Below are 144,179 nucleotides of genomic sequence, written 5' to 3' on the forward strand. Positions count from 1 at the left end.
GCCAGGTCTTTTGAGGCATCATCAATATCTTTAACCTCTGGTTACGGGGCTGTACACCTTAAGTAGAAACTCTCTTGTTGCTATATATCTAAATGCCCTGAGGATGCTATTTCTGGTTATTTCTCCTAAATTATAGGACCGTATGCTACTCTCTATGACTGCAGGAATTTATGACATACTCTCTGTTTTACTTGTATCTCAGTTGACATAATATTTTCCAACAAGTTCATGTGTTGCTTTTAAAATAACTTAATTCAACTCTTGTAGACAAAAAGAAACATTTCCTTTCTGTGGTCATTCAGAATGAGATGGCAGCACCAGAGGTCTCAGTAACAACGCTTCAGGGAAATATTCTAGGATCTGACACATTCAGCAGAGAAAAGGAAGATGAAAAACTGGCCTTTTTCAAAAAATGTGATAAAAGCAACATCGCACCAGAAGAAAAGGAACAGCGAATGGAGGTAGATCCACCTATGAGACCTGGAGGTCAGCACGTATTCCAGCACAGATCAGAGAATGAGCGTCCCCAGAAGAGGAAGCAGGAGACCTGAAAGAAAAAGCTTTTCACAAAAAGGAAGTGCTCTGTTTAACAGAGCTTGACTTCAGCATCAGTCAATTCAGGAAGTTCTAAGAGCCTGTTGGCCCAGGGTCTGGGGAGAGCGGATACTTTCTGGACCCTGCCCGGTGGGCATTTTAAAATAGGTACTCTCATGGTTATACAAAACAAATACTACTAATACCGGAACTTTCTTAACTGGGAAGGAAATTGGATTCATTATGCATTTTTGTTTGTTTTTTACAAAACCAACAAAGAAAGCCCAAATATAAAACAAAGATCAAAGTGTTATTTCTTGAAATTGAAAAGATCACAGTTGATTTATGTTGAACCTAAAATACGTTCTAATAGTAGAATGACATTATGAACATCCAAATAATGGTTAAGACAAAAAATAAGTCAGCATTGCTTTATAAGGAAGTTCAAATTCTGGAAGCAGCAACTTAAGGAAACAAATAGCAATAAAACTACAGATGTATGGGGGCCAGCGCCATTGTGCACTAGGTTAATCCTCCACCTGCGGCACCAGCATCCCATATGGGTGTCAGTTATAGTCCCGGTTGCTCCTCTTCCAGTCCAGCTCTCTGCTGTGGCCTGGGAAAACAGTAGAAGATGGCACAAGTGCTTGGGTCCCTGCAACCCTGTGCGAGACCAGGAAGAAGCTCCTGGCTCCTGGCTTCGGATTTGCACAGCTCCATCTGTCACGGCCATTTGGGGAGTGAACCAATGGAAGGAAGACATTTCTCTCTCTCTTTCTCTCACTGCCTGTAATTCTATCTGTCAAATAAATAAATAAAAAAATCTTAAGAAAAAAAAACTACATATGTATGGAAAAATTTGAAATCAATCAAATAATCCTTATGGGAATAAACCACTTACGGGGAAGCTAAAAAATATTAAAAACTGTAAAACTGGTAAATATACTTAAGTATCTTATATTATTATATACTTAAATATATTCCTCAAAATAAACAGATCTTAACTCAAAAATGATTCAAAGAATAAAATGTTTCAAAGAATGCATTAAGTGGAATTTCATCTCTAAAGAACAGACATATTTGACCTGGAACACAGCTGAGATTAAATTTAATGTTTTTTTCTAACCAACTTATTTTCATTTTGTTATAAAGATATATTCTCCAATTCAATTGTTGGTTTCTTGTCCAGATGTTTTTATTTTTTAACTAAAGAGACTTGTATGACATATTGGATCTTTCAGCAGAAAGAGCACAAACTAGGGATATGTCTTCTATTTTATCTTCTCTATTCAGTGAAGATAAAAGTTATAGGTTGTGGTTAATAAGGAAGTAAACATTGGGAAGATAATTTCAAATTTTAGAATTATGGGAATTTCCTTCCAAAAGGTCACTGATTAAATAGTGAATAATTTTATGTAAAGGTCATTTATAAAATGTCATTTTTATTACAACTCATGGTAGATAAGTTTAATATCAACATTGGCAAGCATAAAGAAGTCAAGGATGTGCTAGAAGATTGAATCTAACAAATTGAAGTTCAATAGACATAAATTTAGCATCAGACTTCTGTCCAAAATAGTCCATCTGTACAATAGAGTATGAGAGAGACCAGTTTACATACATATCAAAACACTTGGAGGTTTTCTGACTGTGTAGTAAATGTGAGCTAACCGTGAGATCTGGTTGCCAGAATAATACAAGCTTAGACTTCATTATTACTAATAGTTGGTGTGTAGTGTTGGTCCCACTCCACTCATGCAATCTGTTGTCACTCCACAAATGGAGTTTTGTTGTATGACAATTTCAGAGGCAAAAACATAAACTCATGCATATTCAGAGGAGCAAAGCCAGTTTCTGGAATGGACTAGGCATAATGTCATATGAGGATTGATTAAAGGAGGCAGAAACATTTCATAAGAAGAATGGAAAATTATGAGACAATAGCTAGGCACATGCTGCGAATGTCAGTGATTCAAAGCATTTGATTCTGCCATATCTCTCATAGGTCATTCAAAATAGAACAGCAATGAAGCTTAAAAAGTAAAGAGAGAAATCTTTTACAATTCTGCTTTTCCCATTACTATTAACACTATTTTGACATCAACACTTTGAATCATATCAGGAAATAACATTTTTTCTCCACTAACAAATTTTGTGACCGTCTTTTGATATTGTAAGTTTGTACTCCAGAGCATTCTGGAGATATGGACCATCAGCAGGTAGCAAGTTTCCAAATACTGGAAATATTCAAACTATGAAGATAGATATTCAGTATTCAAGCAATCGGAGTGTACTTGAACCAAAAAATTTCCAAAGCCTTTTTTAAATCAGGTAGTGCTATATTTTATGTCTAAGTAATAGTTTCTTTCCTATTCATATATTACTTCATATCATATATAATTCATATAAATTGAATCTATTACATGGAAACTTTCAGGTCAAGTAAACTGAGACAAATTAAGTTAATATATGTTGGATTTCATATTTAACTTTCTTTTACTTAACTGAGCAGTATAAGGTCACCGTTTCAGTTCTGTGCTAATCTCAGTGCAGTCTTTTTGGAGTTGATATGGTACTTCCCCCATAGATTGCTTATGAAGATAATTCGTAGAGGGTCCAAAGTGAGGCACATTTTATTATGTAAGCCTAGTAGATGTAACTTTTTTCTACATCCTTTCTGTTGTTACTTGATTTGCAGTCTCATTTTTAGTTATTTGCCATGTACATACACAAATAAATAGACCCCATTTCTTTTTTAAGGGCTTAAATCAGATGTATTTGGTTTCAAGAACAGAAGTTCTGTTTTTTATTGTTGGGGAGAAATTCTGAGCTCTGCGAAAAAAGACCGATACTTTTAGATATGATTTATTTCAGACACCATTTGCTTCAGGAACAAAATAGAAATATACAGAAACTTAAATCGGTTGTAAATCTATATGTAATGTGAAGACTTCCTTGGCCCCATTTCTTGTCTGATTAAGTTTGGGCTTAAGTAAAGAATTTCTGAATTCCTATTTATATTTAGCTACTTTCCTGTATGCCATATTGACAATATTGGGTTATATTTTATTATTTTTTATCATTTGCTAATTACTAAACTGGAAGCTTGATGATAGAAATTACTTTTCAGTTAGCAAAACATATTTCTATGAATCTGGAATTGATAGAAACTTATGATCAATATTCCTTTGTTTCATAAGTAATCAAACAAACCAATGGAGTCTAATGCATGGGTTCAAGAAGCTGATTACATACATGTAATTACATAAAGTAAAAAGTAATTTCTTATTTTATCATATTATTACTATATCAAAGTATACATATTAATGTAATAATAACTATTTTACATATAACAATGAATGCATAATTAAAAATAAAGTCCTCATTGTCATTATTTTATTAGTGTTGTTAATTATATTATTAGTATTATAAATTTTATAGCTCTAAAAATAGTACATTTTCTCTATGCTCCAGACCTGGAATAACAGTTGTGTTTTCTTTAGGCTTGCTTGATTGTACCAGAGGTAAAAATACGATTATTCAATAATTTTCTTTCATTCTTAAAATGAAAGCCATATGACTGAGATAGAGGGTGAGACATATAAAGAAAGATTGTCTATCTCATGGCCAGGAATCCAGAGCTCCAACTGGGTCTGCCACGTAGATGGCAGGGGCCCAAGTACCTGAGCCATCACCTTCAGTGTTTACAAGCACATCAGCTGAGCGCTGGCTCCAAAGTAGAGTAGCAGAGACTTGAACAGGCACTCCAATATGAGATGGCAGCATATCAAGCAGTAGCTTAACCTGATGCACCATAATGCCTAACCCCCGGTAATCTTCTTTCTGCTCATCATTATGGAATGATGAGAGCATAGAGAATCTAAGTGTTCTGTAATGAGCAGTGTGCTTACTGGCCTTTTGACCTAAAGGGAGAAAAATCTCTTCATTATGCTAGAGAGTACAATGCCTTTGTTCCAGAAGCAGACTGTATCTTCATCATCAAAGGCTATAAGCAAAGTTCCCCTTTGTTCCAGAGTCTGAATACTAGACAAGCATCCTTTAAAAGCCAGGGAACAATAAGGAGAAGTCAGGGCCTCTGCTCACCAGACATGCAAGAGCAAGAGAGATCTGTGCGTAATTGTGTTATAATCCCTTCAAAAAGCCTTTTACATTTTGAATTTTGCATTTAGGTTTATGCCCCATCTCCAAATGTATGTGAAGTGAGATAGACATCACAATTTTACTTTTTTTGGAACACATTAATATTCAGTGTATCCAAAAGTATTGTCAAAATTATTTTTTCTCCTTATTGAGTTGATTTGATGTCTCTTTCTAAAATCAACTGATTCTCTCTCTCTGAAATATATATATATATATAATTATATATTTGATTCTATTTCCATACTCTATATTCCAGGTTTGTTTATTCTTACATTAATGTCAGCATGAATTTAATCATTGTAGGAAAAGACATGATTTTAATATATTAATTGTTGTGTTAAAGAATTTCCTTATAAATTTTTTTAAATCGCTTTTTACATCAATATGATGAATTAAATAGTGCTGCCTCTAAAAAATCTGCCCCCTTCTCTGTGCGGTCTGTTCTCCAAACAGATGCCTGAAGGCCCCCTTTAAAGTGAGAGTGAAGACAGGGCACTCCCCTCACCCTCTTATCGATTACAGAGTTGTTCGGAGCTTCACAATGCACTCCAGGACCTTAGATTTTCTGGATCTCTATTTCTCGCCAGCCTCATCTTTCGCCGCTGTAGCTCCACTGGCTTTTCCTAGCTCTTCTGACTTCCACTGTGTTCCTTTGAATTGGAAACAAGCTCTTTCCGCAGGCTTCTTGCAGGATTCACTCCTTCACTTCCACCAGGTATCTGCTCAAATGCTGTCTTGCCTGTAAGATCTTCCACACTACTCAATTAGACTTCAAATGCCACTTAGCTGCCCATACCCCATCTCCCCCTTTCATATTTTATTTTCTACCCTAGACTTCACCATTTGGCAATTTGCTTATTTAAGTTTCTGTTTCTTCCCTCCTAAAATACAGAGATTATGAGGGTAGAAACTGTCTCACCTTTTCTTTGCTTGAATAATATGTCTAAAATGTGTGCTAGAATTTATAGGTACTCCATAATACTCATTGAATATCTGATGTATTAACATTCACATTATTAATGTACAATCTTATAAGTATTTCATTATTTTGACTCATTTCTTTCTTTTCTTTTCTTTCTTTCTTTTTTTTTTTTTTTTTTTGACAGGCAGAGTGGACAGTGAGAGAGAGAGAGAGACAGAGAGAAAGGTCTTCCTTTTGCCGTTGGTTCACCCTCCAATGGCCGCCATGGCTGGCGCGCTGCGGCCGGCGCACCGCGCTGATCCGAAGGCAGGAGCCAGGTGCTTCTCCTGGTCTCCCATGGGGTGCAGGGCCCAAGCACTTGGGCCATCCTCCATTGCACTCCTGGGCCACAGCAGAGAGCTGGCCTGGAAGAGGGGCAACCGGGACAGAATCCGGCGCCCCGACCGGGACTAGAACCCAGTGTGCCGGTGCTGCAAGGCGGAGGATTAGCCTAGTGAGCCGCGGCGCTGGTGACTCATTTATTTCTTAATTGTAACAGAGCAGGCAAATACTGTGTTTTGTCATTTCATTATGCAAGCAAATTTCACAGAGGTTACATGACTAGTCCAAGATCATTTATTTTATAAAATCTAAAAAAGAAAAAATTAGTCTGGATTTGATTATTAGTGTTTTCCCCACTAAATATTCTTCGAGAGTATGTGCATATATTGACAGTGAAAATAAATAGAGATTGGTTATCAAGGGAAAAATCTGCTATTTCTGGATCACCAGATTTTTTTTTTTTTTAATTTATTTGACAGGTAGAGTTATGGACAGTGAGAGAGAGAGACAGAGAGAAAAGTCTTCCTTCCATTGGTTCACCCCCAAAATGGCGGCTACGGCTGGTGCTGAGCCGATCTGAAGCCAGGAGTCAGGTGCTTCCTCCTGGTCTGCCATGCGAGTGCAGGACCCAAGCACTTGGGTCATCCTCCACTGCCTTCCCGGGCCACAGCAGAGAGCTGGACTGGAAGAGGAGCAACCGGGCCTAGAACCCTGCACCCACATGGAATGCCAGCGCCACAGGTGGAGGATTAACCAAGTGAGCCACGGTGCCAGCCCCACCAGATTTTCTTGATCAGTACAGAACCACATTTCACTGAGTACTTATGCCACAGGACCTATTACAAGTAATGCCATCATGTACTGCCTCTTTTGTGTTCTGTGCCTCTTTTCCTAATATTTTGGTGCCCAATGCGGGGAGGCACCAATCTGCACTCTTTTCCCAACAATGTACTTACTCAATCTGAAAAATTTCACTTGCACTTCATTTTGCAATAAGGGTGGATATGTACAGCAATATACTATTGTATTACAACATGCTGTGATATTGCTAATAACTTTCCATTTTTGTAACAACAACAACAAAAACACATTTTCTCTGTCTTTATGACTTTGTGGAGAATCAGAAATCATCACATATCTAAATGAAAAATGTAAATTTTGAAAGATATGGATTTCACATAAATAAATAAACGAATGAATAAATAAATAAATAAAACCTTCTAAGTAGATCACTCCAGATAGACTACACACCCTACCTTGTTGTAAAGAAGACAGTTCTGTTAATTAATTAATTATTTTAGAAGACTGCAATGTAAAATCATGAAACAGCAATGGGAAAATCCATTCATGACTGTAATATTAATGAGAATATTCAAAATTTCCAAAAATCATAGTATCATACATATGTCTTAAATTTTTAAAACACCCTACTCTAATCTAATATCATGGTTTTTTTTTTAACTAAAATTTAACTCAATTAACTCAAATTTAATGTCGTTCAATCTCCTTAGGTTAGGATTTCTGAAACTATTCTAAACGATTCAGATTTTCCTGACTTTCTGATATTTCACAGGGATAGCCAACAGAAAATTCAACTTTAAAATTGACAGAACTTTAAAAAAATCACATCACTTTCTTACTCAAATTGAGCCACATTCATGAATAAAATCTAAATTCCTGAATATAATTTGCAGTCACCTCAGTGCTTAGATCCAGTCCTGTGTACCTGCTGGCTAGTAAATCCCTCTTTACTCGTTTACTCACTTTTTCACCTGCCATGGTTTTCTTCTGTTCTCAAATATGATAACGTCAAGGTTTCTGGGTTTTGTTCTTGATTTTCCTTTTACTCAAAATGTGTCTACAGTTATATGTTTCCTCTGAACCTCAATTCTCTGTTCTTTACATCACTAGTTTTAGTTCAATATCACATCCTAACACAGGTCGTCTCTAATACTTTTAAAGGGTTCAAATATCCATATACCATCACTCTTTCCATTTTTCCTAATTTGCTTCATTTCATCACAGTATATCCTAGCATAAATGCTATTCTTTCTTTGCATATTATTAATCTCTCTCTAAATATTTAGATCTTAAAGCAGAATCATATCTCTCCAGTGACTAGCACTCTTGAGATATCAAGCATATATTACATAACTGTTGGATATATACCTGAAATAGCAGACCGAGAATCATAGCATAAGATTTATACCTTTCCAGCCGGCGCTGCGGCTCACTAGGCTAATCCTCCACCTGCGGTGCCGGCTCTCTGGGTTCTAGTCCCTGTTGGGGCGCTGGATTCTGTCCCGGTTGCTCCTCTTCCAGTCCAGCTCTCTACTGTGGCCCCGAGAAGGCAGGGGAGGATGGCCCAAGTGCTCGGGCCCTGCACCTGCATGAGACCAGGAGGAAACACCTGGCTCCTGGCTTCAGATCGGCGCAGCACGCCGGCTGGAACGTGCCGGCCATGGTGGCCACTTGGGGGGTGAACCAATGGAAGGAAGACCTTTCTCTCTCTCTCTCTCTCTCACTGTCTAATGCTGCCTGTCCAAAAAAAAAAAAATTATAGCTTTCCATGTTCAAAGTTTTTGTGAAAAATAAATCAAAAAATTTAAAAGGAAGCTACTTCAAGTAAAAGAAGATAAATTTGGACTAACATTGTGGAGTCATGCCAGAAACATCGAGATATATGATAGGAGCTGCAGTGGAACTTAACTTTGCAAACCTCCTCACAGTACCTGTGGACTTGCAGCACTGCTGCCGAGAACATGGGCGTGGATGTGTGAGTCCCATGCTGAAAAGCGTGTCATATGGATCAAAAGTAGACTTTCTAAAATGTTTTTTTCTTTATTTGTTTTTTCAAGACAAACCATTCTCACTTGACAGTAAACAACTGTTATCACTGAGAAGAATTTTCAGTCCACTTGCTTTTGTTTTGGGCTTTCATATTTGTGAGTCTTCTTTTGCCAGTACTCAGATAAAACCACCATAGCTAGCTAAAATGTCTTCAGGATGACAACAGTAGCCCGCTAGAAAACAAAAGCAAAAGCCTAAGCTGGAAAAAGGTAAGAATAAGAATTCTTCCAAATTCAAGCAAAATGTTGTTCTGATCATTAGTCTCAAGAATTTTCTTTTTACTTTATTAGTTTTGCTTTCACATATCTGCTTTTCATTCAATTATTGCAAGCAAGCATATGCCAAAAAGTTCTTTGAAGAAACTCTTATTTGAAGTAGAAATCATGATGATCTGTTACTTGTAAATAACGACAATTTTTCAGTGCGGCAGAATGGAATTTGAGCACACATTCAGGTAAGATTGAGCATATCCATGAACTTATGTTTAACAATTTCAACTGCCACTTTTTGTGTTTCTAGGCAATCCAATCACATCTTATGTGAGTCTATATATTTTTAGTCATTACAGAAATCTAACAAAACTAATGTCTTAAAATTATTAAGTAAAACTATATTGTGTTGAAATTTGTGTAAAGGACAAAAATTTCAATATAAAATGGATGACTATATGTATTCATGAATTCATCAAAAAGAAAAAGAGAATCTGTGCTATATTAAGACCTCATAAATAAGTAAAGAATATAAAGCTGGTTTATGGAGCAAGATGTTTTCTTTTGACTTATATATTTATATATAAAATATGCACATATATAATATGCATATGTATTTATTTTTTAAAAAATACTTAATTTTTCATTGTCAGACGTAATTTAGAATTGAGAATTATGTCTGGAACTGATTTTGTGAATCAATCTCATCATTGTTTTCTTCTGGTAAGTAGAAATCAAATAGTCTTAATGGAATTCATATCTTAGAACATTATGTAAAGACATATTTATGTAACTACCTTGTTATTGTTACGATTACATTGTCTGGCCCATTATATATAAGCACTTAGAGACAATGCTCAAATAATTCTTATTAAATTTAAGGAAAAATTAAGTACTGGTTTAGATACTTACCTAAATGTGATTACTTAAATTCAAAGTAAAGGAGTTTATATCTTTAAAACCATTTGGCAGCAATAATCAATTTTTAAAGGTACACTTTGACAGTTACAGCTACTGTTCTTCAAATGCCTACTGTTCATCCAACACAAGTAGTTTTATTTGTCCCCAGAATCTAAAGAGTGAGACATGTTTGTAAAATGTTTACAGTCAACATCCATCCTGTTTTTAAATCTCAAAAGTTTTTCTTCATGATTACAAATATATAAAATTTGGTCATTCTCAAAAAAAAAAATACTTAATTTATTTATTTGAAAATCAGTGTTATGAGAGGCAGAATGAGAGAGAGGGGGAGAGATTCCATCTGCTGGTTCACTCCCCATAATGCTGCAGTGGCTGGGGCTGAGTCAGGCTGAAGCCAGGAGCCAGGTGCTTCAACTGGGTCACCCAACTGTGTAGTGGAGACCCAAACAGTTGTCCCATCTTCTGCTGCTTTTTCCATGGCCATCAGCTGAGAGATGGAAAGGAAGTGGAGCAGCAGGGACACAAACTGGCACCCACAAGAAATGCCCGTGTCACAGGTGGTGGATTTACCTGCTATGCCACAATGACAATCCCTAAATAAGTAAATGAATAAATAAATAAACAAATGTGTGTATGTATGTATATATATATACACATATATTTATACATTTGTGGAAAATAGAATTAAAGGACAAGTTTATTTCAGTGCAAGAACATTTTAAAATCCACATTGAAAATCAGAACATTTTCTTAAAATACATTTTCCATGAACTATTCGAAGATCCCCCATATGATTGAATTTCAAAATTTCTTGTACAAAATAAATATATTCTTAATAGAAAGCTATTATTTAATAACTATAAATATCATAAGTACAACTTTTGGAATATAGTGGTTCTTTCCCCATACCAACCCTCCCCCCCCAAACCATCCCATCTCCTACTCCCTCTCCCATTCCATTCTTCATTCAGATTCAATTTCAATTATCTTTATATACAGAAGATCAACCCTATACTAAGTAAAAATTTCAACAGTTTGCACCCACACAGACATACAAAGTGCAGAATACTGTTTGAAGACTAGTTTTACTATTATTTCTCATAGTACAACTCATTAAGGACAAATTTCCTATGATGGGAGCAAGTGCACCAGTGACTCCTGTGATTGATTTTTTTCAGGCAGAGTTAGTGAGAGAGAGAGAAAGGTCTTCCTTCCGTTGGTGCACCCCCAAAATGGCTGCTATGACCGGAACTGTGCCGATCCGAAGCCAGGTGTTTCCTCCTGGTCTCATGCAGGTGCAGGGCCCAAGCACTTGGGCCATCCCCCACTGCCTTCCTGGGCCACAGGAGAGAGCTGGACTGGAAGAGGAGCAACCAGGACAGAACCAGCACCCCAATCAGGACTAGAACCTGGAGAGCCGGCACCGCAGGCGGAGGATTAGGATAGTGAGCCATGGCACCAGCCCTGTTATTGGTTTAACAATTGACACTCTTATTTATGACCTCAGTGATCACCCAAGGCTCTTGTCATGAGCTGAGAAGGCTATGGAAAGCTCTTGAGTCCACAAACTCTGACCTTATTTAGACAGGACCATAATCAAAGTGGAAGTTCTCTCCTCCCTTCAGAGAAAGGTACCTCCTTCTTCAATGGCCCCTTCTTCCCACTGGGATCCTACTCACAGAGATCTTTCATTTAGGTCATTTTTTCCACAGTGTCTTGGCTTTCCATGCATGAAATGCTCTCATGGGCTTTTTATCTAGATCTGAATGCTTTAATGGCTGAATCTGAGGCCAGAGTGCTTTTTTGGGGTATTTACCATTCTATGAGTATGCTGTGTGGCCTGCTACCTGTGGTGGATCCTTCTCTCCTTTTTAATTCTATCTATTATTTTTACCAGACACTTGCTCTTATTTATGTGATCACTTTGACACTTATTCCTATATTCATGATCAGTTATGAACTTAAGCTAATAACTTTAACTAGTAAGATGGCATTGGTACTTGCCAACCTAATGGGATATGGAGTCCCATGGTAAGTTTTTAGCTTTACACTTAGGGGTAAGTCCGAGGGAACATGTGCCAAACTGTACTGTACATCCCCTCCCACTCTTATTCTCACTCTTATTTTTACCAGGGATCTATTTTCAGTTGGCTTATGCAACTAAGAATAATTCTATATTAAGTAAATAGTTCAAATGATGATATTAAGCAGAAAAAGAAAATACTGAAAGAATAAAATAGAATATTTTTAATTTCAGTTTTCCACAAACTGCTTTAAAGTACCTGTGTGTGTGTGTAAGAGTGTGTGTGTGCACTGAAATGAGGTTTTATTAGAAGTTTGTATGGGGCAGTGTTGTGGCATAGTAAGCTAAGCCTCCACCTGTGGCACTGGCATCCCATATGGGTGCCGATTCTGATCTAGCTTTCTGCTTATGTCCTGTGAAAGCAGTGGAAAATGGTCTAAGTGCTTGAGCTTCTGCACTCATGTGAGAAACCCGGAAGAGGCTGCTGGCTCCTGGCTTTGGATAGGAACAGCTTCCGAAGTTGCAGCCATTTAGGGAGTGAACTAGCAGGTGGAAGACCTTTCTCTCTGTTTTTCCCTTTCTCTGTCTGTAACTCTACCACTCAAATAAATAAATTTGAAAAATCTTAAAAAAATTTGGTATGAACACAATTGTCATGAAATGCAAATCACTTGTTTTAAGATATAGTAATAGTGATATTGAAAATGACCCCTAAAATATATATGAAAATGTGACCCCTTGAAGTTCCCCAGAGGTCGAGTCTGGCGAGCCACATATGTTACTGGAATTTGAGGTGCCATACAATATCACCATATGCTTATTCATAAATTCCCCAATATCAATAAGTCTATTATTTAGAGAAGAATTCTAAATACCGGCATAAATTATCAAGGCGGTATGGTACATTTTAGGATTTTATTTAGTGTGAAAGATGCGTAGGAGAGTGAGGGCTTTATCTAATAGAGAGAGGGGTGAATCTGGGTTCATACTGAGTACCAGGAACTAGCCACGTGGAGGAGCATCTAGGCCAGGAATTCTGGGCAGGTGGCCTGAAGGCCACGCTCCCTGGAGGCACAGGGCTACAGCCAGCCCCCTCCTGGCAAGAGGCCAGGGAAAAGAAGAAGGGCACAGGGTGTCCCAGGCTTTTAACCCACCTCCAAAGGGGAGTGGCTAATTAATCTGATTGCTCATGGGCACCAGGTGTGGCCAGGTAGGGGCACGAGGTCACACAGGGGAATGGTGAAGGTGTGGTCTTCCAACTCACAAACCTAATCAGTTTTAGCCTGTATGCCTGCCTACTTCAATAGGGGCATAGTGGATAAAGCTGCTGCCTGCAGTGCCAGCATCACATATGGGCCCCAGTTAAAGACCCAGCTTCTCCATTTCTGATCTAGCTCTCTGCTATACCCTTGGAAAGCAACAGAAGATGGCCCAAGTCCCCGGGCCCCTGCATCCATGTGGGAGACCCGAAGAAGCTCCTGGCTCCTGGCTTCATATCAGCTCAGCTCTGGCCATTGTGGCCAGCTTGAGGGGAGAACTAGAGGGTGGAAAACCTCTCTCTCTCTCTCTCTCTGCCTCTCCTCTCTCTGTGTAACTCTGACTTTCCAATAAATAAATAAATCTTTAAAAAAGATATAGTAATATAATTAGTAATGTAGGATTATCATCTAATTAAATACGACACGTGAAATATGTCAATAGCAAAATAAATCAAGAAAAATATTTAGTGTTGAAATTCTGTGCATTTTTAGCTAGATAAAAGTTTCCAGAAATTAAAAGCCGTAAAGTTTTTTTTGTCAGAGAGCTATGGTAATGCTATTTTAATAGTATGCTCAACCAAAAAAATTCACATTTGAATGTCTTTGTTAAGGACAGGATTTAATATGCTCTATGTAGCCTCCACTCAAACTCTCCTGACCCTTTCGATTTGAGTTTTTTTTTACTATCTTTTCTTGTCATATCTAGGTTAAAAAATGCTTTGACTGTATAGATGGCCAGTAAGCTGATGATATAATTGGCGAATTTTAATTGCTAACTTAAGGGTAGAAAAAGCTATATAAATCTCTAATGATATTTTAAAGCCATTAGAAACATCTCTGGAAAATGTAGATCTTTCAGAATTTAACACACAGGAACTTAATCATTATCAGAAGGTTTGGGAACTGTGTGACACATAGGATGGTCTCTTTGTTTTATAATTTTGTTTTGTAGCACTTTTTTGAGTACTCAATACTTTGATATTTCTTTTGAAATGATTTACCTTATGGGAAAATTTGCAATTGACTTGTAATTCATATGCTGATTACCAAGCAGTTGGTTAGCAATAAGACCTTATTTGCATTCTTGGTTTAAAAGTCATGCAAACAAAACCAAAAGAAAAAAAAAAAAAAAACAAAGCAAAGCATAACAAAAAATTTGACTTTTTGGTTTATGTGAAAGTTCATATGTGATTATTAGAGAAATGAACAGATAAAAATTAACCTGGATATTGGTGGCAGTTGGAAGACAGAGAGGATTTTATTGCTTCCATTATTTTATAGGAATGAATTATTGAGGTTATGGCAAACCCACTTTGAAACAAAATTATTTTATGTCATTTATTTTATTCACTAATCTGACATATTTTTATTTTTGTTGTAAAATTCAGTTATGAGAAAGAATCCACAAAGGATAGTCTTTTAAAATTAATTATGCTAACTCATTTTTTAAAACAACTTATCAAAAAAATCTCAATTTCTATACATTCCAGAATATACTTTCATAAATCTTCTTTTCCAGATATCCTAAGAAAGCATCAGTGTTCCACCATATGCCATTTTGAGTTGCCTATCGTATCCTACTAGCAGTAATATGAAGTTACTAAGTGAACCAGATATTAAACCTGAAATTTTGACAGGATAAACATAGGGCTGTCATCTCAAATGTGTGGCACTCAGGGTTCAGAAACGTATTCAGGCTATGAAAACCACATGCAGTTACACATATAACCAAAGTTCCACAATGTTAGGAGATGAGAGGTCTATTGATTTTTTTCGTTAACAACACTGCTAGAATGCCTGCATTTTCTTCCTAGGTAGGATTAATACCTGTTTCTATGGGCAATCAATACCTTCTTTGCCCAGTAAATGACATTCCATCTGTTTAATAGCTATGAGGTAGTAAAAATAAGCTAGTATTAATCATACCTTCTAATCTAAGGTGAAAAAAAGATGATTATGATACAGGGCACACAGAGATGTTTATAATCATTACTGTTTCCAGAATAGTGTGGGGGAAATTTAAAAGGTTTATGTCTGCAACATTATTTTATAACTTACTCACTTCAGAGTCCCTTCTTCCTTTGTTCACATTTTTGGAATAAAATATCTTGCTATTTTATGAACAGTTTTGTATGGATCTGTCTCCCTGTTAGCACATGAGTTCCATAATCGAGCTGATAATCTTATTTGTCTCAGTAGTACTAGTTTCCAATCTCACAATCTGTGATATGCTATATACTCAATGGATTTGTGGGAAAAGGAATGTCAAGGCTGGCACTGTGGCATAGCAAGTTATGTAGGCATCTCAGACACAGTCAACCCATATGGGTGTTGGTTTGAGTCCTGGCTGCCTTACTTTTTTTTTGACAGGCAGAGTGGACAGTGAGAGAGAGAGAGAGAAAGGTCTTCCTTTTGCCGTTGGTTCACCCTCCAATGGCCGCCACGGCCGGCACACCACGCTGATCCAAAGGCAGGAGCCAGGTGTTTCTCCTGGTCTCCAATGGGGTGCAGGGCCCAAGCACTTGGGCCATCCTCCACTGCACTCCCGGGCCACAGCAGAGAGCTGGCCTGGAAGAGGGGCAACCGGGACAGAATCCGGCACCCCGACCGGGACTAGAACCCCGTGTGCCGGCGCCGCAAGGCGGAGAATTAGCCTAGTGAGCCGTGATGCCGGCCCTGCCTTACTTCTAATACAGCTACCTGTTAATGCTCCTGGGAAAACAACGGAAAATGGACACTGTACTTGAACCCTCACCAATGTGGGAGACCCAGATGAAGCTTCTGCCTCCTGGCTTTGGCCTGTCCCAGTCTGGACATTGTAGCCATTTGGTGCGTGAACCAGTGGATGAAAGATCTCTCTCTCTCTCATTCTCTCCCTCTCTCCCTCTCTCTCCTTCTCCCTCTCTCCCTCTCTCACTCTCTCATTCTCTCTCTTTCTCTCTCCCTCTCTCTCCTCCTCCCCCCATCTCTCCTTCTCTCTCTCTCTCTGTAAATCTGCCTTTCAAATAAGATTAATAGGCCAGTGCTGCAGCTCAATAGGCTAATCCTCCAGGTTCTAGTCCCAGTCGGAGTGCTGGATTCTGTCCAGGTTGCTCCTCTTCCAGTCCAGCTCTCTGCTGTGGCCCAGGAGTGCAGAGGAGGATGGCCCAAGTCCTTGGGCCCTGCACCCGCATGGGAGACCAGGATAAGTACCTGGCTCCTGGCTTCAGATCAGCGTAGCACGCTGGCCACAGTGGCCATTGGAAGGTGAACCAATGGAAAAAGGAAGACCTTTATCTCTGTCTCTCTCCCTCACTGTCCACTCTGCCTGTCAAAAAAAATAAGATTAATAAACCTTAAATAAAAAGAATGAGTGTCATGAAATTTTGCTGTATTCTTTCTTTCTTTCTGAAATTGAGCTAACCAGGTTCTGTCACAGATACAGCAATTTGCGTATTGAGAGATACAGCAATTGAAGGAGTAGAGAACTGGTTACATTATTGTATCACATACTTAAAATTTTAAATATTCTTTTATAAATGATTTTATTTGTGTATTTATTTATTTTCTGCATTTTCTTATAACAAGAAGCTCTTCTGCCTAAAGCCACTGATATTTAGCTCAATGGTTGTTTTAATAGATTGTGTTTATTGATTGGTTCATGTTCATGTAGTACTGCAATGAATGCACATACACATCTTGCCATTATCAAGTGTGATGCACAGAATGGCTACCAACTAAATCATTTTAACAAAATTAATATACCCTTTGTTTAAATCTTTTTAAGATATTGCAGTTAAAGATCTGAGTGAGATAACACATATATGTGCTATAGGCTCCATTCATTAGTATTACTAAAATAAGTTGAAACAGGTTAGGAGTGAAAACAGGTTAGGAGTCCTGAGTGGGGGATAGTTTGCAGTATGACAAAGGGTGATGTGAACTGGCCTTTTTAAGAGGATGAGACCTGCACAATAATTTGAAAGAGTTATGGGACTTAGTGAATTATAGGGAGTAGAATACCTAGAAAACAGAACAAGATTTCTGGAGTAGAATATGTTTGGGCATGGTTAAATAACAAGAAGTGGAGGAAAGTCAAACTAACTTAGGATATGCATGGAGAAGAAGGAGGTCTAGATGTTCTGGGATTGGATTTGCAGACTATCTAAAGAATTAGGATATTCTTGAGAGTCAAATCAAAAGATTGTTTGGTCTTAAGAACAACAGACTGTGCCCCAACTGAGAAGAGTTTTGTACAAGTCTTTCCTGCTTCAATGAGGGCAAGGATAGCTGCAGGGGATCCCTGTTGGGAGCTTATTTCAATAGTCCATGTTAAAGATGATAGTGTTTTGAGGGCAGAGTGACAGCAGTGAAGATGATATGAAATGTTTATATTGTAAATATATTTATTTTAAAGATATTTTGGAATTTTAAAATTTATTTGAAGCACATAGTTCCTTTGAAAGAGAGACAGAGAGAGAGAATCTGCCATCCACTGGCTCAGTCCTCAAATGCCAAAGCAGCCAGTGCTGGGCTAGGCCCAAGTCAGGAGCCAGGAACTCTACCTTGATCTCCCATATGGGTAGCAGGACTACAAGCACTTGAACCTATATACACTGACTCACAGGTTGTGCATTAGCAGGATGTTGTATCAGAAATGGTGGTGGGACTTTATCTAGGCACTCAAATATAAGAAGCAGACATCCCAAGTGACAGCTTAAACAGATATGCCACAGTACCCACCCCTATAAATATATTTTGAACATAAAAATCACATAATTTCCCAGGAGAATATAGAATATAAGAGAAGTATATGTGGGGTTGTGCTGTGGCGAAGTAGGGTAGGCAGCCTATATGGAGCCAGCCATTTCTAGTCCCAGCTGCTCCTCTTCTGATGCAGCTCTCTGCTAATGGCCTGAGAAAGCAGTAGAAGATGACCCTAGTGCTTGGTCCCTTGTACCCATATGGGAGACCTAAAAGAAACTCCCAGCTTCTGACTTTGGATTGGCTCAGCTCTGGGCATTTGGCCGTTTGGGGAGTAAACCAGTGGATGGAAGACCTCTCTCTATATCTCTCCCTCTCTCTGTAACTGCATTTCAAATAAATAAATAAGTTCTTAAAAAAAGAGAAAAATATATGCTTCAAAGATAATTTCACATTTTCTGACTTAAACAACTTACAAGGACTTTGAGTGCTGGAATATATTAGGGAGAGGCATAGGAGAAGAAACCAGAGATTTGTTTTGACATGTGACATAAAATTAGAGATATAAAATAATATTTTTCTATTTGCAAAGGCAAGTGATATTGAGAGAAAATATAAAGTTCTATCATTCTCAAGTTATGGTGGAGAATGTACTGTGACAGAGAATATGTGCTTTGTGCATCACCAGTGGAATTGAAAGTTAAAAGTATATCATGTGAGAGGAATGACATTATCAAAATGGAAAATCAGAAAATCCTAATACCCACTCTCCCGCAGAGACACTATACGAACAACCAAATATGGATGAAAACATCTTTATGATAACTTCAGAAATCAGTTAAGAAGTTGGAGTACCACAGGAAAGCTCAAAGCTGAAGAACCACCTTTAAGTGAATGAGAGCCTGTTTTTCTTTGTTTGTTTGTTTTTTGTTTTATTTTTTTTTTCCCATGATTGCCTCTCCCTCAAGCTAGGACTAAACAGCTCATCTCCTGACTTCTCTCTCAGGGAAAGAAAGTGGTGGAATGTGCATCCAGGTTTTACGAGCCCTTCAGAGTCAAAAATCTCATGGACTCTACATTGTTTGAATGTATAAGGAGGGACTGGAGGGCATATATTTTTGGGTCTTCCAGCTATATAGATTCTGTTGCAACTACTCAACTCTGGTATTACATGTAAAAGAAAGTCATAGGCAATACATAATTAATAGACATAACTTTGTTCCAATAAAACTTCCTTTACAAATTCAGATGGCAGGCATATGTTTGTTGAGTCCTAGTTTGCTAGTTTCTGTTCTAGAAGAAGTTTTTAAGCACATTTAAAAGGAATGTCAATTCAATGACTTAAAAGGAAAATTGACAGAAATATATATTGCATGAGTCTATAAGAGCTGGCACTATTAACAGCATTGTTGTTGGTGGCAAGATTTTCTAAAATTGTAAATGACACTGTAGAAAGTTCTTTTTTTATTCACATGATTTTATGCTTCCTATATTTTATATGAAGCATACACTAATATTTTATGGTGCAAAACAACTCATTTTAATTACAACTGCAGGATAAGACATTTTCACACTTTTTGGAACATAACCCCTCTTTATTCAAAAACATTACAGGAAACACATTTCAACTACATGCTGTTTTTCTATGAATCTATAATAATTCGCTCTGTGTATTTATTTTCTTTTAATTTTTAATTACACTTTGATATAACATATTTTATTTACATTATAATCCAAGGTTTTAATGCTCTACTAAATAAAGAGTTTAGCACATAAAATGTAAAAAGTTCAGCAGAATATAGGCAAACACTATAAATAATAATCAAATGAAAAGTTGTACAGTTCTGAACTTTGTAAATAGTTTAAATAGCCTTTATACCCACATGAATACCTGGTACGATCACTTGAAATCCCTGTAGCCATTCCAATTGTTATGTCAACCAAAATTGCTAGTAAAATTTCCCCAAATGCCCCATCAATATTGGTACCATCTCCATGGGAAAACTAATTTTTTATGAAATTCTTGGAGGTAAGTTTCTGTATCAAAATATAAATGGAACTTTTATTATGATTTGGCAATATATGAAATATGGAATTTTATACCCTTTGAACTTGAGAATAAACTTATAACTTAAGAATTTAAGATGAGAAAAAAAGGCTTGTTTCTCAATTTCTCTCAACAAGTACTTTAACTTTGACATATTTGGTATATATCATTATAAATTTGTAAATATATGTATTATATTACTTCATCACTTAGTATCTATATGAAAATCTATTTTGTTATTTCCTTATAAATCAAATTCTAACATATATTTCTTTACTATTAATAGACACAATTATTTACATATTCAATCTTAAACATAAATAAACTCTAATATTCTGCTTTCTTCTCATGTACTCTAATTTACTATTAGGACATTTTCTGAAACTGAAAATTAATATAATTTTTCTGAAATAACTCAATGTCAGATAATTGTACATATATAATATAATTATTAATCCAATCAAGAGCCTTCAGATTATTAGAGGTTTCATAGGCTATTAAAGAATAGAACAAACTGTGAACATATTTATGATGACAACAAAACCTTAGTATTGCATTATTGGCATGCTCAGTGCACAACTACTTTAACTGAAGTATGCTGTCAAAGTGATTATTTCTATAAAAGTTTTCCTAACTATGAATTTATTTCTATTTAAATTTTCTAAGCATATAGTTAGTGTTAAATTTCACAATCAAGGAAGTAAAACCCTTAGCCTTTTGTCATTTTCCATGATATTGACATTTTTGAAGATTTCATTTTCCAATACATTAAAGCTTTACTTTATGTTTAATGTGGTATCAAACTCTACTGACTTGATTCTGAATTTTGCCTTTGATTTTTCATTTTTTTAATTTCATTTTGATTTTCCTCTTTCAGTTTTATTTTTCTTAAGTGGAATCCTCTATTCTTCCCATACTCCTAAGAATGTGGGCTCCAGTAGGAATCAGGTTTTGATTGTCTTCTTTAGCATTCATTCCAAAAACTACAATGTTACCAATAAATATTTTGTTAGGAATAAATCAAAAGTGATGTTGTGCTTTCAGTTTATCACATTTAATGGGAATATCACATCAATTGCTCCCTTCATTGGTAGTATCAATGCTGATTATTTAGTCATTAATTATTAGCCAAATAATTCTGATTATTTAACCAGAAATTACAATATAATATTACTATTTTTCTCTCTGCAATTACATGTAGTCTATAGAGAATACTTCCAGATCCTTTAAATGTAATCAATTTCTACATAATAGATTTACTAAACAATGATCATTCTTGCCTGAATCATTTCTTTGATGGCTGCAAATAATTTTTATCCCAATTTTTCTCCTTGTTTTAGTTGTAAATACAAATGTCCTCTGACACTTCAAAATATCAATTTTATGAAACACAACCAGGAAGAGACAGAAAGAGATTAAACAGCATAAATGTGGCAAAATATTAAGAATGTCTGGATTTATTTGAGGGAAGTGTATATGGCATTCCTTGTGTTACTCATGATATTCTTCTGAAAATTTGAAATAATTTCAGAATAAAAAGTTTAAAAAAAAGTTAAAGAAAAGGTTTAAAAAGATAGAAAAGTTATCTAACAGAGGCCAGTGTTGTGGTAAGTGGGTTACCCCATTGCTTGAAATTGCCACGTTCCTTATCAGAGAGCTGGTTTGAATCCCAGCTGCTCAACTTTGACTCAGTTGCCTGATAATGCACCTGGGAAGGAACCTGATGATGGGGAAGGTACTTGGGCTCCTGCCACCTATATGGGAGACTGGGATGGAGTTCCAGTTTCCTGGCTTCATCTTAACCTATTAAACTATTTCCACTAGCCATTTAGGGAATGAAGCAGCAAGTATAATATTCTGCCTTCCCACTTCCCTGCCTCCATCTCTCTCTCTCTCTCTCTTTCTCTCTCTCTCTCTCTCTCTCTCCAACTCTTTTTCTATCTTTCCCTCTCTGTCACTCTGCTTTTCAAATAAATAAATAGACAAGCCTAGTACCTGCTAACGCTAACTGATGGAGTAAATAAAGGGGAGAGTGATCCAACATGGGAAGTGAGATACTCAGCAGACTCATAGAATGGCAGATGTCCTAAATAGCACTCTGGCCTCAGAATCAGCCCTAAAGGCATTCGGAGCTGGCTGAAAAGCTCATGAGAGTATTTCAGGCATGGAAAGCCAAGACACTCTGGCAAAAGATTTCTGCGAGTGAGATCCCAGTGGAAAGAACAGGTCATCAAAGAAGGAGGTACCTTTCTCTGAAGGGAGGAGAGAACCTCCACTTTGACTATGACCTTGTCTAAACAAGATAAGAGTCGGAGAACTCAGAGGGCTTCCATAGCCTTGGAAACTCATGACTGGAGCATAGGGAGATTACGGATGCCATAGACAGGAGTGTCAATTGGTAAAGTCAACAACAGGAGTCACTGTGCACTTACTCCTCATGTAGGATCTCTATCCTTAATGTGCTGTACATTGAGATTTAATGCTATAACGAGTACTCAAACAATATATTTCACTTTGTGTTTCTATGGGGGTGCAAACTGTGGAAATCCTTACTTAATGCATACTAAACTGATCCTCTGTAAAAAAAAAAAAAAAAAAAAAAGAAATTATCAATTCCCAACTTGACTCTCACTGGGATTAAACATGACAATAGGTCTGCTCTGATTTCATCATCATTTAAAAAAAATCATCTATATTTTTCACTTTATGTTTCTGTGTGGGAGCAAACTGTTGAAATCCATACTTAATGTATACTAAGCTGATCTTCTGTATTAAGATAATCGAAAATGAATCTTGATGTGAATGGAAGGGGAGAGGGAGTGGGAAAGGGGAGGGTTGTGGGTGGGAGGGACGGTATGGGGGGGAAGCCATTGTAATCCATAAGTCGTACTTTGGAAATTTATATGCATTAAATAAAAGTTTTAAAAAAAAATAGGATCATCAAATGATCCAACAACTGCATTTGTGGATGTCTACCGAAAAGAATTGAAATTACAATCTTCAGGAGAATTTGCACACCCATGTTAAAAGCAGCACTAGGGGCCGGCACCGTGGCTCACTGGGCTAATCCTCCACCTGCGGCACAGGCACCCCGGGTTCTTGATCTTCTGTATATTAAGATAATCGAAAATGAATCTTGATATGAATGGAAGGGGAGAGGGAGTGGGAAAGGGGAGGGTTGTGGGTGGGAGGGACGTTATGTAGGGGAAGCCATTGTAATCCATAAGTTGTACTTTGGAAATTTACATTCATTAAATAAAAGTTAAAAAAAAAAAGCAAAAAAAAAAATCTTTAAAAAAATAAGAGTTATTGAATTGAAGACCATGTCCAAGCAGCTGTAGAAATACATTTATTAAGAAATATTGGCTTGTTTGATGGTACAGAAACATTTATTCTATGTGTTTCCCCACATTTGGTGATTTTATTGTGCTCAGGCCTCCTGTGTACTCTCATACACATCTCATCTATGATTCATTTGTCCCAGGGAGTGCACTAATGAATGAAAGATGATCAGCCTTGGTGCTTTTTGTTGTAAAGGCAGATTATTAAATATCAATGATGTCCAGAAAATATTGACAATATGAGCCCCTTTTCTGCTGCAAAAAATAAATTCTCACCATCTTACTCATTTTCTTTTAAGTCAGTAAGTGATTTTGAGGATTTTTCTTGTTGGTAAGGATTTTCCATATCTTCAGAGTCCTTTTATTTTTCCACAAGATATAAAACCAGGGTGTCAGACTTGTTTCCCAAACAAATTTTTCTCATAAAAGATGGTCAGTGTGGAAAACAGTTCCCCTGCATTCTATGTTACCATAAGAAAGAAAGTCAAATTTTGTATAACAAAGTCAATTATACCTTAAGCTCAAGAATTCTGGGAAAAGATGCCAAGGCAAAGAGGCAGAGGGAGCCCTACATTGGGCAGGGAGATTTTAGGTACAAAAGAAGAGTACAAGCCCTTCTTAGGAAAAGTGAAAGAAGAGATTGCAGTGCCTAGGTTGACCAGATACCCATAGGATGAACTGGGGAGGACAATACTAAATTTATGCTTAGAATAGTCAATGAGATTTCTATTCACAAACCCTGGAGGACTAGGAGATACAGAAATCCTACTCACACATTCCTCCCTACCCTCACTTCCATTATCTCCTAGATTTTGAAGTATAAGGGTCCTCTTATTATGCTAAACCTAAATTCAATGTCCCCAATTCTAGTTCACCTTATGGGGTGTTTGATATCCATAGTTGCAATTCATTTCAAGATTCCTCTCCTTGAAGCAGTTGAATGGACGAAGATGGTGGCCAGCATCTGAATGTGAACAAGGGAAGATCATAATTATCAAGTATGTTTCATGACATTTTTATAGTACTCATTAATGTAGATAATTTTGTAGCATTGAAATTTGTATTTTTTAGCTCTAGAAAAGTAAGTTTTTTTCTGATTCACTTAGCTACCAATTTATGGGGTGGCCTATTGAATGTTCTAATGATATATATCAAGCAGTGTACACGCTGAAGTCAATTAATAAAAGAATTCAGGAGGATAAGCCTTTTAAAGATCAAACTGTGTTATAAAACAGGTGACAATGTCTCAGTCTGGCATATTTAACAGTCAAGTTTGTCATTCAATAGAAAATAGGTGTGCCTTCATAGTTTTTCCTTTGTTAGAATGGTATGTACATTTATTGGAAGTTCTGAATGTAAAACCATACTGTAATTTTTCTGTTTTTCAATTTCATTTTTTGTTTTCCTCGAGAATCTTTTTTCAGCTCTTTCTACATTCACTCACCATGTAAGCTCCATGATGGTAGAGTTTCTGTTTGTCTTGTTAAGTATTATATTCGTAGGATCAATGCTTGTTCAAAGAGGGGTATTTCATAAATATTTAAGAATGAGGTAAATGAATGGATTTGTCAATGAATATTTTTGCATGCAGATAACCACTAATTTTGTATTACCAGTTTTCAAAAAACTATTGTGGCAAATTTTATAAGATCTTTATAGAACTAAAGAGTTACGAGGTCACCATACAGATGCTGTCTTCCCTGCTTAAATCCTTTATACAATACATGTTATAATGTTAGTGCATACGTTTCTTAAATACACCTACAGAGACAATGTTGGAAGAGATAATAACATTATGGGAATGATCTATACATATTTAAGTAAACTATTAATAGACTGTGATTGTGATGGGAAAGATGAGGAAAACAAACATGTACCTTTTCTTATAAGGTGGCCCTAATGGATTCAATTTCTTGGCTTTTTTTCCCCCAGAGAAATGCTTTTCTCTGAATGACTCGCATTTCACAAGCAGACAAAAATAAAAGCAATAGCCAGTTCAGAAACTATAAACACCTTCAATTTGGAAATTATTGCTTGTGAAGATTCTGACATATGAATCCTTCTGAAATATCATAGTACTTCAAAAAGCTCCTGGAAAGCTGGAATTAAAAAAAATAAGTTTACTTTTGTGCCAAAAATGTTTTGAAATCTATGCATCATTTATTTTTTCCTAAATGTATTTTTCTATGAAGTTTTGGAGATCTCATATATGCATAGATTTCAAAATCTTTTTGCAACATAATGAATTTATCTCTTAATCGTATCTTCCACAAACTTTATGAAGTTACAGTGTGTGTATCCTAAGTTGTCTTATGCCAGTTGGTAAGGATTGATAAAGTGCATTTACCAGCATTACTTGGGGCTTGTGTTCAATGGAAGTCACTATGGTTTAATGATGAAGAATATGAGCTCTGGCACCAGGGAGTATGGACTCATACCCAACCGGAGCATAAACACATCTGTGACTGTGAGCTAGTCATTCATTTTATCTGAGCCTCATCTGTAAATAGGAATCATAGAGAAACCTGTTTGGCATTTCAAAAGTGCATGCTAATATTAGGGGGACAATTGTGTATGATGAATATTAGAGTGTGGAGAAAATTAATGTATGGAAAATTACTACATGGAGAGCGATACTACTGTCACCATGGTTCATGGTGTCCTCTGGACAACAGCTAGCATGTGTGGCTATAAGCGATCACTGGAAATCAGAGACTATGTGGGCTTATGGTGGTGCTTTCATTTCTGAACCCAGTGAGTAAAATACCAGGCTTTCTGTTCCTTTTAGCTGTGACAGTGTCATTAGCTGATGATATTGTTTCCTCTTGATTCTTTGGATACTTCAGAGTAAACATTATTTTTTTCTAGCTATACTGTTTTACGAGTGAAAGTTGGAGTACTTAGGCATTAGAATTATCCAATGAGATAGTTTCCAGAATTAGAGATGCTGTGTGTAATGAAGATACTAAAACCTATCAATGTAGATTTATAACTTGCTTCACATTCCAAACAGCAGCACTGGATGAAGTACTCCACCTTGCACCCACACTTCTGCTGTTTGGCCAATGAGGTTCTGAGAGCAGGTTCTTCAGGTGCATTGTGTGGCCTGTGGTCCACTTTTACTCCCATCATTTTCTATTGAAAGTGGTACCCTCAAAGTAGTATTTTCTCTGTGGTATCACAAAAATAAAGAATAAAAGGAAAAAATTCTAAGCCTTATAGCTTTATATATGTAGCTAAAAGTAGCTAAAAGTATAGCTTTTGCAAAGACCAGAGACATCTACAATGAAAAAGTTAACTTTTTGATCAACACAAAGTGTTTCTATGAGAGGAAAAAAAAGCCAGAGACTTTTTAAAAAAAAAACTCATAATACAGATGTTTATAAAAAAGAGTGGAGTATCATATGTAATATCTGTGAAATTGTGGAGAAACTATTTTCGTGTTTCGCACAGATAAGACATTCTGCACAAAATTAAAACATAAACGTGGGACCTGAACTAAAGGAGAAGCCTTAGACCTAAAAGACGAATAACTAGATGAATAGAAAGTACCGGATTGATTTAAGTTCTTGGAAATATGTTTTTAAATATCACAGGGGATACTGTCCAGAATCAGGAGTTGAAGCACTGGAATGCTTGTCTCATCATTCCTCAGAGAGATGTGTTTATATCCCAAAGGATAGAAACCCAGAGTCCTGCCCCTTCTCCTCCCAGGGAGAATTGTTTTCTTCTCAAGGAGACTGAGTTTCTCTCCCTCCTCTCAGAAGTACAGGGGTCATTGCTTCTCGGCCTTTTGGCTAAGATCAAGTATAGAGGTACAGGGGATCATGTGTTTATCAAAGAACTTCTGAATGTACATGGAAGGATGGAAATAACAACGCAATTATGTTGGTACAAAATAATTTGAAATTTATGCATAGATTTTTTTGATACTATGCACATTCCATTAACTTTTTGAAGACCCATTGTGTCAGCTGACAAATGAAAAATTTTAATTTTTTTTTTTCAGTTCCGGATACTAGATATACATTGTTTATCTGGCTTTTATTGCATCATGCTAGAAAGTAAAGAGATTGAGAGAAAAATAATTAATGTGGTTATAATTAGGGGGTTCAGTTTTTGGATAATATGAATAAATACTGATATTAAAAGCCGCGGCTCACTAGGCTAATCCTCCGCCTTGCGGCGCTGGCACACTGGGTTCTAGTCCTGGTCGGGGCACCGGATTCTGTCCCGGTTGCCCCTTTTCCAGGCCAGCTCTCTGCTGTGGTCAGGGAGTACAGTGGAGGATGGCCCAAGTCATGGGGCCCTGCACCCGCATGGGAGACCAGGATAAGTACCTGGCTCCTGCCTTCCGATCAGCGCGGTGCACCGGCCGCTGCGCGCCAGCCGCGGTGGCCATTTGAGGGTGAACCAATGGCAAAGGAAGACCTTTCTCTCTGTCTCTCTCTCTCTCACTGTCCACTCTGCCTGTCCAAAAAAAAAAAAAAAAAGATTTATAAAAAAAGTATATTATCAATGGAGTATAATTTGGAAAAATCAAGTCTTTGAATGTTATTTCTTAAAAATTATATGCACATCAGAATTATTGTCTTTTAAGTTGAACTATATTTATTTGTTTGAAATTTAATATATTTTACTAATGGGGAGAAAACATGGGGACAAGTGTTTGAGTAGAAGAAGCTGGAGTTATTCTTTTAATACTTAAAATGTGGAGCAGGAATTATATAGGTGAAAGTTGAGCTTTATTCTCTTCTTCAATGAAAGGAAGAAATTTCTACAGCTATTTCCTTATCCAACCTTAGGCAATATACAATTTCAAACCCTGTTAAATGAGCTGATCACTTACTTCCAAGCTTCCTGTCTACAAAATTTTCTCCAGCTTTGATCATAAAAAACTCTTCTTTTAATATGCCATGCTTTCAACGTTATGTCTAACTTGATTTTTCTTCATCTCTTTGTTTTATGCCATATTGAAGTGTAAGAAATTTGGAGAACTAAAGGGAATAAGCTACCCAATCCTCTTTCATCCATGTAATTTCTCCTGTTCTTATCAAATAGAAGAGAACAGGAAGTTATCACCCTACTCCGACTCCCGTGTAATGCCTGATTACGAACGACATCCACTCTGCTAAGCTCTTTTCCGCTTATTTTGATTAGTTCAGACAGCTTCCAGAGACAGACACCGGGTGTTAGATAATTTATGAAACAAATTCAAAATCATCGTTATGTGAAATTTCACCTTTCTTTATGATTTTTCTAAGAGGGATTACGTTGTGATAGTATTTTTTTCATCTCAATAATTGATGAACTTAAACTGTAAACAACTGTATTCCCAGACAAGATACAAAGTTCATTGTTATATTCAAAAGTTTTTACACAATGTCCCCAACTTAAGTCCTTGTGACAACTGTTGAAAAGCTGTAGGATTTGTTGATTTTTTAATGTTGTCATTGAATCTATATGTAAGAAACAAAGTGGAAAGAAAAGAGATGAAAATGAAGAATTAGTGTGTTGTCCAATGTGAATTGATGCTATAACTAGTACTCAAACAGTATTTTACACTTTATGTTCTGTGTGGTGCAAACTGATGAAATCTTTACTTAATATATACTAAATCGATCTTCTGTATATAAAGATTATTGAAAATGAATCTTGATGTGAATGGAATGGGAGAGGGAGCTGGAGATGGGAGGAGTGCGGGTGGGAGGGAAGTTATGGGGGGGAAAGCCATTGTCATTCATAAACTGTACTTTGGAAAATTATATTTACTAAATAAAAGTGTTTATAATAAAAAAGAAAAAAATAAAATGAAGAATATAAGGAAATGAATATAAGAAAAAAATTAAAAATAGAGGGATAAGGAAGTAAAGAAAATAGGAGATGGGTATTTGTCCTGGTGGCTAAGCTGCCACTTTGGAGGCCTGCATCACTGTACCACAGCATCTGGGTTCCAGGACCACCCCCAGTCTTCATTCTTGCCTGCTACTAATGGACACCAGGAGAGGCAAGAAATTATGGCTTAAGAAGTTGGATCGCTACCACCCATTTTGGAGGCCTGGATTGAGTTCCTAGCTCCCAGCTTATGCCTGCCTCAGCCCTGACCATTGCAGGCATTTGGGGGTGGGGTGGGGTGAACAGAGAACAGTGTGCTCGCTCTCTCTCTTTCACATAAAATAAAGAGATAAATTAAAATTCAAAAATTAAATGAAAAATGGGAAAAACAAATACAAGTGATGTGTATGTTCAACTATTACACAAATATTTTATTACATCAAAATGTACTAATTTGAAAAATGATAGTCTTCATTTAGTTTCAACACATTTTTGTTAAAATAACAAATGAACCCTCATGACTATTATTTCTTGAAATATGAGGAAAAATTAATAATAATTATTTAGTTAACATTAATTGAAAATTTGCCATTTTATGGATATACTGCTTCTTTTAAGTATCTAATCACTTATTGATATTCTGTATGTGCATTAAATCCTCCACTTTTGGGGTTTATCAGTTTTGAAACTATTTGTAAACATGTATTTGTCACAAGCGACTGAGGTGAGATTTGAAATCACGTTGTCTCTTTCTAGAAACTGAATTTCTAAATATCCACTGAAAAAGGATTTTTATATAGGTTCTTATTTTGCAAATATATTAAGTTGAACTGGAGGTTTCCATTAAAGCTCAATGAACAAGTCAATGTTGAGGGCACCAGTAGTGTAAGCAGAAAGGGGATAATAAAAAAAAAATAATGTGTTGTCTAAACCCATACATCTACCTCAAGAGTTTAAATGTTGTGGACATGAGATGTTTTTGTTTGTTTGTTTAGGCAGATTTTTTTAAAGAGCTCAATTTTACTCCAAGATTAGACTCGTTTTGCTGTCTACTTGAGTCAAGAGAGAGAAGTTCTATGTAGACAATCCAGAAAATGTTAAAATCAGCTTCTGTAACTTAAGACCTGTGTATAATGTGTGGCTGATAATATATTGGAATGGGGGAAATTTGCATGTTCAGAATTTTCAGGGTAAAGTGTTGAGGAAGAGTGAATCACAATACCAGAGACACAGTGGAGGCAACCCTGAGTTTATCTCTAAAAGTGCAGCTTGAGAGGCAAAAGAGATTCAGCAAAAGGAAGCTTCATTTTTTAAAAAGATTTTATTTATTTATTTATTTAAGAGGTAGAATTACAGAGAGTGAGAGAGAGAGACAGAGAAAAAGTCTTCTACCCACTGGTTCATTCCCCAAATGGCCACAATTGCCAACCGGTCAGAGATGAGCCAATCTGAAGCCAGGATCCAGGAGCTTCTTCCAGGTCTCCCACATAGGTACAGGGGCCCAAGCACCTGGGCCATCTTCCACTGCATTCCCAGGCCATAGCAGAGAGCTGTATTGGAAGAAAAGCAGCTGGGACTAGAATCAGTGTCCATATGGGTTGCTGCTGCCACAGGTGGAGGATTAAGCTACTGCACCACAGCACTGGCCCCAAGGAAGCCTCATTTTACTCTAGGTGGTTAGTTCCTAAGATAAGAGTGAGCAACTAGCCATCACAGAGGATGGAGCTAAAAATAAGAGATGCCCAGAAGCAGAGAAACCATAAACGAGTTCCATAATTCAGTGAGCTTTCAAAAAATTCATACACAGATGTTGTGACATGGGATCACTACATTTTTAAATAACTTTCTGCCACTCTTCTTCTATCCAACAAAATTTTTATCTTATTGCTCTCCTTGCAAAGAAAGGTGATTACTCAACCTCCACCCAACTCTACCCCATGTTCCAAGTTAGACTTAACGTCTGCCCTGGGGAATGAGAATGATCTGCTAAAATTCAGTATAATTTTGGACAGGACATATTCATTAGTGTTTTTGGACAAGACATATTCATTAGTTTTTTTAGTGCAGCCCTGGGTTCACCAAAACACTGACCAGGAATTGTGGGAGAATTCGCATTTACTCCCCTGCCTTTTACAGGTAGAGCCTACTTCACTCTCAATATCCCTACCACAGAGATACATTTTTTACAACTGATGGATCCACATGAACACATCATTATCACTCATGTTCATAATTTATTTGGGGGTTCACTCCCGATGTATGTCTTACAAATTTATGTCCATGGTATCATAGTTTCACTGTCCTAAAAATTTCTGTGTTTTACCTGTTTATCCGTTTCTTTATTTTTTATTTTTAAACAAAATAAGATAAGTAGAATAGAATTTATGTACCTCATAGATACAATTCTAAGAAGATAACCATACTTCTCTCTCTCTCTCCCTCCCTCCCTCAACCTTTCCTCCTTCTTTTCTTTCCTTTAATTTTTGCAATAACATATTTTCAATTTACTTTATAGTCAATTTTGCTTTATTTTCAATTTATTTTATAATGTACCACTAAACCTAATGTTCAAAGGAAAAAGTAGAAAGACAATTGTTCTGCAGGGATATAGACAAAGGTGATAAATAATAATCAGATCATAAGCTGTCAGGTTCATTTTTGTACATTTTTTGTATTCTACATTAAATACAACATATCAGACAAAAAACAATATTTGTGTTTCAGGAATCGGCTTATTTCACTAAGCATAATGATCTCCAGTTGTGCCCATTTTGTTGCAAAAGAGGATTTTATTCTTTTTTTTGGATGAGTGCCCAAATGGCACAGTTAGAATCGTCCAATATTTGTCCTTTCCAGGTTTACTTCTTTCACTTTGCATTATGTATTTAAGTTTTTCTCATGTCTTTTTAATAGTTTCGTAGCTAGTTTATTTTTAAAATTCCCTTATTTGGATGCTTTACAAGTTATTTAACCATTTACTTATTGAAGAACAGACAATTTGATTGCTTCCAAGATGCATTTTTTTTCTGCCTGCAATGAGGGCTACAACTACTATAAATATCCTTCTGAAGTTATTTGTGGACAAAATTTTTCAATTCATTTGGGAAAATATGTGTACCAATGAGTAATATTGAGAATCTTGTGTGAAGTGTATGTATTTTTTAAAGAAACTCTTTTGTAAAGTGGCACTACCATTCTGCATCTGACCAGCTGTGAATGTGTTTTTCCACTGTTCCACAACTTTGCTAGCATTTGATGTTGTCAGGGTATTGAAGACGTTTTCATTACAATTCTGAGAATTTCATATTACAACAAAATAATTATAAATGCAAAAGAGTTGGCCAAAATTTTACCTAGAAGCATTTAGAATTCATCTCCAAAAATTAATGTAGAGAGAAAAAGGAGGTCAAATTAGACTCCAAGTATTATATCTCAGGAGTAGTTCTAACATGCTAGATCATGACATTAAGGTATCTCTACCCTATATAATTAAAATGACTTTAAATTCAATATGATACATTTATATATACTTCTTAATTGATAATTTTAGTTTTAATTCATCCTACCCTTTCATGAATTTGGGGACACATGAAATATTCCACTAAAATAAACTTCAGAATATTCATAAGCTTTATTCTGTGATAAAAACATTCTAACTAGAATATGCCAAGAATTATATTAAAATTCTGAATAAATACATTAATAAAATATGACTTTTTTCTTTAAATAATGTATTAGTCAAAGTACTTTTTGCTAAATATGTCAGAATCACAACTCACACTGCAAAAGAATACACGTGAATTTATTTTTCAGTAAACTAAGGAGGCGAAGAGTAGAACTGGCTTTAAGATTCCAAAGCTCTTTACATGACTTCCTTGTATCTGTTTCTTTGTATCAAAGTTTCTTTCCTTCAGAATTCATCATTTCACTTGATTGTCCTTCCCTCTTCTTGCAGATAAATCCCATCGAGGTGGTGAATGTGAGAGCATTGTGGCAAACAATTCCAGAAATACATCATTCTTATTTACAATCCCAGGGAAAAGGAGAGATATTTTTCATCCTCATCATACCTAACGAGTGTAATTTGACTGACTTTATCTGTATCATTTTCTATGTAGATTTTCATGAATGATTAGGACTAAGGTTTGAGAGTGGGATTATTGTTACAATGTTTAATAACTGTTATCTACCCAGATAATTCAAAGAACTCACAAGGCTCCAATACTCAAATGAGGCCTTAATCAAACTCAGGATATGGGATGGTAGGAGAAAGCATCTATAGGGAAGCCTTGAGAACCTAAAGATTTCCACATGGATTGCCTTTTTCATAGCTGCACAGAAAATGCCTCTTCTCTTACTTATGTACCACCACGACATGTGCTAGGAGTTTTGGTTTCAGGGGCTCTTAGGTTAAAGTTTCCAGTGAGATCTCTTATGCTCCACTGATCATGTAACAGAACCAGGCTTTATAATCAGTTAAAATAGGGATATGCTACCAATCCACACATTGCAAGCCATGGAAAAATACTGACTCTGAGAGCTGCAAACTGAATTAGGAACTTTAAACTGAAGATTATAGATTATGTTTGCCAAATATTATTATATTGCAGATATTCCAGATACAAGCACAGAACCCTCTCAGATAATTTTATATTATAGAAGTGTGCTACAGGGTACAGGAGGGTATGTTCTCTTACAGCAGGAACATCTAAACAAGTGACTATGCTTTTGGAAAAGACAAAATAAGAGGATTCAAGATTCAGGATAGAAGCATAACTGTTCAATTAAACAACACACATGAAGAGATTGGATAAGAGAAAACTACATAAAAAAGCTGAAGCATTTAATGTTAAGAAGTCACATGAATACTAATTATTTTTTTACATGGAAAGGAGGAAGGTAAGAGATGATCTAGATAAGCAGACTGTGGTCAGTAAGAAAAAAGTGTCAAAGGTTAGGGGGAAAGTGAAAAGAATGCCAAAATTGTGGAAATCTCTTTTCATTCATATCTTAACTAGAGAGTTAAGAACAGAAGAGAATTCCAGGAGAGAAAGTTCTTATATACTTTGTCATAATCTACTAGTGCTTCTTTGTGTTTTGTCTTTGTGTTTGGCAGGATTGTGTGTAGGTAGATCTGTCTTTGTAAAAGGCTATCTATAATTCAATATGTATGTGTTTAGATGATGCTATAGATATTATTCATCATTACCTGAAGATCTCAGTGAGAGGTTAACTGGCTCAGCTGGCCTGAATCAATTCTCTTGGATCCCCACGTGCATAGCAGACCTACTAATCTTGCCCTCTTGTCCTTCCCCAGGGAATGCGAAGCTGCTCAAAGCACTGCCATACTTTTGGGTTTATACAGAAGAGGCAGGGGTATGATATCAGTGCAAATGTAAGGAAACAGAAAGAAAGCACAAGGAAATTAACCAACCCATGGGCCCAACCAGACTAATTAGAAAATATTCACTAATGGTCCAGGGAAAATCATATAGCTCTCTACAATCATGCAGATGCAAAAAAACCACTCCAAACGCCACATGCTATGGTAGGGAAAGGAAATGGAAAGTTGGACATCTGAAAGACTCATTTGGTTTTAAATGAGGTCCATCCAAAGAGATTATTTAAATCAACACCAGATCTCTTAAACTAGACATCTAAAATGAAAAAAATAAATGAAAAGAGAAACAGATTGAGCCACTAAAGTCTAAAAGAAGGTTGTTTGTCCAATGTAAGAATAGAAGACAAGTAAAAGTGGAGTTAGACCATGGAATCCAGACAGAACAGGTTTATTAAGAGACAAATCTGAGAGGAACACGCTTCAGAGAAGTGCATAGAAGAGAGATCCACTCACTTACAGACTGAGGTTTATGTAATTCAGGCAGCTGAGGGTCGTGAGTGGATAGGTGTTATGATGGGCGCTGCGATGGTTTATGCAAACTTCTTTGGTGGGCACGAGGCGAGCTTAAACTGGTTGAGGAAGATTAACAGCTGGGGCAGGGTTGAGCAAGATGGCAGGGATGGGAAATGGAGAGGGATTTGTGTTCTGTTCTCAGTCATGAAGGCAAGGAACTGAAAAGTGGTGAGGTGGTTTAGATATGCTTTTGTTGTTACTCCACCAGCCAATATAGCAGTGAGCAATGGGGTGGGAGAGAAGACTGTGGATCTTAGCAGAAAATTAGCTATTCTTTACATTGATTTTACCATACTATTGAGTTTTTAAGAAAACAAAGTTCTAACTTTTAAATGAACTAAAGATTTTTGAATCACATTTTCTCCCATGATTACTTGCAAAATATTTTTTATGCTTTTGTTAAATATGGAAGCAGGTACAATTTCTTTTCCTTTTTTATTTATCTGAGGGATAAATAGGAGAGACAGAGACACAGAGAGATAGATCTTTTCATATGCTGTTCAATCTTCAAATGCTTGCAACAAACAAGACAGAGACAGGATGAAGCCAGGATACTTTCCCCTGAACTATATTTTTTTTTCTAGAGTGCTGAACTGTGAAAGAATAAGTGAGTGTTATTTTAAGACACCAAGTTCATGAAAATTTCTTGTAATAGCTCTTAGAACTCAATGCACGTTCATTATGAAGTGTTTAAAATATGAGGATTAATTTTGATATTTTGCCTTCTTGAGATACTTAAAAGTATCTTCTGCCCTTGCAGTTGTCTTTGAAACAATTCTGAGCATCCTCTAAAAAAATCACAATATTTATTCTTTAATCAAATAAATCTGGAGATGTTATAATAATTACATTGATTTGGTATGTTTCATAATAATTTGCATCACAGAATTTTCAATCAAGAAATGTGATTCTCTTCAGGTTAAATACATAAGAGTAAATAATCAGTAAAATTATTTCAGAAACTTTAAGATGTAAGGAATGCTCTTATAGATTTGTCAATGCCTCATTGTTCAACTATGTTTATATTTTTCAGAAGTATAATTCTATGGCTGGCGCCGCGGCTCACCAGGCTAATCCTCCGCCTTGCGGCTCCGGCACACCAGGTTCTAGTCCCAGTTGGGGCGCAGGATTCTGTCCCGGTTGCCCCTCTTCCAGGCCAGCTCTCTGCTGTGGCCAGGGAGTACAGTGGAGGATGGCCCAAGTGCTTGGGCCCTGCACTCCATGGGAGAACAGGAGAAGCACCTGGCTCCTGGCTTCGGATCAGCGTGGTGGGCCGGCCGCAGCGTGCCGGCCGTGGTGGCCATTGGAGGGTGAACCAACGGAAAATGAAGACCTTTCTCTCTGTCTCTCTCTCACTGTCCACTCTGCCTGTCAAAAAAAAAAAAAAAAAAAGAACAGTTATGATATTCACTCTTTTTCAAGGTAGAATTGACTATTATATGGATATTGTTGGAAACTTCTTTTCAATTGGCTTTAATATCTTCTTTTGTATGACACAGAAATACCAGATTTCCCTGTCAGTTGTATTTTCTTTTTGGCTAATTTATTCGGTATTTAAAAATGTTTTATTAATGTAAAGGGAACAGATTTTATGAATTCTACAGGTACATTTCCAAGAAGATAGCCACACTTCCATTATTTCCCATCTCCCTGTCCCATTTATGTCTATCCCTCAGCTCTCGTCATCATATTTTTTTTTTGCAAATACATAATTTTACTCCACTTTTTATTCATAGGCTTAATTCACCACTACTCATAATATTCTGCAAATGAAAAGTAGGAAGATCAACATTTCACAGGAGTATAGACAAGAGCTAAAATAATCATAGCCCAAAGTGACCATTTCATTCCTATACATTTTTGTATTCTATATTAAATGCCACATATCACAGGAAATATGATATTTGTCTTTTTGAGACTGCTGTATATCACTAACCAGAATGGTTCCCATTTGCACCCATTTTGTTGTAAAACACAGGACTTCACTCTTTTTTATGCCTGAGTAGTAGTCTATAGTGTATATATACCATATTTTCTTTATCTTGTTATTGGTTGGTGGACATCTGGGTTGATTCCACATCTTTGCTATTGTGAATCGAGCTGCAATAAACATAGGGATACAAATAACTCTTTCATATACTAATTTCATTTCCTTTGGGTAAATTTCCAGGAGGGGGATGGCTGGATTATATGACAATCTATTTTCAGATCTCTGAGGAATCCTCACATTATCTTCCATAATGGTTGCACTAGTTTATATTCCCAGCAACAGTGGATTAGGGCGCCTTTTCCCCCACATCATTACCAGAAACTATTGTTTTTTTTTTTTATTTTTGGATGATAGTCATTTTTTTTAAAGATATATTATCTTTATTTGAGAGACAGAGTTACAGAGAGAGGAAGAGCTAGAGAAAGAGAGAGAGAGAGAGAGGGAGAAATCTTCCATTCCTCTGGTTCAATTCCGAAATGATTACAATGGCCAGAGCTGAAATGATCTGATCCAAAGCCAAGAGTCAGAAGCTTCTTCCAGGTCTGCCACATGGGTTTAGGGACCCAAGGAGTTGGGTCATTTTCTGCTGCTTTCCCAGGCCATACCAGAGAGCTGGATTGGAAGAGGAGTAGCCTGGATTCGAACTGGCACCCATATGGGATGCCAGCACTACAGATTGGAGCTTTAACATGCTGTGCCATAGTGCCAGCATAGTCATTCTAACTGGGGTAAAGAGATACATCATTTTGGATTTTATTTGCATTTCCCTGGTGGCTAGTGATCTTGACCATGTTTTCATGTGTCTGTTGCCCATTTGTATTTCATCTTTTGAAAATTCTCTGTTCATGTCCTTTGCCTATTTCTTATATGGGCTGTTTTGTTGTTGTTGAGTTTCTTGATTTCTTTCCATTCCTGTATATTAATCTTTTATCGGTTGCAGAATTTGCAAATATTTTCTCCCATTGTATCAGTTGTCTTACTTTCCTCATTTAAAAATTTTCTATTTTTTAAAGATTTATTTATTTGAAAGAATTACAGATAAAGAAAGAGAGAGAAGGAGAGATAGAGGCAGAGATCTTCTATCTGCTGGCTCATTCTCCAAATGGCCTTGATGGTTGGAGCTGGGCCAGAATGAAGCCAGGAGCCAGGAGCATCATCCCAGTCTCCCACATGGGTGCGGGGACCCAAGCACTTGGACCATCGTCTGCTACTTTCTCAGGTAAATTATCAAGGAGTTGGATAGTAAGTGGAGCAACTGGAAATCAAATGGTGCGTATATGTGAAGCCACAACTGCAGGCATGGCTTAGCCCACTGAACAACTGCACTACACCCTTCCTCATATTTTTAACTTTTGAATATTATCAGTCATAAACTAGCCACAGTCATTTGATATATTTTATTTGCTACAGACTTTTAAAAAATAATGTTTTTTCTTTGTTCTAATTCTTCCCCAAAACTTACTCTATAAACTTATATTCTCAAGCAGGCCAGTGTATTTCAAAAAAAAAAAAAAAAAAAAAAAAAACTTCAAAGGAAAGCACTAGGCCAGGTACTTTTGGGCACAGACTGCATAAACAATTTTGAAGTCATGCCAATGTATAGTAAGGATTTGAAGAACTCTAACGGAGAAGCAGGTGGGTTCATTAGATTGCTGACCCAAGATGGCAGATTGAGCAAAATTTACTTCATAGTAATTGTGGAACAAATGAGAAATGATCATAACATTTTTTCAGAATACTTTTGATGTTTTAAACATGTATTTTTGGATACATTAGGAAAAGGTTTTTTTCTTCTTACATTACTTAAAACTTAGAAAAAATTTAACAACTCTAACTTTGTAAATAGAATCGAAACATTTGTCAATGTATCTTGTTCCACATTCCTGATTCTTCCAAGATTTGACACACATGTTAAATATTATTATTGTCATGATAGTGTATTATTTGCGTTTGTTCAATAGGAATTTGCAGGGGAGAAATCCATCGAAAGCCTCAGGAGAGCAAAATGCAGAGAAGGGAGAGATCGACCCTTTCCTGTCCAATTACTTGAGCTGCAACATTGATCTTCTCTCACTCTCGGAGCTCCTGGTTCTCAGCCCTTCAGCCATGGAATTCAGTCCTTATCTGTAGCTCCCCTAGTTCTCAGGCCTTTACCATTGTACTGAATTACACCACCCACTTTTCTCATCTCCAGTTTGCAGATGGCAGGTTGGTATATCATGCTACTTCTTGCCCTCCACAAGTACATAGGCCAATTCCTTATTGTAAATATCTGAGTGTATCATACACAAGAGGGTACTTTCGAAAGTTCATAGAATGGGGCCAATACTGCGGTGCAGTAGGTTAAACATCCACCTGCGGTCCCAGCATTCCATATGGGTGCTGGTTTGAGTCCTAGATGTCCCACTTCTATCCAGCTCTCTGCTGATGGCCTGCTAAGGCAGTAGAGGATGGCCTAAGACCTTGGGTCCCTGAACCTACATGAGAGATCTGGAGGAAACTCCCAACTCCTGGCTTCAGATTGGTACAGCTCAGGCCATTGCAACTATCTGAGGAACCAGCAGATGGAAGACCTCTCTTTATGTCTTTCTCTCTCTCTGTTTGTAACTCAGAATCTCAAGTAAATAAATAAATTTTTTTAAAAAAATGCATGTAACGAAAAAATACATATATTTCAAAATATTTTGAACTAAAATAAACTTAAATTTTAATTTTCTTTTCCCATATGCTTTTTTGAGCACGTGTATGTGTGTGTGTGTGTGTGTGTGTGTGTTATAGGTATTTATCCAATAAGGTCTCTGTCTCTACATAATCCTGACTAATATGGGGTTGGTATAGGATTACTGGAAATTGGACTGGATCCTACTTCCTTATTTTCAATATTTATAAAACATTAAATTCTTCCAATTTACTTTGAGCTATCTACAGTTCCCCAAATAAACATTTTCAGATATCCTCCCTCTCCTGAGTTGGCAGCATCGATGGGTGAAATTTGATAATTTAGATCTCTGTAAGTACTATAGATTTCTGCGTGATTCAGATTTCTCTAGAGATGCAGAATCAGTCTACATGTATACCATATGAAGTATGTTTATTGGAGACTTTCACTCACATGGATGTGGCAGCTGAGAAGTCCTATAACAGGCTGCCCTCAGCCTGGGGAACCTGGGATGCTTGCAGTGTGGTTCAGTTCAATTTCACAGCCTTAGCACAAGGGAAACTGGGGATCTGAGATTTTAAGTTCAAGGCTGAAAGCCTTTGTGCCAGGAAGGGGACACCAACAATATAAATCTCCGAGTCCAAAGACAAGTGGCTGATTTCTGAGACAAGAGTTCCATGTGTCTCACTTCTCTAGAGGGAGACCCACTGATGATGCCAGACCACATGGAGATGACGGCTTTCCTCTGAGTCTACTCAGCCTCATGCAATAATCACCTTTGCAAACACTAGTTACCCTTGGAGCTCAATTCTTAGATTCTAACCTTAACACAATAAAATATATTGATGTGTATCTTTCTCATTTTAAGTATTCCTTTTCTAAGGATCTTTTATGATCTTTGCTATCACCTCTTAATAAATGGTTCTACTGTTATGGCAGGAAGAACTCCAAAGGAAGCCTCAAAAAGATCTTGTATAGACTGGAGGTGTGTGATCACTTCTTTGTCTTTCCTACTAAAAGTGATTTTCTTATGCATAGAAGTGCAGGGGTGTGTGGTGTGGACAATGTTGAAGTTTGTCTGAGATTTGTACATCTGTAAAACAGGAATGGTTGAGAAATATCCAAGTGTCTCATGCTATGAGAAATTGCAGATTATAAAGGGCTTTTCTGCATATTCTATGAACTCATCACCTGCACCCTGTCTTCATCCTTCTTCATGTCTCTCATAAGATCTCAGTTCTAAAAAAATAATAAAAAAAAGATCTCGGTCCTATATTTTGTCATTTTAACTCCAGGCTACATTTCATAAAACTACATGCTCCTTTTCTCTGAGATGTTTTCACTGATAAACATTATCCAAATTACACCAGCATAAATAATGTGTCTTTAATTGCCAAGTAAAAATTGCATTTTTATTTCTCATAAACCAACCGAAAGAGCATTTGCTTTTAAACATCAGTGCACACAATCTGAATGGAAAGGGAAAAAAAGGAAAAGGAAAAAATTGAGGAGAAAAAGAAGAAAAAAAGGAAGTTGCAAAATGATTTTCTGAACTCAGATAGCAGCCAATTTATTTTTTAAGTGATAAATGCACTCTACTTATCTCTCCATGAAACAAAATGGTGCTAAAAAAAAAAAATTCACTTGTATTAGTGCTCAACAGCTGCCCCAAAGACTCCTGGGAAGCTCCTCTGTATTTAGTTGGGGAATATACATGAGAGGAAAGAAAATCTTTTCACTTTTTTGTAAGATACAAAAGCACAATGTCCCAGTAGGAAAGGTTTCAGTGATTCAATAGTATCAATAATAAATATATATTAATTTGAGAGGAAAATTGCATATAGTCCATGTGTTGAATGTTTCATGAAGAAACATGTATCTTCTAAAATCATCATAAATTCTTGAATAGATTTAAGACCATTAAGTAAGTAAAAATAAATGACTTGATATGACCAACGATTAAACTATTTTAACAGAGCTTTAGCATGCTGAATGAAATGACAAAAACAACTACAGTCTTGTAACTATGGGTTAAGTTATTGATTTTTTTTTTTGAAATACACAATTATCAAAGAACAAGTATAAATCTTGATTGTAACCACAAGCTTATGGCATGCAGTATAATATAAGCCATGTGATGTATAAGGAATATTCAGAAAGCTTATGGAAATGTGGATTCTGAGAAAAATATGAATGGATTTTAAATTTTTTTGTGCCAAACTAAATTTACCTTTCAATCCAATTTTCCCTGAATATTTTGAGGTGCTCTCATATCATATTCCTTCTTTAACTATGGTTTCACCTTCTGTGGTTTCATTTATTAAGTGGTCAGCTACAGTCCAAAAAGTTAATGAGGAATTAAGATATTTTGAGAAGTGAGAGAGAGAGAGAGAGAGAGAACATTAATATAATATCTATTCCAGTATATTGTTATAAGTGTTTTTTTTGTATATTTGACATTTTTAAAAAGATTTATTTTTTATTTATTTCAAAGGTACAGTTAGAGAGAAAGAGATTTTGCTCCCAAACGGCAGCAGCTGTGCGATGCCAAAGTCAAAGTCAGGAGCCCTCGGCTTTTTCCAGGTATAGGGGCCCAGAATCTGGACCATCTTTTTGTTTTGTTTTGTTTTTAAATAATTTTACTCTCTCAGTTCAACAGTATTTTCAAAGTGTACATGTAATGTCCACTTCTTTTTTATTTATTTATTTTTTTTTTAAATTTTATTTATTTTTTAACTTTTATTTAATGAATATAAATTTCCAAAGTACGATTTATGCATTACAATGGCTTCCCCCACATACCGTCCCTCCCACCCACTACCCTCCCCTTTCCCACTCCCTCTCCCCTTCCATTCACATCAAGATTCATTTTTGATTATCTTAATATACAGAAGATCAGCTTAGTATACATTAAGTAAGGATTTCAACAGTTTGCTCTCACACAGAAACATAAAGTGAAAAATAATAGATGATTTTTTTTAAATGATGATGAAATCAGATCAGACCTATTGTCATGTTTAATCCCAGTGAGAGTCAAGTTGGGAGTTGATAATTTCTTCTTCTTCTTTTTTCTTTCTTTCTTTCTTTTTTTTTTTTTTACAGAGGATCAGTTTAGTATGCATTAAGTAAGGATTTCAACAGTTTGCACCCCCATAGAAACACAAAGTGAAATATATTGTTTGAGTACTCGTTATAGCATTAAATCTCAATACACAGCACATTAAGGACAGAGATCCCACATGAGGAGTAAGTGCACAGTGACTCCTGTTGTTGACTTTACCAATTGACACTCCTGTCTATGGCATCAGTAATCTCCCTATGCTCCAGTCATGAGTTTCCAAGGCTATGGAAGCCCTCTGAGTTCTCCGATTCTTATCTTGTTTAGACAAGGTCATAGTCAAAGTGGAGGTTCTCTGCTCCCTTCAGAGAAAGGTACCTCCTTCTTTGAAGACCTGTTCTTTCCACTGGGATCTCACTTGCAGAGATCTTTTGCCAGAGTGTCTTGGCTTTCCATGCCTGAAATACTCTCATGGGCTTTTCAGCCAGCTCCGAATGCCTTTAGGGCTGATTCTGAGGCCAGAGTGCTATTTAGGACATCTGCCATTCTATGAGTCTGCTGAGTATCTCACTTCCCATGTTGGATCACTCTCCTCTTTATTTATTCTATCGGTTAGTGTTAGCAGGTACTAGACTTGTTTATGTGCTCCCTTTGACTCTTAGTCCTTTCATTATGATCAATTGTGAACTGAAATTGATCACTTGGAATAGTGAGATGGCATTGGTACATGCCACCTTGATCGGATTGAATTGGAATCCCCTGGTATGTTTTTAACTCTACCATTTGTTTTATTATATTGTGATTCTTTTCAGTCTCTTATTATGCCCAATTTATAAATTAAAATTCATCATAGGTATATATGTATAGGAAAAAACATAGTAAATATAGGGTTCTGGACTATCCACAAGTTCAAACATCCATCGTGGGTCTTGGAACATATATCCTGTGTATAAAGAGAAACATTATAATCATTCTTTTAACCTTTTCATATGTAAAGTTCTAAATACTAAAAAGCTGTAGGCTACTTTTGACCTGGACCTTTTTTTGTCCTCAAACTTCAAGCTCCAAATATCGCCTCCACTGAGATAACTACCTGCTTTAAACAAATTGAGATAAAATCAATTTTCCAGAACAGACTCATGATCTTTTTCTTATTGACGGCAATTTAACATTTCAAAAATCACAAAGGATTGTAGCTACACATAATTCTCACTAACTCTGATAGTACTTTATTGATCAGTTTCAAAATATCTTAACCTTTGGATAAGATGAGAAATCTAAGTATCATAGGGATAAGAAGTAGCCCAAGACAGTACAGATATAAGTAGCTTTTGTCAAGATGAACAATAATCCACCCACCACTCTATATGGTTCTGTGTAGACAGTGATATGATTGTAACAGTACGTATATTCCTTTTAGAGCATTGCCTGCTTAGTAACTACAATAACTGATTAGCTGTTTATTAGGTAAAAGTCAAACAACCAAGGCAACAATTCTGATGTCTCAAGTAAGCAATTTGTCAGTCATGAAGTATTCCTGCTCATTTTTCAGGATCCCCTTCTTCCATTGAGCAGATCCCTGCTGAACATGGTAAAACGTTGAGTCCTACCTTTATGTCAAAATGCCAGCAGATAATGAATTTGGATGCAGCAAAAGACATTTAAAATGAATAATTTCCAAGTCACATAAAAATAACACAAACACACTGGAAGTCTAGAGAGATTATTTATTTAAATATGAATTGTTTAAGATGGAACCCAGGCCTTCAGGGAATGCCCTGTTTTCTTCTTTCTTACAGTCAAAGAATAAGCAGGTAGTGTTAGAGGCCCTATATTAAAAATGAGGACCAGGAAATAGCCTCAGGAAGACATGAATTTATGCTAGTATTGTTATGTCAAGCAAAATATGCACCTCTTTAACCAAATGAAGTTTCTAAATGCCAATTTAATACTCCTATGAAAAGTCTTTAACAGATATGTAACAATCAAGAATGGTGGGCCAAATATTTTTAAGTCATTTAACAGTGTTTGTTGTAAATGTGCTTCCACCTTAATTAATAAAAGATTATTTCAAAATGCATAAATCAAAAATAATTTTCATCTAACATTTGCCCTAATGATGAATAAATGAAGACAAGAGAATTCTATAGGAACATAAAAACATTTTTTCCTTTAAAGTTGAGCTAACGTGGCTTTTAAAAATATAAAATGGTTTTTACTGAAAAGAAAAATCTTAATTCACTGTGTTGGACGTTAAACCTAACAGAAATTTGTAGAAATAAAGTCTCTTCAAAAACCTCTTTCTTTGTAGGCATTCTGATTAACTGATTTAGAAGAGGACAATAATATTTTTCCTCCTCAGGTTAAAAAAAGTTAAAAATAAATGCAGTTAATGCAACTGCTATAAAGGATTCAGCCAAGTGGAACAGTCAATGTTATAGAACAGTGAGATAGCAATAATCATAACAAAGGAAGTTTTAAAACAGAAAAAGAAATAGAAAATGCTATTTGCTGTTGTGTTAAAGGGGGTTATTTCATGTGCATATGAAGGAAAAGGTCTTAGAATATTTAGGCATTTATGTATATTTCCACGTAGAGAACAAATATTTTGTTAAAGTAAATGTGTCAGGGGACAGAGATGCTCTTGCCTCCTTATTAGTGTACAGTGTATTAGTGCTTAACTGAAGGTGAAGACAGGATTATGAACATGAAGGTCAAGCTCCAGTTTCTGACCATTAGCATCTAGGTAACTTTGGTGCAAGTCATTGAGATCCCAATGCTTTAGATTTTTCTTTGGAGAAAAGAAAACTTGAAATAAATACTTCCAAGGCTCTTATTGGCACAATTTTAACTTTAAAAAAGTCATGTCATGACACAAAATAACAGGGAGATGAAGCTCAGCAAATTTAAAACAAAACAAAAAAAGCATAACATTGCTATGGTATTAATGTTTATTTCTCTCTCAAATTTATAGATTGAGTCCTAACTCCCTAGATGCTAATATTAAGAGATAAAACATTTGGAACATGATAGGATAATGAATAAAATAAGTTTCTTACAAAAGAGATCACAGAGAGCTTGCAAGCCCCTTTCAACATGGGAGGACAAAGCATGGAAGTGCCATCCCTGAGAAAGTGGGAACTCAACTTATTAGAAAACAAATCTACTAGCTCTTTGATCTTGGAACCTAGGCCCAAGAATTGCTAGAATAAATCTATATTGTTTATTATTGACCTATTCTGTGTTATTTTGTTACAGAAGCTCAACTGGGCTAAGATACTCAAGTAACATCATACAGCATCATTTTATATTTGCTTTTGCATGTCATGATTTCAAGAAGGCTTTCAAGACAAAAATTTTTAAAATATTTATTTTTTAAATATAGAAAGAAGCAAAAAGGAATGTTAACATGACACAAATGTTTTTCATTATATTTAGCTGAGATATTTACTAATGGAAATAAGGAAGAAATGTTAGAAGGCTGGAGAAAAAATTCAGATAAAAAACTTTCATCCAGTGTGAGATGGAAAGTCACAAAGAAAAACACAAATTCAGTAACAAAGTCAAATGAACTCAAACACAATATCACAGTTAAACTTCCTACATCATTTTTCAAAGACTATGAAAACATAAATCAGAATACAGTAAGCATTTTTCATGAGGCATGGATTGAAAACCCTTTTAAAGGTTAATTAGCTACTTCATCTTTCTCTATTTCAATGACAACAGTTTCTCACAAAAATGAAAGATTTCAGGTATTCAATATCAAGTCTTCACTGCAGTTTGTTGCATTTAGAAAGTAATATACTTGAATGATGTTTCTGAATTTGGAAGAAAGTCTCGGTTAATAGTACATGCATAATTTAAATATTCTCCCTATATGTGAAAATTAACTTATGACACAACTCTTTCCTATATGGCACATGTATGAATTGTTTTTATTACAACAATGAGAGTTTAAAAACTAATTTTTTTTATTTTCCTCTATCTGCTTTTGCTTCATTTAAAATATAATGTTAATAAGTCTGTTGAATCACTGACTTAAATTGCTCAAAAGTACAGAATTTAGATTTGGTAGACACTTTTGAACAACCTTCAACCTTCTCATTATTATCAACCATGTCACATTAAACATGTTGAAGTCTTTACTAACTAGAATCCAAATAATCCATCTAATGAAGTAAATATAGATCAAGCTTTGATGAGTGTGTAACTTTTGGTATGTTCAACAAATTCAAATTTTGGAACTGTACAGAAAATATGTCTTAGTTTTTAACTGATTTTTTTGTCTTTTAGGTTTATTTATGCATGGCATGAGGGTGGCAAAGATGGCGCTGAGAGGAAGTTAGATGGGCGGAGTCCAAGTTGTTTTCGAGAAAACTTGATTGGGCACAGGCATCAGGAGAGATGACGTCAGCACACGAGCAGCGTGTGGAACTTATGGAAACTGAGCACATGATAAGGTACCCTTTAAAATGATTAACTGGCTTCTCTTCCTATAGCTCTGTGGTTTTTTGCTTTAAAAGAGGCTTACTGCACAATAATAAACGAGTTCCTGCTTGACTTGATTCCCCGCGGCATCTGATTGTCTCTGGGATCAAGGGAGGCTGAGAAACGGGCGAGCAGCACACTCACCTTTACTCAGACCCAGTCCATCCTCGTTTGGGTGGACTAAGACCCTGCATCTGGCACCCAACGTGGGGCCCAAACAGTAACTTTTCGACTGAGGCTAAGTGGCCTCTCAGGGTAAGTGAAACCCTTAGTATGGGTAATTCTATCTTTCCTAAAGGGGAAAAGAAGGCAGCCCAGGGTATGGAAGGGACAGAGGATAACACTGACAGTAGGCAAGAAAGGGGATGGGTTAAATTTGATGAAGAACATGCGGACCAGGTTGAGTCACGCACAGTGAAAGGACGAAAGTAAAATATTTCCCCCCCTGACGCCTGCATTCTGAAGGATTCCAGGTCCCTAGCATATGCACCTGGGATTGAGGAAGGAGCGTCACCCTATGCGACCCCGCAGAGGGACCTGCACGACCTAGATCCCAATGACCAGCCCTCCACCAGATGACAGGGGCTGGGGGAGGTAACTTACGCAGAAGCTTATCCAGCCAGTAGGGGTCCGCGAGGGGACTTGGATCTTGGACCACAGGGTTTGCCCCTTCAAGCCTACCTAATCAATCTGGCCCCGGGGGCTAATAGGCCCTTAGAATGGTACCCTTGTGAGGCCAAGAACATCAAAGAGCTCTGCAAGGCAGTAGCCGAGGATGGCTGCCACCCGCCACGTCTGTGCCAGGCTGATGTCAGGAGCCAGGAACTCCAACCTGGTCTTCCATTAGAGTGACAGAGGCTCAATTATTTGGGCCATCATTTTTTTTTTTTTTTTTTTTTTTACCTTCTCAGGCACATTAGCAACAAGCTGGATTTATTTGCAAAGAGGGAAGAGAGAGAGAGAGAGAGAGAGAGAGAGAGGGGAGTCTTGCAGGTTCACTTTCCACATGCTAAGAAGAGCCTGAGGCTTGGTGGGAGAGAGCCTCTGGCCTGAAACCCTCCAAATGTTCAAAATTGGTGGTAGGAGCCCAATGACATTAGTCATCACATTTTGCCGGCTATGGAGCACATTGGTCAGAAGATAGAATGAATAGCAGAGCTAAAATTCAAACCCAGGCACTTTGATAAGAAATATGGGCATCCCACGCAGTATCTTAACATCTATACAAAATCTCCACCTCTTTATTTCTATTTACCCAATCTGGTACTAACTGGTAAAACAACATTTCCCAATAGAGTTTTTGGTTTAATTTTAGAATGCAATTGATTTTTTTATTATTATTTTTTTAATTCTTTTTATTTGACAGATAGAGTTAGAGACAGTGAGAGAGAGGAGCAGAGAGAAAGGTTTCCCTTCTGTTGGTACACTCCACAAATAGCCACCATGGCCAGAGCTGTGCTGATCTGAAGCCAGGAGCCAGGTGCTTCCTCCGAGTCTCCCATGCGGGTGCAGGAGCCCAAGCACTTGGGCCATCCTCCACTGCCCTCCTGGGCCACAGCAGAGAGCTGGACTGGAAGAGGAGCAACAGGGACTAGAACCTGGCACCCATATAGGATGCTGGCACCACAGGCAGAGGATTAGCCAAGTGAGCCACAGCACCGGCCCTTAGAATGTAATTGATTGCTAGTCATATGCTTGGCTTTGAACCACTTTTTCATTATAAAATTCCTTAAATAAATAAAACAGGTAATGTCAAAGAAAGTCAGTAAAAACTAGGGAAATCTACTGGTCAAAACGTTGACCTCATGCACAAAACACTGCAACAAGTACCTTGTATAATTTTGATCTACAGGTGAGGAGAATTATTATGTTCTGTAGTCCAGAAAGATGTTTTTTTGTAAATCACAAAGAGCTAATCTTCAATTTAATTCTAGACTGTCAATGTTGGATGTGTTTATACATCTCCCACCTGACTTTTCTCTCAAAAATATTGTATATAATATATATATACACTGTGCATATCTATATTTGTGTGTGTGTATATATATATACACACACACACACATACACACAAAGAAGAATATAAAGAAGAATTTGGCACAAGATCTTTCAAGGAAGGAAAATATAGTTGTAAAATCAATTTGATTTCTCTCTAAAAACTTAAATTTCTAAACTAAATATTCAAAACTAAATATTTTAAAATAATGTAAACTAAAATTATGAGCTACAGAATTTAAGGAGCTTTTAGCAGAAACATAACTGCAAGTGAAACAATGACATTTCTCTTTCATTATGGATTAGTTGTTTTCCTATTTTCTGTGCCTTTCTTTTCTTTAAAATTGAAATGGCTCTTTGTATTTTATACAATAATAAGAAACACAGAGACAATGCATACTTTCTACACACTTTCTTTGTTCAGAAAAGTATGAAGAAAATAGTAAGGATAATACTTAAGATTAACTTCAACACCTAGAAATTTCTTAGAAGTACAAATACAAGGTATCTTAAAATTCATCAAAAATATTTATATGGAAAACTACACATAGATTCCAAAAAGTTTTCCATGAAAATAATATTATCTTTTAATTTAATTCTTCCACAAGTTTTTTAGTACCCTGTATATGCACTCGATATTGTTTATGTAGATCTTTTTCACCAACAGCAGACTCACAGAATGACAATCACTTGAAGTTTCCCTCTGACCTCAAAATCAGCCCTTAAGGCAATCTGTTCTGGCTGTAAAGCCCATGAGAGCATTTCAGGCATGGAAAGCCAAGACACTGTAGCAAAAAATATTCTATGTGAAGGATCTCTGTGAATGAGACCCCAGCTGAAAGAAGAGGCTGACAAAGAAAGATGTACTTTTCTCTGAAGGGAGGAGAGAACTTCCACTTTGCTTATGGCCCTGTTTGAATACTGATGAAATTTGTGAATTAAAAAGGCTTCAATAGCCTAGGCAGCTCATGTCAAGAGCCCCTTGTGGTCACTGATGTCATACATAATAGTATTAATCATTAAATTAACAACAGGAGCCACTGTGCACTAACTTCCCATGCAAGACCTCTGACCTCAATAAGCTGTATTGTGAGAATTAACTGCAAAACTTGTTCTCAAACAGTTTTGGGGTGTGTGTGTGTGTGTGCACGAGCCAATTGTTGAAATCTTTACTTAGTGTAGTGTAGAGTTGGTCTTCTGTGTATAAAGTTAATTGAAAAGGAATCTTAATGGAGAATGGGACTGGGAATGGGAGAGGGAGGAGGAGGAGGGGTGGGAGTGTGAATGGAGGGCAGATACAGTGGGAAGAATCACTATTCTTACAATTGTACTTAATGAAATTTGTGTTCCTTCAATAAAATATTTCTTTGTGGAAAAAATTAACACACATATTATATCTCTGTTTGCTTGACTAGTTTTCTGCCTTTTTGCTTTGCTGGAAAATACTACTTCTTTAAGTAGAAAAAAAGCAATAGTGAAATATAAAATGATGGAAACTGATAATTACAGTAGTAGAATACACTTCACCAGAAAGGAAGATCCATAAAAGTGAGAGATTTGATGTTCACAGTGATTTATACCCACTGTGCCACTTATATTGAAGGTCTTCAATAAAAATCTTCAGAATAAATTAATTGATATATTGACTCATTTCCTCATGCCTTGAGATGTCTTGATTAGAACATTTAAGAGAGTGATTGCTTTCACTTATCCAAATTTTTGGGGAATTTTTGATCAAATATCAAGGGAAACTTCTAACACTTTTCTAAGTCAGTTTAATCAGTAAATTCTCCTTATAAGACAGTTAATAAACATTATTAAAACACTAAGTGACAGACATTATCTAAAAAGGTTTTTCCTCAGTGTCCTTTTATTTTCCATTCATAGTGATACTACTACAAGTTAATTAGTTCTTTGCTGGTGAGCTTCCTAGAATTGCTTCATGGGTGTGAGAAACAATGGAGATCCTCCTTCTCATTTCACACTGCCTTAAAAGAGGATAGATAACTTGTGTTTATTCATGGCCAAACTCTGCGGGTAGTAAGTAAATGTTCAGTACTACCCTGTGTTTCAAGTGACTTGCTTTCCTTATCTAAGGCCCCAGATTGATGGCAATGGCATTCAATAATATTTTCTTTCTTATTTGATTACAAACAGTAGCTTTCCTCTATTGTCTCATTGAATCACATGAATTCATATATGAAAAATAGAAAGCAAATCCAAGTTTTATGGTACAGTTTGTATGGAAATTTCTGTTCTTTTTTGTTTACTAAACTTTTTATATACTTTTTATATATTACTTCATGGGAATTAAATGGTGTTGAATCATGTTTTACTTTGGGTAGTTCATGATCAGGGGTAAAAAGGCACCTTTGGCTTGCTGAAACATTTGCCAGGCACTCCTAATCACCACTGTTGTGTGCAGGTATCACTGAGGTTACTGTGGTTTTCTCCAGCTTGCCCATGAGAGATTTGCTTCTATAATGCAAAGTAAGTGTCACAAAATTCTACTTTTTAATATGAGAGAGGAGTGTGTGTGTGTGTGTGTGTGTGTGAGAGAGAGAGAGAGAGAGAGAGAGAGAATTAGAAAGAGAAACTCCCAGCTTCTGAGGCTGTGCCAAATACGTACAATGCCCTAAGACTAGAGCAACACCAGAGCCTAGAGCCAGAAACCCAATCCAGGCCTCCTATATTGTTTGCAGAAATATTTGAATCATCCCCAACTGCCTGCCACATAAGCAGGAAGCTGAAATCAGGATCAGGAGATGGAGCCAGGAAACAAACCCAGACACTTTGATGTGGGTCCTGGGCATATCAGCTTCTAGGCTAAACATCACTCCTCAGCATTCTAATTTTGGATTATGGTGATGGCCCAAAGATATTCAGTTAATTTTGTTTTAGAAAACAGTCCGATCTGAGAACTTAATCGCAGAGAGACTCATGATGTTAGAAAATAGTATGCTTAAATTACCATTTCCTTATCATAAATTAGTATTGCCATTAGCAAACCTTGCTTTGTATTTTGGAACATGGCATATGATCTCTCCCAGTCAGTAACTGCCTCTTTTGTTAATACCAGTGATTTAAAAACTTGTTATTCTAAAATTCTACCAATCTTATCTTGAATGGAACTAAAGGTTCTGCTAGTATAATGTTATATATGAGCCTATAAAACAATCTGAAATATGTTGTATTGAGATACCTGTGTTTTACAAAACAAAAAAAAAAAACAAAAAAAAAAACAAAACAAAACAAGGGTAATCTATAGTAAACTATGGTAACAAGTGATATTTTGTAGAGCTTGCCTGTGGTTTACAGTAGCGTTATTTAGCAGAGAAAATCAGTTGGGGTCAAGGAAACACCAACAATGTGTTTTATAGTCTCTTCATAGAGAGGTCTTAAATGATCTTGAGTTACACAATTAATCTGGGCAACCTAATTCAAAGAAGTCTATCTTCTTAAAAATAAAAATTTACTTATTAATTTCCATGTTAGGAGCATGGGTGAAAGTTGTATGCAGAGTTATATCTTGTAGCTATAATTCAAAATTTCATACTTTGGCAAATCATAATAAGTGCCATGGTACAGATTCAAATTAAATAAGTAAAAGGGACCATCACATGACAATAGCACACATCCCATCCTATGTTTATTTCACAGCTGCAATTACAGACGTCTAAGGAAATACATCTTGAAATGGCCTTCCCTCACTCACTCTATCCAAGCGCTAAGTACTCTCCTTATTGATTTCTAACCAATCAGTATGCTCAGAAGAAACACACACACACACACACACAAAATGAAGAAAGTAAGGTCCATTACAACAGATCACTTGTGATTTTAGCCTTCTAAATCCTTGTCTTCTTGATTGTTCAAAGAACAATCTACACTAATGATTTTTTTTTTTTTTTTTGACAGGCAGAGTGGACAGTGAGAGAGAGAGACAGAGAGAAAGGTCTTCCTTTGCAGTTGGTTCACCCTCCAATGGCCGCCGCGGCCGGCACACCGCGCTGATCCAAAGCCAGGAGCCAGGTGCTTATCCTGGTCTCCCATGGGGTGCAGGGCCCAAGCAATTGGGCCATCCTCCACTGCACTCCCTGGCCACAGCAGAGAGCTGGCCTGGAAGAGGGGCAACCGGGACAGAATCCGGTGCCCCGACTGGGACTAGAACCCGGCGTGCTGGCGCCACAAGGTGGAGGATTAGCCTAGTGAGCCGTGGTGCCGGCCACTAATGATCTTTTTTAATACATGAATTTCTTCAGCTGTACTCTGTGTTGTCTCAGAATAATTCTATTATTATTTGAAAATATTTATCTCTGAGTTACTCCATGAGTAGTTATGTGAAAAAATGTATATGTATACACATATGAGGGAATAATTTTTAAGTTACAAGGAGATATATGTAAACTAAGGAATGGATCATTTGGAGGAGGGAGCTAGGAATATGTTTGAAAAAAAATCTTGAGATATAATTCCTGTGTGTACTGCGTTTGCACTTAGACAATTATCCCTTATGTGACACACAATAATCAGGGCTTGTACCTTCTCATGAACTTGGAGTGTCTGTGCCAATAAGATAGGTAGCATGTCTGAAGAGAACAATAATCAGAATACAATATTTCCCATAACACAGTAAGATAGTCAAAGAATATTAAACCTATGGTGAGCTTTATTTTTCAGATGGTTAATGACCAAATCTTATGATATCTAGAAGCATTTCCAATTTAACAATAGTTCATACAAGTAAAAAATTATATTTGTAGATAGTGTGACTTAGAAGAAAGAGAAAACTTAAAGCAAATATATTTGCTTTTGAATTCTGGTTTAATTTGTAGCTTGTGTGATCATAAGAAAACAACATATTTCTTTTATCATCAGCATCGAATATACATGATAAAGAGTCAAAGTAATCCATAAATTTTTACTGATTATAGAGTGAGACAGTGCATCATACTCAGTACTCATCTGCCTGGATTTCAAAATTTTTGTGTATAAAAATATTTACTGCTTAATTCCATTTTCCATAAAGTTTTTGAAGTGTACACATAAATTTTGTACCTAATAACTTTGTTATGTCTTTAAAATTTCCTGTAATAGATGGAATTTGAGATTTATAAAATGTCTTCTTGATTGTCCAAAGTATTGCTTTATTAAGTTAGGAATTCTATGTACAATGTATGTGTAATTCTTTAAAGTATAATAATCAGCTTTTGAATTTCATGTCTTTTGCTAACTGTGAACATTATCATGCAGTATATTTCCTTTCTGTTTCTCCAAATTGTTAATGCTGACATAGCTAATTATGATTTTATTCTATAGCAATTTTGTTAGCAAAGATTAGAAAAGAAAGGGATAAACTGATTTTCAGCAAAAATTAGTTATTTATCTGCACGTATTCACCCTATATATAATTTTATCAAATATATCATCAATATTTCATTTTTGAGGCACTTTTAAATAGTTGAGGATTAAATGCCATGCTTCATTAGTGCTTGATGTGGTGAGGATTTTATTTAGTAGTGATAAATATTTATTCAGTGTATGTGTATAAGTATATAATTTCATATTGTCAACTTACCTTTTATCAAAAGGCTTTTTTGTTTGAAGCAGATATTAAACATAATTTATTAGAATTAAAGTTCAGCTGGACTGCATTTAATATATTACCTAAATGTCCTTTATTTGTCACACATTTAAATTCCTTAAGATAGAAAGCTCAATATCTTTTTCTACCTAAAGGGGAGAGAGGTTTGGTGACACAGTGAATTAACTTTAAGGCTGTCTCTTTTCATCTCTAAAGACCTGAAGGTCACATTTACTTATATTGACTTACAAATGGGAAGTATAGTGGTTCCAGAAATCACTCATGTACCACACAAATTGCCAATCATGGAGATCTATGCTCAAAAGAGTCCCAAAACAACAACAAGGAAAAATGTCACAGATAAATTATATACTAAGTCTTTACAAGGAGGTTTTTTTGTAGGAGACATGATGAGTTTTAACTGTATTTCTTAATGCCCTCCATAATGTTATATAGTGATAAGGTTTAGTAATCCTTTTTCCATTTATTCTTTTCTTTTTAATTTATTGAGAAAACTATGAAATAAGAAAACTCTAGTAAGCTAGTCAAGGTCAAGGTCACAGAGTAAATTAGAGCAAGACTCAGAGGCAGCCATTAAGTCTGCTGAATCTCTGTCGAAGTTTGAGGAATCACTGCTCTAAAAATATTTGCTTTGTTGAATTCTTTTTGTCAGTTTTATAACTAAAATTGTAAAGTTTTTTATGTCTATAATTTGTTTACAGTGGTTTATTTAAATTAACAGTAAAATTTTAATTTAATTGAAAAGTAAAAAAATTGTGGAACATTTAATCGTGATTAATATTTTCAACTGAAACAATATATGAAGATATCATAGGTAATTTGAAGTATATAGATTTAGAAGGAAAACAGGCACAATAAGCCTGGATACTGTCTCATTTTCCTTTCAACCTGAAAATGGTGTCATCCACATCTCTATTTTCTTTTCTTTGTGGTTCTCAGTGTCATAAGGTATCTTGAAGCAACAAGGCTTACAAAGTGTCTCTTTATAGAGCCGTGAAGTGTGTGCAATTGGAAGGGATACTCAAGACAATATAATTAGGAAAATTCTCATCCCAAAATAGTTAAATGAGAATCTATGGATTAATGATGAATCTTCAGGTTGGGGTAAAAAAATACAAACACTTAGAAACCTAGCCAGCCAGGAACAAATAGCAAACCACTACCATCAGAAGAAGGAGCATACTATTCATTTCACATACTTTTCTCTGGGAATGCTTGCTGTAAAATGTCCGTATCATTGTTTTAATGTGATTTAATTTGTTCAAACAAGGAGCAGGAACAGTGCGATTTTTTCTGTTTATCCCTCTCAAACTTTATGCGTGTTTCTTCTTCCTCATCACTGCATCTGCGGAATAGATAGCTCAAAGCAAATAAAACCATCATTTTTCAAAGATATAAATTTTATTTATAAGGGAAATTAGCATTTTTCCTCTAAAAGTTGTTCTGTCACAACAATAATTATAAAACCAGTGATTCACAATAGGTGGATATGGAATTTTAAAGATCTATGGAACATTTACATATCTCCTATAGTAATGTAACTTTATAGATATGTGGGTACTTCATAAAAGTTTGTGAAAATAGTTAAAAAAATAAGTCCTCTTTTGTTCCTAAGCTTTGAGACTCATGCATACCAGGATCTGAGGGAAAGAGAGAACTATGGTTATCTTCTTAGGACTCTATCTATTAAATACATGAAATCTGTCCTTTTTATATTAATAAAAGTCAAAAAGAGAACAAAGCTCATAGGAAAACGTGTTTAAAATACAATTGTGCATACATGTATATTCACTTGCAAATATTTATTTATACTTATAAATATATTTACTTAAAAATAATATATTTTTATAAATCAATCTATACTAGTAAGGGTATATAGCTGGCATGTACCTATTTTGTTCTAATGGCCCACAGTCAATTTTTACATGATTTATTCTAAATGCTTCAGTTTTTTTCAAGATGTTTATTATCTATTTATTTGAGAGGTAGGGTTGCAGGCAGAGAGAGGGAGAGCAGGTCTTCTATATGCTGCTTCCCTCCCCAAGTGGCTGCAATGGCCAGAGCTGAGACGATCTGAGGCCAGGAGCCAGGAACCAGGAACCTCTTCTAGGTCTCCCATGCTGGTGCAGAGACCCAAACACGGAGGCCATCTTCTACTGCTTTCCCAGGACTTAGCAGAGCCCTGCACCAGAGGTGGAGCGGCTGGGACAAGAACCACGTTCCGCAGGTAGAAGCTTAGCCCACCATGCCACAGCACCGACCCCAATTATCTTTTCTTCTATCACCTATTATCTCCCTGTGCTTGACACATCATGTAACCCCTAAGTACACAGAGCCTGCTGTTATTTTCAGTCTGCTTCTGAATGTTTTTGTTGGTTTGATTTTAGTCTGCTTTTTGATATATATATATATGTATATATATTCAGAAATATATTTTAAATTATATATAAAACTGAAACCAAATAAATTCTTAGTGTATTCTGTCCTAAAATAAGAATTTACTGAAACTATCTTAAAATTTAAATTACATCTCAATAGTGCCCTCAACTCAAGGCCTAACAATATATTTACACCAATAAAACTCAAAGTCTGTGGAACTATTCACATGAAACAAGATACATTTATTCCTAGTGTGACTGTAACAAATTCTCTTAAGATTAAGTCAGGTATATTGTACTCTGATTCTTCTACTTAAAAAACTGAAAGAAAGTGAATTCTCTAAATTCCTAGAATCTATTTTATACAAATTACATTCAGAGTCTATTTGAGCTGTGTTGGTACCCACCAAAGGGGTTTGTTTTCATTGAAATGAAAATAACAATCTTACTCAATATAGAGGAAATATTTATTTTATTTTTTGTTAGTTTCATAAACAACATTGTAAATGTTCTTCAGTTCCTTTCTCCAGGATTTTGTGGTATTATTAGAAAATAAAAAAGACAGGTAATTTTGACTTCATATCAGAAATCATTTGTGAGCTTTTCTTCAGTCAATCTTATAAGCCACTTAAGTACAACTTTCTGAGTTTCAGGCTTTAAATTTCAGATTTCTTCAGTGTATTTTTACACTATTCAGTATTATTAGTTCTTTTAGGTTCAATGAATTATATTTACCATTTCTCTTTTCTTGTAAGTTCTCCAACTTTTAAGTACATTAAAGCATAAAAAAATTTGCTAAAACTCCATATTCTTACTTGTGATGATACAGAAATCTATAAAATTGATGGTTAACTTTTCAGATAGTCTCAGATGATTTATCATTTTTAAAATGAGAAAATTAATTCATCTGATGCTTCTTTTTTGTTAGAAAAACGTTTCTTCTTTTCTAAAGTACATATATATTTACATTCTATTTAATTATTCATCCACTGAGGCTGTCCGGAGCACTTCATTTTTTTAAAAAGATTTACTTATTTATTTAAACATCAGAGTTACAGAAGAGGAAAGGAAGAGGGACAGAGAGAGAGAGAGAGAAAGAGAGAGAGCGCTATCTTCTATCTGGTAGTTACTCTCCAGATGGCCACAACAGCCAGGGCTGGGCCTGGCTGAAGCCAGGAGCCAAAGCTTCTTCTGGGTCTTGTATGTTGGTGCAGGGGCCCAAGCACTTGGGCCATCCTCCCCTGCTTTCCAGGCACATTAGTAAGGAGCTATCTTGGAAGTGAAGCAGCTGAGACTCAAACTGGCATCCATATGGGATTCTAGCACGGCAGATGTTGTCCTAATCCACTGTACCATAGCAATGGCCACTCATTTTTCTTTGCCAAATTAAAGATTAGCACCATTTTTTATGGTTCTAATCTTTAATTAAATTGATATTGTTTAAAGGGATCATTATCAGCCATCTAAAAATCCATGTTCATTTTTTTTTCTTTGAGTCATTAGAATTAAGTGTATATAATTCCATCTCTCTTTGAAATTGTCTAAATTTTCTTTGTTCCAATAAAAATGAAAATAAGTATCCTGAGTCTAGTTAACTCCTTAGTTGTTGTCCATGATTTAGATTACATGGTAAGTATTAGATTCACAAAATATGTTATACACCATTTCCTTCAGGCCTCGACACTTTAAACTGGAGTTTTTGAGAATAACACAAATAATTCTGGTTTAGAATAATCCCTAGAGAGAAATTACTCTTCCCTTATTGTATGTTTATGTGTGCACTATTCAAAAAAATTTTAAGATGTATTTATTTAATTATTTGAAAGACAAAGTTACAGAGGGAGGGAGGGAGAGAGAGAGAGACACATGGAGGGGGGGAGAAAGAGAGAGATCTTCCATCTGCTGCATCTGCTAGTTCACTCCCCAAATGGCTTCAATGGCCAGCACTGAAGCCAGTAGGAAGGAGCTTCTTCCAGGTCTCCCATGTGGGTGGTAGAGACCTAAACAACCAGGTCCTCTTCCGCTGCTTTTACCAAGATCATCAGGAATGAGCTGCATGGGAAGTAGAGCAACTGGGACACAAACTGGCACCCATATAGGATGCTGGTGTTGCGGGAGGCAGCTTTATCCTCTATGCTACAGTCCTGGCCTCTACTATGCACAACTTTTAGAGGAAGAATTCATTAATAATGAAATATTCAGTGGCCTACATAATAAATTACTTTGAGTTCTTTCTTTTTCAATTATAAAACATTGCATACAGTCATAGGCAGGTTTACACAGAAACATCAACAGATACATAATTTTACATATATTGTGTCAAAATTAGAAAAGAACATTTGAGGGTGTTATAACAGAGCTACACAGTCAAGAGTGTTGGATTTCTAGGCATTGATTCAACAAGTTCAGAAATATTTTCTCAAGATGAAGGATGATACTGATTGACCCTTGCATTTCGTTTGCATGAAACTGTTATTTCCAATTAATTTCATTTTCATTATTATTCTTTTAAAATATGCCCAATAAAAACTTGCTACTTTTATGTATTCTAACTAACCTTTGATAGATGCCTAGCTAAATAATTTGATAAACTTCCAGTTTGTGAATTAACTCTTTCATTGAACTTATTTCCACCTTTAAAGAGATAATCCTCTGCCTGCGGCGCCGGGACACCGGGTTCTAGTCCCGGTCGGGGCACCGGATTCTGTCCCGGTTGCCCCTCTTCCAGTCCAGCTCTCTGCTGTGGCCCAGGAGTGCAGTGGAGGATGGCCCAAGTCCTTGGGCCCTGCACCCGCATTGAAGACCAGGAGGAAGCACCTGGCTCCGGGCTTTGGATCAGCATGGTGTGCTGGCCACAGCACTCTGGCCGCAGCTGCCATTGAGGGGTGAACCAACGGAAAAAGAAAGACCTTTCTGTCTCTCTCTCTTACTGTCCACTCTGTCAAAAAATAAATAAAATAAATAAAAATAAAATAAAGAGATTGTCAATATCTCAAGTCAAAATAGGGACTACTTTTGTGAATATCATGTTATGGTGGAACTAAAAATCTTTACAGTAGAGTGAAGTTACTATATTAAAGCAGTCATCAAGTGGCAGGTTAAACCATGGCTTGCTGTGTCAGCAACACCTGTGAGCACTGGTTTGAGTCCCTGCTGCTCTACTTCCAACCCAACTCCCTGCTGATGCACCTGGGAAAGCAGCAGAAGATGGTCGAAGTCCCTGGGCCCTTGCCCCTGTGTGGGAAACCCGGATGAAGCCCCTGGTTCTTGGCTTTGGTATGGCTCTGCCCTGGTCATTGTAGCCATTTGGGGAGTTAACTAGAGAATGAAAGATCTCTCTCTGTCTCTCTCTCTCTCATTCCTTCTCTTTAAAAAAAGTCATCAAGGGGTGAATATTTGGCTTAGCATTTAAGATGTCCATGACTCCTGTTAGCATAGCAGGATTTCAAAACTGATTCTGGCTCCTGACTCCAAATTCCAGGCTCAATTATGGACATTTGAGGACTGAACTTACAAATGGGAGTGCTTTGTCTCTCTTTCTCTCTCTCTCTTCCTCTCAACTAACTAATTAAATAAATAAATTTTATTTTTACCTAATTCTTATCACTTACTATGAAATAGTATAATGTATACCAGTCTCATCAGCTTGTATGCTTGGCTATAAATGAGGACATTTTCTGTTGACAATAGTACCTGATATAATTACAATGAAATAGAATTAAATGTTCAATAAATCGATCCTTGGCATAAGAGAAAAAAAAAACCCATATTTCAGATTTCAGAAAGGAATATTATTTAAATATATTATATATCATTGTTGAAAGTATTTCTTCTGCTATTATATTTGTAAATCTTATTTTTATGTTCACAAAGTCATTTTACTGTATTTACCAAGTCCTTTTTTTCTAACATACATTCAAATACTAAGTCAAGTGTTACTCTCTATTGCTTATTATTTCCATGATGTTTTACTGATTCAACTAAAAAACATCATTTCTCCCCCTTTTTTAGTTTAAAGGGAGTATTTTTCCTCCTTTAGCTGTGTTTGAGTTACAAATTATGGTGAAAAGATGAGCTATTCAGAGCTAGAAAAAAATGCATATGTGAGTAGAAGCTTTACTTCTTCTTTCCTAGATAATAAGTGATACCTGTTTGCCTCACCCAGAGCCTCAGTTACATAATCTGTAAAATTGGAAATAATAATTCTTGCTCCAATTACACCAAAGAATCTAGACAAAAATGAAAGTTTGAAATTGCTTTACAAACACTGGAGACTTAACATTTGTGACTATTTTCCATCAAACCAACTAATAAAGCTTTTCTCTGAAATATTATTATGTGAGAGAACTCATGTTGGTATACAATTAAACTATATTTGTAATTAGAATATGTTGGAAAATTAAATTTAGAATAATCAAGGGTTGGGAATTTGGCCCAGCAGTTAAGATTCCAGTTACAATACCTGGTTCAATACCCAGCTATGATTCTTGACTCTGGCTTCCTGATCGCAGCTTCCTGCAGACTATGGGATGCAGAATTTTACGGGTTAAGTAATTGGGTAACTGCTGTTCATAGGAGACCTGGCTTATATTTCCAGGTCCTGGCTTCAGTCCACCATTAATTGTGAGTGTTTGTGGATTGAATCAAAGGATAGGGACCCACTTCCTCCCTTTGCATTGCTCTCCCCATTTTTTCTCTCTCTCACTGACCCTAATTATGCATAGGTATTTCTACTAGTTGCTCCATTAACTCTTAATATAATTTTACTTAGTGCTGTTGGAGAATATAAAAATTTTCTTTCATAAAAATTTAAATGTAACTCAAAAGACAGAAGAAGAAATGAAATAAAAGTGAATTTGATGATGCAAAAATACTCATTCATCTCTCTAAAATTTGCTAAGTCTGCACCAGCATCTCGTTTGGACACATAACCCATGTGCTCCACTTTGTATCCAGCTCCCTGCTAATGTGCTTGGGAAAGTTGCAAAAGACAGCTCAAGTATTTGGGCTCCAGCACCCATATGGGAGACCCAGAAGCTCATGACTCTTGGATTCAACCTGGCTCAGCTTTTGTTGTTGTGGCCATTTGGAAAGAAGAGGTAGATGGAACATCCCTCTTTGTATCTCTGCCTTTGAAAAGAAATTAATAAATCATTTTTAAAAAGAGGAATTCCATTGTACAGATAATAAATGATTAATAGATGCTAATAAAATCACCTCTACCTTCATTAAAATGGGAAAAGAGCTTTAAATAGAAATAGACTGTCTATTGGCTCAAGCAAACACCCCCTCTTTCATCAGGATAAGGAATGCTGGTGAGGATGTCACAAATAATTTAATACACAAGCTGACTTTTCTTTGTTGTATTAAAAGCAGAGCGGGGAGTGGAGTATAGGAACAAGGAGCTGATATTAGATTTGCAATTTGAAAATTTGTATTCGGTTAAAATTGGCTGAGAAAGAACAAAGCTCATGAATGGAATAATCATGATTATGTCACAGAAGGCCAGGTAGGGAGTGATCCCAAAGAATTTGGTTAGCAAAAGGGGAGGAAAATTGACAGATTTGAGAGATATTGAGCAAGTGTAATCAGTAGACACTAATACTGTGGGCTCTGAGCTTGATGGACTGAAAGCATTGCCCTCGAGGTCCTGATATAGATCCACAGAGGTTGATACAACGCCATCAATGCTCTCTGTGTGTATCCTTTGTGGAGTACATTTATTCTCAGCCACAGGGACCTTTATTCCCTTCTCAGAGTTTCCCCCCTCAGAACCATGGAGGGTTCTTTAAAGTTAATGCACTGTTCATGGTGTTCAGACACATCTTTCTATAACCCTCATAAGGCTGCTTGGGCATTGGGTACCTCAGGTTAAGGAAGACACAAACAGCCTCCCCAGAAGCAGTCCAACTTTTGCAGTTCTGAAAATACCTCAGAGATTTGTAACTCCTTTTCTTCATTGGAGGTGCAGCTGCATTCATTAATTACATATTATATAATACAAAATTTCAACAACCAAGTACTGTGTACATTGATTCATCATAGGAAGTTTACAGAATAGACCATTCTCCACAGACCATGAATTATGTAAGTTAAAGTGTTAGGTACTTCTTAAGTCAGATATAACAATTCATCAATAAAGGTCAAATCATTATGAGACTTTGAGACTGAGGAAAGATGCACAACAAGACTTTTTCCTTCAGATCAACCAGATGACTAGTTGTGCATTTATGAATTTCTCTTATCTATTTATGATTTTTAACAGTACATTTTAAAATAGTTAATGTGTGAACTTGAGTAAGCGAAATCATTAATGTATCATAAAGAACTGCGTCATCCAATGGGGCTTTAAATTTCTGTTATTAAGAACACATTAGAGGGGCCGGCACCATGGCTCTCTTCTGCCTGTGTCAATGGAATCCCATTTGGGCGCTGGGTTCTAGTCCCGGTTGCTCCTCTTCCAGGCCAGCTCTCTGCTGTGGCCCAGGAGGGCAGTGAAGGATGGCCCAAGTCCCTGAACCCGCATGAGAGACCAGGAGGAAGCACCTGGCTCCTGGTTTTGGATCAGCAATTTGGGGGGAGGGGGGTGAACCAACGGAAGGAAGACCATTCTCTCTCTCTTTCTCTCACTGTCCAACTCTGTTAAATAAAAAAAAAAACATTAAAAAAACCCATGCCAGCTATAATGATAGCCCCTTAAAAGTTTTCTAAAGCTACTTTAATTCTTAAAATACTCACCACATATACACACACAATTTATGAGAAAGCAATAATGCCTTTCTAAAAAGTATCCCATCTTTTGGGTCAAACTACCTGTGCATTCAAAAAAACAAAAAATAGAAGCAGAAAAGATTAAAGGATTTGTAATTGCATCACCCCCATATTAAGTCTCTCACCTTCAAATCCCAGAAATCTTTCCAACAGAACCTCTTCAGATTCAGAAATCAAAGAAATCCAGTCCTTCATGAGATTGTCATGCTCACCAGTTTACTCATATTAGCCACCTTTTCCCATATATTTCCATGACTATACATATATATATATATATATTTATATGTCATATATGATGCCATCATTCACACATCTTGACAATAGGGGAAAAATCTGACCTCTATTTTTGCTAAAATAGTTAAATAGTTTAAAAAAAAACAGATGTTACTTTAACTATTGCACTTTATGAGTCCTTTAATTCTGAGAATGTTATAAATTCCCTTTATTAATTACCTGACAGTTTTATAGCAATCAGGATTACAAAAAAATTGAACAGAGAGTATGAAAGTTCTCACACAGCCTCTTTCCCTATCCCAGTTCCTCCATTATTAACATCTTGTATTAGTGTGTCACATTTGTAAAATTTATGGGCCAATATTGACATGTTATTGTTAACTAAATTCCCTTTGCTATTTGTGTGGTACAGTTTGATGGTTTTGTTGCATATGCTGTGTCATCATATATCTGTTATTATAGTTTCATACAGAATAGTTTCACATCCCTTAAAATCTCCTGTGATTCATCATTCCATCGCTTCCCTTCCACTCCAAAAAACCACTGATCCTTTTACTCTCCCCACAGTAAATATGCAGTATGTAGTCTTTTCAGACTGGCTTCTCTCCCTCAGCAATATAGGTTTAAAATTTCTTCAATGCTGTTCATGGCTGATAACTCATTTCTTTTTACCACTGAATAAATATAAGACTGTATGAATGCGGCCGGCGCTGTGTCTTGGTAGTAAATGCCATATAGAGCACAGTTTGAGTAATGGCAGCTCCACTTGGGGTCCAGCTCCCTGTTGATGTGCCTGGGGAAGCAGCAGAGGGTGTCCCAGGTGCTTGGGAGCCTGCATCCACCTGGGAGACCCGGAAGAAGCTACTACTCCTGCCTGAATTCTGGCTCAGCTCCAGCCATTGCTACTTTTTGGGGAGTAAACCAGCCAATGGAAGATCTCTCTCTCTCTTTCGTCTTACCCTCTCTTTCTATAACTCTGCCTTTCAAACAAAATAAATAAATCTTTAAAATAAAAGACTGTAAGAATGTGCCACAATTTGTTTACTGATTCTTTTAAAAATTTTATTTATATTTTAAATATTTTGTTACTATATTATTATCAGTGTCACAGCAAATGCATAATAATTACTGCAGAAATTCTCAACAATTCTCATGTATGTGATATTAACAGAAAAACAAAAATTATCATATATTCATTGATACAATGCTAAGGATATAATGATACTCAACTCCCTCCCTCCCTTCCTTTCTTTCTTACTCACTCATTCTCCTCCCTTTTCTCCTTCCTTCTCCTCTTCTTTCCTTCTTTCCTTGTATGCATTTCATAAATACAACTTAAAGAACATAGGAACTCTTCCCACAATACCTGCCCTCCCAACCACACTCCTAACCCTCTTCCACTTCCCTCTCCTATTCCCAGTTGTTTTTTTTACTAAGATATATTTTCATTTAACTTTATACACAGAAGATTAACTGTGTCCTAGGTAAAGAGTGCAATACTTTGTATCAGAAAGAAAAAGAAACAAACAAGAAAAACTTCCTCAACAGTCCAACTAGGGCTGTTCAACATTATTGTATCTCAAAAGTAATGTCACTTTTTTATTGATCTTAATTATGTTTGAAGAATCCAAGAATGATACATCATTTGTGAGCACTTAGACTTACTTTTCACTTATGAAACCTTAAGAGTATCCCAAACTTAATACACTAAAATGAAGTAATTCTTTGAGAGCAAGATTTGCTATTAAGTCTCATAACACAACTTTTTGAGGACAGAGGTTCTGCATGGGAAGTTAGTGCACAGTGACGCCTGTTGTTTATTTAACAATTAACACTCTTATGTAAAACATCAGTGATCATCCACGGCTCCTGATGTCTGCTTCCTCAGCTTTTGGATGCCTTTTTGTTCCATACTCCTTCAGTATTTCAACAATGCCGTGGAAGTTCTCTCCTCCCTTCAGAGAAAAGTACCTCCTTCTTTGATGACCACTTATTTCCACTGGGGTCTTACAAAGAGCTCCTTCAAGCATAACATTTTTTGCCAGTGTCTTGGCTTTCCATGCCTGAAATGTCCCCTGTGTTTTACAGCCAGACCAGAATGACTTAAGGGCTGATTCTGAGGTCAAAGTGCTACTTAAGATAATGGTCATTCTATGAGTCTGCTTTATGGAGTGCTCCCCATGTTGGAACATTCACTCATTTTTAATTCAATCTATTATTATTATTACCAAACACTTGATTCTATATATATGATCAATTTAAGACTAAATCCTATCCATCAGTTCTCTATAATTCTTAAAATGCGAAATCATATCTTGCATTTCTTCCATTTCATCATCTTCATAATTTTGGTTTGGGGTGTCTTGTTAACTCAGGGGCATCATAATGTCTCTCTTGTTCTTGTTTCCTCTGTTTCTGTGTTTGTTGTTTGGCATTGTGGAGATATTCTTTGGATTCTTCTTCCCTTGCTGTATTTTTTTTTTTTTTCTCTTTATACTATGACTGTATTAAGTGGACTGTCTGCTTTTGATGGAGCCTTAGAGGCTTGAGATGGGTGTGGCCAGAGAGCTCTGTTTGGTTCCTCAGGGTTAAGGGTGTGCCAAAGATGACACTCCCAGGTTAGGTGTGGTAAATCTCTTTCTTCTCTCTTTTTTTTTTTTTTTTGATTCAAAAGGGAAGTAATTCCACACAGCTGAACGAAGTTGGAGGTAGTTAGCAGGCAAATAATATACCCACAGGAGCCAGAGATTGGAAGCGCTTTCCCAAGGACCACACAGAGAATCTCTTCTGCCCTCAGTGTGGGCTCAAATTCTCCTGAAGTCTCCCACTGGATTGCCAAAGTTACTGAATTGTAGCGTCTCTGGAGAGTACTCACGTGAATTCCGTGAGTTCTCTCACCCACCATCTCTTTTTTCACAGTCTCAGTTCATTAGCTCCACACATTCACTAGGTCCTAACCTCCTGTTATTTCACCTCCCCAGAGTCCGGTTTTTCTCCTTGGCTGTGGGCGGGTGCAGCCCTGAGGTTGCACTGCTTATGATGCATGTCCAAAATGGCGCCTGCTCTTTGTCTTGCTCACCATTAAGAGGTGAGCAGAGAGAGAGAAACTCATGTCCGTACCGGTCACTTTTTTTTTTTTCCCTCTCTCTTCTAGTTAGCCTGGTGAACTTTCCCCCATGATGCTTCAAGCCTCGTTCCCTCTAGGCTCCTCCTTCTGCTTTCCTGCCTGTGTCTCAGGATATTGAGGTTCAGCTCACCTTGCATTCCAGTGCTGGTGCGTTGATTCTGCCGCTTGTGTCCCAAGCCGTGGGTTCCCACGCCCTCCACACAGGTCCACAGTGAATCACTAGTTGTAGAAGAGTTTCCTCTGCTGTTTCTTCCCCAACTCTTCCTTGAACCTGCAGTATCTCCACTTTTATTAAACTGTCTCTTCCTGCACTATCAGTGTGCTCCCTTCCTATTCTGCCATCTTGCCGGAAATCCCCAATAATCACATCTTTCTACTGAATTGATGTGTTAATCATTACATAGTGCCTTTCTTTGTCTCTTTTAACAGTTTTTGTGTAAAGTCTATTTTGTCTGATAATAGGATGGCTACACCAGCTCTATTTTGGTTTCTGTTAGCATAGATTATTTTTTCCATCTTTCAATCTACAAGTATATTTGTTGTTGAGATGTATTTCTTGTAGGCAGCAAATCAGTGGGTTTTCTTTTTAATGCATCCAGTCAGTCTGTGTCTTTTGACTGGAGAGTTGAAGCCATGTACATTCATGATAAGTAATGACTTTGCCTTTTCCATTTTCCTGTTAATATTCTCATTTTTTTAACTTTGAATTTCCTTTGTATTTTTACTGGGAGATTTTCTGCCTGTACTTTCTTTTGTAGTGATGATTCTGTTTCTGTGTTTCTGTGTGTAGCAAATCCTTAAGCATCTTTTGTAAGACTGGACAAGCAACAACAAATTATTTCAATTTCTCTTTGTTATGGAAAGTCTCTGTTTCACCTTCATTCATAAATGAGAGATTTTCAGGGTATAGTATTCTGGGTTGGCAGCTATTTTTTAAAGGCTTGGGCTATATCTTGCCTTTCCTTTCCAGTATGTGGGTTTTTTATGAGAAGTTATCTGTGAGTCTAACGGGAGATCCTCTGAAAAGAATCTGGCATTTCTTTCATGCATATTTTAGAATCCTTTCTTTATGTTTTACTGTGGAGAGCTTGACTACGATGTGTCATGGTGAAGATCTTTTCTGGTCATTTCTATTAGGAGATCTATTTGCTTCTTGTGTTTGAATGTCTCTTTTTTTCTCGAAATTAGATAAATTTTCTGTTATTATTTAACTAAAGAGATCTTTGAATTCTTTCTCTTTCCATGCCTCAGGAACTCCTAGAATCTGTATGTTGGGTTGTTTGATAGTATCCTATAGATTCCCAACAGTGTTTTTTAGTTTTCTAATTTCTTCTTCTTGTTTTGGTCTGACTGTTGGCTTTCCAAAGATTTATCATCTAGTTTGGATATCCTTTCTCTGCCTCGCTGATTCTACTGTTAAGGTTTTTGACTGCATTTTTACTTGATCTATTGAGTTCTTCATTTTTGATATTTCATTTTAGTTTCTCTTTAAAATCTCAGTTTCAGGGAAAAATTTTCATCATGTCACATATGATTTTCTTTATTTCATCAATTTATTCCAATTTTTTTTGAGTAGTCCTATGATTAATCTTTTGAGTTCTCTTTCCATCAGTCTCATCTTCACATTGAAGTATCAAAGTGTTATGTTGCTTTGGAGGTATCGTATTGCCTTTTTATTTTTGCTTCTTAGATTTCTGTGTTTAGTTTTTGGCACTTGTGGAGATCCTTGCCCCTACTCCCATTCCCCCCCCCCCACACACACACACTGTCATGGCTTTTGTCTTTGTACTGCGTATCTGTGGCTTAGTGGATATATGGTCTTTCAGTGAATCCTCAGAAGTGTATGCAGGGAGCTCTGTTCAGTGCTCCAGAGTGGAGTGAGTAACCAGGGGTAGCTCTCTTCTTAAAGACAGAAGGAGGTATGGTCATACCAGCTTATGTGATCACTTTCTCTCTTCCTCTAAGTTGAGAAATACCAGGATGTTAGTCCCCAGTGTGTTCAACACTCTCCTGCATGAGTGATCTGCACAGAGCTCCCTGTCCACAGAGAGGCTGAGGATTTCCCAGAGCAGCCACCTATGTGTGTTCTGTCTCATGGGTGAGTGAGTCTGACACTCCTAGGCAGACTCAAAGTCTATGGGGAACTCTTGTGGAGTCTATTGGCCTCTGGGGAGCCTTGAGTTGGGCTCAGTAGGAGTGGGGATGAGTATGTGAGTGGCTGCCCTGGGGCAATGACTGGGGAGTGGGAGCATGGCCTGCCCAGGGAGCCCAGGTTCCCCCTGGGGAGCCTTGGGATGGTGCTATTGGTGTATGGGGGGTGAGCAAGATTTTTTTCCCTCCAGTAGAATCCCTGGGTCACAAGCAGGCACAATTCCTGCCAGCCCTATTGCTTTCAGAATTGTGTAGGGCAGGTACAAGGGTCTCTGTGAGCAGCACCTCTCTTAAGTGGGGATGGATCCTCCTCTCAGCTCACTGTGGGTGGGCATAGTGGTGCTTGTGAGTACAGATCTTTCCCTGCCCCCCCCCCAAAAGATTTGAACTGCTGGTTTTGCCCCCATCAACAGCCCTCGCTAGCTGCTGGATGCACACAGAGAAGGTGAGGCCAGTGCTCCTGTTTATGTCTGAAATGACAGCTTTCTCCCAGCTAGTTAGTTACAGAGTGCTGGCATGGCAAGGAAAAAGTGGAGAGAGAGGCATACTGCTTTCTCCTTCCTCCACTCTGGGCAAGCAGTCGCCCAGCTCCCCTGAGGCTTCCAGGCTGGATCCAAACACAGTGTCCTCTACTAGACTTTCTCCTGCAGTATAACAGTGGCACCAGCTGGTACAGTCTACCTCACCTTGCAATCCTGTGTGGGCTCTTGGTAATCCTGGGCTGCTGGCTCTTTTGTTGCTGGGGCCCAGCTCTGTGCTCCATACTCACCAGGCATCCAGGCTGCTTTCACAAAATCTTCCACTGCAGTTTTCCCTGTGAACTTTTTCCTAAGAATGTGACTTCTCCACTTTTTTTCTCCCCTACCAGGCTCATGGAGCTTAGAGAAGACCTCCTGGTTGCTATTCTGCCATCTTGCCTCTCCCATGGTACTTTTAGACTATGAGAATGGTCAAGTGTATTTTCTTCTGGTAAGATTTAATCTTAGAGATAGAGGCGAATTTCTCTGCTATTATTGCAGATCCCTTATGGTTTTTGCAGAGGTAACTTTGGTCCAAAGTTAGGTATTAAGCAAAGTAGAAGTTTGTATTCTGGATAAAACCAAAATTAAACAAGACTCCAATTATTTCTGAAATCCCCAGTATAATAACTTCAACTTCTGCCTATTTTTCAGTATTATCTTCTTCAACCTAATTTGTTTTTAAGGTTTTATTTATGTATTTGAAAGGTACAGTTATAGAGAGATGGAGGGAGAGACAGAGAGAAAAGTCTTCCATCTGCTGATTCACTCCTGAGCTGAAGTGATCTGAAGTCAGGTGCCAAGAGTTTCTTCCAGATCTCCCACGTGGGTGCAGGGGCCGAAGCACTTGGAGCATCCTCCACTGATTTCCTAGGTCGTAAGCACAGAGCTGAATCAGAAGAGGAGCAGCCAGGACACAAACAGGTACCCATATGGGATGCTGACACCACAGGCTGAGGCTTAAGCCTACTATGCCACAGCGCCAGCCCCTTCAACCTAATTTTAATATGTGGGTACTGTTGAAATATTTACATTGCTCCACTTCAGAACATATCTTCAGTGAACAGAGCAGCCCAGCATCTGCTTGGTAGGAAATTATCATGGACTTATGTTTACAGGATTATAAGTGTAGCAGATGCTCAGATCTCATTGATAAAATGGGTGGTAGAGGATGGCAGCATGGACTGTATGGGAATAGTACCTCAAATGCAAAGGCAGACTGAGGCTCTGCTTTGTGGTCTGGGGACAGTACTTCTAGAACAACTGATATCCGCCCTATGTGAGCATAAATCCGTGACCATTTCCCTACCAAACAGATGTGGGGCTATCCATTGTTCTGGAAGTACTGTCCTCGGGCCACAAAGTAGACATTCTGTGCTCCCTTGGATTCCATGTTTTATTCCCCAGCTGTCCATGATGCCATCCTCTGTACCATCCATTTTATCAGTGGGATCTGAGCATCTGTTTCACTTCTATAAGCAGGTGTTATTGTTATAATTAATGCCACATTATTTATTCCAATTTTCAAAATTACTTTTAAATGATTTGCTTCTAATTGAAACAAAAGAGAATTCTAGGAGGAACAAGGATGGAATATATAAATATTATAAAAATTTATTTGATTGATAACTCAAAGATAAATAATTCTATGTGTGTATCAGCTGCCTTATTTGAATTATCTTCACTCCTAATAGTGGAACACACTGGGCTATGAATATATATATATACATATATAATTTGAAATAAAATATATATTCACGCAGAGATAATTTTTGGAGTGAGGGCTATTATAGTCCATTATAGTTAAAATTACTGATAATCCTAATAATTCAACATTTTTAGGTACTCCACATAAATGGCTATTATTAAAAGTGAAATGTTTAAATGCTGTTCTAGGGCCATTCAATATGTGGTTTTGGATGAACTTTTTTGAATTAAGGTATAATTTTTATCCACTGAAATGCATAAATGATCTTAAACATAGAGTTCGATTTTTGACAAATGCATACAACGGAATTATCTACATGTCTGTCAAGATAGAGGAGCCCATTCTTTCCCTTTCTTATTTAATCCTTCTCTAAACCAAAGAGGGCCATACATCTGGTGTCTAGAATCTAGAACTAAGTTTTCTTATTCCAAAACATCATTGGCATGTAATCATATAGTAGATGCCATTTTGTGTATTGACTCTTTCACTCAACATACATGTTTGGTGATCTACCTATGCTGTTGAGTGTGTCATTATTTGATTCCTTTTTGTTTCCAAAGAGTATTCTAGTATATGAACTTGCCACAACTCTTTGTCTGGTCTCTTTTTGTATTTTCTTCATGTCTTATTTCATATTGGTGAATAAACCTTGCTTGGAAACACTGATACTTTTAGTGTTAATAAAAGTCTGGTTGTCACATATATGCTGCATCAACATGATGGAAACTTATCACCATGAGGTACATCTCAACATCTCAAGCACATATTGCTCAGAGATTTTTTTCCCACTATTTAGAAAATACTTTTTTAAATCTGTGATTAAACCAGTGTAGAAAAGACATTACATATTTAATACAGTGCGTTACCTCTGTACAAATGGAAAAAAAATTAAGTTTAGCATTTCTAGACCAATATGGCTGTTAATTTCTGCACAATGCTAACTCAACACGGTAAATTGGGATACTTTTCTCAGTTTGATTATGAAAAACAGGAGTGATTTAGGCAAAATCCAACTCGGTTCAGGAAACCTGTTAACAATGAGGTCCTTTCATCTTTCATCTTTCCTTTTGTTATTTTTCTCTTATAGGTTATAAAATACATTCATGGCCTGGCACTGTGGCTTAGTGGATAAAGCTGCTGCCTGCAGTGCCAGCATCCCATATGGGCACCGGTTCAAGTCCTAGCTGCTCTATTTCCAATCCAGCTCTCTGTAATGGAAGAATTGGCTCCTGGGGCCAGTTCCCTGGCTCACTTGGTTAATCCTCTGCCTGTGGCGCTGGAATCCCATTTGGGCGCTAGGTTCTAGTCCGGGTTGCTCCTCTTCCTGTCCAGCTCTCTGCTGTGGCTGGGGAGGGCAGTGGAGGATGGCCCAAGTGCTTGGACCCCTGCACCCATATGGGAGACCAGGAGAAAGCACCTGGCTCCTGGTTTTGGATCAGTGTAGCGCGCTGGCCATAGCAACCATTTGGGGGGTGAACGAACGGAAGGAAGACCTTTCTCTCTGTCTCTCTCTCTCTGTCTCTCTCACTGTCTATAACTCTCTCTCTCTCTGTCTCTCTCTACTGTCTAACTCTGTCTGTCAAAAAATAAAAAAAGAATTAAAAAAATTTAAAAAAGAAGTAAGTAATCCTGACACTGAGACAAGGTAGAAGTGCAAAACGTTTATTGGGAAAGAAGAATCCTGTGTAAGAAACAATAGCAGGGAAAGCCTCTGGAACATGTGTGCAAACTCAGCAGTGACAACTCTTCTGAAAACAGTAAACCCTCTTGTGTCCAGAAAACCATTATCCTTTTTCTGTTGGAAATGCCAGTATTTGATTATATCTACGAGATATTCTTATATTATTCCAAAATCTTGGGAAACTTCACAATCAAATTTGTATTTTTTACTAAAAATCTTACCCTGAACATTAAACAAAATATTTTCTCTGATTCCATAGATATTTATGCAATATACTGGTAAAAACTAAAGAGTGGCACAATAGCAAAACCATTTATTATCCAAGGACCTTAGAAGACTCAGTGCAGAAGACATTTGCAAGCGACATTGTTATAAGTGGGTTTCACAGCATAAATTTTACTTTAGAAGTCCCAGTGAAAGAACAGTAAAGCTCTACAACACCAAAACAGAATTTTCCTTCATGAAACATTTACTATAATCTCTGAATCCCACAAGTTTCTTTATATTTATTAAAATTCTGAATGGAAACCCTGAACTCATTAGTTTCCACCATTTATCCCTTATTTTCTGGGTGAGTACTGTAATCAAAATTAAATTTGCTTTGAAATGCCTTAGTAATGTAATAATACATCGCAAGGGTAAATTCCTCATAGCATACCTCTTCAGAATCTGCAAACCTCCTAGTATTCACTGCATGTCTCAAGTGCCTAATAATACTTGTACATGGTTTTGTGTTAAAAATGATACAAAGCTGATTTTTCAGTCTTCTTCATTCATTTGTTCCTTTATTTATATATGCAGTAAGCCTTCATCAAGTGTTCATGATGTGGCAATTAATGAGTATATAGATATAAAATTTCTGACATCAAGCAGCAATTAAATACATCTGCCTTTTCCTTTGGAACTTATATTAAAATGAACATGCTGCTTTTGTAATTTATGTACAATTGTTTGAGTTAGATGCATATAGAAACCCCATCATGTTTAATCTTCTTCACACATCTCCATAGCTCTGAAAGAGATACAAAACTAGTAGTGTTACAGTGTTTATTTATATACATGTAGTTCCAATATATTCAAGATGTCATCCATGCACTTCAAGATATAACAACCAACCCTTGGACTGGTTTTGGTTTTGTCTGGTCTCCCATTTAGTCAAGGATTTACTTTTATACTATCAGCTGTATAGGTTCCTAGGGCTGCGTCTTCCAATTTTGGAGAGTGTTAAGTCTTACCTGATGTTTTGAGTGAATGTGGTGTGTAGTTTGGAGCAGATTGAAGTGACCGAAGACATCAGGCTAGCTGGTTGTGGGTAATGCTGTCATGTTCCATCCCAGAATGAGTAAAGTAGTATAGCAGGTCTTTGATTTTCTCTCCTTAGCAGAGGAGAGAATACTGTTCATTTTGGTTAATCCTGAAATCAGTAACACTCATCGGCAACACCCTGTGGTCCCGCCCACTCTCCTTCTTCTGACATTCTCTAGATTTAGTTCGAACTTCAAACTGCTGTTGAATTCAAAAGTGAGAAATTTTCCGTGTTTTTGCCTGGTTTTGTTGTGTATGTTCTTCAAGTCTAGTGTTCTGTGGTAGAGACTGGCAGGGAATTTCCTGAGAACAAGCACAGAAATAGAGCATATGTGTTTAAGAGAAGACAATGAATTCATATTTTTAAATATCATGCTTCCATATTTTTCTAACTTCTTTGTGGACATTTTTAGCTAAGTATGAAAAGTAGAAAAAGATTTGTAGTTATGATTTTTGTAAATAAACATTATAAATAGCAAACACTTCATGCAACTTGCCTCATGTTTCTCACAAAGATCTGCAATTCAAATTGATTTTGAGCTCCATACGATTATTGAAATTATTATATTCAGATCTACATTATTTGTGTTGTAGTTTTAAAATATTATTTTGGGGGCCAGCGCTGTGTTGTAGCAGGTAAAGCTGCCACCTGCAGTGCTGGCATCCTGTGTGGGCTCCGGTTTGGATCCTGGCTGCTCCATTTCCAATCCAGCTCTTTGGTGTGGCTTGGGAAGGCAGTGGAGGATGGCTCAGGTCCTTGGGCCCCTGCATCCATATAGCAGACCCAGGGAGGCTTCTGGCTCCCAGCTTCGAATCAGCACAGCTCTGGCTGTTGCAGCCATCTGGGGAGTGAACCAGCAGCTGGGAGATCTCTCTCTCTCTTTTTTTCTGCCTTTGCCTCTATGTTACTCTCCCTTTTGAATAAATGAATAAATCCTTAAAATAAATAAATAGTTTTTTTCTTTAATGCAAACTAAAGACAGTAAAAATAAACATAGGTACTTAAGCACTAAAAAAAAAAAAAAAAAAGAATGGAGGCATATTCTGAATCCTCTGGGTAGACAAATGAACAGTCTTGGCTGTATCATCAGTGTATTTCAGGCCAGATTCTTACTGTTATCAAATATATACAAATTATTCCAAACATTTAAAAAGTTGAAGTCATATATCAAAATTGACATTCTTTAATATATATGCACAAACTTCAACTTATTATAGTATTAAAAGAAAGAATAAAGTTTTATTTTCTAGGAAATTTTATGCTTTGGGAATTGGACACACATGAATTAACCACAGATAAATGAAAATATAAATTACTAATGGCTTAAACCACTTCAATGTTTGAATTGCTTAATTCCTAGGAAAAAATAAAAATAACATTCATTAACCGAATGCAGTTCTTTTCAAAACTAAAAATAATTACCCAAAGGAAATTAAATTGGCAAACACAAAAGCTCTCTGCACCTTAATGTTTATTGCAGCTCAATTCACAATAGCTAAGACCTGGAACCAACCCAAATGTCCATCAACAGTAGACTGGATAAAAAAATTATGGGACATGTACTCTATAGAATACTATACAGCAGTAAAAAACAATGAAACCCAGTCATTTGCAACAAAATGGAGGAATCTGGAAAACATTATGCTGAGTGAATTAAGCCAGTCCCAAAGGGACAAATATCATATGTTCACCCTGATCAGTGACAACTAACTGAGCACCAAAGGAGAAACCTGTTGAAGTGAAATGGACACTATGAGAAACAGTGACTTGATCAGCTCATGTCCTGACTGTTGATGTACAATGTAATACTTTATCCATTTTAGTATTTTTTTTGTTCTAGTACCATTGGTTGAACTCTGTAATTAACACACAATTATTCTTAGGTGTTTAAATTTTAACTGAAAAGTTATCCCTGTAAAATATAAGAGTGGGAATAAGATAGGGAGGAGATGTACAATTTGGGACATGCTTAGGCTGACTTGCCCCAAATGGTGGAGTTAGAAATGTGCCAGGGGATTCCAATACAATCCCATCAAGGTGGCATGTACCAATGCCATCTCATGAGTACAAGTGATTAATTTCAGTTCACAATTGATCACACTGATAAGTCTAAGAGTCAAAGGGATCACACAAACAAGACTAGTGTCTGCTAATACTAACTGATAGAATCAAAAAGGGAGAGAACAATCCAACATGGGAAGCGGGATACACAGCAGACTCGTAGAATGGCAGATGTCCTAAATAGCACTCTGACCTCAGAATCAGCCCTTAAGGCATTCGGATATAGCTGAAGAGCCCATGAGAGTATTTTAGGCATGGAAAGCCAAGACACTCTGGCAAAAAAAAAAAAAAAAAAAAAAAAAAAAAAAAACACCCTAAATGGAAGATCTTTGGGAGTGAGATTCCAGTGGAAAGAACAGGGCCATTGGTCATCAAAGAAGGAGGTACCTTTCTCTGAAGGGAGGAGAGAACTTCCACTTTGACTATGACCCTCTCGGAATAAGATCGAAGTTGGCGAACTCAAAAGGCATCCATAGCCTTAGCAACTCATGACTAGAGCCTAGGGAGATTTTTGACTCCATAAACAAGAGTGTCAAATTGTTAAGTCAACAACAGGAGTCACTGTGTACTTAATCCTCATGTGGGATCTGTCCTTAATGTGTTGTCCAATGTGATGTAATGCTATAACTAGTACTGAAACAGTCTTTTTCACTTTGTGTTTCTGTGTGGTTGCAAATTGATGAAATCTTTACTTAATATATACTAAATTGATCTTTTCTATATAAAGAGAATTGAAAATGAATCTTGATGTGAACAGAATGGGAGAGAGAGCGGGAGATGGGAGGGTGTGAATGGGAGGGAAGTTATGGAGGGAAGCCATTGTAATCCATATACTGTACTTTGGAAATTCATATTTAGTAAATAAAAGTTAAAAAAATAAACTAGATGGAAATTTAATAAATCACATGAGACCACAGAATTTTTCTCGCCATAAACCACAAAAAGTAAAGTAGTAAAAGGCTCTTTATCGTTATGAATTGAGAGAATAAGTGAGAAGAGGAAAGGCAGATGATTCCTATTCTTGTGAAAGTAGAAAACGTATGAGTAGCTTAGTGAAACTAGGAATCAGTATTCCTGCAGCAGGAGACACTGGGTGCAATCACCCAATTTGATTACAAAAAGGTCAGCAGCTGGAGAAACACAAGGAACCCAAGAATGCTAGGGCCAGACACACAGCTGGAGAATGAAACTACAATTTAAATATTTTACTTATTTTTTAAAGATTTATTTTATTTATTTCAAAGTCAGATTTATGTGGAGAGAGAAGGAGAGCCAGAGAGAGAGAGTGAGAGGTCTTTCATCTGATGCTTCACTCCTCAGTTGGCCGGAGCTGCGGCAATTCAAAGCCAGGAGCCAGGAGCTTCTTCTGGGTTTCCCACACGGGTGCAAGGGCTCAAGGACCTGGGCCATCTTCTACAGCTTTCCCAGGCCATAGCAGAGAGCTGGATCGGAAGTGGAGCAGCCAGCACTTGTACCGGCGCCTATATGGGATACCGGCACTGCAGGTAGCAGCTTTACCCGCTAAACCACAGTGCCGGCCCTAGATGTCTTTATATAGAATGTGTGGAGCTCAACCTTTTCCCATGTCCCACAGCCAAGAGATTGCCTCTCCTCTATCTCCAGCTTCAGCAATAATCCAGAAATTATTCCTTTGGAAGTATCAATCTGCAGCTGGAATTGTGATCTCCACATACAGCAGAGAGTACTGTGGAAATGTGGGCCTAAAAACTAAGGAATTTGGTGGAAGGTGAACATGACACACACTTGTCTGCTTCCCTGCTTTACATTCAAAATGTTGAAATCCAGGCAAATTCCCATTATTCTCTTCCAAAACAAAATGTTGGAAAATTATTTTTTTTCCTGAAGAAGCTGAAATGCCTGCAGAGGAAGACCTATCGTCTGCCATATAGTATGGTACAAACCTTGGTAAAACTGTGTGAAACTATTAAATAACAAATTCAAGAATGCTCATGAAGCTTCGAATCAGATTGTTCATGTGTATTTTCAATTGAATTGAAAAATCAATCTTATTGAAGACAAAGGAATGAAAAAAGGCTCAAAATTATAAATTGAATCAGGTAGCTGTTACCACTATGAACACAGGAAAATTCATCTTTACATATCAGAAAAATGGCATATGAAATTCAAAATGTAATTTATTAGAGGTCATAGAAATAATAGAGGTTAAATATTACAAGTATCTTTAGACATCATATTAATCTAGATCCTTTTTTAGACTAGGAAATTGAAGTAAGCTATACAAATCTGAAAAGGCTGAATGTTGACATACTCATAATTTCTTACTTAGATATTTTGCATACATCTCATATAGATATTCTCAAAAATGATGATTATATTTTACAAAAAATAAAACAAGTAGCTCTCTTACTTTCCTCGCCCATTGTCCTTTTAAAGAGAGAGACTGGGAGATTTCATAGGAGCATGAAAACGGAGTCTGGTTCTACACTTAGTACAAAACATGCATAGCATAAAAGCAGGAATAAATTTACAAAGAACATGAATATGCAAGAGAACAGAAAAAAAAAAACTTTTACTGTGAATCTCAACCCAGCACAAAATGCCTTAGGCTAGAGGCAGGCAAGATGAAATTATCATACCTTTCAATGAAAACAATATTTTTTTTGAAAGGCAGAGAAGAAAAAGGAGAAGAACAGATTGATAAGACAGAGCACCCATGTACTGGTTCACACCTCAAATGCCCTCAATAGCCAAGGCTGGGCCAGGCCAAAGTTGGGCACCGGGAGCTCAGTCCAAGCCTCCCAAGTAGGTAGTAGGGAACGGAGCACCTGCATCATTCTCTGCTTCCCCCAGGGTGTACAGCAGTAGAAAGCTGGAATGGGGAATGACATGGGACTTAAACCCAGGCACTCTGCTATGAGAGACCTGTGTCTGAACTGTAAGCTGAATTGCTACCCCAAATACAGGCCTCCCTTTCAATTTTTGAGATGTGAATTCCTAGCAGAAGCCACATCAGAAATCCTAGTTCGTACTATTTGTGACATCCAGGTTTTCAGCACTTCTCGCAATCTTTGTCTCCTGGTTCCCATATTTTCTATGGGGAGTTGATACACATAGAACACAACAGTGTCTCAAGACTCTGGGAACAGCTGAAATGATATAAATAGCTAAGAACGACATAGACAGTTCAGAAACACAGTGATTACTAAGTTAGCTCCATGTGTCAGACAATGAAAATCAACATAGCCACACTTTACCAGAAGGAACATGTGATAGGACCCATTAAATATATGGTGTAATGCCTTGCAATTTTAATCTAACTCTACAGTTGTTATCCAGTAGTTTAGTTAGGCTAGACTAAGTTATACTATAGCAATAAATTTCAAAATATCAACTTACAAACATAGAAAATATACTTGCTTCCACTTGTTCTGCTAAATGTCTGAGCAGCTCATCTAGAGAGCTGCTCTTTCATGTGTTGGCTCAGTGATTCAATTTGCTTTCACCCTGTAGTACTTCGGTCTCACCACTTGCTTCTGCCAGGGCAGCAAGGCAGCAGGGAGATGGAGTCTGCCGAGTTTCTCACTGGCAATCGAATTTGCTGTTTACAAGTAACACAGGCCACTCCCTATCACAGGTAACAGTACAGAGAAAGTCAAATGGCCACCCCATATCACGGAATTGAGAATTATTGCTCTGTGAGCAAAGAAGTGGATATGAACAAGGATTTGAATACTCGAGCTGTGTCTATTTCAGTTGTTAACTGAGAAAAATTTGTCAGAAACAATGAACACAACTTGCAGAATCATTGAATGGAGAAGTACAACACGTGATTTTTTTTAAAATTCAAATTATGAAATTGTGAATTTGCTGAATTTTAAAGGGAAAACACTCCAGAGATTCTATTAGAAGACAATTTGTCAAAACTCCAGAAAACCAATCATCAATTAAAAAGAACAGAAATTAATGAGGGAAATTATTTCATTAAATGTCCAACTCCATACTAGATTAGTAAAGGACACCAAGAAGTACCTTAGACTTGGGACTTTTCAGAATTTGCTTTCCCTCTACGACTGATTCATTAGGTGTAACTACAGATTGGATGCTGGGTTTATTTATTTATGTAATGAGAGCTCACATGATTCCACAAGCTTATTCTAAATGCTACAAGGAGGCACATGAATTTTCTTTTATAATTCTGTAACTCTATTCTATCCTAAGTACATAATTCTATGGATATTTTGCTACAGGAATATAATTTTCACCTTGTTTATGCAATTAGACTTCAGGAACAATCAACCTTTGTAAATTAATCTTTTGATGCAAATCTTAAAAGGACAACTAAATGATAGTAGATGTATACTTTAAAAAATAATTGGCAGCACACATTGGTGAGTTTAGTTGTTTTTCATTCTGTTTTGTATCTGTATCATAAACAATTATAACCCCCCTGAGTTATTAACCATTAGGTAATCATATATGAGATTATTGCTATAAATTAGAATCATTGCTATGTCTTCTTGAGAGGAATTAAATTAAAAGAAATTAGACCTACTTCAATATTTCCACTCATCTACAAGAAGATTGCTTGGAGAAATGCCACGTCTGCCATCAGCTATTTAACTCAGTAATGATTGTATGATTTTTCTGAGAGATTCAGTGTTTACTCATTGAACATGTGTGTCACAATATTGTGATGATGGCCTATTTTTCTCTCTTGCCTAAATGCTATTTGCTGTGAATTTAGCCTTTTTAAAACACTGGTGCTATGAAAAAAGCATCATCCACCAATATTCACCTTATTGGTCAGAGGATTTTTTTTCACATAAATGCCAAGCTGTTATTCTGCTTCAAATTTACTCAAGTTTAAAATTAAAATTTGCTATCTAGGCAAAATAGTTAATTCATATGATTTTTGCATTTCCAAATTTGTCATTACACAATATATAGTTTAGAATGCTGTATGAGAGAAAATACTCCTATTCATAATTGAAATTTTGAACTTTTTTGAATATCATCAAATTATTTTGAAATATGTAATAATTTTGTATTTTATGCAGTAAATGATAAAATCTAATTTATTTTCAAAGTGCAGCTTTAGATCACATCCCACTGTAATTCTAGATTATGACTTAAAAAGAACATACAATTTGATGTACTTTGTTGTGGCAAGTTAAAATATAAAAAGTCATTGAGGTTAGCATTGTGAGTAAGTGGTTTTAGCCAGTGCCTGCCATGCTGGTATCACATGTAGATGCCAGTATGTGTCCTGGCTGCTGAACTTCTCATCTAGCTCCTTGCTAAAGTGCTTGGGAAAGCAATGGAAGATGGGCCAGGTGCTTTGATGCCTGCCACCCACGTAGGAGACTAGGATGAAGCCCCTGGCTACTGTTTTTACCTGGCTCAGTCCTGGCTATTCTGTTCATTTGGTGAGTGGATAATCAGATGGAAGATTTCTCTGGCACTTTCTGTAACTTTGCCTTTCAAATAAATATATAAATATTTAAAACTATTTACTTATAATGTCATAAAAATTAAAATAACAATGGAGGAATGGTAAAACAAGAAAATTAGCCAATCTTTAATGCTAAAATTTAAATATTTTGTGCATTTGGGAGCATAGTATTTTGTTTATGTTAGTTTAACTGAAAAATAATAGATTAAAAATTCTACAGATAATATGACTTTATTTTGCATGTTTTTACCCCTAAAAATAATTTTAAAAATCCTCTTCATATCTATGTTCTTTGCATTTTAAATTGTGTAAGTCATTTTTGCACTTATTTTATATGTGTGTATCCATAATTCTATGAGATATATTAGCCAGATTTTTAAATTACTGCTTTACTGGTAAGATAAAGAAGTCTCACAAAAATTAGACGACTTGCTATATTTTATTTGTCTGGAACATTATACAGAAAAGTGACACCAAATCAGATGTTCAAAGTCCTGATATATTCTTCCTAGGAGATAGCTATCATTAGATTTATGACCCTGAGACCTCAGTTATCCACTGAGCCTAAGAAAATTGCCAATTTGCAGATTGTTTTTTACTTTTCACTTTTAATTAGTTTTACAATGTGACTTGTAGCTACAATTTTAGGAACATAATGATATTCCATTTCTCCCTCCCACACTTCTCTCTCTCCCACCCTCCTTCCTTCTTCCTTTTTTTTTTTGTTTTTGAAATGACATATTTTAAAATTACATTACAGTAAAGTCTTAATATATCACTAAATAAGAAGTTTATCCAGTAAAAAGCAAAAGACTGAAGTTTAGTGAGATTATAGTAAATGGTTATAAACAATAATTGAATGGAAAAATGATCATTTCACCATATACAGTAAATTTTAAAGTGATCATAAATCATTAAAACTTTACTAGTATAACATTGCAAGCATTGGTTTGACAAAGGTATAAAACAAAGCTTTACAAAACTATATTTGCACCAACATTGATACACATAGATATTTCTATTTTTGGTCTATGTTTCTTTTTTCTTGGGCTTTTAAATTTTACCTCCCACACACAAGGGAGACCATGCTGTGTTTGTCTTTCTGTATCAGGCTCATTTCATTCAACATGATGTCCTCCAGTTGAATTCATTTTGCTGCAAATGGTAAAATTTCATTCTTTTTAATAGCTGAATAATATTCCATTTTGCACATGCATGTGTGTGTGTGTGTGTGTGTGTGTGACATTTTCTTTATCAATTCATTTGATGATGAATACCTTGGTTGATTCCAAGTTTTGGTCATCGTAAACATTGCTGATATGAACATGGTAGTGCGGATATCTCTTTGATAAACTGTATTCAATTTTGGGGGGTTCATCCCCAATAGTGGGATTGCCAGATCATATGGAATGTCTATTTATAGTTTTTTAAAGAAATCTCCACATTGTTCTAAAGTGGCTGCACGAGTTTACATTCCTACCAACAGTGTATAAGTGCTCCCCTTTGTCCACATCCTTGCCAGCATTTGTTATTCTCTGTGTTTTGGATTTTACTCATTCTGAGAGGCATGTGGTGACATCCCACTGTGGTTTTTATTTGGATTTTCCTGTTGGCTAGTGATGTTGAACATTTTTTGTTGGCTATTTGCATTTCTTCTTTTGAGAACTGTCTATTAACATCCTTTGCCCATTTCTGAATTAAACTGTGTTTTTTTGTTGTTGTTGTTGGTGGTGGTGGTGAGCTTTATAAGTAGCTGATATATTCAGGATATTAATCCTTTGTGAGATAGGTGATTTGAAAATATTTTTTCCCATTCTGTTAGAAGTCTCCTCATCCTTTTGATTGTTTATTTTGATGTGCAAAAGATTCTGAGTTTGATATAGTCCCATTTGCTTAGTTTTGCTTTTGTTGCCAGTGCTTTGGGAGTCTTGTCCAAGAAGGTGTCCTCTACATCGGTGTCTTGGAGTGTTTCCTTTGACATTTTCATACAGCCTCACCAAGATCTCAGGTCTTAAATGTAGGTCTTTGATTCCCCTTGCATTGATTTTTGCATATGGTGAGAGGTATTGACCCAATTTCATTCTTCTACATATATACATCTAGTTTTTCCAGCACCATTGGTTGAAGAGATTATCCATACTCAACTGTTTGATCTGAGCATTTTTGTCAAAAACTAGTTGGCCATATGTATGTGGATTAATTTCTAGGTTTTTGAGTTTGTTTCACTAATCAATGTATCAGTTTTTATACCAGTACCAATTTGTTTTAATTACTTTAGCTTTAGAGTATGTTTTGAAATCAAGTAATGTCATGCCTCCAGCTTTATTTTTCTTCTCCAGAATCACTTTGTCTGTTTGGGGTCATTTGTGATTCCATATGAATTTTCAAATTGCTTTTTCCAATTTTGTAAATAATTCCATTGATATTTTGATAGGTATAGCAATGAATCTGTAAATGGCTTTAGATAGTATCAACAGTTTATTTCATTTAATATTTATTAACATTTTAAAATTTATATAAGGTGAACAGATTTCATATATTTCATATATACACATTTAGGAGCACAGTGGTACTTCCCACCCTACCTATCCTCCTTCCCATGCTCCCATCCTTCTTTCTACCTTTCTTATTCTTCCTTTTAATTTTTATAGTGACATACTTTCAGTTTATAATTATACTTATTCTTGTTCATGAACAAAGGATATCTTTCCATATTTTCGTCCTTGATGATTTCTTTTCTCAATGTTTGATAAGTTTCATTGTAGAGATATTTCATTTCTTTGAAGAAATTTGTTCCTAAATATATGACATTTTAGTGGCTATTGTGAATGGGGTTTCTTGATTTCTCTATCTTTGAATTCATCACTAGCATACAAAAAAGCCACTATTTTTTGTATGTTTATTTTGTAACATGCACATTTCTGAAGTGATTTATCAATTCTAACAGCTTCTATTGGAGTGTTTAGGTTCTTCCAAGTACAATATCAAGTTTTTTTATCAACATCTGCAAACATGGAGAAGCTGACTTCCTCTTTTTACTTTGATGCCCTTCATTTCTTTCTCATCTCTAATTGCTCTTGCTAAATCTTCTAGTACTACACTGGATAACAGTGGTAAAAATGGACATCCTTGTTTTGTTCCAGATCTGAGGGAAAATGTTTCACCTTTTTTTCCCATTCAGTATGGTATTGGCTGTTGGTTTGTAATATATAGCCTTTATATTTTTAAAAGTTTTTTATTTATTTATTTGAGAGAAAGAGTTACAGACCGAGAAAGGGAGAGACAGAGAGAGAGGTCTCCCACTGGATTATTCCCCAAATGGCTTCAACGGCTGGAGCTGGGCCAATCCAAAACCAGGAGCCAGGAGTTTCCTCCAGGTCTCTCATGTGGGCACAGGGGCCCAAGCGCTTGATCCATGCTCTGTTGCTTTTCCAGGCCATAGCAGACAGCTAGATCCAAAGAGGAGCAGCCAGGACATGGACCAGCACACATATGGGATGTTGGCACTGCAGGTGGTGGTTTAGCCTACTATGCCCCTATCATTTATAATTTTTTTAAACTTTTATTTAATGAATATAAATTTCCAAAGTACAGCTTATGGATTACAATGGCTTCCCCCCCCCATAACGTCCCTCCCACCCGCAACCCTCCCCTTTCCCACTCCCTCTCCCCTTCCATTCACATCATGATCCATTTTCTATTCTCTCTATATACAGAAGATCAGTTTAGCATACATTAAGTAAAGATTTCAACAGTTTGCTCCAACACAGAAACATAAAGTGAAAAATACTGTTTGAGTACTAGTTATGGCATTAAATCTCAATGCACAGCATATTAAGGACAGAGATCCTACATGAGGAGTAAGTGCACAGTGACTCCTGTTGTTGACTTAACAAATTGACACTCTTGTTTATGGCCTCAGTAATCACCCTAGGCTCTTGTCATGAGCTGCCAAGGCTATGGAAGCCCCCTGAGTTCACTGACTCTGATCATATTTAGAGAAGGCCATGGTCAAAGTGGAAGTTCTCTCCTCCCTTCAGAGAAAGGTACCTCCTTCTTTGATGACCTGTTCTTTCCACTGGGATCTCACTCGTGGAGATCTTTCATTTAGGTTTTTTTTTTTGTTGTTTGTTTGTTTTGTTTTTTTTGTTTTTTTTTTTTTTTCCCAGAGTGTCTTGGCTTTCCATGCCTGAAATACTCTCATGGGCTTTGCAGCTGGATCCGCATGCCTTAAGGGCTGATTATGAGGCCAGAGTGCTGTTTAAGACATCTGCCATTATATGGGTCTGCTGTGTATCTCACTTCCCATGTTGGATCGTTCTCTCCCTTTTTTATTCTATCAGCTAGTATTTGCAGACACTATTCTTGTTTATGCGATCCCTTTGGTTCTTAGTCCTATCATTATGATCAATTGTGAACAGAAATTGATCACTGGGACTAGTGAGATGGCATTGGTACATGTCACCTTGATGGGATTGAATTGGAATCCCCTGGTATGCTTCTAACTCTACCGTTTGAGGTAAGTCAGCTTGAGCATGTCCCGAATTGCGCATCTCTTCCCTTTCTCATTCCCACTCTTATATTTAACAGTGATCACTTTTCAGTTAAGTTTCAGCACTTAAGAAGAATTGTGGATTGATTACAGTATTCAACCAAAAGTATTAAGTAGAATAAACAAACAAAAATACTAAGAGGGATAACATATTATGTTGCTCATCAACAGTCAGGGTGAGGGCTGATCAATCACCGTTTCTCCTAGTGTTCATTTCACTTTAACAGGTTTCCTTTTTGGTGCTCAGTTAGTTGTCACCTATCAGGGAGAACAAGTGGTATTTGTCCCTTTGGGATTGGCTTATTTCACTCAGCATAATGTTTTCCAAATTCCTAACAGGGATCACTTTTCAGTTAAAATTTAAACACCTAAGAATAATTGTGTTTTAATTACAGAGTTCAACCAACAGTACTAGAACAAAAAAAATACTATAATGGATAAAGTATTACATTGTACATCAACCGTCAGGACAAGAGCTGATCAAGTCACTGTTTCTCATAGTGTCCATTTCACTTCAACAAGTTTCCCCTTTGGTGCTCATTTAGTTGTCGCTGATCAGGGAGAACATATGATATTTGTCCCTTTGGGACTGGCTTAATTCACTCAGCATGATGTTTTCCAAATTCCTCCATCTTGTTGCAAATTGACTGCTGTATAGTATTCTATAGAGTACATGTCCCATAATTTTTTTATCCAGTCTACTGTTGATGGGCATTTGGGTTGGTTCCAGGTCTTAGCTATTGTGAATCGAGCTGCAATAAACATTAAGGTGCAGACAGCTTGTTTGTTTGCCAATTTCATTTCCTTTGGATAAATTCCAAGGAGTGGGATGGCTGGGTTGAATGGTATGGTTATATTCCGGTTTCTGAGGAATCTCCAGACTGACTTCCATAGTGGCTTAACCAATTTGCATTCCCACCAACAGTGGGTTAGTGTCCCTTTTATAATTTTGAGGAGTGTTCTTTCTATGCCTATTTTGTGGATTTTTTTTAATCAAGAAGGGGTGTTGGAGCTTATCAAATGATTTATCTGTGTCCACTGAGATGACCGTATGATTTTAGTTTTTCCTTCTCTTAATGTTATTTATGTCATTTATTTATTTCTGATGTCGAATCCCCTTACATTTCTGAAATAAATCCCACTTGATCGTGAGACATGATCTTTTGAATATGGTTTTGGTTTTGACTTGGTTGTATTTTGTTGATCATCTTTGCACTGGTATTCATCAAGGTTATAATTCTGTAGTTTTCTTTTAATGTGTTGTCTTTGCTTGGTTTTAGTATCAATGTAATGCTGGTCTCATAAAGAGTTTGGCAGAGTTCCATACTGCTCTAAATTTTGGAATAATTTGAGGAGTATTGGAGTTACTCCATCTATGCATGTTTTGTAGAATTCAATAGTAAAGTCATCAGGTACCAGACTTTTCCTTTATGGAAGACTTTTGATTACTGCTTCAATCTCATTGCTTACTGTGGAACTGTTTAGGATTTCTATATCTTGTTAATTTAATCTTGATAAGTTACATGAATGCAGGAATTTATCTATTTCTTTGTGATTTACCAATTAGTTAACATATAGTTCTTCTTCATGGTAGTTGCTTGTTATCCTTTGTATTTCAGGGATGTCAGTTGTAATGTCTCCTTTTTCAACTCTAATTTTATTTATTTGAATTATTTCTCTTTTTTCTTTGTTAGTCTAGCTGAAGATTTATGTATTTTGCTTATGTTCTCATAAAAATAACATTTCATTTGTTAATCTTTTGTATTTTTTTTAGTTTTAATTTCATTTATTTCTGCTCTGATCCTTACTTTATACCTCCTGCTAATTTTTGGTCTGGTTTGTTCTTCTTTTTCGAAGTATTTAAGATGCATTATTAGACTTTTAATTTGAGACATTTCTTTTTTTTTTTTTTTTAAGTGTAAGCACTTTACACTATAAATTTCCCTCTTACTACTGCTTTTGCTATATCCCACAGTTTTGGAAAAGCTGTGTTTTCATTTTCATTTATTTCAGGAATGCTTTTGATTTCCTTTTTAATTTCTGTAAGACTCATTGATTGTTCATTAACAGTTTAATTTCAAAGTAGTTATGAGTGTTCTATTGTTCTTCTTGTTGATTTCTAGTTTTATTCCTTTATGGTCTAAGAAGATACATGGTATAATTTCGAAGGTTTTAAATTTTCTGAGACTTGATTTATGGCCTAATATGTGATATACCTTACAAAATGTTCCACGTGGTAATGAGAAGAATATGTATTCTGTAGCTGTTAGGTAAAATGTTCTATAATTGTTAGATCCATTTGCTCCATAGATATGTCAACTCCAATATCTCTATTGATTTCCTGTCTGAATGATCTGTCTGTTGATGAAAGTGGAGTGCTGAATTCACCTACTATTATAATATTGGAGTGAATCTCTCCCTTTATATCTATAATAATATAATTAGATTTCATCACTGTACTTTCTATTTGTAGCATCCTTATGCTTTTATTATTAAACTCATATTGATTATATTCTTCACCAAGGGAATTTTTTCCTTATTGTTTTCCTATCTTCATTCTGAAAAATGTGACTTTCAATTTTTCATTTCCCTTTCTATGTCCTTTATTTTTCATTTTATTGTCATAATTTACTACTTTTTGCTTCAGAGCATTATTAATTTCTTTGGAAAAGTTTTTTTTCAATATCAAGAATATTTATTATTCTTTTACATATATCATTAGTTGCTTTGTCATTATATTTTTGATTTCAAATAAACATCAAGTTTCTACCATTTTATGTATTCCCAGACATTTTAAAAATTATGCTTCATGATTTATCTGTATTTTTCAAAGCTCATTATTCACGTTAATTTCTTCTCTTTGTATATGTCCCCCTACTAAGTTTTTTGCACTGGTAATTTTTTTTAATTTTTTTTATTTTTTTATTTTTGACAGGCAGAGTGGACAGTGAGAGAGAGAGACAGAGAGAAAGGTCTTTCTTTGCCGTTGGTTCACCCTCCAATGGCCGCTGTGGCTGGCGCACAGTGCTGATCCAATGGCAGGAGCCAGGTACTTCTCCTGGTCTCCCATGGGGTGCAGGGCCCAAGCACCTGGGCCATCCTCCACTGCACTCCCTGGCCACAGCAGAGGGCTGGCCTGGAAGAGGGGCAACCGGGACAGAATTCTGCGCCCCGACCTGGTGTGCCAGCGCCGCTAGGTGGAGGATTAGCCTATTGAGCTGCGGTGCCGGCCATACTGATATGTTTTATTTTTAAAGTTTTTTCTTACAAGTTGCTCTTAGAGATTATAAGCTTATATCTTCTCTCCTGCCTTGCAAATCTGCAAACATCTCTTTATTTGTGACAGGTTTATCTTACCTTACTAGATACAGAATTTTTGTCAACAGAACTTCATTTTCAAGTACTTTACATTTCCCTTTTGGCCTACATACTCAAGTTGTTAATTTCTGTATTTTTAAAATAAATATAATGATTGTTTCAAACACTTTATATTTTCTAGGATATACCAAAGGTAAGATTATTTTTTAATATGCCCTAACATAAATTTGGTGAAAATTTCTATCAGAAAGCTGTGTTTTTATTACTTAATTTTATTTCTTTTCTTTTTCTGTAAGCCTTCTGTTAATTGCATGCCTATTTGATGGTATTTTGCATGTTTGTCTTCTAGGTCTATTTGCTATGCTTTTCAAATTCATGGCACAGCTCCATGAAGTCTACATTTATTAGTGATTTAGTAACAATTAAAAGAATACAAAAGTATGTTTTAAATTTATTAATCACTTACTTCATTGAATATTCATTAAACACAAGAAATTATACATTGTACTGAGAACACAATGTGCCAGTGTTATGGCACAGTGAGGTTAAGTTGCTGCTTGAGATAACCACATCCCAAATCAGAGTGCCTAGGAGCAAGTCCTGGCTACTCTGCTTTCAAGTAAACTTCCTGCTAATGAGCAAGGGAGACAGCAGATGATGGCTCAAATATTTGATTTCCTGACACACACATTTGAGACACGGATGTAGTTCCTGACTCCCTGCTTTGACTGTATAAACCCTAAGTCTTGTGGGTATTTGAGTAGGGAACCAATTGATGGAAGAACTCTCTTTATTTCTGTCTTTCCCTCCCTCTTTTTCTCTGTCACTTTGCCTTTCAAATAAATAAATCTCTTTTTTTTTTTAAGATTTTATTTTTTTACTTGAAAGTCAGAGTTACAGAGAGGCAGAGGCAGAGGCAGAGGCAGAGAGGGAGAGAGACATTCCATCTGCTGGTTCACTTCCCAGACGGCTGAAATGGCCAGAGTTGCGCCAATCCGAAGCCAGGAGCCAGGAGCTTCTTCCCACTTGGGTGCAGGGGCCCAAGGACTTGCGCCATCTTCAACTGCTTTCCCAGGCCATAGCAGAGCTGGATCAGAAATGGAGCAGCCAGGACTTGAACCAGCGCCCATATGGGATGCATAGACGGCAGCTTTAACCACTACGCCACAGCACCGGCCCCCAAATAAATAAAGCTTGAATAATGTTTGAGGATATTAAAGCAAGTTAATTGTCATCAACGAGTTTACCAAAAGACAGAGATAAATTATTTCTAGAAATATAGACCATGAATATATTATCCCAGTATAAGCAATTACTAACAGTAATTTATTATGATAATAAAATAAACTATGAAAAAGGAGATATGCCATTTAAATTACTTAGAGTGAGCTAGTAAGATATTAACCTACCCTAACTGTAAAATTAAAAGTGTAATTTTTTCTTTATGTTTGGATATTTTGCAAATGAATAATTTCTTTCATTTATAATATTTGATGAGCCCTATAACCTAAAAATCAGCACTATAACTGTCTGCTTCTCTCAATACAGAATAAAATTATTAAAACCACCAATTCTATTTTTTCATTTGTGGACAGCCAGAATTCATCATTGTGTCTCCCATAACAAATTTGGTTGCATGAATAAAACGCAGAAATCATTTTTTCTAGGTGATAGAAATTGAATACCAAGGAAAGTAATCTCTAGTTTCTTTGGTAGACAATGAAAAATCAATGCAGATGAGGTTACATGATCAAAATTGTATTTTAAAAAGATTAATTTGCCTTCACTCTCCTTGATTGACTAGAGAAGGGAAGAGACTGAGTTATAAGGCAATTAATACAGTCCATTATGAGAGAATCATCATCTGAACAAGGGTAGTGTAGAGGGGTAAAGATGATGGGAGCATGCAGCAGACAAATTGAATGTGAAGTGAAGAGGCTTTGACAGCTCCCAAGGTGAGTATTGATGGCTGAAAGAAAACAAAGAGGCAAGAATGAGGACAATTTATTCAGTGTGAAACTTCTCTTTAGAGTGTTGGTGGGTCATTCCAACTGCCTATTAGAAGAAGAAATTAATCTAGTAAACTAGTTAAGTAGACGCAAACCAACAGAATTAAATTATGTGTCAATGGATATCTAGGGTGGTTCAAAATTAAACAGTAAAACAACATTGAATGTGCAAGAATATATGCAAATGAATCTGTGGAAATTATTTCTGGAAGAAGATGAATATTTTAAAGGATTATATTAACAAAAGAGTAAATAGAATTGGAAGGCAGGAATAGCAGATGTTATCTTTTGTTTCCTATTGTCCATGCCAGCATACCCCGCATTCTCAACACTATGATTTAAATTATGGTTGCCCTGCATCCAGTAGGCATCAGGTGCTTGACTTCATCTAAATACTGGACAGGAAGTCTTCCAACATAAAGTGAAATTTTACTCTGAATCTATTGGCAAATATGTTGTAAAAATTGACAAATTCCTCACATTCAATTGACCTATGTGATTTGGGATATTTGTGGTATATCTTAACACTTTACAAAATTGAAAATTTCTTTTGTTTATTTGTCAATGTGTCTATACATACATGATCTATGTTTGCCCTCTATTTTATTTTTTATGTAAGATTTATTTTATTTAGTTGAAAGGCAGAGTTACAGAGACAGAGAGACACAAAGAGAGAAATATTTCATCCTCTGGTTCACTCTCCAGATGGTCACACCATCCAGGGCTGGGCCAAACTGAAACCAGGAGCCAGGGGCTTCTTCCATGTCTCCCACATGGGTACAGATGCCCAAGAACTTGGATCACCCTCTGCTGCTTTCCAGGGACGTTAAGAGGGAGCTGGATTGGAAGTGGAGCAGCCTAGGATCCAAATGTCTCCCATATGGGATGCAGGTATCTGAAGCAGTGGGTTTACATGCTATGCCACAATGCCCTGTCCCTCTATTTTAAATCATCTGAATAATAATAGATAAAATCAGACATATAAATAATAGATACACATTAAAATAGAATATTCCTAAATACTCAGAACTGTTTCTTGTTCAAGATCTAGATTTTAATTTTAAAGTACTATTTTAAATTTTCTAATATAGATAATAATCTATATTGTAAGTAGGAATTAACATGAGCTGTCCTTAGAAATCTGAATCTACTTTCTAACATGGGTTCAGCTTCTATTTTAAGAGCTGCTTTTTATGTTTACTTTTGTATTTAAAATGAGTATTATTTCAAGTTAAAATTAAAAACATCATCTTAGTGAGTTATCACAAGTCATTCTAGTTACCTCTATATATAGTTAACAATTCACAATTGTAATAGATTTCCATAGATGTTATCAGAACAATGCTAAACTGATGTAAATTCAGAATAACAAATCTCTATTAAAACATAAAATTTAACATTCTTGCCATTTTCTGTCTCTATCGAGTTTCTCAGTGAGAGAGATAATGAGAGATAGTTGATCTAAGTCTAACAGAGATAATTGGAGACAGTTTCTCTATCTCTAATGTATGGAAATGACATTGGTTATCAGTACTTTAAAAGTAATGCTAATTGATGATAAGGGCTTGAAACAGGACTTCCAGTTCAGTTCCTAGGAAGAATACTCACAACCAGTACTTATAACATGCAAAAAATTGGTAAGGGGCAGGTGTTTGGTGTAGTGGTTGGGATGTTGCTTGGGATATTCACATCCCATGTGACGGTGCCTGGGCTTGAGAAAGAACTTCACTTTCCTTTCAGTTTTTTGCTATTGCACACCCTAGGAGGATGAATATTTGGCTCCCTGCCAACAATGTGATAATGACCCAAGTACTTAAAAATCCCTGTCATCCAAATGAGAGACACAGATTGAATTCTGAGTTCCTGGCTGTGTCCTGACCCCAGCTACTGCTGCTGTGGGCATTGGGAAATGAGCCAGTAGATGGAAGATATCTTCTGTCCCTGTTTCTCTCTTTGTCTCTCTGCCTTTCAAAGAAAATGAAGCTAAATAAATATTTTTTGAAAATAACATGTTAAAATCTTTTACTTTATTTTTATTTAGTTGAGAGGAGGAGAGCCAGAGACAGAGAACTTCCCAAATGCCTGTAATGGCAAGAGCTGGATGAGCCATGGAACCAGAAGCCAGGAACACAAACCAAGTTTCCCATATGAGTAGCAGGGACTCAACTATGTGGGCCATGATCAATTACTCCTGTTGCTTTTATGAGAGGCAGGAGTCAGGAGCCAGACCTGGGAATCAAATGCAGGCACTCCAGTGTAGGATGCATCTTATCCACTAGGCTAAATACCCACTTCTATTCTAAGTTTATGTGGTTTGTGCATAAATCATCTCTTTAAGGGTAGACATCACAAGTTAAGCCACCACTTCAAATGGCCACATTTCATATCAGTGCTGGTTTGAGTCTCCACTGCTCTGCTTTGGATTCAGTTCCCTGCTAATGTACCTAGGAAGAAGCAGTGGGCAGATCAAGTACTTGAATCCCTGCCAACTGTGTAAGAAGAACAGATGGAGTCCCTGGCTCCTGGTCTGGGCTTGGCCCAACCTGAGCTGTTGTGAGCATTTGGGGAAGTAAACCAGTAGGTGGGAGACCACTCCTTCTCTCTTCTTTCCCTTTCTCCATCACTCTGCCCTTCAGATAATAAATATTTAAAAGTTACTTCTTTAGTGAAATTGTCTATAGCCAACATTTAGAGGAAAACAGATTTCTCCGTTAAGTGAAACATAGTCTTAGACATTTCTGTCCACAACTATTCTTGTTCCTGTTAAATTTGAATTTTTCTCCTTCAGCAGAATTAGTATAAAATAACACCTCAACCAAAACTCCCCCCCTTTAAATAGTATCAAAACCTTATTATTGGCCGGTGCCGCTGCTCATTAGGCTAATCCTCCGCCTGCGATGCCGGCATACCAGGTTCTAGTCCCGGTTGGGGCGCTGGATTCTGTCCTGGTTGCTCCTCTTCCAGTCCAGCTTTCTGCTGTGGCCTGGGAGTGCAGTGGAGGATGGCCCAAGTGTTTGGGCCCTGCACCCCATGGGAGACCAGGAGAAGCACCTGGCTCCTGGCTTCAGATCAGCGCGGTGCACCATCTGCAGCATGCCAGCCGCAGCGGACATTGGGGGATGAACCAATGGAAAAGGAAGACCTTTCTCTCTGTCTCTCTCTCTCACTCTCCACTCTGCCTGTCAAAAAACAAAACAAAACAAAACAAACAAACAAAAAACAAGAACGAAAAAAACAAAAAAAACTTATTACTGAAGCAAATTACTAAAAATGGATGTTTGTTAGACACTTTAAGAATAATATATTTTTGTGGGCCGGCATTGTGGTACAGCGGATTAAGCCATTGCCTGCGATGTCAGATCCGATTTAGGAGCATCAGTTCAAGGCTCTGCTGCTCCACTGCTGAATCAGCTCCCTGCTTATGCACCAGGGAAGAAGGCAGATGACGGTCTGAATATCTGAACTCCCGCCACCCATATGGAAGTGCTGAATAAAGTTCCTGGCTGTTGGCTTCGGGATAGTTTCCCCTGTTGTGGCCATTTGGGGAATGATCCAACAGGTACAAGATCTATATATTTTTTTAAGTTTTTATTTATTTATTTGAGAGGTAGAGTTACAGACAGTAAGAAGGAGAGACAGAGAGAAAGGTCTTCTGTCAGTTGGTTCACTCCCCAAATGGCCACAACTGCTGGAGCTAGTCCGATCTGAAGCCAGGAGCCAGGTGCTTCTTCCTAGTCTCTCACATGGGTGCAGGGACCCAAGGACTTGACCCATCTTCTACCGCTTTCCCAGGTCAAAGTGAGAGCTGGATCGGATGTGGAGCAGCTGGGAATAGAAACTCCGCCCATATGGGATGCTGGCGCCACAGGCGGAGGATTAACCTACTGTACCAAGGCAGTGGCCCCAGAAGATCTATTTCTATCTCTCCCTCTCTCCATGTAAATCTGCTTTTCAAAAATAATTAAATAAAATATTTTAAAAAGAAGAATATATTTTCTTTTATCTGCATGGCCAGTCAGGTCCTCTAGGGAAAGAAGCATTCTCCATAAATGAACTCCCAGCTTGCAAAAAATTAAACAAATGTAAAATTAAAAATTTTCTAACAGTAAATACATACACAGTTCAGATATTTCATTTTATGCTTCAGAAAATTTAGAGACAAAATCCTGCAATACATTGAAGTAACCAAAAGTAAATTCATTAGTTTGCTGTAAATCTGCATCATTTGTGTCACTTTTCTGTTATTTAACAAAAATAAAATTTTATTATAAGTGTATTGGGAAATATGATTTAGCTCTTATTTAGGGATTACTTGGTATAGGAAAAAATAAATTTGCTTCGTCTTTGTTTTAAGAAATTCAAAGTTTAATCTTCCCAACATTTAAATATATCAATCATATTTACAGTCTCCATATTTTACTTTCATAGTTTATAGAGATCTGTTTATTAAGTCACATTTTCTTCCCTGTATATGAAAATAACTAACAATATATAATTTTGAGAAATATTCACTCCTTCAATGAGACTGAACTTTGTAAGATGCATCCTTGTGCTGAATCTTATTAGGCTGAAAATAGAATTTAAAAATATATCGTCTGATATAAGTAGTTTAGTTATATTTAAGCTTACTGTGATACAGATATTAGAACAGTCTTGTTCCATAAGTTATTTTGTATAATGAGTGGCCTATTGTAAAGTTAATTTATGTAATCAAAATTTTTAATATTAATTGTAAAACCACATTTTAAGTCTTTGAATCTATTAGAGTTAATGCAGTTTTATATTTGAGCTTACTGTACAAAATAAAACTTGGATTATTTCACTGAATATAATAGCTTCCAGTTGCATCCATCTTGTTGCAAAAGACAGGATTTCCCTCTTTCTCTCTTTCTCCCCCCACCTCTTTTTTAACAGGTAAGTAGTATTCCCCAGTGTATATGTCCCAAAAAGACAGATATGACAGATGTCATATGTTCTCTTTGATCTAAGGTAAATAATAGAGTGCATAAAATTAAATGCTTTGGAGTGAAATAGACATTTCAATGACTCTTTACAGCCCTTTTCCATTGAGGAACTGTTTTTGTTTTTTTTTTTTTTCATGCTATTTGTTGATCTCTGAGTTAGTGTAGGGGTAACTATATGATTAGTAAGTAAACTGAAAATAGATCTATGTAAAAATTAAAAGTGAGACTGTGAGAGAGAGGAGTAAGAAGGGTTGGAGCATGGGCAGGAGGGAAGGTGGGGGGGAAGTATCACTATGTTCCTAAATCTGTATATATGAAATACATGAAACTTGTATAACTTAAATAAAATTAAAAAAATAAAAATAGAATTTGGAACATGATTACATCTGAAGAGTCAATATAAACAAGTTATGGCAATTCTCAGTATAAAGGACTTTTGTACTTCTAATTATAAAATTTTGACTTTACTTTTTAGTGATTTTTGATTGTCAGAGAACTTGGAATAAGGCAGAGCTTCATTATCATTTGCAATACCCAATAACTGTTCTGTAAGCCATATAAAATATCTTAATGCATCTTAAAATGCAATGAAACATTGTATCCTTTGTTGGACAATTCTTTGCTAGGAACTTGATGTTCTCATTACAGTTTTTACTATGACCAGGGACCATCACAAAAGGTGGAGTAGCTGCATCCTCCATGAGCACCAGTGAAAAAGGACCATGTGGAAAAGCCCTAAAACACAAAACACAAGGAGTTTTCAAAAAGTTCATAGCAAAGACATACAATGAAAAAAAGATTAATGAATTTCAAAATATTTTGCCTTGAAATGCATTTTTTTTTGAAAGTTGGAGTTACAGAGAGAGAAAAAGAGGGAGAGAGAGAGAGAGAGAAAGAGAGATAGTTGGTCCAAGCTGAAACCCGGAGCCAGGAGCTTCATCTAAGTCTCCACATTTGGCCATCTTGTGATGCTTTTCCCAGACCATTAGCAGAGAGCTGGATCAGAAGTGGAATAGCCAAGACATGACTGCACCTCTATGGGCTGCCAGCACCTCAGGCTGTGACTTTACTCACAACACCGTAACACTGGCCCTAAAATAAACACATTATGTAATTATCATCTGTTGAACTTCTTGAAATGCTTGCATATATATTACATGCATTAATTAGCTTTCTTAGTTCTTCTATGGGCTCAGAGGTATTATTTAATATACTTATTAGGTGAATTTATCTAAATCAAGTAAACATAGTACCATCGTTAAATTCTCTATGTTATATAGTATAATATCAAAAAAATTATAAGGCATCTCTTAAGGAATTAAAATATATAAAAATAAAGCACAGTTGGGGCTGGTGTTGAAGAATAGCAGGTAAAGCCACCGCCTGCAACAATAGCATCCTATGTGGATTCAACATGTGGCTTCTATTTGGGCTCCAGTTCCTGTCTCAGCTGGTCCATTTCCAAGCCAGTTCTCTGCTAATGGTATGGAAAAAGCAGCAGAAGATGATCTAAGTGTTGGGGCCCCTGCACCCAGATGAATCTCCTGGATCCCAGCTTTGACCTGGGCCTGTTTTGAACCAACAGATGCAATATCTCTGTGCCTCTGTCTTTGTAACTCTGACTTTCAAAATAAATAAATATTTTAAAAGAAGGAAACACAGTCTATTTGCTTTATCAATAAACGCATTGTTCTTACATTAGCATAATATTCTAACAAATTCTATTTTCATTTTTTAAAAAAGGATTGTTTATTTGAAATACAGAGTGAGAGAAAGAGGAGGGATGGAGAGAAAGAAATATTCCATCTATTGATTTACTCTCTGAATGCCTATAAGAGCCAGGCCTGAGTCAGATCAAAGCCAGGAGCCTGGAACTCCATTTGGATCTCCAATGTGGGTGACAGGCCCCCAAGTACTTGAACCATTATCTGCTGCCATCTCAGTCACATTAACAGGGAACTGGATTAGAAGTGAAGCAGCCATGACTCAAACTGGTGCCCAGGGAGTGGATTCTGGCTTCACAAGTGGTGACTTATTCCACCGTGCTGAACACAGGCATCTTCAGGTGTTCATTACACACAGCTTGTAACATGAGATCATTTAAAATTCTCAGTGTCTTAAAATCTGTGTATTATGCTTTCAAGAATTTATTGTTTATATTTGATTATATATCAGGATATTATATTTTAAAATAAATGAAAAAATGTATATTTTGATAACTGCAAATCATGAACTTCAATTTTTATTCATCTCTCTTTCCTTATGGATTTCATCTATTATTTCAAGTTATAAATACATATATATATACACACATAGAAATTCCAAGTTTAACCTGTTAACTAAAATTAATACATCTATAAGTATTATCAATAGAAAATTCAATACAGACATAAACTCAAAGAGCAATTAGAAACTCCTTATATATTTAAATATCAAGATATAATTCTGAATTATTTATGAGTAAAGAATACACAGGATTGTTGAATTTTGAAAGTATTTAGGATTATTGTTAATGGAAAAGTACAAACATTTGTGATATGAAGGTAAAACACAGCCAGCTTGAGTAACAGTAGCCTTAAATAGTCACATGTATACTAGAAAAAAATCTTTAAATAATAAAATTACTAAACTATTGATGTGTCTGTGAATATAAATAAATATATATGAAATATATAATGGGCTGGCGCTGTGGCTCACTTGGTTAATCCTCTGCCTGCAGCGCCGGAAACCTGGGTTCTAGTTCCGGTTGGGGTGCCTGGTACTAGTCCTGGTAGCTCCTCTTCCAGTCCAGCTCTCTGCTGTGGCTTGGGAGGGCAGCGGAGGATGGCCCACGTGCTTGGGTCCCTACACCCGTATGGGAGACCAGGAGGAAGCACCCGGCTCCTGGCTTCGGATTGGCCCAGTGCCGGCTGTGGAGGCCATTAGGGGAGTGAACCAATAGAAGGAAGACCTTTCTCTCTGTCTCTCTCACTGTCTATAACTCTCTCTGTGTCTCTCTCTCTCTCTCTCACTGTCTAACTCTGCCTGGCAAAAATATATATATATATAAAATGAAATATAAAACTGATATATTAAAAGGATTAACAATCCTTGTATGGGTATTTAAAAACCTTAAATGAAACTGAAGAAGGAAAATAATAATTAATGTTAAGACTTAATAAAGACTTATTACTCTAAATCAAGATTGTTTTAATAATATTGTAAAATACTACTAGGATAATATTTATAATAACTTTGAAGAATGAGTGAGGAAATAGAAAATGTCCTACAACAATTACAGCAACAACAGATGAAACAAACAAAAAAAAGGGGGACAGAGAGGAGGAAAAAAAAGTCCTTCAGGCCGGCGCCGCGGCTCACTAGGCTAATCCTCCGCCTAGCGGCGCCGGCACACCGGGTTCTAGTCCCGGTCGGGGCGCCGGATTCTGTCCCGGTTGCCCCTCTTCCAGGCCAGCCCTCTGCTGTGGCCAGGGAGTGCAGTGGAGGATGGCCCAGGTGCTTGGGCCCTGCACCCCATGGGAGACCAGGAAAAGCACCTGGCTCCTGGCTCCTGCCATCGGATCAGCGCGCTGCGCCGGCCGCAGCGCGCCGGCCGCGGCGGCCATTGGAGGGTGAACCAACGGCAAAGGAAGACCTTTCTCTCTGTCTCTCTCTCTCACTGTCCACTCTGCCTGTCAAAAAAAAAAAAAAAAAAAAAAAAAAAAAAAAAAAAAGTCCTTCAAAAGTAGTGAATCCTCAAGAAAGGAATTTTTAATCATGATCACATTACTAACTCCTAAATCTGACTGCATAGCCTGTCCAAATGTACTGAAAATTAGACTGAAATGAAGAGAAAAATAAATCTTCAATCAAAATTAGTTATGTTACTAATATTGTCAAAAGGAATCAGATTCCCTAACATAAATGTACTTATATAAAAATAGTAAAATTTTACACCCCTGAGTTGTCATTATCCAATTTATACCAGTTAAAAAATAAGATAAAATTTGGAAAAAAAATTGTACTCTTTCTTCTGTCTCAGCTCTGGCAATCTCCGTGTTGTAACCTGTCAATCTGAATTCTTCATGACTATAAGCACTGTGAGTTTTTTGCAGAGGGGGAAGGTATAAGGATACATGACTATTTGGGGCTGCTGTTGGACAATATAGAAAACTTTTGGTACAATATGAAAAGGTCTAAAAGAGATTCTTATATTTAAATAAATGAAATTTGGAAAAAGCAGAGGTGAAAATTTCTCAATGTTTGAAGAAGCAGAGAAAAAGACACACAGGATCTATACTCCATAATTTTCAATTCTATTGAGCATTTTGGTACTATGCTGTGGATGTTTTTTAACAAAGAAATGAAAACTATTGTATATATAAATATTCAATAAAATATTTATGTTTACCGCATTATAATAACCACCTACCTTCGAAAAAATTTTCAAACTTCAGGCTTCTTATGCCATTATTAGGTAATTAGAGGACAAATCTATAATCTCTGTGAATAGCAAGTGTGGCATCATGATTTGCCTTTGCTTAAAATAGAAAAATCTTTATATATGTCTACTGATAATGGTTTTCCACAAATGTCAGCATCGTGCTCTGCTTTCCAACTTTATCAATAATGTCAATAATATTCCAGTCAATTTCAGTCTCTCTGAGGAATCCAAATACATGTTTCATTCTCCAGTGCCTAAAGCCCTGAAAATAAGACATCAGCTCTAAATAAGTAAGAAACAAAAATAGTCAAAAGAAGCCTTTGGAGAGCTTAAAATCAAGATGAAAACAAAAAACAGTGTCTGCATTAACTTTTACTGAAATCATATTATAATCAGTTTAATACATACATTTTTTAAGTTCTGTTTGAGCATGTTCATACATGTACATTCATGATTGATTATTATAAGAATATTAACTATATTCTGGTGTATCTTATAGATATTAACTTGAGTTATTTTAGATGACCATGTCTATCTCCCTGTATGTTATATACTAAAAGTCATATGATATTTTAGGGAAAAATAGAGTGTGTCTTCCAAATTTTTACAGCAATGTTAATAGATATTCCATGAAAAGTGGACTATCAGCAGCAGCTTTACAAAATATTTATCTAAACAGCTAAGTAACTATATGTGTCAGGATGTCTTGGAATATGTAATATTTTAATGAGAATTGTAACAGAAAATCAATAGAAGAAACTGCAGGTGAGTAGGTATTCAAGAAACGAGATGGTTTGTCAAGTGGGAACTGGTGCTTTATAGAAATTTAAATGAAATCATTAATATCGTAGCGTAGAGAACAGAGAAAGTGAGGATGAGGAAATAGGCAGAATATGGACGATGTCAGATTGTGTAGGATATTATGGTTTTGTCACTATTGCAGGATAAATAAAAAGACTTTGATAGGTTTCACATATAGGAGTCAACAGATTTGATGTTCAAAGACGACTTTGAAAGCAGTGTAGACAATGGATTTAGTCATGGAAGAATGAAAGGAAGGATGTTCCGAGATAAGAAAACATACGAGGTAAGGTGAAAGGTCTTTGTGCAAGAGTGATGACTATGTTAAGGCAGAGACATGGATATGTTTAAGAAAGTTTTATTTATCTTTTTAAGGTTTTATTTGCATTTATTTATTTGAAAGGCAGAGTCACCAGAGAATGAGGGAGAGGCAGAGAGAAAGGCCTTCCATCTGCTGCTTTACGCCACAGATAGCTGCAATGGCTGGGGCTGGGCCAGGAACCAAGAGCTTCTTCTGGGTCTTCCACATGGGTGCAGAGGCCCAAGCACTTGGGTCATCCTTTGCTGCTTTAGAAAGTTGGATCAGAAGCGGAGCAGCAGGGACTCAAACCAACACCCATATGGGATGCCAGCATTGCAAGTGGCAGTTTAACCTGCTATGCCACCTCACCAGACTTGAAATTTTTATTAATTGATCAATGTATTCAAACGTAAGAGCAATTATGTGGCGGCGTCTCTCTCTCTCATCACCCCCCCCCCCCAGTGTGCACGTGCATGTGTGATATGTGTGTGTTTCCCTGCCTTTCAAATAGCTAAAACTAAATAAACTTTAAAAAAAAAAAGAATTGTATACCCAGAACATAAACAATTTCATTAGAAATTGTACCTCCTTTTTGCAAGTTGCAGGCATTTGTCTTTCACTTTGGAGACTGTGTGTCTTAATACTAGAGCCTTCAAAATTGTGTGGGTATGACAGATCCCTGGTATTCACAGGGTGAATTTCCTGGTGACTAGAATAGTCTTATCACAGACTCTCATCTGTCAAATTCATGCTTGTTTTAAACAATCAATACAATGTTATCAATGTGATGAATTGGATATTTTGTAAGACATACAAATATTACAGATTACTTTTTACTATATTAAAACAAAGGATAAAAATTAGCATAACCTTAGGGAAGAAAGTGAAAATGTGTTCTCTGTACTTTGTGTTAATGCTGAATTATCTGACACTCTTCTCAAATAATGATAGAAAAGAGTCCAGTTGCTAAATTGATGGGTGTATGCCGCATGTATGAGGATTTCTTACTCTGCTCCAGAAAAAAAAATATCACACTGAGTATAATGACTGGAGTCAGGGCAACAACTTGGTTGGGCTTATACTAGTCTGTAATCATTCCCAGACACATCTGGTTTCAATTGCAGTTCTATTGGTGAATCAAATGGAGGTATGGGAGAAAGAAACCCACCCATAAATCCTTTGAATTCCCAGCTATGGCACTTATTTCCACCAAAACTGGGATATAATATTAGTTTTTGGTTTTGTTTTATTTGAGTAGCATAGAGACAGAGAAACTTAAATGCAGAGGGCCCGAGGATTCTCATCTCCTGGATCATCCCTCAAATACCCAGTGTTGGGCTAGGCTGAAATCAGGAGCTATGAGCTCAATAGAGGTCTCCCATGTGAATGGCAGAAACCCAATTTATTGAGCTATCATTGCTGTCACCCAGGTTCTGCATTCCTGGGAAACTGGAGTGAATATCTTGAGCCAAACATTGAACCAAAGCCCTTTAATATGGGACCATAGGTGTCTTAACTGATAGGCTAAATTCTCACCCTATAACATTGGTGTTTTCTTTTAATTTATTGCCTTGTCAGGATATGAGTAATTGCACATGCTTCTACTTGATTTTACCCACTATGCTAACATTTGGTCTACTAAAAAAGAATCCAGTGTTGGGATTGTGTCAATTGCTGTGTCTACACTTCCAATCTTGTATTTATTTGAGGTGCTGGAAAATGACCACCGGATATCTTTATACATTACATGTATACACTGTAAGGCAGGCCTTGACCAAGATTTTGTTTATTCTCTCAAACTTATGCATATTTACTATAAAGATATTATGACAATGTTCCAAGTTTTAACTATTAATGGCTGCTCAGATCCAGAGTCTGTCAAGATTCACAATGCCCCTTTTGTTCAGTGTTCAGTTTTCTGTGTAAATTATCATATCTCTTCTTTGGGGTATTAATAGAAGAATCTTTCCTGCTTGCCATTATGTTATATGGTTTTCACTTCTAAGTACGCAATCATCTTTGTACTTCATAGGTTACAAGCTGCTAGGCTACAAGCTGGAACCTAAACAATGAATCTTAACAATTCATTGAGAGATAATCCTCAACCACCCAGCCATTCATTTTTGATAATTTTTTTCTTGCTTAGTGTGATCACTGTCAACTTCTGTTTTGTTGTTGTTGTTTTGCTTCAAGGAACCTATATTTATCAAATATTCCCATAACTTTCTGTAGGTTGGATACTTTGGGTTGTTATTTTGACTTTACAGGTTTTTGTAATAGTTGTAACTCCCCTGACTTCTGGAAGTTAAATGCCTCCATTTGGCTTGCATTGTTTTAGGTTTTTTTCATCATTCTAATGCTGTTAAGCTAAGTTCTATTATAGTCTCCAGAGCTAACTTTGGTGACCAATCTTCTGGATTTTTCTAAAACTGAGGGCATCCTGGGATGTGGTACTTTAAGTACTGGAACAGAGATAACTGTCCATCTGTCTGTCCTACATACCATTCATATAGAAGAGAATCTTCACTAAACTGCTTAAATGATGATGATACCTCTCTACCCAAACTTTTCTCATGGTTTGTGTTTATAATGTGGCTTCTAGGTTTTTCCTGTAGGTTATAACTATATAGCATGTCTCTGATGATACTAAGTGTATACATTCATTATGCCATAATTTCTCAAATCTATTGATTACATACTTGAGAATTTTCAATGACAGTTCTGCCATTTGTTCAGTGAAATGTAGTGTCATGTTTTCTCATTTAACTACGAGCCACATTAGTTATGAGTTAACACCTTTTCCTGGAGTCTTTACCATGGTGTTAAACCTTTTCTTTTGACAGTTTACTGATATTAAAATGAAACTAACAAAACAAAACAAAAAACAATTTTCTATCCAAATTATCTCATGTATTAATATGCAACCAATGTCGCCTATGGCTGTCTCACCTGGCTTTTGGTTGCCTGTTACTCGGGTTCAGTTCTTCATATCCTTTCTTTTTTTTTTTTTTAAGTATAACGGTTTTATTATCAAAGTCTTGTAAAACAATTTCAGAAACTGTACATCAACATGGCACAGACTGTAGCCTACTTTTGTATTTGCTGCACAAAAGTGAAGCTTGAAACTCCTGTAACTAGGAACAGTTGCCTAACTACTTTGCATATAACATGGAATCACTGTGTGCATATGATTACTACTGCAGTAATAGTTAACACAAACTTATTGGTTTTATACATCTTGAGATCAAATAAATGTACATTATCAAGTAGATTTGTCTTATTTTAAAAGCATATGAAGGTCAATTTAAAATGCACTACCCTCTTTTTCATCAATGAGTTTAAAACTTTGAAAATCAGAACAAGAGAGAACTTTATTTTACAGATGAACTCCGAATAGTTGGAGAGCTTTCACTGATGTAGACGTGGAATAAATTATTTCAGAAAAAAAAAATCCCCAAACACCTTATGACAAAGTATACAACTCTACTTCAAAATAAGCTATTTACTCACTGCCAAAGACAGTTTTATTTGAAATCTTATTTCTGTAATTAAAGCCTAATTAGCCATCAAAAAAGGTTAGTGCATATACAGACAACCTTTCAAAGTTAAACGAAAGCCACAAAAATTTAGCCATAAGGCTCAAAGGATTATCTATCTCAAATGCTCATTTCCAGATGTAATCTAACAATGTTAATTTGTCATGTCAACAAACAAGACTATAAGTAGATCCATCATGTTGGAAGATTTTAATGACATTTAGGATATTCTTGCCACAGTAACATGCAATCAGTGCATTCCCTACATGGCTCTATTATGGCAATGAATCAAATTCTAGAAATACTCTAAGAGAACTTACTTAAGAAGGGAGATCATACAACATAAACAATCCATGCCTGCTGTAGATGCATGCAGCTTTTCATTTGTATTTAAGAAGCAGCACTAGAATAGTAAAACTGCTTACTCAGTCAGATTTCACCATGACAAGAATTGTTTACCCATGTACCATTTTTCTAAAAGCTTTTTGATGTAAATAACTAATATCAATGTCAGAAGCTTTATAACCATTTATAACTCAGCTGTATACATCTAGGTTTGAGACGAACAAATACAGCATTAAGAAATCACACAAAGGAATGACACTGATGCATGTACACAGTTGGAGTCCCAAAGAGGCAGCATTCAGTCACTCATATCCATGTCTTCTTCATGATGGTCATCCCCGTTCACTTTGGATTCTCTTAGCGAATCACCAGCTCCCTTTTCCACAGAACATTCCTTAGTTTTAGGTGAACCAGCTTCAACTGGTTTCTTCTCCTCTTTTTTCTCTTTCTCGCTGTCATATCCCTGTTCCTCTTCATCATAATCCCGTGTAACCTGTTTTACATCTTTATCACTCTCTGATTTCCTTTCCCGTTCCTTTTCCTTATCTTTACTTTTCTTCTTCTTGCTTGTTGATCATTCCCTTTCGTCTCTGCTTCTTTCTTTGTCTTTATCTTTCTTCTTCTCCTTTTTATGTCTCCTAGGGGATGGTGAGCGAGACAATTTTCGTTTAGGAGACCTGGGTTTTTTAGGAGATCTTGTTCCACTCCTGCTTCGTCGTCGTCGTCTATCTCTGCTTGCATTTCTAGAACGTCTGGCTGTACTGAAACTTTTTGGTGGTGTTTTGGAACTTTTTTTTTTCTTTGTCTTCTTTCTTTTTGTCTCTGGTTTTTGATGTGCTCCTTGACTTTCTACCTCTCTCTCTGGAATGAGATCTCCGTCTTGGACTTTTGGATCGTCGTCTACTCCTTGACTTAGAATGTGATCGCCTCCTTGATCTGCTTCTTGATCGCCTGTGCCTAGAAGATGAAGGAGTCCTCCTCCTCCTGGAACGTGATCTTGATCTTGAATGCCTTCTTTTTTCTTCTTTCTTATCTGGTTCTATAGCAGCAGAAATCAGGAACTGTGCTTCTCGTACTCTTTTCATAGCCTCCTCTATTTCTTTACTAGAGGTATCAGATTTCAGACTTGGTGAAACAAGACCAGCAGCTACATGATTCAACTTGGGATCAACAGTACTCATGAGCTTCAGCAACTGATCTGCGGCAAGAGACTAAGAGTTCAAGTTTGCTCCAGGAAGCCCTAGTGCAGCAAGGGCAGGATCAAGAGTAGGAGCTCCCAAAGCAGCCAAAGGAACAGCGCCAATCTGGGTAAGAGGGTTAGGGGTAGGTAGGAGTCCACCACCAGGCAGAAGACCTGCCACTGCATTAGCTGGTGCCAACAGAGACAAAGCCTTAGTCTCATCAGGAATAACTCCTTCTGCATATGGTACGACTATCAAAGCTCTGTCAACGAATACAGTGTTTGTCAGATGCTGTGCCACAACTGCTGAGTCTGGATCATGGAATTTAACAAAGCACACACGAGATGAGACTGGCAGAGGTGAATCATCTGGCGGGAAGAGGCGCAGTTCGTCGATCTTGCCTAGGAAACCGAAGAGAGTCCGCATCTGCTCAGAGCTAGCGCTCGGGGAGACATTAGTCACCTGGATTACCTCGGTGCCGCCGCCTCCGCCGCCGCCACCACCACCTCCGCCACCGGGCCCGCCGCTGGGGCCTGGGCCCGCAGTGCTGGGGACGACGGTAGTGTTGCTCATGGTGCTGCTCGCGTTCTCGCCCCTGCTTTAACACATCAAACACACCCATATCCTTTCAGTAGAGCATCAAGGATAATAAGCAAAAGCTGTCTAGCCCCTTATCTTTATATACAATGAATCCTTAAGAGACCTCAAATATTTAATTCATCATGTGGGCTAGTGAACTCTTTTCCATAGGAATAGCTTTCCAATTCATCACTGATGAATGTCTTAAGAACTGGATTGCCATGCTCTGTCAGTATGCTCCATCTATCACAAGTCATAGGTCCTCACTGGTAGCTGGATGGTATATCATCCAGCTCTAAAACCCCATCTTATTATCTGCCTTCTCAGTCTGCCCCCAGTACCAGTTATTATAACTTGAAATTTTTACAGATTGATTGATTAATTGAGGCACACATAAATGTGTGTGCATGCACACAGACACACACAGAGAGAGAGAGAGAGCAGAAGAAGAGCTTCCATTGACTGATTAACTCCCCACATATTTGCACCTGCTAGCTAGAAGTCAGGCCAAAGCCAGGAGCTGTGAACTGGATTTAAGTCTCTCCTGTAGATAGCAGGGAGTCAATTAATTGAGACATTCACTTGTGACTTCCAGTGTGTATGTTATGAAGAAGTCAGGAATGAGGTTGTACTGGGGACTTGAAGTCAGGCACTCTATATGGAATGAAAGTCTCCCAAGTGGCATCTTAACCACTAGGTAAGCACCCATCCCTGCTAAGTGAGGATTTCTAGAGAGGCTTTAAGGTGCCACATGTTTGTTAGAGATCAATATCTATGTAAGGAGGCAGAGTTGGTTAGAGGTAGCCATCAAGATCACATTCAGCTTCCCCTATTCCTTGATTCATCTGATAAGGATCCAATTAGATTATCCAAAATTAAGCCAAGATGTCTGTGTCATGGACCACTCCAACCTCACACACTTGAAGAAGAATGGGTGATGAGACTCCTGCAACCGAGGAAGTCTCTGCAGGGCTTCACAGCTGGAGGGGAACGTGTGTACTGACTGACCCCTCAACTGTGCAGCAAGTTCAGCCTTGACAGAATGTCTTGAGGGGCCAGGCTTTTGGTGCAGTGAGCAATGCAGCTCCTGCAATGCTGGCATCCCGTATCGGAGTGCTGTTTTAAGTCCTGGCTGTTTTGCTTTGGATCTGATTCCCTGCTACCGTGCCTTAGAGGCAGCAGATGATGGCTCAATTGATACAGCCTAGTGAGGAAGCTAGTTGAGGATCTGCCAAGCTGGAGGTACCTTTAAGCCACTACCCCTCCCCATATGTAATATATTAATCTTCTACTGTTGATCAAAATGCCTCCTTCCCCAAGATGCATTTCTTTCATCATGGACCTGAGGAAAAGACATGAAGATATATATATTACATATATTAATATCCATGTAAAATTTTATGGAGGTATCAGAAAACTCCCAGGTGAAATTCTGGCATTAGAGGCACCCATCTCTGACCACATAAAACAGGCCAATGCTTGGAGGGAGCTCTTTTCCACCAGATACCATGACTGGAGAAGGTGCTGACGTGCTCTCTCTGTTTCCCCTCCCCCATATTTTTCTCCTTCTAGTCCCCTGCCCATTCATGGTGGGTACTTTTCTGGGTGGGACAGCCTATGCTTAAGCATATATGTATGATCTCTTTCTCAAATTTTGAATAAAATTTAATTCCTGTACATCAGTGCTAAGAATTCTACTGTTAGTGCATGACAAGGAGTTGGAATAAAAATATATATAACCCACTCTCCTGCTTCACTAGTACCTGGGCCCCTGACAGCCATATGGGAGACCCAGATGTAATACTGGGCTCCTGGTTTCTACTACAACCTCTTCCTGTAACGACATGTTCAAGGAGGAAAGAAATATTTTGAAGGTCATTACTTAAATGTGTATTCTGAATAAAAATATTTGCAGTTACCCAGCTTAATGATGGGGATATAATTTTATAAATACATCAATAGGCAAAATCGACATTGTGAAAATATCAAGCAATAAATGTATACAAACTAAGGCAGCTATCATATCACTAGTTAATATAACCTTGCTAGAGCCTTTGTCATGTAAGTGGTCTGTTACTGACAAAATATCATCATGCAACACATGACTATATAAAATTGAATTTTATCTCACTCTCTAATTGATTGTTATGATACATAAAAATAACAGTCTCATTAAAATGATCTATATAAGCTATATAAATGGTTACTGATTGAAAGTATGAAGGACTTTGTTGTATTGGATCGTAATAAAAGTATAGGTCAATCAGGATAAAATTCAGCTTCATATAACAAAATCCCGACCAAAATAAGGGTAATTATGTTTTTCTCATTCTACAAATCATTGGAAGGTAGGTTTTGGGCTGAATTGATGTTCAAAGTCCCAGATACCTTTTATCTTGCTTCTCTATTATTCTTAGTTTGAGCCTTTCCTCCCCATGGTTGTAAAATGCGAGTGACACTACAGACATCGAAATTCTGCATCTGATGTGAAGAAGTGAGAGGATAAATGGCAATGGTGGTTGATGAGTCTTTACCCTTTATAATGCAAAGAGCAACCTCCCCAGAAGCCTTGCTCAGAGGCTGTGTGCTTGCATCTTAATGTTGAGAATCATGTCACAATACCACCACTTCCTGCAAGAATGCCTGTAGGTGTAGCTTTTTACCTGAGAATGTCGGTACCAAAATTATGTCAGGACTCTTATTGAGAAGCAGAATGCAAATAGTGGTGTTTGCTACAGGGCATGTTTAATTTTTAATTGGTTAGCCACTGACTTTCATACTAAAATATTGAGGAAACAAACTTATAGAGAAATTTAGTACTTTTAGCATTTTATATATATTAAGCACTACGTTCATTTGCTCTTATTTATGGATTAATATGGTTAACACCCCCAAAAGAAGTTGGAGGAATTGTTATGAAATGCACAAAACTGGGTCACACACTAGACCCAAGCACAATAAGGCAGTTGTAGACACTGGGGTGGTGGAAGATAACAGGACTTCATTTGTGATGTTTATAGCAATGAGTCAAGCAGCAATCTCTCAATTCCAAGATACACTCACCTCTTTGAAGGACTAAAGGCAATGAAAGTCAAACTTTTGAAGTGAGGGAGTGAAGTTTATTTTTTATTTGAGGCTCTTGCACTGTACAAATATAAGAACTCTTAGTGCAAAAATAAATGAGACTGTCCAATTTCTGGGAGTGATTTTAACTCCTTTGTCAGCGATTAGTTCATTTTAGAGGAATGGATTAATTTCTATTTTTTTAATGTTCCAATGGTCACCTGTCTATTTTTGTAGATCTTTTTAATATATTCTTTTATTCATTTATTTTTATTTTTTAATTTTATTTAAGGTATACAAATTTCATGTATTTTCTGTATACACATTCAGGAGCATACTGACACTTCCAATCCTACTCTCCTTACAACCCCTGCTCCTACCCTTCTTCGTCTTCCTTCTCCTATTCCCACTCTTAATCTTTCAAAAATTTATTTTCAGTTTACTTTATGTACATAAGATTCACTCTAAGTAAAGGGTTCAACAAACAGAATGAAAAAAAAGAAACTGTCCCTCTATAGTTGAGGCAAGGGCTTTGAATAAGCACAGAATCTCAAAATGTCATTTTCACTCCTGTACATCACCTTTTACATACTCCAATAGTTATCACAGATCAGGGAGAACATGGTGTTTGTCTTTTGGGAATGGACTCATTTCACTAAATATAATGGTTTCCAGTTATATCCATTTTTTGTAAAAAACAGGATTTCTGTTTTATTTTTTATTGCTGAGTAGTTTTCCATAATGTAAATATGCCACAGTTTCTTTATTCAGTCATCAGTTGATGGATTTTTGTGCTGATTCCATATTTTAGCTATTGTTAATTGAGCCACAATAAACCCGGGGGTTCAGAATATAATGTATGTGTTTTCATGGTATATTCCCTCTGGTCCCAGATGCTGAAGCAGATGCCATCTCAGGAAAAGTGGCCTTTTGATGGGCAAGTAGAAGGATGGTATTACACGTGGGGCTGGGGAGTTGTGCCTTACATGTACCTGTAGCTCAGCAGATCCTAAACTGACTCCCTGCCTATCCATTATCATTTAACATAAAGATTGAATGGGGCCGGCGCCGCGGCTCACTAGGCTAATCCTCCGCCTAGCGGCGCCGGCACACCGGGTTCTAGTCCCGGTCGGGGAGCCGGATTCTGTCCCGGTTGCCCCTCTTCCAGGCCAGCCCTCTGCTGTGGCCAGGGAGTGCAGTGGAGGATGGCCCAGGTGCTTGGGCCCTGCACCCCATGGGAGACCAGGATAAGCACCTGGCTCCTGGCTCCTGCCATCGGATCAGCGCGGTGCGCCGGCCGCAGCGCACCGGCCGCGGCGGCCATTGGAGGGTGAACCAACGGCAAAGGAAGACCTTTCTCTCTGTCTCTCTCTCTCACTGTCCACTCTGCCTGTCAAAAAAAAATAAAATAAAATAAAATAAAAAATAAAAAAAAAAAAAAAAAGATTGAATGGTAGGAGACCAGCTTATGTGTTGGCCTTGGGTTGTTCTGCAGTGCTTCTGGCCTTCTTTTGGTTGGTTATTGATAGGAACCATTGTGTTTCTTTTGGTATAGGAAAGGTGAGTTCCAATCTACATGGACCTATAGGAAGACTGAGTATTTTTTTAATAAGGTTCTGTGAGTTTCTGCTAAACTCTTTGAATAGTGGCTATTGTTGAGATATTAAATATAGGAGAAATGTAAGACATTGTGATTCAGGTTCCTGGCTCTGGTTTTAGACTTGGGACACTATTTTAATTTATAAATTAATCTTTATAGAGGAACTGCAATTTGAGTGCAACCTCCTGGAGCCTGATGGGAAGAGCTGTTGTTGTATTTAGGTAGGATTTGTCTTCCCCCAAATCTCATGCAGATTTTTTTTGTTTTTGTTTGTTTGTCTTTTAGTTTTCATTTAATGAACACAAATTTCATAGGTACAGCTTTAGGAATATAGGGTTCGTCCTCCCATACCCGCCGTACCATCCCTACTCAAGTCCCACCTCCTACTCCCTCTCTCATCCCATTCTTCATTAAGATTCATTTTTAATTATCTTTATATATATAGAAGACCAATTCTATACTAAGTAAAGATTTCAACAGTTTGCACCCACACAGACACTCAAAGCTTGAAGTACTGTTTGAAGACAAGTTTTACCGTTAATTCTCATAGTACAACTCATTAAAGACAGAGGTCATACATAAGGAGCAAGTACACGTGACTCCTGTTGTATGATTTAAAATTGACACTCTTATTTATGATGTCAGTGATCATCCAAGGCTCTTGTCATGAGCTGCCAAAGCTATGGAAGTCTTTTTTGTTGTTGTTGTTGACAGGCAGAGTGGACAGTGAGACAGAGAGAGAGACAGAGACAAAGGTCTTCCTTTTTCCGTTAGTTCACCCACCCAATGGCTGCTGCGGCCAGCGCACTGTGGTTGGCACAATGCGCTGATCTGAAGCCAGGAGCCAAGTGCTTCTCCTGGTCTCCCATGAGGGTGCAGGGCCCAAGGACCTGGGCCATCCTCCACTGCACTCGCGGGCCACAGCAGAGAGCTGGACTGGAAGAGGAGCAACCGGGACAGAATTCAGTGCCCTGACCTGGACTAGAACCGCAGGTGGAGGATTAGCCTATTGAGCCACGGCACCAGCCTGGAAGCCTTTTGAGTTACAAATTACTTCAGTATTTAAACAGGACCATAAGCAAAGTAGAATTCTCTCCTTCCTTCAGAGAAAAGTACCTCCTTCTTTGATGGCCCCTTCTTTCCACTGGGGTTTCTCTCACAGAGATCCTTCATGTAGATCATTTTTTGCCAAATGCTTTCCATTTCTGAAATGCTCTCATGAGCTTTTCAACCATATCTGAATGCTTTAATGGCCAATTTTGAGGTCAGAGTACTGTTTAGGGCATTTATCATTCTGTGAATCTGTTGTATGGCCTGCTTCCAATGTTGGATCATTCTCTCCTTTTTAATTCTATCTATCGTTATCAGACACTTGATCTTATTTATGTAATCACTTTGACACTTAATCCCATCCATACGATCAGTTACACACTTAATATGGTCACTTTAACATGTAAAATGGCATTAATGCCACCCAGCTTAATGTGATTTGGAGTCCCATGGCAAGTTTTTAGCTTTCCCCTTAGGGGTAAGTCTATTGGAATGTGTGCCAATTGTATATCTCTTCCCTCTCTTATTTTCACTCTTATTTTTTAATGGGATCTATTTTCAATTGGATTTAAACACCTATGTATAATTCTGTGTTAAGTAAAGAGTTCAACCAATGGTATTAAGAAGAAAAAGAATATTAAAAAATAAAATAACTGTTCCCTGACAGTCAAGACACAAGAGCTGTTCAAGTCATTGCTTCTCATAGTGTCAATTTCACTTCTACAGGTATCTTTTTAGGTGCTCTGTTAGTTGTCACAGATCAGGGAGAACATATGTTATTTGTCCTTTGGGAACTGGCTTATTTCACTCAACAATGATGTTTATCAGATTTATCCATTTTGTTGGAAATGACCAGATTTAGTTTTCTTTTCTGCTGTGTAGTAGTCCATATAATATATATCCCATAATTTCTTTATCCAGTCTTCCATTGATGGGTATTTAGGTTGATTCCATGTCTTAGTTATTGTGAATTGAGCTGCAATAAATATAGGGGTGCAAATTTTTAAAGTCTGATGTCTTAATATTAGTAGTTGATATATTAAATGTGGAGATTGATCTAATGATGGAGCCTTAGAGGTAGGACCAGTGAGTGGTCTTTGATTCACTGAGGGAATGCACTGACAAGGTGGTTCTCATGAGAGCCTTGATTATTTGTTTTCAACTTTTGCTAACTATTTTCTCTCTTCTTCCTGACTTATTATTTCTCTGTGCCCACCATGACTAGTTTCCACTAGACATTGAACTATGGGACTGCTTGATCTTGAACTGTACCCTCCAAACTATAAGCTGCAATAAATAATCCCTTTCCCTTGAAGTTTCTCTCAGGTGTTTTAGTTAAGGTAACAAAAGTGGACCAATATAAGTTTCATCAAGAAGAGTTGTATCAAATCATTATGCCCTAAAACAATCTTCTAACGAACAGGTAGTTGGTTAAAAGTACATGCATCTGATATAATGCTTGCAAATATAAGGGCCTACTTCCTAGATAAAAAAGAAAACAAATTAATTTTTTATAGTTATCTATCATAAAAATATGTTAGTTTTTGTCCAAAAGCACACAAAATGGTCATTATTTTTTTTACTTCTATTTAGCATGTAGCATTAGCAGGCAAATCACTTTTTACATTAAAAAAATAGCCCACTCACTAAAATCAAATAAAAATCCTAGTGGATCAGAAATAAAACAGAAACTCAAAACAAGGTAGGGTTAATGCCTGAGGCAAGCTGGACCAGAAGACCTAAGGCAGAAAAGAAGGGCCAGGAGGTCATATTCTGTGGCATCTCTGGGAACTAATGGGCTCCTCTTGAGATTACAAAGACCAAAGTCTGCTTCACTATCTGAAACTATAGGCTCAAGTATGGGTCTTTGTCCAAATATACTGGATGCAAATAGCTGAGGGCAATCCTTACTTGGATTTCTATCAAGCTGTCTACTTAGGGTGCCAAGAGGAAGCAGGCAGAGTCTTAAAGCCAGAAGTTTAGCCAAATTGCCTGTTTAATGAATCATCTGTAATATCTGTAATACAACTATTGGGTATAGACTCTGAACATCTCTGTTTTCACATTGGGAATCCTAAGAACAAACATGGAAGTAGCAAGAAATGATCAGCCAGGGAGTTCAGTTTCCATAATTCCCAGCATATCATAGAACCATTTTTTAATCTATTTTAATTCTTCTCCCATCTTCCTTTGATCCTCTTCACTTGTCTGAATTTCATGTTTTGAAAAATGATTATCTAAGTTCTAATAATCTACCTGAAGCTATTTATTATTTCTTAAAGAGGTTGTGTTTCTTTTTAAAATTTTTACTACTGTTGTGTCACTTCTTTTTTGGTTTTAGACTTATTTATTTACTTGAAAGGCATGGTTACAGACAATAGAAAGGGAGAGACACAGAGAGAGGGCTTCCATCCACTGTTTTACTCCCCAGACTGCTGCAAAGGCCGGAGCTGAGCCCATCTGAAGCCAGGAGCTTCTTCCATGTCTCCTGTGTGGGTGCAGGGGCTCAAGAACTTGGGCCGTCTATTACTGCCTTCCCAGGCCATCAGCAGGGAGCTGGATTGAAGTGAAGCAGATGAGATTTGAACCAGTGCCCATTTGGGATACTGGTGCCACAGGTGGAGGCTTAACCTACTATTCCACAGCATCAGCCCCTGAGATCTCACTTCTGCTACAATTTTCATTTGAGCATGTAAATAGTCCCTCCTCCCATAAGACATTCTAATGAAAGCAAGTGTACAACATCAGATCAGTCCTTTCACTTGGGATATGATTTACCTAATTACTATCAGCTAAAAAGTGAATTAATAGAGTGCTTTCTTACCTAGTAGTGAGATACATAAAGGTTACATGTGATAAAAGGAAGCATTAAATTTGTCAGGATTTCTTTATCATCTGAACCAGCAAGAGACAGAAAATGTGCTATTGAGGGCAACATGGCTGACTCATCTGAAACCTAAACTAATATTGGATATAAATGGAATTCTCCAAATATCACCTTCTTGAGGATTTACAATCATCTTTTTCTGAATTTCTTGAAATACTCAGAAGATATTAAAATGATCATTTTCCTATAAAAATCTGCTATTTTATTATCTAAATATCCATAATTTTTCTATTAGAAGTTACTTATTCAATAACTCAGTTATTACTGATACCACTACTGATTTACTTTCTCATGAAACACATAATGTCTCAAGTGTAAATAATTATTTTTTAAAGATTTCTTAATTTATTTGAAAGGCATGATGACATAGAGAAAGAGAGAAAAGAGAGAGAAAGATATTTCATCCACTGGTTCAATCGCCAGCTAGCCACCAAGAGACAGAAAGTGCATCTGGGTCTACAACATGGGTGGGAGGGGCCCAGGCACTGGGCCATCAGCCACTGTTGTCCCAGGAACATTAGCAGGGAGCTGGATCAAAAGTGAAACATCAGGAATTTGAACCAGCACTCCAATGAGGGATCCTGGCATCTCAAGCAGAGGATTAACCTAGAGAACCAAAATGAAGTCTCTAAGAATAAGTTTTAGACAGGAAAATAATTTTCTTGGGATTTGGGCACAAAGCAAAAAACTTCTAAATTTTATTTTGGTTCTGGCCACTACAACAGATTCCAGTGTTAAAGTATAGGTGTGTGCTTTGTTTTCAAAGCATCTGTAGTGAAAACAAGACTGTTACACATACACATCTAATTTCATATTCAGATCAGATGGCCAAATTTGGCCTAGAAGAATTGAAAAGTGAGGAGAAGCATGCACATAAGTATGGACACACTCGCGATTAATGTCAAGCATGTAAGCATTTTTAGTGAATCCAATACATCAGTCCTGGGCAGAGATAGTACCTACAAAACACTTTAGCAGTCACTGTGTTTAGATTTGATTAGAGATTAAATAGATTTTACTGTCACTTATATGACAGAATTGTAATGCCATCCATTGACTAGTTGTTGGGAAAAACTCAGGTCATACTAAAGCTATAATAAGGTTTTCAATTTTCTGCTTAGCAAGCCCAACATCCTATATGTTCGACATCTGTAAAGTTTACATTTGTGCGCTCCTTTCATTTTATCAATAGTTATGTCTTTCTCAGACTACCTTTGATTTGTTTACCCTAATCCAAACTCTTATATCACTGACCTCAACTCAGGAGAATTATATAGTATTCTTATACTTATTATATAAACCAGGACTCAGATACTGTTGGCTCCAGCCTTTTACAGCATTTAGACATTGTGGCTTGTTATTGCTCTGTAAAAATATACAAAAGAAAAAATCAGCCAAGTATACATATTGAAACCACATTTGCAGCATTTGTAGTAAGGGGTTTTTACAAACGCTAGCACTGCTAACTTTGTCTTTGCTCATGATAGTAATTAAAAATAGTTGAAAAGAAGCTGCCTTTCTAGAAAGCTTAGGTGGTCCCCAGTTCACACAGCCTCCTCCAGTCTCTTGTAATATACATGGATTTAGATTGTTTTGCTCATTTATATTAACAGTACGGCCCTTGTAGGCCTTCCTGTTGTAACCTGTATTATTTAACTTTCTCTCTCAACTGTCAACTAAGCCCAATTAACTTGTTTGTTGATAAGACAACATTTCCCACTGGTATATATTAATAAGAAATACTTGAAATCCTCCAACTCTTAAACTTTTCAACATCTTTAAAAACAAGTTAAAAAGGAAGTGAGTTAAAGGGAATGCATGTTTATGAAGCTGTTATCTCTGTACAGATTTTTTTTTTCCTGAAAAACTCACAGTGTTAGGCCAGCGCCACGGCTCACTAGGCTAATCCTCCGCCTGTGGTGCCAGCACACCGGGTTCTAGTCCCAGTTGGGGTGCCGGATTCTGTCCCGGTTGCTCCTCTTCCAGTCCAGCTCTCTGCTGTGGCCAGGGAGTACAGTGGAGGATGGCCCAAGTGCTTGGGCCCTGCACCCCATGGGAGACCAGGAGGAAGCACCTGGCTCCTGGCTTTGGATCGGCGCAGCGTGCCGGCCGCAACACACCAGCTGTAGCGGCCACTTAGGGGGTGAACCAACAGGAAAAGGAAAAACCTCACGGAGTGCTGCACCTAGTTTCACCTTTTAGGCATGTGTTTCTTTTTTTATTTATTTATTTTTTGACAGGCAGAGTGGACAGTGAGAGAGAGAGACAGAGAGAAAAGTCTTCCTTTCTTCCTTTGCCGTTGGTTCACCCTCCAATGGCCACCATGGCTGGCGTGCTGCGGCCGGCGCACCGCACTGATCCGAAGCCAGGAGCCAGGTGCTTCTCCTGGTCTCCCATGGGGTGCAGGGCCCAAGCACTTGGGCCATCCTCCACTGCACTCCCTGGCCATGGCAGAGAGCTGGCCTGGAAGAGGGACAACCGGGACAGACTCCGGCGCCCCGACTGGGACTAGAACCCGGTGTGCCGGCGCTGCAAAGTGGAGGATTAGCCTAGTGAGCCGCGGCGCCGGCCAAGGATTGTCTCTTCTAAGACCTTAACTGCCTGCTCAGTGGGAGATGCCATTCTAGGCATGTTAAGAAGAAACTTCTCCCTTCCCAAAGCTAGGAGATTCCTATGAGAGAATCACTAACGGACCAGCCCTCGTTTTAATTGACAGTGTTCATTGCTGACAATCTTACTAGGCTCTGCTGGATCTGTTAACTTGGGAAGGTTTGGCTCTGTCTGAGGCCTGAAGCATAGTGGATGAAGCAGTTCATTCAGCCTTGATCACCTGATTGCTTCCATGGGCCACTTTCTAGCTACCTCCTCAGTCCTGCCTAAAGAAGTTATTAAAGACATTTTTGCTGTTTAAGTTGACACTTCCGCCAGTTTCCCTTTAGTTCTATGGTCTTTTAGGACTTTTGAATTCCATCCAATTTAGGATTCTACTTAGGGATTAAATGATGGGTGCCTCTAAATTTTGTCTCTGTTCCTCCTCCTGTGGTGAGACAAAAAAGTCTTCAACAACATTGTTAGAGTGGAAGAATGGGATCAGACTGCAAGATGGTCCCCATGATTTGAGCTCTTTGGGTGCACACCATGTATAATCCCTGCATTTGTATGCAGATGGGCCTGGTCTAACCAGGTGATACCTATTAAAGAAAGAAACATGGTAAGTCAGAGAGATGTGGGACTGAGTAAATGTTCTTCTGCTGAACTTGAATGAGAATGTTAGTGTTATTGAGACGGCCACAAAGCAGGCAACAGCCAGCAGAGATGTCTGTGGGATATTAGAGTGACTTTCAACTGATAGATAGCAAGGAAACAGGGACTTCTATCCAGTAGTTTTCAGGAAGTAAATTCTGGTAATAATCAGTGAGCTTCAGAGGAAGACCCTGAGCTGCTGATGACAACATGGCTTGGCTGATGTCTCCAGGAGCTGATCTCATTAAATTGTAATTTCACTGAGGGTAGATATTTTGTCTTCGTTATCCTTGTATATAGTGTTCTAGGCCGGCGCTGTGGCTCAATAGGCTAATCTTCCAACTGCGGCACCGGCACATGGGGTTCTAATCAAGGTCAGGGTGCCAGATTCTGTCCTGGTTGCTGCTCTTTCAGTCCAGCTCTCTGCTGTGGCCCGGGAGTGCAGTGGAGGATGGCCCAAGTGCCTGGGCACTGCACCAGCATGGGAGACCAGGAGGAAGCACCTGGCTCCTGGCTTCGGATCAGTGCGGTGCACCGGCTGCAGCGCGCCGGCTGCAGCAGCCATTGGGAGGTGAACCAACGGCAAAAGAAGACCTTTCTCTCTGTCTCTCTCTCTCACTGTCCACTCTGCCTGTCAAAAAAAAAAAAAAAAAAAAAAGATAAATAGTGTTCTAACATTAAAAGGAAACATGGGATTTTTTGGGTCAGGTTAATTTGATAATAACATAATCCAGTAAGCATTAATATTTTAAGAAATTTGTTAAATAATGAAAGAAATATTTGTAAATGTATCAAGGAGAGGGAGATTTTGAGTGTGATAATTTTTCCATAGTGTATATTTTTAGAGCATTTATAAGTTTAAACAAAAGATACTGAAGTTGGATGAATGAAAGATAAAGTAAAGTAAATTACTATACATTTAATGTGAACCTTTCACTAAATAATGAGATATGAACAGTCTTTTATTTACCATTGTTGTTCTGGAAAGAACCCCTGAGGGTATGAAAGACTTCTATTTCTTAGAAACATTTCTATAAAAAGCATAAAATAAGTCAATTTAACTTTTAACAATATGAAGGGGCACACACACATGCATACAATGAATTCACTGAAAACTAGTGTCCCCGAAAATTCTACATTTGAAATAAGGTATGTGAGAACACAGGAGGCATTCTGATCTAATGTTATATGGCACCAGAATCTAATACAATCTGAGACTTCATACAGAGAGCAATCCTATCACGGAGTCTAAAGGTAATAGTTCCTCTTTACTAAGTTCTGGTAAGACTGTTGGGAATACATTGCACGTTCAACCCTGGGGATCTCTGCACTGAAGAGAAATAAATAAATAAATTTATCAGTTAGAAATAGGTGAGAAAAGAGGTACAAAAGGTTGGGGTGTTAGAAGAATTCAGACGTTTGGGGAAAATAAGAAAATAACTTGTAAAATCTAATTGACCCAAATCATCTGGAGTAGGTGAAATTTTCTTCAGTTACGTGGGGAGCTGAGTCACACAAGATGCTGATGAAATTGCCAAGGCACCGCTTCCCAAAGGTTACCTTGAAGCAATTTCTTTAGGAATCGGAATGGACTCTGCAAAGCATTCAACCTTAAAATTTCTCTCCCCAATGATCTTTCCTATCACTTCCTACTCTTCATCTTGTTATTTAACATTTTTATACAGTCTAGGAGTTTCTCCTTTCCTTATATTAGAAATTGTAAGGTACTTGATATAGACGTTGACACAAGTTTTGTTGCTGTGGATATTTTTAACAACAGTGATGCAATAGAAAATTTTCAGATTTCAGGACAGCTAATGCATACATTCTTATTCAGCACAACGATGGACTTGTATTCTGATTTATTGAAGTAAAGTAGGAAAATGTTGGAGATGACACATTTTATGCATTTCTTTGTACTTTAGGGAAATTGAGAATACATGGTTATATACAATAATGGCAGTAGATAGTTCCTTAATACTTAAGTAATTCAGAATCCTAGAATAAATATATTAAGCCCTTGATAGATTTGAATGTTCTTTGGTTTCATTTCACAACTGTAAGTGTCTGATACCAGTGTTTGTCCTATAGCTAGATTGTTTCTTTCTTTCCAATTTTAATCTCATAGAATCAGCAATACACTTTTAATTATATTATAATCCACATATTGAATGGGTCTCTAGAAGAGTATTTTGTACAATATGTAAAATACTGTTTGAAAGTGACACTATGAGAAACGATGACTTGATCAACCATTGTCCTGTCGAGGAAAAGCTTACTATTGTATTCTTTCTAGTATTTTCTTTTTCTACTTAATACCACTGGATGAACTCTTTAATTAACACACATTTATTCTTAGAAGTTTAAATCCAATGGAAAATTGATCCCTGTTAAAAATAAGAGTGGGAATAAGAAAGGGAGGAGATGTATAGTTCGGCACACACTCACTCAGACTTACCCCTAAGGGTGAAGCTAGAAAGGTGCCATGGGACTCCAAATCCTATTAAGTTGGCAGGTACCAATACCATCTTACTAGTTAAAGTGATCAGTTTAAGTTCACAATTGATCATAAAGATAGGATTAAGTGTCAAAAGGATCACATAAATAAGACCAGAGTCTCCTAATAACAATAGATATAATTAAAAAGGAAAGAACTGTCCAACATGGGAAGCAGGATACACAGCAAACTCATAAAATGGCAGATGTCCTAAACAGCACTCTGGCCTCAGAATCAGCCCTTAAGGCATGCGGATCTGGCTAAAAAGCAGATGAGAGTTTTTCAGGCATGGAAAGTAAAGGCACTATGCAAAAAAATGACGTAAATGAAAGATCTCTGTGAGTGAGATCCCGGTGAAAGAATGGGCCATCAAAGAATGAGGTACCAGCCGGCGCTGCGGCTCAACAGGCTAATCCTCCACCTGCGGTGCTGGCATACGGGGTTCTAGTCCCGGTCGGGGCACCGGATTCTGTCCCGGTTGCCCCTCTTCCAGGCCAGCTCTCTGCTGTGGCCCCGGAGTGCGGTGGAGGATGGCCCAGGTCCTTGGACCTTGCATCCCATGGGAGACCAGGAGGAAGCACCTGGCTCCTGGCTTTGGGTCAGCATGGTACACTGGCCGCAGTGGCCATTGGAGGGTGAACCAACGGCAAAGGAAGACCTTTCTCTCTGTCTCTCTCTCTCACTGTCCACTCTGCCTGTCAAAAAAAAAAAAAAAAAAGAAAGAAAAAGAAAAAAAAAAGGAGGAAGTACCTTTCTCTGAATGGAAGAGAGAACTATCACTTTGATTATGGCATTGTCTAAATAAGGTCGGAGTTTGTGGAATTAAGAGACTTTCATAGCCTTGGTAGGTCATGACAAGAGCATTGGGTGATTACTGACATCATAAATAAGAGTGTTAATTGTTAAATCAACAACAGGAGTCACTGTGCACTTACTCCCCATGTAGGATCTCTGTCCTTAATGTGTTGTTCAATGTGAATTAATGCTATAACTAGTACTCAAACAGTATTTTAAACTTTATGTTTCTGTGTGCGTACAAACTGTTGAAATCTTTACTTAATACATACTAAATCAATCTTCTATATATAAAGAGGATTGAAAATGAATCTTGATGTGAATGGAATGGGAGAGGGAGTAGAAGATGGGATGGTTTGCGGGTCAGAGGGTGGTTATGGGGGAAAAACCCGCCATAATCCAAAAGTTGTGCTTTTGACATTTATATTTATTAAATAAATGTTTTCTAAAAAACACTCTTTTAAATGTTTCAATGATTTCTTTCATGTAGATTTCATATAATTCATAACACACTTCTTAAGTGTTTGCATCTGCGATGATTATTCTTCCTAAGTGAGGGAAGTCTGCCTATAGGCACTGCCCTGATTGGCTCTTTTAGGTGTCTATGTGATGGATTTTGTGCATCACAGTCTCCTGACAGAATACTGTACACTCCATGTTGGTATCTCTGCGCTTATTGCCTGTTTCCTTTTTTCCTCCTCCCTACCTTTTTTTTGAGGGGTACAGCTCTAATTTTTGAAATAATCCCATCAAAGTTGTTTCCTCCTTTGTACATTTTTAGAGCTAGAAGTTTTCACCATTGTGCCTTCAGTAAGTGATGTCAGAGAAGTGTAAGAATTTGAAGAACTTGAATCACTATCATTCAAGAACACAAGGATTCACCTGACATAAGAATTTTAAGAGTTTTTAAGGGTTATTTATTTATTTATTTATTTCAGTGGTAGAGAAGCAGAGAGAGGGAGAGAGAGAGGGGTGGGAGAAAGAGAGAGAGAGAGTTAGACAGAATGAGATATCTCCAATCCACTAGTTTACTGCCATTGATGGCCACAATAGCCAGGTGTGGGCCAGTCTGATGCCAGGAGCCAGGAATTCCATCCCAACCTCCCACATAGATGGCAGGAAAATAATACTTGGATCACCCTCTGCTGCCTTCCCAGATTCATTAGTAAGAAAGTAGATCAGAAGCAGAGTAGCCTGGACTTGAGCTGGCACTCAGATATGGAATACTGGGATATCATATGGTTAGTTAGCTTCCTGTATAACAATGGAGGCCCCTGGCAAAATTTTTAAACTGCATTTTATTTTTATAACTAATTTTTTGTTTTCACTTTTGTCTAAAGGAGGTCAAGAATAAAACTGGAAGCCATCTCACAATATATGAATACGGTATTAAAACAAATTGTAAAAATTTATAAATACAGAGCAATGTAGTTGCAAGGTACGAAGGCAATTGGTACTTAATGAATTACTTCTTAATTCTTCTAACTAAATTCATAGAGGTGTTTCCACCAATTGAACACATATACCAGATTATTATATTTTTGCTGTAACTATTACTAACTACATGTCAAATTGAATCTACTGCTGGGAAATATGTTCCCTTAATAAAATTTCAGGTTGATTGCAATTGTTATTTGTAACTGAAATTAAGTGCAATCAATTAATTTTTAATCTCATATTAACTTTAAAAATTTTCCTGAGTTCAACACAGGTGAGACATGGCTATGGATTTAAAGTACAAGCTTCTTGATTCTCTTTAATTCCTCTGTCTACTTGAGCTTCTTCTTTAACTTTTGTAGAGAGGAGGAGAAACAGGGAGAGAAAAGGCATCTTATATCACCAATCCTAGTGAGCTAACTCTTTTCTATCTTAGTAATCAGTATTATTTATTTTTGAATAAATGGAAAATCATAAAGGCAGTGTTCTTAAGTCTTCTTCTTGTTCTGAATGGTGACCCAAATCCTGGTTGAGTGTCGTGTATGGAGGTCCTTGCAGTGTCTGTTGGCAAGTGACTACCTAAAAATAATTTGGGGCTGTGTTTCTATCATCTGACTCCTGCATCAGGACAACACCAGACTCTGTGTATGGGCTCAATTCTCGATTACGTAGAGACTGATGTCAAGCATATTTATAACTCCAGAGTTAGTAGGCAAAAGTAGATGCTTTTTCCTTATCTCCTCAAGACAAGTGAAACTGCACTGGCATTGGTCCTCTGTCTGCAGTATCTTGATTTTTAGTTATTTGTCTATGGTACTCTTTTCCCATACCAGAGAAATCAAACTATGTTGCCGAAAAGCATAAATCCAACTAGAGTGAGTTGTTGATTAGACCTCCTAAAAGATATCCAAAAGTGTTTTTGTTTTTTTTTCTTATAGTCTACTTCCTCGGGATTGAAAAGGAGAGTTAGGGAAATTCTATATCCAATTTCCTTAGGGAAATAGTGTATTCTTGTTTCACAGACTCTAAAGGCTCCCTCAAAGATAACTGACTTCCAAAACTTTTGCCTCCTACCTGGATGTAACGCCTCAAGTCATGCCATCTTCTTTCCCCTGGTCTGATTGATTGCCAGTATAGGCAGCTCACTCTGAGTGTACACATGTACCTCCCTGTTGTAGCTCCCGTATCATACCCTAGGTCCCTGTGGCTTTCAATCTCCTGTCCACTAAACCACAACTGTTTCCAAACTGGTGGTAAAAGCTGACACGCTTGAGCCACCGCCTGCTGCCACCCAAGTGTGCTTATCCTGAAGCTGGAATGAAAGCTAAGGCAGGACTCAATCCCAGACACTCTGATATAAGATGCAAGCGTCTCAAATGGATGTTTTTCCCACTGTACAACAAAGCTCACTCCTGCAGAATTCCTTCCTGCACACCTCTATGTATCTTTTTGCTGTGGTGTAGTCTTTCTACCACATTGTCAGTCACTCTTTACAAAAGCCCACACGGGATATATATGGAGAAGTCCTCTGCCTAACAACCAGTGAGAAATGAAATCTGTAGTTCAAGATTCTACCAGCAATTGAATATTGCCAGTAATCAGGTGAGTGAACTTGGAAAAATCTCTTATTAACATAGACCTTGGGAGTCACTCCTCACTCTGTTCTGGGACCAAAGCCAGAGTGCACACCTCGATTGCAACCTTACAACCACTGCAGAAGACTCAACCAGATTCCTGATCCACAGAAATTTCTAAATAAAAATGTTTATTTTTTATATTATTAAGTTTTGGGAATTCTTAAATGCAGTAATAAATATTACAAATGGGTAATAATAATTGTCCAGTGTTAAGTTGCTGATTTTGATGATGTTATTATAAGTATATGAGAAAATATCCTAAATTGCTAGAAATACACACAAAAATTTGGTAGGGTAATGGTTATCAACTTGGAAATCTAATTCCCAATGATTCAAGAAGAAACAGTTTTTTTTTGTAATATCTCCAATGTTTTGTCATTTAAAAGTACTTGAAATAAAATTTAATATAAAGAAGCATCAATCTCCTTAACAATCTTTCTTCTTGGAAGTACTATAACTTCCTTGAGATAATTTCCAGTAATTACTGACATCAAGGAAATTAAAGTTGCCTCTGGAAACCTTAGTGTTTTCTATGGAATTAAGAAGAGGAAATCAAGTAACAAAGTAGATTAAGGGGAACACATGAACACAGTAATTTGCCTTAATATATATTTTCTCTTTATCTCTGGATGAAATTTGGCTAAATGGGAAGTTCTTGTTAGAATATGTATCAACTGCATTATCTGCAGAAATGCATTAATCTGTTAGTATAGATAATCAGGAGCTAACTGAGTTAATGAGCAGAAATAATACTGTATACAGGCGATGGGAAGAGTGCCTCATGACCTGTGGGGCAAGCCAATTCCTTTCCTAGTTCCACAGTAAGCGTTGTTATCTGAGAGCAAAAAAATGGAATAACCATAGTTATCATCAAACATATGGCTTTACTTTATTTAGAAATTTAATTTTCTATAATTTGTTTTTTAAATAAATTTGTGTACTGCAATATTTAGATGTTTATTTAAGCATAATTTTTAAAGATATTGATAAAATACATCAGTCTTTCAATCATAAAGTAGATTTTATCTGTATTTGTTTTATTTATTCTTTTTGGTTTTTAATTTTTAAATTTAGTTTTAATTTTTAAATTAATTTTAACAGATTCAGTGCGATTTGCAGTTACAATTATAAAAAATATAATGGTATTCCCTTCCTCCATTCCTCACTCTCTCTTCTGCTCTCACTCACACTTTTTTCTTTCTTCATTTTTTTCTTCATCTTTTGAGATACCATATTTTAAAACTACATTTCAGAAAAAAGACTTATTATTCTACCAAAAATAAATTCACTGAGTAAAAAGCAAAAAGACATGAACAGGCAACAGACTCCTTAAAAAATGCTCAGAGTCACTAACCAAAAGGGAAATGCAACTGAAAACAGCCATGAGGCATTACCTCACCCCAGTTAGAATGGAGAACGGGTCATCAAGTAGGAGGTACCTTTCTCTGAAGGGAGGAGAGAACTTCCACTTTGACCATGGCCTTGTCTAAATATGATCAGAGTTGGTGAACTCAGGGGACTTCCATAGCCTTGGCAACTCATGACAAGAGCCTAGGGTGATTACTGATGCCATAAACAAGAGTGTCAAATTGTTAAGTCAACAACAGGAGTCACTGTGCACTTACTCCTCATGTAGGATCTCTGTCCTTAATGTGCTGTACATTGAGATTTAATGCCATAACTAGTACTCAAACAGTATTTTTCACTTTATGTTTTTGTGTTGGAGCAAACTGTTGAAATCTTTACTTAATGTATGCTAAACTGATCTTCTGTATATAAAGAGAATCGAAAATGAATCTTGATGTGAATGGAAGGGGAGAGGGAGCGGGAAAGGGGAGGGTTGCGGGTTGGAGGGACGTTATGGGGGGGAAGCCATTGTAATCAATATTCTGTACTTTGGAAATTTATATTCGTTAAATAAAAGTTAAAAAAAAAAAAAAGAATGGCTATCATCCTAAAATTAAAAAAAAAAAAAATTGCTGTCAGGGTTGTGAGGGAAAAGGTATGATAATCCCATTTGTGGGAATGTAAACCAGTGCAACCTTTATGGATGACAGAACGGAGATTCCTCAGAGAACTGAAAATAGATCTACCATATGATTCAGCCATCCCACTCCTGGGAATTTACCCAAACCAAGTGAAATCAGGATATGAAAGTGTTATTTTTGCTGTTTTATCACAACTCAATTCACAATAGCTAATATATATATATATATATATATATATATATATATAAAAGAAATGGAATCAACCCAGATGTCCATCAACTGATGGGTGGATAAAGAAATGGCATATATATGCATACATACCATGGGATATTACTCTGCCATGAAAATGAAAGATGTCCTGTTTTGCAACAAAATGGATGCAGCTGGAAACCATTATGGTTACTCAATAAAACCAGTCTCAAAAGGAAAAAAAATCACATATTTCTCTGATATGTGGCAGTTAATTTAGAATACCAACACATGTGTGTGTTGAATCCATCATTTTGGGTTATGATTTTTAGAATTTGCTTACACTCCCTGTAACTGTAGTTTTCATGCATTTTACTTGTTGAATATTATGATTATAGGCAAATTAAGCCTATCAGTGCAGGTTGAATTAAAGTTATGGCTCTGCAAAAACTCATGTAGAAATGGGGATGGTGGGAAGAGTTTGAGAGGAGGAGCAGGGGAGTGAGGGAAATGTGATCGTTTTCTTGGAACTGTATCTATAGAATGCATAGAATCTATTCTCTTCATATTAATAGGAATTTAAAAAAAAACATTTTCTCTATGTTCTCTGTGGCTAAATCTGTGTCGAATTTTTTTAAATTATTTTAACAGATTTCCAGGTCGTTGATTACACATTAACATCTGCTGCGTTTCTGGGTTGAATTATGATAGACTATGAGATTCTTTGTGGATGGTACAAATTCTATTTTTATCTATGCCAGGAAAAATAGAGCAGGACAGGTTACACTTAGGCATCCTGTAGTTTTATGTTTTCAAGGGAGACATGGGTCAATTATGCATATGATATACCCTTACATCATAATCTATGTTTTTTCATTTCCTTTCTCCTTTTTATTTATTTATTTTCTTGCTATTTCGTTCCCTGATTTCTTCATTCAATACACTCACTTCTCTCTTATTTTCTTTTTACTGTCGAAGCCCGTCTATTTTTGCTATAATTTCCTGACAATTAACATTCTTCTACAAAGATAGATTCAGGTAAGGTGTTTATATCTTTTTCAACACTACATTTCAAAATGATATTAAAATATTTTGTGGAACTCATGGCTTAAATTCATTAAAGAGCCTAAGAAAGTAAGCACTAGTTCTAAAGTTACACTAGTGTATGATTCTTACTTGTATTTTCATGTTGCTAATACTGCTTGCACTTTTCAAAGTTGTGGTAAAATCAAATGACATTTTCTGATCTAAGCTGCATGATGCAGGTCCTCAGAGGGAAAATCACATGGAAAAATTACAGTGTACATCAGCTCTCATCTTCAGTGAAATAGAGAAACCTAATCATTGTGCTGTTCTCCAGGACCCGCAATGATACTAGAGTTAAATAGCTATTTATTACAACTCAGTCTTGAGGAATTCTTCTTAAAGATTTGGAAGTCTGCGTGGATTGTTGTAAATATCTTAATTTTGGAAAAGTTGGCAGAATGTTTAGTTAGCAGAAGGAGATCACGCTATTAATCTAATTTGGAATTGCTACCATTAAAAATAAATGACTAAAAGCAAACTGAAGGTTTTTTTTTAACTTTTATTTAATGAATATAAATTTCCAAAGCACATCTTATGGTTTACAAAGGCTTCCCCCCCATAACGTCCCTCCCACCCACAACCCTCCCCTTTCTCTCTCCCTCCCCCTTCCATTCACATCAAGATTAATTTTCAATTTTCTTTATATATAGAAGATCAGTTTAGCATATATTAAGTAAAGATTGCAACAGTTTGCACCCACATAGAAACACAAAGTGAAAAATACTATTTGATTACTAGTCATAGCATTAAATCTCAATGTACAGCACATTAAGGACAGAGATCCTACATGAGGAGTAAGTGCACAGTGACTCCTGTTGTTGACTTTACCAATTTGACACTCTTGTTTATGGCCTCAGTAATCACCCTAGGCTCTTGTCATGAGTTGCCAAGGCTATGGAAGCCTTCTGAGTTCACCAACTCTGATCATATTTAGACAAGGTTGTAGTCAAAGTGGAAGTTCTCTCCTCCCTTCAGAGAAAGGTACCTCCTTCTTTGATGGCCCATTCTTTCCACTGGGATCTCACTCGTGGAGATCTTTCATTTAGGTATTTGTGGTGTGTGTGTTTGTTTTTTTTTTTTTTTTTTTTTTTTTTTTTTTTTTTTTTGCCAGAGTGTTTTGGCTTTCCATGCCTGAAATACTCTCATGGGCTTTTCATCCGGATCCGCATGCCTTAAGGGCTGATTCTGAGGCCAGAGTGCTGTTTAGGACATCTGCCATTCTGTGGGTCTGCTGTGTATCTCACTTCCCATGTTGGATCATTCTCTCCCTTTTTGATTCTATCAGCTAGTATTTGCAGACACTAGTCTTGTTTATGTGATCCCTTTGGCTCTTAGTCCTATCATTATGATCAATTGTGAATAGAAATTGATCACTGGGACTAGTGAGATGGCATTGGTACATGCCACTTTGATGGGATTGAATTGGAATCCCCTGGTATGTTTCTAACTCTACCGTTTGAGGTAAGTCAGCTTGAGCATGTCCGAATTGCACATCTCTTCCCTCTCTTATTCCCACTCTTATGTTTAACAGTGATCACTTTTCAGTTAAGTTTCAGCACTTGAGAATAACTGTGTATTGATCACAGTATTCAACCAAAAGTATTAAGTAGAACAAACAAAAAAAAATACTAAGAGGGATAACATATTAAGTTGTTCATCAACAGTCATGGCAAGGGCTGATCAAGTCACTGTTTCTCATAGTGTTCATTTCACTTTAACAGGTTTCCTTTTTGGTGCTCAGTTAGTTGTCACCAATGAGGGAGAACATATGATATTTTCCCTGCTTTCCAGATTCCTAACAGGGATCGCTTTTCAGTTAAAATTTAAACACCTAAGAATAATTGTGTGTTAATTACAGAGTTCAACCTATAGTACTAGAACAAAAAAATGCTAAAATGGATAAAGTATTACATTGTACATCAACCGTCAGGACAAGAGCTGATCAAGTCACTGTTTCTCATAGTGTCCATTTCATTTCAACAAGATTCCCCTTTGGTGCTCAGTTAGTTGTCACCGATCAGGGAGAACATATGATATTTGTCCCTTTGGGACTGGCTTAATTCACTCAGCATGATGTTTTCCAAATTCCTCCATCTTGTTGCAAATGACGGGGTTTCATTGTTTTTGAATGCTGTATAGTATTCTATAGAGTGCATGTCCCATAATTTCTTTATCCAGTCTACTGTTGATGGGCATTTGGGTTGGTTCCAGGTCTTAGCTATTGTGAATTGAGCTGAGATAAACATTAATGTGCAGACAGCTTGTTTGTTTGCCAATTTCGTTTCCTTTGGATAAATTCCAAGTAGTGGGATGGCTGGGTTGAATGGTAGGGTTATATTCCGGTTTCTGAGGAATCTCCAGACTGACTTCCATAGAGGCTTAACCAGTTTGCATTCCCACCAACAGTGGGTTAGTGTCCCTTTTTCCCCACATCCTCGCCAGCATCTATTGTTGGTAGATTTCTGAATGTGAGCAATTCTAACCGGGTTGAAGCTGTTATTACTTCTTTCAGATGCCACGTTCTGTTTGCTTTCTCTTTGAAATATTCCTGAGATTAAGAAGTCACAATTGCATCTTCAATGAGGTACTGATAAATCTCATTTAATTTGTTCCCATCCATTTATAGATTTTACTCCTATTAAAAAATAATGACTTGCTGATAAGAAAAAAGTCTAGTACTATGAGAGACTCAATCATCTCAAACAACTGACTCCAGTTTGGCTTCAGTGTAAAATGCTTGCCTGAGATGATATTTATTTTGTTATTTCTCACATTGTTTAAACTCTGTTGTTGAGTCAAATGTTAAAAGAATAACATGGTCAGAGAACTCTAGGAAATCTTATTAATTTTGTAATGGTGTTGAAAACTTACCAAATATTTTTGTTCCCTAAAGCTAAAACTACTACTTTGAGCAAATCAGAGGGGATTTCTTTCTAACTACTGAAAAGAGGCTCGACTTTCTCTGGTTTGCTGTGTGTGAAACGATAAATGTGGAATGTATGAATGGCTTATAGAAGCCTGTCTAACTGTGTTAATTGTACCTGTTAAAATATACACTCATAAATATGCATACATACATACAAAGGCACATACGCACATATATTTGCATACACATAAACTATATGGTAGCACAATTGAGTATGGACAGTATGGGTAAATCCATTAAATACAAGAAATTTATCTAGGCCGGCGCAGCAGCTCACTAGGCTAATACACCTCCTTGTGGCGCTGGCATACCGAGTTCTAGTCCCGGTTGGGGCGCTGGATTCTGTCCTGGTTGCCCCTCTTCCAGGCCAGCTCTCTGCTGTGGCTCAGGAGTGCAGTGGAGGATGGCCCGAGTACTTGGGCCCTGCACCCCATGGGAGACCAGGATAAGTACCTGGCTCCTGCCATTGGATCAGTGTGGTGCGCTGGCTGCAGCACGCCGACCGCGGTGGCCATTGGAGGGTGAACCAACGGCAAAGGAAGACCTTTCTCTCTGTCTCTCTCTCACTGTCCACTCTGCCTGTCAAAATAATAATAATAAAAAAATTATCTAAAATATAACTTCTAATTTCACATGACTTTGTAATAATCTTTTTCAACATATAAGATGGTACTGAAAAATGAAATATTTAAATAAATATAGGATTTCAAACTAATTTCTTGTGTTTTTTTGAAATGTAGACGTAGAGAGAGAGAGAGGAGAGAGGGAGAGATAGCTTCCTTTGATGTTTCAATATCCAAATAGCCACAACAGCAGGGGCTGTGCCTGACTGAAGCCAGGAGCTTTTTCACCATCTCCCTTGTAGGTGGCAGGGGTACTTGAGCCACCCTCTGCTCCTTTCTATGGTGCATTAGCAGTGAGCTGGATAGGAAGTCTTGTAGCCAGAACTTGAACTGACACCCAGATGGGATGTTGGTGCTGCAGTCAGTGGCTTAACCCACTGTGCCTCTGTGCCTGGCTCCTCAACTCAAATTTCTACTGCTTTCTGTGTTTATGGCTTTAATTATTATGAACTTAACATTAGTATCACTAAATGGCAGAAGAATGGCATGCAGCTCTTGTTTATGAAAAGCTTCACACAGTATTTTAACATTAAATCTAGGGAGTAGTAGCATATATTGTGCTAACATATAGTAATAATATTCAATTCCAACTGGTAAATGAAAGCTATGAAAAAGAACAAATATTATCCTGAAAATCTGTAAATAATTCATATCTAAATTTCTCTATTTCACATATCCCATGTAAAAATTGTTTTCATGCAATGAACCCAGCCACACCTTCTTGGTCAGAATGATTCACTGTTTTCATTAGGTCATTTTTATTAAGAGAAGATGGACTTTTGTCACCAAACTCCATGGTCATGTCTATTTCTTTTTCATATATAAATATGTGTGTATGTATATGTACATTTATATATAGAGAGAAAGAGTTAGAATTGGCTCCTTGTGAGCACCAGATGATATATGTAGTTCATGTTTGATTTGCATTAGTTTTTCCTTTTAGGTTATTTTTTTTTTTATTTGACATGTACAGTGATAGATGGTGAGAGAGAGACAGAGAGAAAGGTCTTCCTTCTGTTGGTTCACTCCCCAAATGGCCATTACGGCCGGTGCTGCACTGATCCGAAGCCAGGAGCCAGGTCTCCCATGCGGGTGCAGGGGCCCAAGCGCTTGGGCCATCCTTCACTGCCTTCCAGGGCCACAGCAGAGAGCTGGACTGGAAGAGGAGCAACCTGGACTAGAACCGGCACCCATATGGGATGCTGGTGCCGTATGCGGAGGATTAATCAAGTGAGCCATGGCGCCAACCCCTGTAGGTTAATTTTTTTACCATAGCCTACAAGTTTCAAATTCATGCTCCTTCAAGTCTTCTCTTTTCAGCCATTTAGTTCATAAGTATTTATTGAATTAAAAGTTATTAATGTAAAAGTATATTTAATGTATTTTGCAGATACAATTCTAAGAAGATAACAATGCTTCCCTCCCCCTACCTCCCTCTATCTGCCCTCCATAATTCCTTTCTTTTTTATTTAATTTTTACAGTAACATAAATTTAATTTACTTTATAATCACAAGCATAATGTACCAGTATGTATAATGTTCCACTAAATGTTTTTATGAGACATACCCTCAACCAAGTAGTAGGAGTACTTTTGACAGTAAAAATTCTGTCCTTTGTGGTGTGGGAACATGACTCCATATTTAATCCATTTCTAATTGTAACTTTTATAATTGGTTTAGATAAATGTGTTGATATGTTGTTAATGTCTAATAAAATAATTTATTATGATGATGACACTAATGTAGTAGCTTTATCTCTTTTGACAAAAGTCTGAGATTCAATATTTTTTAATTTCCAAAATAAATTATATGGGGAAATTAGGCACACGAGGCAATTCAAAGATGGCACCCAAAGGAAGTAAGGTGGGCGGTACCCAGAGTCATTTACCAACAAAGCTGATTGGCTGCGCAGCATCAGGGGAGGTGATGACAACTGATGATGAGTGTACAGACATATGGCTGATCCTGTAGAAAATCGCCCCATAAAATGACCTTTTAAGTAATTGGTTGGTCCTTATGCCCGGCCCCAGTAATCCTGCCGTCTTGTCAAAGCTTTAAAAGGCTTTGCTACACACGCAATAAACCGAGTTCTTGCTTGCTTGACTTGACTCCCCACTGCGTCTGACTGTCTCCAGGATTGGGAGGCTGGGGAATGGGCGAGTGGCGCACTTACCTTTCTTTGGACCCAGTCCATCCTCGTTTGGGTGGACTAAAACCTTGCATTATATTATATATAATATCATGTATTTACATGTACATAAGTATATGTATAAATAGAAATATATAACCTCAGGAGTATTAATTGGTAGGCTCAGAATAACAAAAAAAAAAAAAGCTTCAATGAATTTTCTCAAAGAAATATTTTAAACAGAGACTTCAAATGAGTGTTTTTATCTCAAAAACATCCAGAAAGTAGTTATAAGACAACCTTACCACTAGAAATTTTTCTCTGAAATTCTTCAACTGCAGGAGGCTTTTAAAATTCCATTTGCATTTGTCTATTCTATATAGTCTCTTCTGTGCTACTATTTCTGCATATTTCTCACTGCTAGAACTGACAAAGAATATAAAGTTATTTTATTCTCTTTTTACTACTTCTTTGGTAAAAATAGAGTGATCTATTTTAAATGCAAAATAAATCGGGATATAACACACATTAATTATTTAAATTATCCGCTTATGCCTGTTGTTTATAGTATACTTTGTTCTTGAACACACCTCTTTACAGTTCCTTCCTGTAGAGTTTCTTAGTAAACAAATGCCAATATTTCAGACATGTTCCCCTTGGCATACAGAACGATTATTTTTTAGGGAATTATCATGTCCATTAACCACAGAAAAAGCTAATAAACTGTAGCAAATCTCATCCTTTACAATGTTGTTTGTAGTAAAGGAGAAAAATACTACCATGTAGCATAACACTATTATATTTCCAGTACCTTAGAAATGAATTTTGTTGTTTCATAGAGGCCCCCCAAAATAATGGAGTAGACTCTTGTGCTGATCCACATATTATTCCAGTGACAGTGTAGTTTGGGTTGCTATAGTACCTAAGGATTAAAAATATATATATATATTTCAAGTTTGACTGAAATTCCAAATGAACACTCATCACATCATGGTATCATTTTTTTTAAAAGACTTATTTCTTTACTTGAAAGGCAGAGTAACAGAGTAGGAGAGACAGATATCTTTCATCTGCTGGTTCAGTCTCTAAAGAATGACAAGAGCCAGTTCTGAGTCAGGATGAAGCCAGGAGTCAGAAACTGCATTTTAGTTTCCCACATGGATGACATGGGTCCAGGTACTTGGGCCATTTTTCATTGTTTCCCCAGGCATATTAGCAGGAAGCCGAATTGGAAGCATAGTAGATAGGACTCATGCTGGCATTCTGAGAGGGATACAGGGCTCATAAGCAGCAGTTGAGCCTGCCATGCCACAAGGTTTGCTCCATGGTATCTTTTAATAGCTTGTTAAGCATACATATTAAACATTAATGAAATGTGAGTTCTTGCATTGTACAAAATAAATTCTGAGCTAGTGTTTGCTTATTGGAAATCAAAGAAGCAAACACACACCCAAACTAAAGAGGTCTAATTTTTAAACTATTTTCAAAAATATTTTAAAATTATGATAGCAGTTTTGAATTGACAGAATTGATAAGCAATCTGAACAAGATGAACAATTTGAAAATAATGTGGTTAAAATTATGGGGGATATTTTTATCATTTCCCTAGTTTGCTCAATATTTAATTATTAGATTAATAAAAAAATTATAGTTGAATGATCAAGACACATTAGAAATCATACTATGCTTTTTTCATTAATAATTTAATACAGAAGATATAGAAGAGAATGGACTAAAAAAAAGAGAAACAAGCAAGAATCTAGTTGTCATGGAGAACTACAAATGAAATCTAGTTCAATATTCTTAGCAGATTGTATAACAGCTACCAAAGACAAGACAGTAAGAGACTGAAATATTCAACAAAATAAAACAATATGCACAATTATTTTTATGTATGGGGAACCATGTGCAACACTCTAGAAGCCTTATTTTTATAAGATCTATATTCAATTATTCATCTGACAAATATTGATTGAGCTTACAATAAATGTACCCTGTTCTGTAGTTCAGATAAGACTGAGAATGAATAAGTTGTTTAAATAAAATAAGCAATGAATCATATAGCATATATAAGTATTATATTGGGATACATATTTATCTATTCACTATAATTAATTATGTATGAATTTCAATTATTTTGCCACAACTAAATTTTCTTTAATTTCATTATCCATGCCTTTTATGAAGCCTTGTCAAATAGTAGTACAAATCTACATGTTATCTATATATACTTACACACACACACACACACACACACATATATATGTATATCACATTGGAGCTGTTAATAAGTTTAAGAAGAAAGGTAAAAGAAGGAAAGACTACAGGGGATCAATTGTACTATGGTGCTTATAAAAGGTATTACTGAGCAGGTTAATGTTTATTTTCAAAGATGTATATATTTGAAAGTGAGCAAAAAAGAGAGAATCTTCCATTTGTTAGTTTATATGCCAGATGGCCACAACAGCCAAGGCTATGCCAGGTCAAAATCGGGTAACATAAACTCCATCTAGGTCACTCACAGGCATGACAAGGGCCATGTACTCAGGATATTATATACTGCCTTCATAGACACATTACCAGGAAGCTGAATCAGAGTGGGCAAAACTCACCACTCTAAAATGGGATTCCAAAAGAGAAAAGGCTGGTACTGGCAATACATAAATAAATAAATAGACATGTAGACAAATGGAACCAAATAGCAACTCCAGAAATCAATCCATACATCTTATACCAACTTATCTTTGACAATGGAGCTAAAATCAATCCCTCAAGCAAGGACAGTCTTTTCAACAAATGGTGCTAGGAAAACTGGATCTCCACATGCAGAAATATGAAACAAGTCTCCTACCTTACACCTGACACAAAAATCCACTCAAAATTGATTAAGGACCAAAATCTACAATTTGATACCATAAAATTACTAGAGAACATTAGGGAAACTCTCCAAGATACTGGCATAAGCAAAGACTTCTTGAAAAAGACCCCAAAAGCAGAAGTAATCAAAACCAAAATAGATAAATGGGATTATATCAAATTGACAAGGTCTGCACTGCAAAAGAAACACTTAGCAAAGTGAAGAGGCAACTGACAGAATAGGAGAAAATGTTTGCAAACTACCCAACTGATAGAGGGTTAATATCTAGAATCTTTAAAGAGCTCAGGAAACTGAACAACAACAAAACAAGCAATCAAGTTACAAAATGGGCAAAGGACTTGAACAGGCATTTTTCAAAAGAGGAAATTCAAGTGGCCAACAGACATATGAAAAATGCTCAGGATCACTAGACATCAGGGAAATGCAAATCAAAGCCAGAACGAGGTTTCATCACTTCTTGGCCTTTTGGCTAAGTCCAAAGACAGAATGAAGTTTCACCTCATCCCTGTTAAAATGGCTGTCATACTGAAAACAACACATAGTATGTTAGTGAGTATGTGGGGGAAAGGTACAATAAACAATCCCTGTTGGTGAGAATGTAAACTGGTGCAGCCATGTGAAAGATATTATGGAGTAACCTCAGAAATCTGAAAATAGACCTACCACATGACCCAGCCATTCCACTTTGGTAATTTACTCAAAGGAAGTGAAATCAGTGTATGAGTTATCTGTACCTCCATATTCATTGCTGATCCATTCACAATATCTAAGATATTGAGTCAACCCAGATGCCCATCAACTGATGGCTAGATAAAGAAATTGCAGTCCATATATAGTATGGATTACTACTCAGCCACAGAAAATAATGAAATCTTGTCTTGAATCAAATTGAATGTACCAGGAAGCCATTATACTTAGTGAAGTAAGCCAATCCCCAAAAGACAGATACCATATATGTTCCCTGATCTGTGGTAACTAATAGAGTACCTAAAATGTAATGTATTGGTGTGAAATTGACATTTTGAGATTTGATGATTGTTTACAGTCCTTGGCTCAATTGTTGTGGAACAGCATTTTTTTTCTTTGTACTGTTTGTTGAACTCTTTACTTAGCCTAGGGTTAATCTTATGAGTATGAACTGAAAATAGATCTTGCTAAAAATTAATATTGGGAATAGGAGAGGAAGGAGGAAGAGGAGAGGGTGTGTGGGTGGAGTTACAGTTTGAAAAATCCTTGTCTGTTTTTTTCTCAATAAAATAAGAAGTGGAGTCATTAGTTGTGAGTGAGGTTTGGTGCAAGGAATGTTGAGTGTTTGAAGAAAGAGGAGAAATTATAAAATATCCATAGATAAAAGTAGTTGAGTGAATGAGCTAGTGGTAATACTTTGCCTGACAACTCTAGGAGCTACTTGAAATTCATGATCACCACTCATTGATTCCCTTTTTTTTTTTTTTTTTTTGTTTATCTCCTTCTACTTCAAATGATGTCTTGGCTGGTGCCATGGCTCACTTGGCTAATCCTCCACCTTCGGCGCTGGCACCCAGGGTTCTAGTCCTGGTTGAGGTGCCAGATTCTGTCCCGGTAGCTCATCTTCCAGTCCAGCTCTCTGCTGTGGCACGGGAAGGCAGTGGAAGATGGCCCAAGTGCTTGGATCCTGCACCTTCATGGAAGACCAGGAGGAAGCACCTGGCTCCTGGCTTCAGATTGGCGCAACGCGCCGGCCACAGCGTGACGGCCATAGCAGCCATTTGTGGGGTGAACCAATGGAAAAAAGAAGACCTTTCTCTTTGTCTCTCTCTCTCACTGTCTTAATCTGTCTGTCAAAAAACAATGATGTCTTCGTTTCTTCTCAAAATAGGTAGACAACTCATTCAGACTTAGAAATTGATCTGATGTTCCATTGCATAATGTCTTTAATTCTCTTCAATCTTAACTTAAATGCTACCTTTTAAGTGGTTCCCAATTTTTACACTTTCCTATATCAGATTTCTCCCATGGTGTTATTATTTTCTTCTTCCATGCTTTATTTTTCCCAATGGAATTTAGTGTTTAATGACATATCATGTGATATATTCATTTATTATGCTTTTTTTGCATATTGTGTCTCCTGTCTGTAAGATTATAAGCTACAAGAAGGTAGTAATTATTTACTGTTATGATTGCTCATGCACACCAAATAACACGAAGTGTCTATCAAATAGTGAGTAGTCAATAAATATTTATTGAATATCACATTTGAATTAAAGGCTATGTTTAACAAAGGTACTGAAGGGTGAACATGTGTCAGTCTGGAAATTTCAATATATTAAAATATATGTGCTTGAATGTCAAGATTAGAGTATGATCACTCTAAAAACTATGCAAAGGCCATTCTGGCCTTATAGGTCACATACAAAAATGTATTTTTCTTAAATAAATAAAGAAGAAAATCTAGCACTCATGATAAAACATTAAAATGTGTATCAAAAAGATAAGTATTAGTATTTTAAGTAATAAAGATTACTCAGGATACCAAGAGGCACCAGTTTGTTTAGCTCTTATTGGAGAAAAATACTTAAAATTTGAATCTCTCCCCTCCATTAAAAATGTCTATAGATAATAAATCCCAGGCCTTGTACAGAGGTTTGAAAGAATCTGGATTTTCTTTTTCTTGGAGCTTTTTGTAAAACAACAGTATATGCCCATTAAAATAAATGTTATGTTCTTGTAGGACTGTTAGATTCTTTGTAATAACAAGCTATATACGATTTTTAATAGAAATTATTCCTTGATTTCTTGTGTGACAAAAAAGACAAATGGTGAAACAAACTATCCATCATATTGATGTTATAAATTATGTAACACACACACACACACCCCACATACCCCCAATCCCTTCTCCCCTCTCTCATAGTCCCTCTTCCTCTTGGCCTCTCTCTGTCTCTGTTTTGCTATTTCTCTCCTACATACACACATATATTCTATTATAAATTAGAAATAAAGTTTAAATCACTTAGAAGATTATTTTTTATACCCAAGAAGCCAAGCAGGAGTATAATCTATTCTGAAATTCATGAGAAAATCCTTTAAAATGTCAGACAACAGTTAAAACATTCTATGATTAGGGCATATTTTAATTTTCTTAATGTCAAAACTCTGCTGTGGGAGAAGCTTATGCACATTCATTTGGTATTCACATGAGCTGATATTAAAATGGAACTCCCCTCTTAGAAGTATCGATACAGGGGATTGAAAGTATTTTTAAAAAGAGACCAGTCTGGCCTTCAGGAAAGACAGTATAAAATAAGACAAAGCAGAAATAAAACCATTTTTCAAACAGTAAATAGCATAATTTCTTGTATGAGCTATTGAGTGAGGGTGGATCAGATTTTTCTCCTGGATGTTGCTCTTGAAGCACATTTGCGTTCAATAATAGACACCGGCCAGGGAGAAGTATAGCTAAAGATTGATTATGATGAGTTTAATTGTATATTGTCATGCTTTCAAATAAAGCACGAGGGAGCTGGAAGGGCCATATGGATACTTCCTCAAAATACATAGTTGCAGATGAGTTTGGTGCCTTTAATGGTCTACAAATATTTGTTAGGGGTATGAAATATGCCAGGTGCTGACCATTAGATTTTTTTCCTTCCTGGAATTTGGGTTTCACAGGTATCTTCCATGTATTGGATATTGCAGTGCATGTGAAGAAAGGAACAACTTTGTTTGCTGGGGTTTACATTTTAGTAGGAATGCAAGTAAAAATATAAATCAATATTTAATTTTTTGTCAAGTATTAAAAGGTGCTATGGGGCCAGCACTGTGGTGTAGCTAGTTAACCAGCCTGCAGCTCCAGCATCCCATATGGGCGCTGGTTTGTGTGCCAACTGCTCCACTTCCAATCCAGCTACTTGCTAATGTGCCTGGGAAAGCAGCGAAGGATGGCCCAAATCTTGGGACACCTGCACCCGTGTGGGAGACAGGAAGAAGCTCCTGGCTCCGGGCTTTGGATTGTCTCAGCTCTGATTGTTGTGGCCATTTGGGGAGTGAACCAGTGAATGGAAGACCTCTCTCACTCTCTGTCTCTCTCTCTGTAACTCTTTCAAATATATAAAATAGCTCTTTAAAGCAAAGTTGTTATAAGCGAAAGACAAGTAGACTGCAGGGGTAAAGTGCGAAGGGGAAGCGCTTTTTATGGTGGTCAGGAAAGTTCTCCTGGAAGAGAGAGATTTCAGCAGATGCCCCAGAACCTGGGGAGAAGCCATGCTCGTGTTCAGGAGAAGAGCATTCATAGAAGAGAAAATCAAGTTCACTAACATTCAGGTAGAATGAGGCTTTGCCTATTTTTGAAAAAGGAGAAGCCGATTGTGACTGAAGCAGAAACATATGGAAGAGAGGTGAGTGGTGAGGTAATTCCAGAAGTCGCACACTTTCATGTCATGCAACACCTTGCACGTCACTGACAAAGGCTTTAGACTTTATACAGATTAGGAAGAAAAACTGTTAGAGGGATTTGAATGGCAGGGATGTAGTAATATGATATGATTCCCACTTTTAAAAACGCACAGTCTCCTGTATTTTAAATTCTAATGGTGTTGACTATGAAGAAATGCACTTGATCTTGATGTTGGTAATAGTTGCATCCAAATAGCAAGTGGTACATGACCTCATATTCTACTATTAGCATTAACAAGGGCCAAGTTTTTCCATATGAAATGTAAGAGATCATAGTTGGCAGGAAAATCTCAGTGTCTTTTGCACACATTATTTCCACACAAGAGAAGCTTTTGGACATGATCTGCTTGGGTAGAGAAAAAACAAAACAAAACAAAGACAAAAACAACATGCTCCCAATGAAAAATAGGAAAAAAGGAATAGCAATGATTCCCTGTTTCAGATAACATTAATGAAATTATTGAAATATTAAAATGGAGTATATATAAAAGTATAACAAAAGTCAAAAGCAAAATATCATAGTGTTGCAGCAAAAAAATTTAATATAAATGTACAAAATTTGGAGGTACATTGATATGGCCAACTTAAAATAATGCACAAAAATCCAACTTCTTCCTTTAAATCACATGACTTACCCAGATACACACAGGAAATGCTATCACGACAGATGGCCAGACTTCTTGAAGAGATGGTTTTAGAGACTTTTAGAAACCTTCAGAATTCCTCAATAGCTCACTTACTAGGCTAATAGCAAATAACTCTTAGTTACACATAAAACCGAAATCCTTATAATTATCTCTTATTTATTATAAGAATTCATGATGGACATTCATTTTTGGGTTATTTTGCATCCCAATAGGAAATATTTAACTATCACAGGCCTTACATTAAAAGTCAAAAAAAGCGAAGTAATGTAACCATATTTCAATGGATGTATCATTTTATTGTTTTGTCATTACTTTAACACAAAACTAGGCATGAGATTGTTAGTAATATTTAAATTCAGCTGCAGTTAAAAAGCTCTATATTTTCATGTACAGATAAAGAAAATACAATTTTGTTGAATCATCATTTAATATAAGTAGTGTTAAAATTACGATTTAAGGTTTTACTTGCATTTCTCTAACTTTGGTGTTAAAAACTTTGATTTTCCCTTAAAATAACAAAAGCTGAAGTCGAACTGAATATAAATATAAATATAAGTGCTTCATCATGGTATTTAAACTTATTGAAACACATATTCAAAGTAATGAGTTCTATTTATTTGATGTCATTTGAATATTCTCCTATAAATTTTCTTCAGTTCTTAGAGCAAAGAAAAACCCAAAAATGAAATAATAGTTTATACACAGGCATTTCTATTTCAGGCACTGTAGTCCTTTATTTTTTCTTGTTACTAACTTCACAATATTAGGAAGATATTTAATATACTTGGGGACACTGTTAGAAGTTGTGCTTATCTAGCCTTGTAGAGCCAATGTGTAAATTCAATTTACTCTGACTGTTTCTATTTATTTTGTTC

The 144,179-nt window shown here is 36.9% G+C and overlaps 1 pseudogene; it reads right to left on the reverse strand.

Moving 5' to 3' along the window:
• Positions 1-106,052: 106,052 nt before the first annotated feature.
• On the reverse strand, positions 106,053-108,231 carry LOC100341704 (serine/arginine-rich splicing factor 11 pseudogene; annotated as a pseudogene).
• Positions 108,232-144,179: the final 35,948 nt, after the last annotated feature.

Source organism: Oryctolagus cuniculus, chromosome 4 (assembly GCF_051225735.1).
Source record: "Oryctolagus cuniculus isolate XC-2025 breed Fujian yellow rabbit chromosome 4, ASM5122573v1, whole genome shotgun sequence".
Taxonomy (NCBI): domain Eukaryota; kingdom Metazoa; phylum Chordata; class Mammalia; order Lagomorpha; family Leporidae; genus Oryctolagus; species Oryctolagus cuniculus.